Source organism: Lolium perenne, chromosome 4 (assembly GCF_019359855.2).
Source record: "Lolium perenne isolate Kyuss_39 chromosome 4, Kyuss_2.0, whole genome shotgun sequence".
In the NCBI taxonomy this organism is placed as follows: domain Eukaryota; kingdom Viridiplantae; phylum Streptophyta; class Magnoliopsida; order Poales; family Poaceae; genus Lolium; species Lolium perenne.
Genome location: NC_067247.2, coordinates 390,747,715 through 390,891,893, shown reverse-complemented (window position 1 = coordinate 390,891,893; position 144,179 = coordinate 390,747,715). Strand labels below are relative to the sequence as shown.

Sequence of the window (144,179 nt, the reverse complement as noted above, 5' to 3'; positions counted from 1 at the left end):
GATCAAGCATATCATCTGTTCTTATCAGTTTATATTTAGAACCAGAGAAACCATCTATAAGGGCAGCTAGATCCATAAATACAAGCCAACCATCAAGTAAATCATCAAGCACCAATATCTCTACCTTGTTGATTAAACTCAACCCATACATGCAACATCAAATTATTATACCAAGATAATTATGCCTGGATGAATAAACCATCCAAACAGGGGCACCACACCTACACATCCACAACAGAGTGTCCATATAGATAAATTTCAGAGAATTACTTGGGGTCCAGGAACAATCCCAGGCCAACCAAGTTATCTCCAAGCAGAGCCATAATTAAAGCAATCATCTAATTGCCACCCAGCCAACAAGCATCATGTATTGCCCAAGCAGCACAAGTACTAACCATGAATTGCTTTTCCAGCATGTTTGAGCTCAATTAAGATTAAACAGCAGTACCACTGAACTTCTTCAGTTAACACAACAGTCCATATTGTAGTGTATATACAGTTCCGTCAGTAAAAGTAACACAGCCAGACACACATGCTATGGATGAAAAGAATCACCCAAACAGAGGCATCCTTGCACCAACTACACCAGGATCAATCAAGCTATAAATTAAGCTCCTGGAAGAGATCACCACGAGCTAAGCATTACTGGCCCAAACCACATTTCTCAATCCCCACTATAAGCACACCAATCAATGGGCGCATTAAATCAACTAGCAGTAGATGCACAGGTACTGGAAATCACCACTCTTAAGCACCAATTAACAACAATGCTACAATCACCACAAGTAGATAGCTGAGGCAGTACATCGAACATAAATAGAAGAGAGGAGAGAATAACAGCTCACAGTGAGGTAGAGGGTTCATGCAAGAAGCGGACGCCGGGGTTGCAGTCGCGGACGCCGTCCAGCCGGCGTCGAGGAGGAAGTAGTCACAACAGCACAGCACAGCACCGCAGCACCACACCACCAGATCGTCACCACACCGCCACCAATTCACCACCAAAACGACCGACCAGTAGATGGAGGACGCCGGGGTTGCAGGGGATGCTGTCCCGCCAGCGTCGAGTAGCAGTAGTCCAGGCGGTGGATGAGGGCGAAGCCTCACCGGACAGCAGCGGCGACCAACATCGGCCGGGATTGAAGCGGAGGTGGCGCCACAGTAGGATTGGGGGCGAACCAAGGGGAGCACGAAAATCAAATCGAAGAAAGGGGAGTTGAAGAGCAGGTCAAGGCGGACCAAAGCCCTCTCACGCCGGCGCCGGGGCAGTCCGGAGGCGGCCGGGGAAAAAGCACCGGAGCCGGTAGCGGCCGCGGCGACCAAGCCAAGCCGCAAGCTAGGGTTTGCCGCGGGCGCGCAGGCGAGGGTGTAGAGATGATGCGCCGTAGGGTGTTCAGTGGAGGAGAGGGCGGTGCGGCTTTACCGGCGTGCGGCGGCGCCGGGCATGGCCAGCGGCGGCAGCATCGCGTGCTCGTGTATACGGATAGGAAGGAGAACCAGAGTGAGATAGGAACGAGCGAGGCGTGTTCGTCTTGGTCGTGTTGAACTTGTACATGCGCCGTGGTCATGTATGACCCGACTATGTGCATACGTCTGTGCTAAATTGGCCCAAGTAATCCACCAGAGCTGTATGTCCCTAACTATAACTATACAAGTTGATTGAGTTAGATGATGTATAATACTTGTATTATTGCATTTATGTGCGCCTATTTTACAGATTAAAAAAAACTGAAATATAAATATAAATTGTTTTCTAATTAAAAAAATGTAATGAAAATTATTCATGCAGCAAATAAATATTAAAATTTTAAAATCAAGTTCACTATAATATTATAAAGCCCTAAAGGTTCTAAATCCAATTCAAATTCAATAATTAACTAAATTTTACTAAAGTAAATAGAAACCAGTAAGAAAATAAGGAAAACATTAAAACTACTTTTCCTTTATTACTAAATTGTTAAATCCTTACTTTAAGGATTTAAAACCTTAGTTAATAATTATTCTAATTATTAATTGTTTAAAAACAATAAAATGCCGAATCCTATATTATTCTTAACTCAAAGTTATTAACAACCTCAACTCCAAAATCAAACTAGTACCTTAAGATTGGTGCCACAAATATGAAACCCTAGTTCATATCTTCTGAGACACTAACCTTTAATCATCCTTACTTAACATCACACCATGGTGATGAACCCAAATAGCAACCATACCTATTATTTTGCACTACATAACCCTGTTCCACTAAAACCTACTAGTATTAGATAATTATGAATCATCCTATTCAGGAACCAACCATTCTTTACTTAGTGAATTCAAAGGTAAACCCTAGGCAACCTCAACTTTAATTGTAATACTTCTTATTACTTAAGAAGTATGTTCTTCAAAAGTTATTCTTTTGAAGAAAATAAGGAATCATCATCAATTCTGCCTAATAGGACCTATAGCCAATAACCAGGTATCACCAGCAAGGTATACCAACCTTGATAACAATTAATTATAATAAATTGCTCAAGATGCTTAGGCTCAACTCAAACCCACAAGCTCTAGCTATTGATGAAACCAACATGGTTGGGATCCATCTAATACTGACCCTAGAAACTAGTTGAAAACCATAGTAAACCCTAGAACCCACAAACCTAATTATTATACTTGTTCTTCACTAAAGAACATGTTCTTCAAAAGTTATTCTTTTGAATTATATAATAAGTAATCATCAACCATGCATTATAGGACTTAAAATTGACAACTGCTCTTTACTTATTATACAACTACTATTCCTGGGTGTGTATGATTGTTACTATACATTTTACCACCTGCCTATGATTCTAAAAACAACACAACTCTGAATAAAGAACCTTGTTTGTGAATCACTCTAAAAATGCAACACACCCTGAACTAATCATTACCACTCACTAATCCTAAATCATCGGGGTTAGGTCACGCTTAGAGCGATTGCATCTCATACTTATGCATTATTGCATCCTTGCCAATCTTTTAAACATCGTCCTTACCGGACGATGATGCTATTTCAGAATTTGGAGTTATTGCGTATCGAAGACCTTGCCTGCATAATCTTGCAGTCAAGAAAGGCAAGTTCATCACTTGCTCATGTCATTTGAGTATTTTTATCAAATTACTTGCAAAGTATTATGGTTATCACTATTGCACAAAAATCAAAACCACTACTTTCATAACTATGAATATGACTATGTGGTGGGCAATGGAACCATGGATTGTGTTGATATGGTGGAGGTTCCATTGCACGGGCTTATATCCATCTAGGATTAAACAACAAATGTCGCCAGTGATTCTTGTGCCGTAATATCCGTGTTAACCATAATATCCGGAGTGGGACGGAGTAGTCAAAAGTGTTTCCACCTCTCGTTCATCAACGGATGCGCTTTACCGTAGACACTTGTATCTGTCAGGGCAAGCGGTGGGCTGGGGAAGCCTTAAGTCCCCACGGCATAGTCCGTAGACACTTGTCGCTCGAAGTGCAAGCGGTGGGCTGGGGAAGCCTAAAGTCCCCACGGTATTGCGGTCTATGATGGGTTGCAGCTACCGGCGAAGGAGTTTGGTTAACGAGTCCCAAACTGTTGTCGTGGTCGGGGTCCATCCTTAAGTGGTATAAGAGGACCGACGAGGACCCAGGGTCGGGGTATGCAACAAAGGGTGGGTGTTCGAGGTAGCGGAGGAACATGATTGGCTAGACCTTATACCGGGCCTCACACCAAAGGAAGTGTGGACGAGAACTTAAGCTCGGTTGGCACCAAGGTTAAGATCTCTTATGGGTAAAGCAACACACCTCGGCAGAGTGTAAAGAACCGTGACCTGTCACTCCCTGTTCCGGGATATGGAACTGCGAACGCTGCCGGAAAGGAACTCCATGAAGTTCTAGTAAACCGGTGAAGGCTGACGGATATAGTTCTTCTGAATAAAAGCAACCTTTTGAAGAAATGGTTATGAAAACCTGCATTGGTATTAGACTTTCTGGTCTAATGCTGTAGCTAGTGCATTAAACACCTCTTTCCTATAATGAACTTGTTGAGTACGCTCGTACTCATCCCACTCTTAAATCCCCTGCTTAGATATGGAGGCATCGAAGGAGGATCTACAGTGCAACTCAAAGGCCGAGGAGTCAACAACTACTTCAAGAGACAGGACCATGTCAGAGGAGTCAGATACCACATCCGACAAGGAGAAAACCTAGATTAGCAGTAGAAGGGGACTAGCTCCGTGAACCTAGCTCCTACTTAGCTAGAATCTATTCATAGCCTCTATAGTTAGTTAAATACTCTACAAATAGAGTCCGTGATAAGATTAGACTACGAGTCATTCTTCTGGAGTTTATTTGCAGTTTTACCTCATTGTAAAGTAGGAGGCTGTGATGATCTTATGTAACAGAGTCAATGTTGTAATTCTATAGACATGCCTTGGACCCGCATATGTTTCTGTTGTACCACTCTGAGAGATATGATACTAGTGGAACGGTGTTTCATTGGTGTTATATCAGACTTGCATACTACACCATGCAGTGGTATGCCGGGTCACCACAACTGATGACTTATATTGACTTCCCGATGGGAGTATATGTCGAGTTATTTGTGTAACTCGAAATATGCTCACTTCTTGTATTATTTCATCGGGCACGCGAACAGCGTTCCCGATGGGAGTAGCCCCCGAGGCTACAACCAAGGACTTGGACTTGGTTGTAGGCTCTACACTTTATGCCGCTATATTGTCATTCTTTCTCGAGTTTTTCATATTTATCGGGTGCGCGAACAGCGCTCCCGATGGGAGTAGCCCCCGAGGCTATGAACAAATGCTTGCGTTTGATCATAGGCTCCCGCAATTTCTATATTGTCATACTAGAATTTTACTTTTTTCCAAAGTAGCCCCCGAGCATTTGGGCAAAAACTTGTATTTGATCAAAGGCTCCCAAAATAATCGATAATTTTTTCCTGTCGCCAATCTTCTTATTATTTTTTTACTGCCGAGATTTTTTCCCTTGGTCAAAGTGACCTCATAACTGACGATAGCCACGATCGTTGCATCCGGAAACCGCGAGTAGTGCTCTCTCTCTGTCTTGTGGGTCCAAATTTCCTGTTAATTTGACATGTCGTGCAAGTGGGGGACACACGTCCTCCGCTTTTTCTGGCGCACTCACTGTAGCGCCTGTTCTGTTCCATCACAGCAAAAATACCTTTTTACCCCTCAGTTACGAGTTCATTGTCCACCGCACGATTTCTCCATCCAACGGTGCATTGCTTCGCCAAATCCCTATATAAGTCCTTCTTCTTCCTTCGTTCGCACCTTCGCTCACGCCGCACCTCTGCTCTCCTCTGCAAAAAACCTCCATTGCGCCCAGTGCTTCCTGAGCTCGTCCACGCACAAGCTTCGCTCTTTCACCTCCGTTGATGCCACCACGCGCGCGGCTCACTCGCCATAGCACGCCCGAATCCAAGATGGCCGCTGAAGATCTGGAGTGGGAGAGATCGAAAATCTCCAACCAGGACGTGAATTTGATGAAGAAGCTGGGCCTGATGAAGAAGGAAGGCGGCATTCGCTTCCCCAGCGAAGAAAGCTACCCCTCTCCTCCAATCGAGTATCGGGGTAGTTTTGTCGACCACCTCATCCGCGGTCTCTCCACCCCAATTCATGATTTCCTCCGCGGCCTCCTCTTTGTCTATGGGGTTCAGCTGCACCAGCTGACCCCTAACTCCATCCTCCATGTCACCATTTTCATCACCCTCTGCGAGTGCTTCCTCGGAGTCCCTCCTAACTGGGCTCTGTGGAAGCTGATGTCTACGCACCCTCCTTTTCCTGTAGACAGTGTTGGGCCTCCAAGAGCAGAGGTTTGTAGAACAGCAGCAAGTTTCCCTTAAGTGGATCACCCAAGGTTTATCGAACTCAGGGAGGAAGAGGTCAAAGATATCCCTCTCATGCAACCCTGCAACCACAATACAAGAAGTCTCTTGTGTCCCCAACACACCTAATAGGTGCACTAGTTCGGCGAAGAGATAGTGAAATACAGGTGGTGTAAATAAGCAGTAGCAACGGCACCAGAAAAGTGCTTTGCCCAGGACAGTAAACAAGCAGTAGTAACGCAGTAAAACAGTAAACAAGCTGCGATAGCAGTATTTAGGAACAAGGCCTAGGGATCATACTTTCACTAGTGGACACTCTCAACATTGATCACATAACAGAATAGATAAATGCATACTCTACACTCTCTTGTTGGATGATGAACACATTGCGTAGGATTACACGAACCCTCAATGCCGGAGTTAACAAGCTCCACAATTCAATGTTCATATTTAAATAACCTTAGAGTGCATGAAAGATCAACACGACTAAACCAAGTACTAACATAGCATGCACACTGTCACCTTCACACTATGTAGGAGGAATAGATCACATCAGTACCATCATAGCAATAGTTAACTTCATAATCTACAAGAGATCATAATCATAGCCTACGCCAAGTACTAACACGGATGCACACACTGTCACCATTACACCGTGCAGGAGGAATAAAACTACTTTAATAACATTACTAGAGTAGCATGCAGATAAATTGTGATACAAAACACATTGCAATCATAAAGAGATATAATAAGCACTTCACTATGCCATTCATAACAGTGAATAAGTATTCTGTGAAATATAGCCTAAGAGACCCACACGGTGCACACATTGTCACCTTTACACACGTGGGACAAGGAGTCTCCGGAGATCACATAAGTAAAATTCACTTGACTAGCATAACGACATCTAGATTACAAGCATCATCATATGAATCTCAATCATGTAAGGCAGCTCATGAGATTATTGTATTGAAGCACATAGGAGAGAGATTAACCACATAGCTACCGATACAGCCCCGAGCCTCGATGGAGAACTACTCCCTCCTCATGGGAGACAGCAGCGTTGATGAAGATGGCGGTGGTGTCGATGGAGAAGCCTTCCGGGGGCACTTCCCCGTCCCGGCAGCGTGCCGGAACAGAGACTCCTGTCCCCCAGATCTTGGCTTCGCGATGGCGGTGGCTCTGGAAGGTTTTTGCGGGTTTCGTCGATCGTTATAGGGTTTTCGCGACGGAGGCTTTAAATAGGCGGAAGGGCAAGGTTGGTGGAGTCCTAGTGGGGCCACACACCAAGGCGGCGCGCCCTACCCCCTGGCCGCGCCGGCCACACGTGTGGGCCCACCAGGGCTCCCCTCTGGCGGCTCTCGGGTGTTCTGGAAGCTTCGTGGGAAAATAGGCCCCTGGGCGTTGATTTCGTCCAATTCCGAGAATATTTCCTTACTAGGATTTCTGAAACCAAAAACAGCAGAAAACAGGAACTGGCACTTCGGCATCTCGTCAATAGGTTAGTTCCGGAAAACGCATAAATATGACATAAAGTATGCATAAAACATGTAGATATCATCAATAATGTGGCATAGAACATAAGAAATTATCGATACGTCGGAGACGTATCAGCATCCCCAAGCTTAGTACCTGCTCGTCCCGAGCAGGTAAACGATAACAAAGATAATTTCTGAAGTGACATGCCATCATAACCTTGATCATACTATTGTAAGCATATGTAATGAATGCAGGGATCAAAACAATGTAAATGACATGAGTAAACAATTGAATCATAAAGCAAAGACTTTTCATGAATAGTACTTCAAGACAAGCATCAATAAGTCTTGCATAAGAGTTAACTCATAAAGCAATAATTCAAAGTAAAGGTATTGAAGCAACATAAAGGAAGATGAAGCTTCAGCGGTTGCTTTCAACATGTAACATGTATATCTCATGGATAGTTGTCAATGCAAAGTAATATAACAAGTGCAATATGCAAGTATGTAGGAATCAATGCACAGTTCACACAAGTGTTTGCTTCTTGAGGTGGAGAGAAATAGGTGAACTGACTCAACATAAAAGTAAAAGAAAGGCCCTTCGCAGAGGGAAGCAGGGATAAATCATGTGCTAGAGCTTTTCAAGTTTTGAAATCATATAGAGAGCATAAAAATAAAACTTTGAGAGGTGTTTGTTGTTGTCAACGAATGGTAATGGGTACTCTAACTACCTTATCAACCAGACTTTCAAGAGCGGCTCCCATGAAGGACGTTATCTCTACCAGCAAGGTAGATCATCCCTCTTCTCTTTTGTTTACACATGTATTTTAGTTTCATTATTGATGACACTCCTCCCAACCTTTTGCTTACCCAAGCCATGGCTAACCGAATCCTCGGGTGCCTTCCAACATTCACATACCATGAAGGAGTGTCTATTTGCAAAATTAAGTTGCTTACTGATGAATCAGAGCAAAACATGTGAAGATAATTATTAATGCAAGTTGTAATTAATTGGAGCTGGGAACCCCATTGCCAGCTCTTTTTGCAAAATTATTGGATAAGCGGATGAAGCCACTAGTCCATTGTGAAAGTCTGTCAAAAGTAAATGACAAGATCGAAAGATAAAACACCACATACTTCCTCATGAGCTATAAAACATTAACACAAATTGAGAAACATTTTGAATGTTTAAAGGTAGCACATGAAGTATTTACTTGGAATGGCAGAAAATACCATGTAGTAGGTAGGTATGGTGGACACAAATGGCATAGTGGTTGGCTCAAGAATTTTGGATGCATGAGAAGTATTCCCTCTCGATACAAGGTTTAGGCTAGCAAGATTATTTGAAACAAACACAAGGATGAACCGGTACAGTAAGACTCACATAAAAGACATATTGTAAACATTATAAGACTTTACACCGTCTTCCTTGTTGTTCAAACTCAATACTAGAAATTATCTAGACCTTAGAGAGACCAATTATGCAAACCAAATTTTAGCAAGCTCTATGTATTTCTTCATTAATAGGTGCAAAGTATATGATGCAAGAGCTTAAACATGATCACAACAATTGCCAAGTATCACATTATCCAAGACATTTTAGCAATTACTACATGTATCATTTTCTGATTCCAACCATATAACAAATTAACGAAGCAGTTTCAACCTTCGCCATGAACATTAAAAGCTAAGAACACATGTGTTCATACGAACCAGCGGAGCGTGTCTCTCTCCCACACAAGCATTTATTCAAATAAAAACAAAAACAAACACAAACAGACGCTCCAAGTAAAGCACATAAGATGTGGCCGAATAAAAATATAGTTTCAGGGGAGGAACCTGATAATGTTGTCGATGAAGAAGAGGATGCCTTGGGCATCCCAAGCTTAGATGCTTGAGTCTTCTTGAAATATGCAGGGATGAACCACCGGGGCATCCCCAAGCTTAGAATTTTCACCCTTCTTGATCGTAGTATATCATCCTCCTCTCTTGACCCTTGAAAACTTCCTTCACACCAAACTTCTCATAAACTTCATTAGAGGGGTTAGTACATAATAAAAAACTCACATGTTCAGAGGTGACACAATCATTCTTAACACTTCTGGACATTTCTCAAAGCTACTGGAAGGTAATGGAACAAAGAAATCCACCCAACACAGCGAAAGAAGCAATGCGAAATAAAAGGCAGAATCTGTCAAAACAGAACAGTCCGTAAAGACGAATTTTTAATAAATACTTCCGTTGCTCAAATCAGAAAACTCAAAACTAATGAAAGTTGCGTACATATCTGAGGAACACGCACGTAAATTGGCATATTTTTCTGAGTTACCTACAGAAAAAACAGCCCAGATTCGTGACAGATAGAAATCTGTTTCTGCGCAGAAATCCAAATCTAGTATCAACCTTCGATTAGAGGCTTCACTTGGCACAACAAAACACAAAACTAAGATAAGGAGAGGTTGCTACAGTAGTAAACAACTTCCAAGACACAAATATAAAACAAAGTACTGTAGCAAAATAACACATGGGTTATCTCCCAAGAAGTTCTTTCTTTATAGCCATTAAGATGGGCTCAGCAGTTTTAATGATGCACTCGCAAGAAGTAGTATTTGAAGCAAAAGAGAGCATCAAGAGGCAAATTCAAAACAAATTTAAGCCTAACATGCTTCCTATGAAAAGGGATCTTGTAAATAAACAAGTTATGTAGGCATAATGCAATAAGCGTAGAAAGATAAAACAAGTGTAACTTCAAAAATTTCAGCATATAGAGAGGTGTTTTAGTAACATGAAAATTTCTACAACCATATTTTCCTCTCTCATAATAACTTTCAGTAGTATCATGAGCAAACTAAATAATATAACTATCACATAAAGCATTCCTATCATGAGTCTCATGCATAAAATTATTACTACTCCCAACATAAGCATAGTCATTCTTATAATTGTAGTGGGAGCAAATTCAACAAAGTAGCTATCATATATAGGAGGCATATTGTAATCATAATCAAATTTATCCTCCATAGTAGGTGGCACCAAAAGACTACTATCATTATAATCATCATAAATAGGAGGCAAAGTATCATCAAAGTAAATTTTCTCCTCAATGCTTGGGGGACTAAAAATATCATGCTCATCAAAATCAGCTTCCCCAAGCTTAGAATTTTCCATAGTATTAGCAACAATGGTGTTCAAAGCATTCATAGTAATAACATTCCCATTAGCATGCATATAAAGTTCCATGGGTTTTTTAATTCTCTCTTCAAACACATCATGTCCTAATTCAAGATAAAGTTCATAAAGATCTCTCATATTTTTGTTGTTTTCCATTATGCCTAACTAGTGTAAACAAGAAACAAAAAGATGCAATTGCAGGATCTAAAGAAAATAGCTTCGAGCACACACACAACGGCGCCAGAAAAGTACTGTTACCTGGAACCGGAGTATGAGTGCCTTTTACCTTTCCTCCCCGGCAACGGCGCCAGAAAATAGCTTGATGTCTACGCCCCCTCCTTTTCCTGTAGACAGTGTTGGGCCTCCAAGAGCAGAGGTTTGTAGAACAGCAGCAAGTTTCCGTTAAGTGGATCACCCAAGGTTTATCGAACTCAGGGAGGAAGAGGTCAAAGATATCCCTCTCATGCAACCCTGCAACCACAATACAAGAAGTCTCTTGTGTCCCCAACACACCTTATAGGTGCACTAGTTCGGCGAAGAGATAGTGAAATACAGGTGGTGTAAATAAGCAGTAGCAACGGCACCAGAAAAGTGCTTTGCCCAGGACAGTAAACAAGCAGTAGTAACGCAGTAAAACAGTAAACAAGCAGCGATAGCAGTATTTAGGAACAAGGCCTAGGGATCATACTTTCACTAGTGGACACTCTCAACATTGATCACATAACAGAATAGATAAATGCATACTCTACACTCTCTTGTTGGATGATGAACACATTGCGTAGGATTACACGAACCCTCAATGCCGGAGTTAACAAGCTCCACAATTCAATGTTCATATTTAAATAACCTTAGAGTGCATGAAAGATCAACACGACTAAACCAAGTACTAACATAGCATGCACACTGTCACCTTCACACTATGTAGGAGGAATAGATCACATCAATACCATCATAGCAATAGTTAACTTCATAATCTACAAGAGATCATAATCATAGCCTACGCCAAGTACTAACACGGATGCACACACTGTCACCATTACACCGTGCAGGAGGAATAAAACTACTTTAATAACATTACTAGAGTAGCATGCAGATAAATTGTGATACAAAACACATTGCAATCATAAAGAGATATAATAAGCACTTCACTATGCCATTCATAACAGTGAATAAGTATTCTGTGAAATATAGCCTAAGAGACCCACACGGTGCACACACTGTCACCTTTACATACGTGGGACAAGGAGTCTCCGGAGATCACATAAGTAAAATTCACTTGACTAGCATAACGACATCTAGATTACAAGCATCATCATATGAATCTCAATCATGTAAGGCAGCTCGTGAGATTATTGTATTGAAGCACATAGGAGAGAGATTAACCACATAGCTACCGGTACAGCCCCGAGCCTCGATGGAGAACTACTCCCTCCTCATGGGAGACAGCAGCGTTGATGAAGATGGCGGTGGTGTCGATGGAGAAGCCTTCCGGGGGCACTTCCCCGTCCCGGCAGCGTGCCGGAATAGAGACTCCTGTCCCCCAGATCTTGGCTTCGCGATGGCGGCGGCTCTGGAAGGTTTTTGCGGGTTTCGTCGATCGTTATAGGGTTTTCGCGACAGAGGCTTTAAATAGGCGGAAGGGCAAGGTCGGTGGAGTCCTGGTGGGGCCACACACCAAGGCGGCGCGCCCTACCCCCTGGCCGCGCCGGCCACACGTGTGGGCCCACCAGGGCTCCCCTCTGGCGGCTCTCGGGTGTTCTGGAAGCTTCGTGGGAAAATAGGCCCCTGGGCGTTGATTTCGTCCAATTCCGAGAATATTTCCTTACTAGGATTTCTGAAACCAAAAACAGCAAAAAACAGGAACTGGCACTTCGGCATCTCGTCAATAGGTTAGTTCCGGAAAACGCATAAATATGACATAAATTATGCATAAAATATGTAGATATCATCAATAATGTGGCATGAAACATAAGAAATTATCGATACGTCGGAGACGTATCAGAAGCGCATCTTCTGCCTCCGCCGCAATGGCTCCCACAATGCCGCCTACAACATAGGCGGTGTTGTTATTTGCGTCCGCTCTGACGTCGAGTATTTTAACGTTAAATTCCCCGACTCCGTCCAAGGGTGGCGCAAAAGATGGCTCTACGTGCACGAAGAAAGCGCCAACTCCATTGAGTACAACATAGCTCCTTTTGATGGAAGCGCCAAGATTCTTCGCCGCCGTTCCTGGGATGCTGAAGCTACCGAAGAAGAAAAAACGGCGACAGAGGCCCTGATGTCCCGTATCCATGAGCTTCAGAATACCCGAGGCAAGGAACTGTCGGGTATCCAGATCACAGCCTATTTCCTTAGGATTAGAGTGCAGCCTCTGTAGGCTCGCAAAAATCCCCTTTGGACTTACGCTGGCGAAAAAGATGCCATTAGGCTCTCCAAGGATCTTTCTGTAAAGGACTTGGAGAAGCTTATCTGAAGAATTTCATCGCTCAACAAGAAGGATCCTATTCCATCCTCTTGCCACGTGGAGCCATACAACGCCACCAATCCTCTCCCACAGACGGTGCCAATTGACAAGGGATTAACTTATCAATGCCTACAGGTTGTAGACTAGGGTTTTAGTCGGAAGTAGAGGGCAAGTAGATCTCGAAGGTTTCAGCCGAAAAGTACTCGACGATTATGAAAACTAGGGTTTCGTGAGACAATGATTCGATGCTTTCTTTGTCCCTCGACTCCCCTTTATATAGGAGGTGGAGCCGAGGGATTCGTGATACACAAGTTTACAGAGTCCGGGAGGGTTTCTGGCCCGTCCCGCAGGATTTCAAGTCTATCTTTCCTAATACAACTCTAACTTTCCTTAATGCTATCTTGGGCTTCCGAACTTCATATTCTTCGGGTCATGGGCCTTCAGTAAACCCCGGGTACTATCTTCGGCAGGCCCATTGGGGATGCCTATGTCGATGCCTATGTCAGTAGCCCCCGAGATTTTTCTTGAATCGTAGAATCGAGTAAAATCTCCATCATTACAATTAACACATAATTTTTCGAGTTACTAAATAATTTTCATAGAATCAGTCATATATTATGCAGGGATAGTGGTAAATGGGGCTGGTTTATCTGACGGATCAGGTACCAGTTAACTGCTCTTGTGGCAATCCCGCAAAAACCTACTTCAAGATCAAGTCCCTGGACTCGACCCCGGTATACTGGCGTAATTCGACATGTGCCGCTTAAGTTCTTACCGTATGCCAAACTCCAGTCATATTTTATCGGGTACCTAACGCGTCCGTTAGGATTTTTATTCGCATCTGTTGATACGGAAAAAAGTAGCAGAGCGCATTCATGTGCGATACCACGCCACGCAGGATGGATCCCGGGGTCTTACCTTCGTGAAGTATTACGACATTCAGAGATTTATTCGCGACGGACGCGCTCTGAGAATATATTGTTGAGTACCTTTTTTGGTTGCTAGAATGTCATATTTACTCGAGTCATATGATGACTTGTTATCTTGACTTCCCGATGGGAGTATATGAAGAGTTATGTTTTAACTCGAATATGCTCAATATGACTCCTTAAATTTCATCGGGTACGCGATCAGCGTTCCCGATGGGAGTAGCCCCCGAGGTTATAGCCAAGTGTGTGTACTTGGTTGTAGGCTCACATTTTTGTTGTCTTGTCGCCATATTGTCATGTTTACATTTTTATCGAGTGTGCGACCAGCGCTCTCGATGGGAGTAGCCCCCGAGGCTACAGTCGAGTATTTATACTTGGCTGTATGCTCAATCTTTTATCTTCTTGGAACAAACCTATACACCTATTCTTCATATTATCCCCTTTATCAAAAATAAGAATGAAATTTCTGATAAGAGTAGCCCCCGAGCATTTGGACAAATACTTGTATTTGATCAAAGGCTCCTGAATTTCTTTTATTTGGATCAACGACATTTTTCCTGTCGCTATTTCGAAAGAAAACCAGTCGCCATTTTCTCGTGGCGACGTCAATGCTGACGATGGCCACGACCTTCACATTGGAAAGGCGTGAATCCTGTCACTTCGCTGATCTGTGGGTCCAAAACCCTGCGTCGTTGACACGTTGCGCAAGTGGGGGACACATGTACTCCGTAATTCCTGGCACGCGCGTTGTAGCACCTGTCCAGTAACTTCGTAGTGAAAATACGATTATACCCCTCATGACACGTGTAGGGCGCCAGATTCATTTCCTTTTTATCCAACGGTGCGACGGATCGATTACTTGGTATAAATCTTCTCCTTCGTCCTCAATCTTCCCCTTCGCTGCGCCGCTAAACTTTCCCATCTCTCTCCAAAATCGCTATTGCTGTCCCCCAAGCTCCTCACGCTTCCGCTCATCTCCATTCTCCCCAACACTTGCCTTAATGCCACCGCGCACAAAGCTCACCAAGCACATCGCTCCAGGAACCAACACAGCGGCGGAGGAGATGGAGATCTCCGGATGGGAGAGATCCAAGATCTCGAACCAAGATCAAGGCACTCTCAAGAAGCTCGGGCTGCTGAAGAAGAAGGACGCGCTGATCTTTCCTGGCGACGAAAGTTTCCCGACGCCGCGGATTGGATACCAGGTAACTTTCATCGAACACCTCATTCGCGGCCTTTCCACCCCCATCCATGAGTTCCTTCCTGGACTTCTTTTTGTCTATGGGATTCAGCTACATCAGCTGACCCCTAACTCCATCCTCCACATCTCGATTTTCATCACCCTGTGTGAGTGCTTCCTCGGGACCCATCCTCATTGGGGCCTGTGGAAGCGCATATTCTATCTTCGCCGCAACAGCTCCCGCAATATCGCCTACAATGTGGGCGATGTTGTCATCTGCGTCCGTCCCGATGTTGACTACTTCGACGTCAAATTCCCCGACTCCGTTCAAGGGTGGCACAGGAGGTGGATGTATGTTCAGGAGGAGTACAACAGTTCTCAAGAGTACAACATTGCTCCTTTTGAAGGTACCGCAAAAATCCTCAGGCTTCGATCATGGGACGCCGAAGTTACTGATGAAGAGAAAACAGCTACGGATGCTCTGATGAAGCGCATTCACGAGCTGCAGAACACCCGCGGTCAAGAACTGTCGGGTGTCCAAATTACTGCTTACTTCCTTAGGATCAGGATGCAGCCACTCCAGGCTCGCAAAAACCCACTTTGGATGTATGCTGGCGAGGAGGATGTTGACCGCCTATCCAAGGATCTTTCTTTGAAGGACTTGGAGAAGCTGATTCGACGTTTCTCCTCATTGAGCAAGAAAAATGATGTTCCATCTTCTTGTCGCATGGAGCCGTATAGCGGCAGCCACGCCCTTCCCGAAGTAAGTAACTTTGTCTGTCGAGTTGTACTTTTATTTGGCGACTACTTTTTTCATCTATCTTATGTTTTATCTTGACCCTGATCTTGCTTTTTCTTGTTGCATAACCACCAAATTCTATCTTGCCTTCCTCCTCTTCCCGAAGGTGGAGAAGTGGACGAGCAAGCTGTTTTCAATGACGACTCGCAAGATCCCTCTCGTCCTGAGAGTGAAGTCGCAGGATCTCACAAATCTGCGACTTCCTCCGAAAAATCTGAATCGGAGCCTTCTGAATCAGGACACTCTCCTCCTTCCGCTGTGTTCTCCAAGGAGCAAGAGGAAAAGGAATGAAGTTGAGGATTCTGGCACCTCGAAGCCTACGGAACCTGCTGTCGAAGAAACATCACCTGAGGAAGAGGGTGCCTTCAACCCTTACGACGACGCAGGCTCCGTTAGCTCGTAAGTTTCTTCACCATCATTACTTGTTCTACTTCTCTCTTCTTTTTTGTTTATTTACATACTCATTTTTCTATGTTGATAGCGGCGACGAAGAAGAAAATGAGGTTCCTGGTGCGGCTCTTACGAGTACCTCTCCCAAACCTTGGTTCTCTCTGAAGATCGCCGTGCTGCCGAGGAATTCTCGCCTCCCCCTCAACAGGACATGGAAACCTCGCCTCCTACAGCCAGCCCCCGAGCCCCTTCACCAAAGAGAGCAAGGATCGGGATTGGCGATGGCCATGCCATTGTTGCGGGGGGTCCCTCGACTTCCGTTTTGGAAGATGTAAGTTTTCCTGCTAGGCTCGATTTACTATTTTGCTTTGACAGTCACTTTTTTGATCATCCGCCGAGTTTTTCCTCTTCTAAATTTTACCCGACACTGTGTACAGCCTTTGATGAAGCGCCTCATCACAATTGGTACCCAATTTATTGGGTTTCGCAACGCCGCCGAAGATCTGAGGGGTAATATCTACTTTACTCTGCGTGCTCCATTTTTTTCTTCAGTAAAGTTATTTTGTATCGGAACTAATTTCTTCATTTGGATCCTCTTCAGAGAACCTCAATCGAGCCGAAAAACATGCTGAAGAGCTCGCCGCTAAGCTTGAGCGAAGCGAGGAGGCTAGCGAGAAGGCTGAACGAGAAGCCGCTATTGTTGAAGACCTTCGACAAAGGCTTCACAAGGCTGAAAATGCTCTAAGTGACAAGGTCTCTCAACAGATAGCGCACGAAAATGCCATCATAGCTCGTTTGGAGACTCAGAACCGACGGTTTGTGAGTAAGTTTTTACCCTTATCTTCCAAGCTTCTTCTGAAATTGGTTCTCCGCGTATTTTGATGAACTCGAATTTTGCTCCAGCAGGAAAAATGGATGAAGATTTCACCTTGTATGAGGCTGAGGAGGATCGTCTTCTCGACACCCTCTCAATCCTCAAACTACACAGGGATCTGGCGCGCACCAATATTTCCGATGCGTGGGCTGCGTTCACGCGCCTCTTCCCCCATTTCTTCCCCAAGCAGAAATAGCCGCAAACCTTCTCCGAGTTTGCCAGACGTTTCCTTCCTCAAGAAGACCTTGCTTTGGCTTATCGTCAGGAGAATTTGAAGGTTGGAGTTGAAGGAACCATTGCTCTGGTTGCCGATAGTCACCAAGACGTCGACTGGGCAAAGGCTGGCGGCCCCAAGGGAATGAACAAGGATAAATGGAAGACTTTGGTGAAGGCTACAAAGCCTCACACGAAGAAAATCCTTGCCTTCCTGGGGCACAAACCTTCTACATCTGCTAGCACTGCCAAACCGGACGTCAAGTAGACCAACCTACCCCCTTGTATGTTCTTCTCTCTTTTGTAGTTGTCGCTATCCTTATGAGCTGCGACTATCGTAGAAGCTAGCTTTTGTAATGGACCCAAATGATGTAAATATCTCAACTATCAATGAAAAAATGGTAATTCATGTTGACTGATTGATGTCGACATTTTCTTCTTCCAGTTCGTATTCAATAACTAATCTGAGGCTGGTGGACCATCCTCTGCTTCTCCTACCGCGTCTCGCTCTCAACGAATTTCTGGCGACATTTTACTAGACGATTCTTCGTGCGCTGACTCAATTCAACAAGAAATGGTTGAACTTCGACAACAACTTCAAGCCATGAAGAAACAAGCCATCACTATCATGGACCCATCCCGAAAATCCACCGAACGAGAAGAAACCGCTCTTCGCCAAACTCGCGAAGCTCTGGAACTAAAAGAAACTGAAGTTGTCGAAGCTTTGCAAGCTACCACCCGAGAAAAATACATACTTGAGCTAATGACTGACACAAGTCTAGATATGGCGGGTACGTTGCGCTTCATCACTCCTTTTACTATCCGTATGTGCCTTTTTTCATACCTCATTGTTCCCTTTATCATGGTATATGCTCTTTTTTGGACGCTGCTGCCGAAGATCAACGTGTTGGTGCAAGATCCGAAGTTCTTATTCAACTTGCTCGGTGGAACAATGCTAGCTTTTGGTCTTGTCCAGACCGTACCCGACGAATTGTACAATTTCAAGACCGCACGGCTCAGGTTCGGGAGTATCTTGAATTCTGCACAAAGAACCTGGCCATGGTTTACAATGCCATGTTTTCTCGGAATCTTCAGCCTAAAACTCTTCCTGACTTGATGGACAAATTCAAGAGTACTCGTCGAATTCATGGGTTTGTGAAGGCCCAATTAATGGCTGGTGCTAGATTTTCTTTGATCATGTTGCAAATCTGCTACCTGAAGTTGGATATGTCCAACGTTGTTGATCTTTGTCACGCCAACCTGAGAAAAAGAAGAAGGAATGTTGACAAGATCAATGATTCGGTGACACCCGTAGCTGGGAAGATGATTGAGGATCTTCTTCGGATGGACGCTGCTTTCTTCACGGAATATCATTATGCTGATACCATGGGTGCTTCTGCGGAGGATGAAAGATTCAACATAGATGACCTGATTTGAGGCTTGTCTTCTTTTTCCTGTTGTCGAGTTTTATCTGAAATAGAGGGGGAATCTTGTATATTGCGAGAACCATGTATAGCCAAAGCAAATTTGTTTGTTTTTTTCTTTTCCTCTAGCCCCCGAGTGTTTCGGTGGGTGTATGTATGTTTATCATTCGCGAGGTATATTAACCAAGACAAATAGTTTTGAACTGTATTTTGCAAGAACCATGGCAAACACTATTTTGCGAGACTTTATGTATAGTCAAGGCAAGTTAATTTGTTTTTTGTTTTCCTCTAGCCCTCGAGTATTTTCGGTAGCCATATGTATGTTTACTTATTCGCGAGGTATGTGAACCAAGGCAAATAATTGTATTTTGCGATAGCCAAGTATATACTTGATGATTTTTACGGGTTCAAGCCCCCGAGCCTGACGAAGTAAAAAGATATTTACCACTAATATTTTTTACTATATTGCAGCATCGCGAGCCCGCCTCATTAAAAACCTTTCAGCCCCACTCGGTGCCCTGAAAGGAAAAGAGTGCGTCTGAAAACTCGCGAGCTTTTCAGTACATTGTATGCTTACATATGTAACTCTGTTTCGACTTCTACGCGTAAAAACACCGAAGTTGCGCCATGTTCCAGGGGTTTCGTTTTGCGACCCTATCTTCTTGTCCTTCAATCTGTATGCTCCTCCTGCGATCACCTCGGTGACGATGTATGGTCCTACCCACGGTAACTCGAATTTTTTGTGGCTATCCTGTGTAAGCCGAAGAACTAAGTCGCCAACTTGAAAGGACCTCGGTCGCAAATGTCGACTATGGTAATTTTTCAGGTCCTGCTGATACTTGGTGACTCTTAACAACACATCATCTCTGGCTTCGTCGAGTGCATCAACATCATCCTCCAGCGCCTTTCTTGAAGTCTCTTCATCATTTCCGCCACTCTTGGAGAGTTGTGTTCTATTTCTATCGGGAGCACCGCCTCAGCTCCATGGACCAAAAAAACGAAGTTTCTTGTGTTGCTGTATTGGGTGTTTTTCATATGCTCCATTGCATGCTAGGAAACTCATCTGGCCAAGTATGCCGAGCTTTATCCAATGGTGCTAACCGACGTTTCTTGATATCGTTGCAGATTATGTCGTTTGCTTTTTCGACTTGGCCATTGGTTTGCGGGTGCGCCACCGATGCGAAGTGTAGTTTGATGCCTACTTCTGCACAGTATGTCTTGAATTCCTTGGAGGTAAAATTGTTGCCGTTGTCCGTAACAATGCTGTGAGGCACACCAAATCGAAAGACTATACCCTTGATGAAGCTCGCCACCGATGTTGCATCTGCCGAAGTTACTGGTACTGCTTCAATCCATTTAGTAAACTTGTCGACAACCACGAGCATATATACATATCCTCCTGGCCAAGCCTTATGTAATTTCCCCACCATGTCGAGACCCCATTGGGCGAAAGGCCAAGCCAATGGTATTGGCATCAGCTCTGCTGCCAGAGAATGAGGTTTTGCCGCAAATCTTTGACACGCATCACAAGTGCGCACTATGTTTTTTGCGTCCTCTACCGTTGTTAACCAGTAAAAACCTGCCCTGAAAACCTTGGCTGCTATTGCTCGGCTGCTTGCGTGGTGGCCACATATACCCTTGTGTACATCCTTCAGTATGACTCTTCCTTCCTCGGGTGTAACGCACCTTTGCAATACTCCCAATATACTTCGTTTGTACAGCTCTCCCTTGACCACGGTAAAGGCTTTAGATCGTCGAATAACTCGTCTTGCCTCTACCGGATATTCGGGTATTTCTTTCCTTAGGATATATGCTATGTAAACTTGCATCCAAGGAACTTGTACCATCATAACCTCGTGTGTTTCCTCTTCATCTTCCGATGTGTTTGCTTCTAGGACTGTTGGAGCCCCCGAGTCTTTCTCAGGCTTCTCTTTCTTCTTCGGCTGCTTCGGTGTTTTCTTCGCCTTAGTTGACCTCTCACTTATCTCCTCCCAAAATACGCCAGGTGGTATTGCTAAACACTATGACCCGATATTTGCCAAAACATCGGCTTCATCGTTGCTAAGTCTGCTGATATGGTTCACTTCGCATCCATCAAAGAGTTTCTCAAGTTCATTGTATACCTCCTTGTATGCTATCATGCTGTCATTGACTGTGTCGCACTGGTTCATCACCTGTTGAGCCACCAATTGGGAGTCGCCAAAGATTTTCAATCGAGTTGCTCCGCACGCCTTCGCCATCTTCATCCCATGTATGAGTGCTTCATATTCCGCCTCATTATTGGATGCATTGGGGAATATCATCCGCAATACATATTTCATCTTGTCTCCTTGGGGTGACACTAATATCACGCCTGCTCCAGCTCCTTCTACTCTCTTGGACCCGTCGAAGTTCATGGTCCAAGTACTCGACAAATCAGGGGGTCCCGTGTTTTGCAGCTCCATCCACTCTGCGACGAAATCTGGCAAGATTTGCGACTTTATTGCTTTTCGTTTTTCATACGTGATGTCCCGAGGTGAAAGATCTATTCGCCAAAGGGAGACACAGCTAGTAGCTTCTGGATTGTTTAAGATGTTTGATAGAGGCACCTCACTGACCACTATTATCGGATGTGCCGAAAAATAGTGTCGCAATTTTCTTGCAGTCGTAAACACTCCATATGCCAACTTCTGATAATGTGGGTAACGTTGTTTTGAAGGCGATAAAACTTCACTGATGAAGTATACCGGCCTCTGAACTCCATTGATTTTCGCTTCTTCTTCCCTTTCTACCGCAAGAACTGTGCTGACCACCTGAGGTGTGGCCGCGATATACAGCAAGAGAGGTTCTCTTTCCTTTGGAGCCACCAGTATTGGGGGTGTCGAGATTGTGCGCTTGAGGTGCTCGAAAGCCCTGTCTACTTCTTCATTTCACTCAAACTTTTCTCCTTGCTTGATGAGCACGTAAAACGGTAACGCTTTTTCTCCTAGCTTGGCGACAAATCTGCTTAAAGCTGCGACACATCCTGTCAGCTGTTGTATCTCCTTAAGTTTCGTCGGCTTCCTCATTGTCACGATGGCTTGTATTTTCTCAGGGTTTGCCTCAATTCCTCTGGCTGACACCAAGTATCCAAGGAGTTCTCCCGCAGGAACGCCGAAGGAGCACTTTGTCGGGTTTAGCTTGAGGCGAAACTTGTCGAGGTTGTCGAAGGTTTCCTTGAGATCATCGATCAAGGATAACCCCTGCTTTGTTGTAATGACGACATCGTCGATGTACACTTGAACGTTCTTGCCAATCTGCGTGGCGAGACACTTTTGCATCATCCTTTGATAAGTAGCTCCCTTGTTTTTTAACCCGAAGGGCATTGTCCTGTAGCAGAACACACCATAGGGGGTTATAAAAGATGTTTTGACCTCACCTTCTTCTTTTAAGCGGATCTGGTTGTAACCAGAATACGCGTCCAGGAAGGAAAGACGTTCGCATCCCGCTGTGGAGTCAATAATTTGATCGATCCTCGGGAGGGGAAAGTGATCCTATGGACAATGTTTATTGAGACACGTGAAGTCGACGCACATGCGAAGGACATCAGTGTTTTTCTTCGGGACCAGAACTGGGTTAGCGACCCATGTGGCCTCTATGTGCAGCTCCCTGATGAAGTTTGCTTCTCGAAGTCGATTAATTTCTGAGAGCATAGCTTTGCGGTTGGTTCCGAAAAACGCCGCAAAGGTAGTCGAATTGGCCTAGTTCCCTGGGTACTCATGGCATGTCAGCTGGACATCATGCGAAGATTTCCCAGCGCTCACGGAGGAACTCGACGAGCGCGCTTTCTTATGCGCTATCCATGTTTGTTGCGATAGCTGTCGTCTTCTTAGGATCTGTCGGGTGAATCTGTACTTCCTTTGAGTTCTTGGAGGTGTCGAAGGTTTGCTCCTTCAGCGGCCTCCCTCCGTCAGGCAACACATCATAATCAGTTGTTAACCTTGACGCCATATATTCTGGCTGCATCCCGAAAGTTTCTGACAACCGGTGGAAATCCTTGTCGCACCTATCTGCCAGAGCAAAACTTCCCTTTACTGTAATTGGGCCCTTGGGTCCAGGGAGCCTCCACAATAAGTATGTGTAGTGTGGTACCGTCATAAATCTGGCATAAGCGGGTCGTCCTAGTAGAGCATGATACTGCGACGGAAAATCCACGACTTCGAACTCCAGCTTCTCTCTTCTGTAATTCTCTCGGGTTCCAAACTGAACGTCGAGATTGATCTTTCCCAATGGATAGCTTGGCTTCTCGGGCGTGATGCCGTGGAAGCGCGTGTCAGTTGGTGTCAAATTCGCCAAGGATATGTTCATCTTCCTCAATGTATCTGCATACATAAGGTTTAAGTTGCTCCCTCCATCTATGAACACACGTGAAACATCGAATCCTGCAATCACCGCTGGTAGGATCAGAGCTGATTGCCCTGGTCGTGGAACTTGCTGCGGATGGTCTACTATGGTGAAACCGATGTCCTGTGCCGACCAATTCAGGTACTCAATTGTTGGTGGAGGCATCTTCTCTGCCATTTAAACTTGTCACGAAATCACCTTTTGAGTCCTATTTGAAGGTCTGCCCTTCTGAATCATCGAAACTGCTCTAGTTGTGTCGATATAAGGACCATTGGTTGGAGTTGTCGCCAATTGCAACTGATGTCGATTTTTCATCTGTAATTGCGGGTGGAGGTGGAAGGTGAATCTCACTCCTTGGCCCCTGGGCATTCCTGCTCGCTGCATGTGCATTAGTATGTCCTGCATATCTATGCAATGCTAGGAAAGTTCGGCAGTCCTTCTGCAGGTGACCCGACTGTCTTTTCCCATTATTATCGAGAAAGAAGTGCATTTGGCATGGTCCGTTCAAAAGATCCTCGGGTGATACATATGGCCTTTGGAACCTCGGTCCACTATTTTGCCTGTTGGAAAGGGGAGCGTCCCGGTAGTTGCTGCGCTGCTCATTACTCCTCTGATAATCATCTCGATTATTACCTCCACTATTTCCTCGGAAACCAGCCGCTATTTGGCTAGGGCCATCGTAGTCTGAGAACTGTCGAGAAAAGCGTCGCCTATTTTGATTGTTTCTCTTGCGGTCATCGTCAGGTGACCTATGCCGTTTGTTTTGAAAAACATCTTCTCCATCTGCCCAACGATTCGCTATTTCCATGAGAGCTTCTATTGTTTTTGGGCTAGTTCTTCCCAAGTCCTTGATTAAGTCCTTTCTTCGGATCCCAGCAACAAACGCATCTATTGATCTTTCGTCAGATATGTTTTCTGCCAAATTTTTGATGATGTTTCACCTCTGGATGTATGTCCTCATTGGGTCATCAAACTTCTGCCTGCAGGCCCTCAACTGCTCTATTGATGCGGGTTTCTTGCATGTGGATAGAAAGTTTTTCACAAACATATCCTCGAAAGTTTCCCAACTGTCGATGGATCCTGCTGGTAGCTTTTTTATCCATGACCTTGCAGCTCCGCTTAGGTGGACCTGGATGCTCTGCATGGCAGTTACTTTGGTTCCACCCGTCAACTTTACTGTCTCCAAATAGTCGACTAACTAGTCCTCGGGGTCTTGCAAACCATCGAACTTCTTGTAGTTGTCGGGTAATTTAAACGCAGACGGGACCCGAGTTTTACGAACTCGTCGAGTGAAGCAAGGGAGCCCACACACATCTTCCTCATCTACTTCTGGTGAATGCCGATGTTCTCTCCTTTCTTGGTGTGCTCTATCAACTCGTGCTTGCGTTGTAGTATCTCTCGCATCACCTGTCCTTGGAGGATTTTGCACTACCACAGCGGGTCGAGGACTATTTTGCTTTGGAGCACCTTCGGGTGGTGCGCTTGTACTTGCGAACGCTGTTCCCATGGCTCCAACTCCTACCATAGCCATGTTGTACAACGCCTCTCTTGGATCTCTAGGAGGTGGCTTGGATGCCAGTATGTAATCCTGAGTCGCCATGTATCCAGTTTCCGGTGTTTTGGGGATAATGTTTCCTCTTGTATCTATCGACATAAAATACATGTCGAGGTTTTGGATCAGATGCTCCCTCTCGCCCTCCGGTATATGCTGCAACCGAGATCTTCCTCTATCGCGAGCTGCTCTATGGTTATCTCCCGAAGTTCCTGATTGTCGACTTTGCTCAGCTCTTCGCCTACTTGACGCGGAAGCTGCAACTTTTCTTTGCTGGAGTATTACCCTCTCCTTTTCCAACTCTCGGCCAGCACGCGCGAGTCTATATTGGTATGCTTGCAATTCTTCCACCGTAGTCGTGGTGGTCATCGGATCTGTACCGTTCATGGCTCTCGATGCTCTGTCCCAAGCTGCTTGTGAAAGTTGCAACCTCTGGTGTGGCGTAGGCCCGACGTACTTGCTGCCCAAACTTTGCGTGAGATCAGCGGGATCAATGTATGGATTTCCCAAATTATCGAAACCTCGCGTGAGATCAGCGGGATCGATGTATGGATTTCCCAAATCATCGAAACCCTCTGATGGGTTTACCTGGTTAGCCAAATTTTAGATTTTCAAAATTCCAAATGAAAATACGAAAGTAGGAAGATTTTAGTTTTTGCTATAAATTACGGATTTTATATATTTTTTAAATTTTGTAAAAATTAAAGTTAATAATTGCATCCTGCATAAAGATTACTATTACTTTTACCCAATTTTTAGATTTTCAAATTTTTAGGTTTTAGGTTTGGCAAAAAAAATTAAAAAATTAAAAAAATTAAAAATAATACCAATTAAAAAGTTAATGTTTATTTATTTATTCAAAATTATTATTACATCATTACTTTTATTTATGAAAAGAATTATTTTAAAATTCAAACAAAAAATAAATGTGACATCGACCAACATGTTAATAAGATTGATATGATACTAGTATCACATACATGCGCGCGAAGCACTTGGATGCGGGACGGAATGGAACTCGGAAGTTAAGCGTGCTAGTGCTAGAGTGAGTAGTGGGAGGATGGGTGACCGAGCGGGAAGTTTGACCACGAGTAGGTAATTTGACTAGAGATAAGTGTAGTTAGAGATAGAGACTAAACTATGCAAATAACTAAAATAATAGAAATTCCAAAAAATAGAAAAAAAATGGAGTGAATTTTTTTTAAAAAAAAATCTAAAATCTGGAGATATTTTTGCCCCGACGCGCGGAACCACGTGGATGGACCTTTAGTCCCGGTTCGTAAGCAACCGGGACTAAAGGGGGGGCCTTTAGTCTCGACCCTTTAGTCCCGGTTGCACAACCGGGACTAAAGCCCCTTATGACCCGGGACTAAAGGGCCTTTTTCTACTAGTGTATCTATAAATTCTAGAGAAAACTTTGTACCCAAATTGTTCATAGTGAAACTTGCATGGAGAGGTTGGTGCACACCCGTGTTTTTCCCTCCTCACGTTGAGTAGGTTTTCCATATAATTTTTTTGCCACTTGTGTGTGTGCTTGTGTTTATTTTTCTACTATATATATTTTTTTCTACTATATATATATATATATATTGGTTGAGTCCTCGAAGTCTATTTCACACATGCTGGTGGGTAGTGAGGTCGTGTATGTCCTCACCGCGTGCCTCAACAAAGTGTTATCAAGGCCGAGGTTCAGTTTGTACTCAAGTTCAAAGAGCAAGGTTTGTTTTGGGCTTGAGTGCATTTCCTTGTGTGAAAGATGGAAGTGAATACCATTAGAATTATATTATTATTGAATGATACAAATTATCAAGCATGTAAGAGCAAGATGAAAGATTTGTTATATGTAAAAGAATACTGGAAACCAGTGTTCTCCACTGAAATTCCCGATGACATGAAGCAAGATCAGTGGGATGTACTTCATCTACAAGCTTGTGGGTTCATGCCATAGTGGGTCGATAACAATTTTTGAACCATATCCTTGGTGAGACACATGCACACATCTTATGAAAGAAATTTGAGGAGTTGTATGCTCACAAAGAAGGTACCAATAAGATGTTCTTGATCAACAAATTGATGTGTTTGAGGTAGAAGGAAGGCACTCCAATTGCATATCATGTCAGTTAAATCTAGGGCATTATCAATCCCTATCTTTAATGAGAATCTCATTTTAAGATGAAGTGAGAGCCTTGCTATAACTTGGCTCATTACCGGACACTTGGGAGATCTTTAAGGTCACCGTAAGCAATTCAACATCATTACTTGGAACCTTGTAAAGACCAATGTACTAAATGAAGAGTCCAGAAAAATGGTGATAATGATAGTTTTTCCATAAACTAAGAAGTGTTGGTGCCTCAGTCACGGGAGAGAAGCAAGATTAGAGGTCCGAGTAATGGAGAAGGAAGAAGTAGAAGCAAATCAATAGGCAACTATGCTGATTTAGTGTGCCATCAATGCCACGAGAAAGCACTAGTACAAATTCGCCAGTTAGAGACGTCTAGTCGAGCCAGTTTCTCCTAAGTTTTTTAAAAGCCGCACCTCAGACGGTCGTGAATTTCCGACCGCCTCTAAAATATTTAGAGTCGAGTGTTAACTACCGCCGCCTCTAGATATTTTTGGCCAAGAGTCGGGTTGTATAAGAAACCGGCTCAAACATAGCCCTTAGGCGGGTATGAATCACAACCGTCTCTAAGAGTGGTTGTACTCAAACGACCATCCTTAGAAATTGTCACTTAGCTCAAATCTGAAAATAAAATAGCGCACCCGCCAGTTCGAGCAACCGTAGTACGGTAACCATCGACAGTTCTTCCTCCTCTAGTTTTTCTCTGGGTTTCTCGAAACATTCGTACATCTTCATACGCTGCAGTAGATGTGCTTCTATATTTCGTTCTATCTAGTTCGGTTCCTAGATTGATGTGAGATTTGTTCCTCTAGTTTTTTCCCTATTTCATTTAGGGGTTTTTAGTTCGTGATTTTTTTTATTTTTCTCACTATCTTCTTCTGATTTGACGTCTTTCTGGTATTTCGGTGATGAAGATTTGCCGTGCCTGCAACCAGACAGAGGGGAACTGGCCTGCATTGGTCAAAGAGGAAGGCAGATTCCTTCGTCATCTTCATGAACCACACACAATTCCAAAATATCATGGTGAGTAATTTGATCATAACTAGTGCCACAAGTTTCACTAGTATGTGCGATTTAGGTTTTATTTAATTTAGTGACTTAACTTAACCTAGTTCATCAAGTTGATGAACTCGATTTAGTGGCTATGTTCATCAGTTTGTGTCGGGTGTTACTGAAGTTGTTCTTCAGTTCGCCAGTCCTTGTACTTTAGTTTATTTAGCTCATTGTTATGCTCCAAATGCTTATTATAACCTCAATGATTACTTGTTAAGCTTCAATGTTTTATATAGTACGTGATAGATATTATTTGGCATCTCTGCATTGATCAAATATGTTGTGCTTAAGTTTTTTGAGCTCACTGTCCTGCACATATTAACATGTATTTGTGCTAGTGGTATATTTATTAATAGGAGAAAATCATTTTATGGGATGTTAACAGTTCTATGATGCCTCTTAATAATTTGTGCCAGTGTCCATCCATGTCGATAAAATAATTTCTCATGATTTTGAAAGGTTAGATAGCTTTGCTTTTGCTTATATCTGTGCCCTATAGCTTATTTAGTTGGAGTGCTTGATTGCTTGTGCTGCTTTTCAAAGGTGTGTTGCAAGCTTTCAGTACTTTTAAGTACTTGTTTAGTTTACTAGGTGCTTTTTGAGGTTTGATTGTGATGTTTATCCTTAGGATCAAATGAGGATAAATACAATCTCTATAAACCACCAGATAGGTTGTAGACATTACTATGGCTATGTCTCCATTTGATCGTAATGAGTACCCTAGCGATATTGGTTAGGATATTATTACATTAAAACAATTATGCTTCTGCGTTGTTAACTTGTTAATTTTTCAACTACAAATGTATATATTATTTTAATTCATTTTGCTTTAATACATCGACTTCAGTTTAATGTGGATATGTGTGTTAAATATGCATCAACATAAACATTTTTTCTCGGACTGTTCCTTGTCACTTCAAGGCTTGACTCGACTACGTACTTTCCCGATAAGTGGCTACCTTCTGTGGCCGCATGCCATAGGTTTGATCTTTTCCTGGTGAAAAGAGAAGATGGTATATGCATAAGAGACCCCTTCTGGAATTCGTTCTATATGCCACACAACATTGCTCTCCATGACGTTGTGACCTTCACATTAATCAAAAAATCTGAGGAAGATTATGAAGATGAGGAAGGATCCGATGATGATGAGGATGAGGAAGGATCTGAGAAAGATGTGCAGGAAGAGATGCCTCTTGACAGAGCTGAGTATGTGTTCACAATGAAAGCACATGCCATGAATGGTGACATCAAAAATTTCATTATATTCTTGGTATGTGTGCGGTTTACCATCAAATATATGTATTGACTGCCATCTGGAATCATGCGTGTTTTACATGATTTTCTTTACCAGACGTGGATTCTAGCATTAGATAGGCTTTTTAAAGGAGTGTGTGTCTTCACAAATATGTATCTCATTATTGTGCCAGTCATATGTGCCATTACTTTTGAGATTATGAAGGAAGTAAACATGCATAGATTGCTATATGCAACAAGAACAAGCAAGAAAAATAATATGATGTAGCAGCTAGTTAGGTAAGTTGAGTGTAAGTTCACTCAATATGTACCATATTTCCATGTATTTACAAAAATACCACGAAACTTTCAAAACAATATCACTATCGGCACTTGGGTACTCCACGGAATGCCAATATGATACCAGCTTATATCGAATTAATATCTTTCATTTTACAATGGCATTTTTGTAAGCATCTTTGTGCCGATAATTTGAAGGCAGGGACTTAGTTGCATTTAGTGTGGAAGGTGGATCCTCCTCGGCTCCTCTCCTTCTCTAACCTAACATGAGTTGCACCAAGCACACAACGTCAACTGGTTCATCCATCATTACAACTTCCTCTTGCTTGGTACCCACTAGCCTCTCCTCCTTCCGCACAACGTTTATGTAGTTGTTTGGAATTTTCATGATATATTCTAAATAAATAATTACTATTCTATTTTGGGTCCGTCGTCAAGTGTGTGTGCAAACATGGCAAACCAATTTGACTAACCTACTAGGCCATCTGGCTTCTTCGATTACCCAACTTGATTTTCCATCGCCTGCTACTACTATATAAGGCAAAGGGATAGCCCTAAGATTTTATTGGGATGTGTGGACTGTGTCACTCCATAACGGATGACTATTGAGGAAGCTAATTAACACACCCTCATGTGAAGTGATAAAAGTATTCTTGCATCCAAGAAGATCACGAAATTCAGTGAAACTCAATCACTCTCTTAATCTCTTGACAAGAGGACCTCTAATGAAAAGCAACTGAAAAAAGGAAAATAAATTCTACTTTCTTTATTTGCCATTTGGTGATGGTAGTCACCGGTAGCTTCTTTTTCACCATGGAGTAAATCTTGGCACCCGGATTTATGATTCGTATCATCTTGAGGTTGCGGAGCAGTTTTGCAATCTCTGAATCTTGTCCTTGCTCCCTCTTTGAACAAGCATCTGAATACTCTTTCACTCACGCGCACACAAACATGAGTTAGACAAACATACTTTTTTCGATAATGGGCGGTTTTATTACTTGAACAGACAAACATACTAAGCAGTAGAAAAAATAGCTAGTCAGGGCAATTGAGTGTGGGTTAATTCGATATATGTCATTGCTAAAACTGATATGAGCTCTAGGACGGCGTTAAACACTATCATTCTTGCCCGAAAGATTATTAGGATATGATCGTTGACAAGGCACCCGTAGGCGACGCGGACGGCGATCTCGCCGTTCCGTCCCCGGAATGGATCGGTTTTCATCCTCTTGACGGCTTGAGTCTCCGATTGCACAGACTTGATGATATGTTGTCATTGTGTTTCGGGGTCGGTGACCGTCGTAACGATCGGCGAAGACCTCCCGAATAGAAGTAGATCTTTCGATGAAGTTGAAGCTGTCGATGCTTTCCGAGTCGCTGTCCAGATCGGAATCCGTGAACGACCCAAAAGACATCCCGCCGAACAGATCGGCGAGATCTCCGCCGGCGGCGGGCTTGACGTAGCTTGCCGATGATGTTTCCTCGTCGCTTGACTTGATTGACGACGATGATCCCGAGAAATCGGAACCGCTAATGGTTCCGAAAAAATCGGTGCCGCTAGGCGATGTGATCCTTCTCTCCCGACGCAGAAGTGGAAACTTCCGAACGTCATCTCCATTGGCTTCTCCAGATAGGCATATGCATCCACGGGGCAGGAGGGTGAGGAACAAAATCAACGAGACCAGCTTTGATCTGTTTACCTCCGTCTATCGCGTTGCTTGCCACTGATGATGTCGACGATGTTGAATGTGCCATCGAGATCAGCTCCTTGTCGCCTCTAATTCCCACGGACGGCGCCAATTGACAAGGTATTAACTTGTCAATGCCTACAAGTTGTAGACTAGGGTTTCGCGGAAAGTAGAGGGCAAGTAGATCTCGAAGGTTTCAGCCGAAAAAGTGTTCGACTGCTAAAAACTAAGGTTGTGTTGACAATGAATCGATCCTCTCTTTCTCCCTCGACTACCCCTTATATAGGAGGCGGAGCCGAGGGTTTTGTGATGTACAAGTTACAAAAAGCGGGAGACCCTTTGAGTTCGTCCCGTATAGTTACAAGTCTATATTCCTAATACATCTCTATCTTCCATATTTGACGCTTTATTGGGCTTCCGGGCTTCGTAATCTTCGGGTCGTGGGCCTTCAGTAATCTCCGGGTACATTCTTCGGCAGACCCATTTGGGATACCTATGTCAGTCATGGATCCGGCGCCGGCGTGCAAGGGCAGGTTCTGGGCCATCTCTGAGTCATCAGACGAGGGATCTGACGGAGAGGATGACGGAGAAGCATCGGGAAATTCTCAAGTTTCTTTCAGGTATGTCTGCAGGTTCCCTTCGCCGGTAAGTGGTCAAGATCTGCAGGATTCTGCTGGTGTGCTACAGCGTGCGGCACATCGAGCTCGTCATCAACTTCTGCAGAAGGAGGCGGCGATCGTTTTTGTATCGCCGGTGAGCAATTCATCGTAGGATGATTCTGGTCGTCTGGATGTCAAAAATCAAAAAAAGTTCAAACAAGTGATCCATCCAGTTCTTGGGGATGCTCAGGTCCACGATCGACCGACATGTTCGAATTTGCGGGCCTGCGGGTCGAGGCAAGGTGATCATCGTGGTCCCCTGGCTGCTGAGCTAAGCCCAAAAGGGAGACATGATCGTATGCATGCGTATCGGCAAGCGTAGGCTGCTGCTGTTCCGAAACCTAATCTAGTTGCTGGACGTGCATTTCGGCATCTCCTCGGATACACCTGGCGCCGCAAAACCCTGGTTTCTACCAAAGAATCGCGGCTCCTAGCGGCGATGATGAATCGTGGCTCTGGTCGGGCGCCAGGCCGAGGTGGAGATGGAAGGGGACGCCAGTTCCAGAACGGCGGTAATGGCCGAGGCGGTGGCCGTTACTCGGGCCCTAATTCCTTCACAAGACCTCGGAATTATGTCCAAGGTGAATCAGTTGGATCGGCTGCCCGGGATGATCATGCTGGTGATCGTTATCAGGACAACGCTGGAGATGGTGGAGGCTTTGGGAACCCCGGTGGTTTTGGAAACTTCCACCGAGGATCTGGATATGGTTTCAATGCTCGTCGTTTCAATAATCGGTACCATTGCTAGGGCACTTATCATCAACGGAATCAATCGTCTGTTGGAGGATACGGAGGAGTGACTGCTCGGAACAATGCAGGGGTTGATGGCGCTCGTCGAGAGGGGGGCATAGACCAGGCTTTGCTCCAACAGACAGTGCAGACCGTTGTTGCAGCTGTGACAGCAGCTTCACATAAGGCTGTCAACCAACCTGGTGGGAGCACAAACTTGGAAGGGCATGTACCAGTACCTACACCCCAAGTTGTCATACAAGCTGATACGGGTCCGGTAACCTCGGTGATGCAACCTGGCAATACAAAAGGATGGAATGCTATGGTGCAGGACGGTGCAGCAGTGGCTAATAAAAAAAAGACTGGCAGTTGTTTCCATTGCAAGCAACCGGGCCATTATATTGATGATTGCACGGTGCCAATGTGTGACATTTGTGAATCCATAACTCATGCTTCCAATGCTTGTCATTTACTACATGCTCCAAAACCTACAGTGACTATGTATGGGTATGCCAATGAGGCACTTATGTTCTTTGAGGTTCCTTTTAGAGGTACTTATAAGCCAAAAGTGGAGAATGCAAAGCTGGCTAAAGTGACTATACAGGGAGAGGCCATGACTATTTCAAAGATAGTTGAGCAGGTGAAGTGGATAGTTCCATCAGAGAATTTCCAGTGGGAAGTTACTCATTTCCATAATAATGTTTACAAGGTGAAGTTTCCTAGCAAAAATGAGGTGCGAAGAATGAAGAAATTCAGAACATACCAGGTGCCAAACCGTGAAACACATATGGAATTTGATGAATGGTCAGTCATGGAGGAGCCTACTTTTATGTTACCAGAGGTTTGGTTGAGAGTCACTGGAATTCCTTCCGATGTGAGAAATGATTACATTGCTTTATGGGCTCTAGGTTCTCTTTTTGGGAAGACAATGGAGGTGGATATGGCTTTCACAAGGAGGACCAAGATACTAAGGTTGAAGATTGGGTGTATGGATGCATCACTTATTCCAGATACTTCTGATGTGTACATCTCAAGAGGGTTTTTCCGTCTAGCTTTTGAAGTGGAGAAAAAGAATTTAGATGCAGAAATAGACATGGCCGATGACCCTCAAAATGATGGGAATAATAATGGTGGGGATGGTGGGAATGAAGAAGATAGAAGAAATCAGAATAGCAAGGATGATGCCACACATATGGAGGTTGAGCAAACAATGAACCCAGGGGAAAATCAAGGCCAAGTTGGTGGCAATACATATAATACAAATTTTAAACAAAATGATTTGATGGTTACTTTTGGGACTCTTCCTCCATCTCCGATAAAAGATGATGTGAGTTTGCCATGTGTTTTTACTACTGAAGTTGGTTCGGTTATTACATTAGAGGAGACAGGAAAAAATTTGAGTAAAAACAGAGCCCAAAATGGCATTCTACATCAAATTCCATTTCAGGCACAAAAAGACAGAAAGGGGTCTGATTTTGAGGAGGATATGTTGTTGGATCTTGTGCCAATCATTGGGGACAAAGTATCTACCTTGAGCGTCGAGCCTGTCTAGCTTTTGGTTGTGTCTGGGACCGCGGTGGAGCCGACAGCATCCCCATCGGCGCTTGTGCAGGGAGGCCTGCGCGACAGCTACCAAGTGGACGCGGGGCGCCTACCAGAGGGCGACACGCGGACGCCGCGGGGGGCTTCCGATGTCGGATCCCGTGTGGCCATGTTGTGTGCGCAGAACGCCGGATTCTCTATACCGCACAATGGTGCGGTTGGTCCTATTACTGAGGTATGTTTGGACGAAAATATAAATGTTCATCTTGATTTAATTCGAACTTTTGATAATAATTTACCTAATATTAATGCATAGTTGGGTGAGAAGCTCGCTGGAGCTCCTGGTGGGCATATTATTGATGAGACAAATGTGGTTAGCATGGTACTTTACGAAAAAAATCAATTATCTTCACATGATCCATTTGATGTTTCTAGTTTTGATGAATCTCAAAATGGTCAAACAAATGTTCACATGCTCGATGGAGCAGCCAATGGTTTTCAGAGAAGGAGGCCGAAGGATGTATCTATGCCGACCGAGGAGGAAGTAATTGCTTTCGGTGGTATTGCTCCTACCATGGCTCGCTCCAGTGTACATCTGCAGTGCAAGGATAATGCTGATGATGAGGTCATGGACAAGGCTAGGAAGTTAGCTCAACAACGCATGGCCCCTATGGTGACAGGTACGAATAAATCTTCCAATCTCTCTTTTATTTTAAAGGATAGTGCGGAGATAATAGGGCTAGCTTCACGTTTAGGGGTTTCTTTGGGAAAGAATGTTCATGAGGCTATGCAAACAGTAGATAGTCTTAAAAAGTAGAAGAAATCCGTAATATTCAATACCTACAGAAGAATATTGATTATGTTATCGAAGGGGATAATGGTCCCTCAAACTTAGTTATGACTAATGTGTCAGCCCTATGTGAAGATCTTGTTGATGATGATAAGGAGATTAGTGATGTAGATGATCTAATAGGGGACCCTCTACCACCTATAAAAGAAAAGAAGGTAAGGCAAAGAAAGGTGTATGATCCTTCTAATATTCGTAGAAGTAATAGAAAGAGAGTTAAGAAAATTTATTAAAATGCAGAATTTAAAAGGTATGATATGGAATGGAGGTGGTTTTGGTGATACGGCTAAACATCTTTTTGTTAAAAATCTATTAGGGAATATGCACCTAATTTCATTGCTTTGCTGGAAACAGGGAGATCAAAATTTACAATTCCTTTTTAAACCAGTTAGCCGGCCCTTTTAATTTCTCTTGGTTTTGTCTACCCCCTCAAGGGAGGTCTGGAGGAATCTTGGTGGGAGTTAATTCTGACACTATTGATGTACTAAAAGTTACCACTGGGAACTTTTGTGTATGGATGCACATGAAATGTAAGAGAGATGGGTTTGAATGGAATTTTGTGCCTGTCTATGGGGCTGCCCAAGATGCACAAAAACCATATTTCCTAGCCGAGCTAGTAAGGATGTGTGATAATCAAGATCTCCCTATGATGGTAGGTGGTGATTTTAATATCATTAGGGAAAAAGAAGAAAAAATGATAATTTTAATGCAAGGTTGCCTTTTATGTTGTGATCATTCAATCTCTCAACTTAAGGGAAATTGCCCTTTCGGGGAAACAATTTACATGGGCTAGTCGAAGAGATAATCCGACCTATGAGAAGTTGGATAGAATTCTGACCACAATGGATTGGGAACAGAAATTTCCATTAGTGTCGGTGAGAGCCTTATCTAGGACAGGGTCTGATTCTGATCATACTCCTCTCCTAATAGACTCTGGAATAAAGGCGCATAATGGAAATCAACCCAGATTCTCTTTTGAGCTGTTCTGGTTCAGACAAGAGGGTTTATATGAGATGGTATCAAAGGAATGGAATTCTATTAGTCGTAGTCCTATTGGCGATGGCAAAATAAGATTCGACATTTGAGACGATTCTTAAAAGGTTGGGCTAAGAGTATGAGTGGTAATTATAAAAAAGAGAAAGAGAGACTAATTGCTCTTATAGATGACCTTGATCTAAAAGCAGAAAATACTCCTCTTTCTCAAGTCGAAAGGACTACTTTGAAAGATGCGAATGAAAAAATCACTAAGCCAAGGAGAGATGAGGAGACCAAATGGGCTCAAAGAGCGAAAGTAAAACACATTCAACAAGGGGGGGAGTAATACTAAGTATTTTCATCTAATTGCTAATGGAAAAAAGGAAAAAGAAAATATACCAACTTGAGCAAGAGGAAGAGACTATTGTTGGTGATTGATACGTCCATTTTGCATCACTATTTTGTATTATAATTTGCTGTTATTCATTGATATATTTCATATTTGGAGATGATACTTATGTTATTTCATCTATTTTGCATGTTTCATGATTATTGAGGGATCGCGCACCGGAGCCAGGATTCTGCTGGAAAAAGCGTCGTCAGAAGGCAATATTTTGGAAGATCAACAATTGCCAGAAATTATCTGAAAAATCCTATTTTTCCAGAAGACGAAGGGAGCCAGAAGGAGGAGCCGAGGAGGGCCGCCGTGGGCCCACCTCGTAGGCTGGCGCGGCCCAAGGCCTGGCCGCGCCGCCCTGTGAGGAGGGGGCCCACAACCCCCTCTGGCCCCCTCTCCTTCGCGTACATCTTCGTCCCGAAAACCTAAGCTCCAGAGAATAGTCGCGAGGAGTCACAGCCGCCTCTGCGGGGCGGAAAACACCAGAGAGAAAAGAGCTCTCCGGCAGGCTGAAATCTGCCGGGGAAATTCCCTCCCGGAGGGGGAAATCGACGACATCGTCACCGCCATCGAGCTGGACATCATCTCCATCACCATCGTCATCATCTCCATCATCATCACCGCCATCTCCACCGCTGCACCTCGTCACCGCTGTAACAATTAGGGTTGAATCTTGATTGTTTGATAGGGGAAACTCTTCCGGTATTGATCCCTACTTGTTATTGATGCTATTGGGTGAAACCATTGAACCAAGGTTATGTTCAGATTGTTATTCATCATCATATCACCTCTGATCATGTTCCATATGATGTCTCGTGAGTAGTTCGTTTAGTTCTTGAGGACATGGGTGAAGTCTAAATGTTAGTAGTGAATTATGGTTGAGTAATATTCAATGTTATGATATTTAAGTTGTGGTGTTATTCTTCTAGTGGTGTCATGTGAACGTCGACTACATGATACTTCACCTTTATGGGCCTAGGGGAATTCATCTTGTACTCGTTTGCTAATTGCGGGGTTGCCGGAGTGACAGAAACCTAAACCCCCGTTGGTATATCGATGCAGGAGGGATAGCAGGATCTCAGAGTTTAAGGCTGTGGTTAGATTTATCTTAATTACTTTCTTGTAGTTGCGGATGCTTGCAAGGGGTATAATCACAAGTATGTATTAGTCCTAGGAAGGGCGGTGCATTAGCATAGGTTCACCCACACAACACTTATCAAAACAATGAAGATTAATCAGCTACATGAAGCGAAAGCACTAGACTAAATCCCCGTGTGTCCTCAAGAACGTTTGGTCATTATAAGTAAACAAACCGGCTTGTCCTTTGTGCTAAAAAGGATTGGGCCACTCGCTGCAATTATTACTCTCGCACTTTACTTACTCGTACTTTATTCACCTGTTACACTAAAACCCCCTGAATACTTGTCTGTGAGCATTTACAGTGAATCCTTGATACGTCTCCGACGTATCGATAATTTCTTATGTTCCATGCCACATTATTGATGATATCTACATGTTTTGTACACATTATATGTCATATTTATGCATTTTCTGGAACTAACCTATTGACGAGATGCCGCAGTGCTAGTTCCTGTTTTCTGCTGTTTTTGGTTTCAGAAATCCTAGTAAAGAAATATTCTCGGAATCGGACGAAATCAACGCCAAAGATCTTAGAATCCCCGGAAGCATCCAGAACACCCGAGAACCGCCAGAGGGGAGCCCTGGTGGGCCCACACCTGTGCCTGGCGCGGCCAGAGGGGGGGCCGCGCCGCCTGGTTGTGTGGGCCCCCCAGAAGCCTTCTGACGCCTCCCTTCCGCCTATTTAAAGCCTCCGTCGTGAAAACCCTGATACGTTCGATGAAACCCACAGAAACCTTCTGTAGCCGCCGCCATCGCGAAGCCAAGATCTGGGGGACAGGAGTCTCTCTTCCGGCACGCTGCCGGAGCAGGGAAGTGCCCCCGGAAGGCTTCTCCATCGACACCGCTGCCATCTCCACCGCCATCTTCATCAACGCTGCTGTCTCCCATGAGGAGGGAGTAGTTCTCCATCGAGGCTAAGGGCTGTACCGGTAGCTATGTGGTTCATCTCTCTCTCTATGTACTTCAATACAATGATCTCATGAGCTGCCTTACATGATTGAGATTCATATGATGATGATTGTAATCTAGATGTCGTTATGCTAGTCAAGTGAATTTTACTTATGTGATCTCCGGAGACTCCTTGTCCCACGTGTGTAAAGGTGATAGTGTGTGCACCGTGTGGGTCTCTTAGGCTATATTTCACAGAATACTTATTCACTGTTATGAATGGCATAGTGAAGTGCTTATTTATATCTCTTTATGATTGCAATGTGTTTTGTATCACAATTTATCTATGTGCTACTCTAGCAATGTTATTAAAGTAGTTTTATTCCTCCTACATGGTGTAATGGTGACAGTGTGTGCATCCGTGTTAGTACTTGGCGTATGCTATGATTATGATCTCTTGTAGATTATGAAGTTAACTATTGCTATGATAGTATTGATGTGATCTATTCCTCCTTTCATAGTGTGAAGGTGACAGTGTGCATACTATGTTAGTACTTGGTTTAGTCGAATTGATCTTTCATGCACTCTAAGGTTATTTAAATATGAACATTGAATTGTGGAGCTTGTTAACTCCGGCATTGAGGATTCGTGTAATCCTACGCAATGTGTTCATCATCCAACAAGAGTGTAGAGTATGCATTTATCTATTCTGTTATGTGATCAATGTTGAGAGTGTCCACTAGTGAAAGTCTAATCCCTAGGCCTTGTTCCTAAATACTGCTATCGCTGCTTGTTTACTTGTTTCTTTGCGTTACTACTGCTGCGTTACTACTGCTTGTTTACTGTCCTGGGCAAAGCACTTTTCTGGTGTCGTTGCTACTGCTACTATTTATTCATACCACCTGTATTTCACTATCTCTTCGCCGAACTAGTGCACCTATTAGGTGTGTTGGGGACACAAGAGACTTCTTACTTTGTGGTTGCAGGGTTGCATGAGAGGGATATATTTGACCTCTTCCTCCCTGAGTTCGATAAACCTTGGGTGATCCACTTAAGGGAAACTTGCTGCTGTTCTACAAACCTCTGCTCTTGGAGGCCCAACACTGTCTACAAGAATAGAAGCTCCCGTAGACATCAAGCTATTTTTAAAGCGCCGTTGCTGCAGGAGGAAAGGTAAAAGGCACTCATACTCCGGTTCCAGGTAACGGTACTTTTCTGGCGCCATTGTGTTTGTGCTCAAAGCTATTTCCTTTAGATCCTGCAATTGCAACTTTTTGTTTCTTGTTTACACTAGTAAGGCACAATGGAATACAACTATGAGCTTTTTGATTTATTTCCTAAGTTAGGACATGAATTGTGTGATGCGAAAATTAAAGAACCTATGGAGCCTCAATTGCATGCTAGTAGCAATGTTATTAGTATGAACGCAATCACTGCTAATGCTATGAATAAGTCTAAGCTTGGGGAAGCTAGTTTATATAAAAATAATCTTTTTTGCTCTTCAGCTTTTGAAGAAATATTTTGCTCTGATAATGCTTTATCTCCCATATGCGATAACTCTAATGATGCTTCTGATATTTTAAATCCACCTACTGCAAGTACTTCTTTCAAGATACCCATGAAAATTATTGAACGTGTTATGGATAACCGTTATGAAGGGGATGGAACTGTCCATCCTGGAGATCATTTACTGTTTTTGCATGAATTATGCGGGTTATTCAAGTGTGCAGGTATCTCTATGGATGAAGTGAGGAAGAAGCTATTCTCTGTTTCATTGCCCTGGTAAAGCGGCGCATTGGTATAAATTGTTGGAGAATAGTCATTCTCTTGGTTGGGAGGAAATTGTATCTCTCTTTTACTCTAAATTTTATCCTCCTTATGAAGTGCATATTGATAGGAATTACATTTATAACTTTTATCCTCGTGATGGAGAGAGCATCTCTCAAGCGTGGGGGAGATTAAAGTCACTAATGCTTAAATGTCCCATTCATGAGCTCCCCCGTAATGTTATTGTTAACAATTTTTATGCGAGGCTTTCAGGACAACACAAGGACTATCTGGATGCCTGTTCGGCGGGATCCTTCACAAGCAAGGAGGTTGAAGCTAGGTGGGATCTTCTTGATCGGATTGAGGAGAACGCTGAAGGATGGGAGAACAATGAAGGTAAAGAGTCAGGTATAAATTATGATTATGAATGCATTGAAGCTTTTATGGATACTGATAAATTCCGAAATATGAGTGCTACTTATGGTCTTGACTCTCAAGTTGCTGCAAATCTTTATAAAGCCTTTGCTTCTCATTTTGAATTGCCTAAAAAGAATTTTGATAAGTATCATGAACCTTTTAAAGAGGCTTGCATGAAGAATGAAATTGTTGTTAATGATTGCAATAAGCATGCTCAAATTCCTAAGAATGCTATTTCCTATAAGCATGTTAATTTTTGTGGAATGCATAGACCTTGTGGAATTAATCAAATCAAAGATGAATATTGTATCCATCATGCTAATTAAAAAACTAGAAAGTGGCTTAGGGCTCTAGATGATCTTGGTAAAAAAGTTTGTGCCCTCTATCCTTTTATTTGTGAAGTTTGCCATGAAGTGGGTCATTTTAATTTTCAATGCTCCTCCAATGATAATTTGAACCCAATGAGTGCTGCAAATTTGTATTGTGATGATGAAATTACTCCTAATCAGCATGATGAACTTACTTTATTTTTGGGGTGTGAAGAACTGTCGAGAAAAATCTCTTTGTTACATATGAGTGATCTTGATATTGATGATGTCCTGCATGGGTGTTTTTCTTATTGCATTGATAATAGCCATACAAATACTTACAAACAAAATATTTTAGAAGATGACACCTTGCCAAAATATGATAGGACCGCTGTGTGTTTTCAATTAATTAATGAAAAGGAGGGATCCTCCCAAGTTTCTTCTATTGTTTCTGAAAGTAAATCAGGTTATGCGGACAAGCCACCCTTCAATCCTCTTCCTCCTGAAGAAGGGAACGAGGAGAAGGAAGAGAAGAAGAAGAAGAAGAAGGGAACGAAGAAGAAGGGAACGAAGAAGAAGAAGAAGAAGAAGAAGAAGAAGAAGGAGAATAAAAAGAAAGAGGTAACGGCGTATCCCCGCGTGAATGAGATAACGCTAGGTAACCGTAAGTATGTTGCTCCTAATGATTATTGTGATAATGAATCTGAATATGATGATCTTCCTATGCCCTTTACATACATTAGCGATCATGATTTGAATGAGCACACTACTTTTGATATTACAAATCTCTGGGAAACTAATTCTGAAAATGATAATAATTGCCATAGTGTCAGTGCTATCCATGCTTCCTCCCATAATGATATAGAAAGCTCTAAGCTTGGGGAAGAGGTGTTTGAAAATCCTTTTGCTACTGATCATTATGTGTTTGATACATCTCCTTCTAATAACAATGATGGTATGGACACAGATAAACCAACTGTGAAAGATAACTATTCTATTTCTTATGATGACACTGTGCCTCCGACCTTTGATGATTATTATAAAGAATGCTATGATATAGGTTATAACTATCCTTATGAAACTTGTCATAGTTATGATTGGATTGCCAAAAACAATTCCCTTAATATGCAACTTGTTTACCATGTTCAAATTCTTGATAATAATCTTGCTCCAATTACTATTAGTGAGAAGAACTCTTCTTACGCCAAAATTAATGATACTTCTATGCATATGAACCATGATAAGAATGTTCTAAGTGATGGTTATATTGTGGATTTCATCAATGATGCTACTGAAAGTTATTATGAGAGAGGGAAATATGGTTATATGCATCTTAATAATAATAATAAGTTTCCCCTCTTTATGTTGAGAATCTTGAAGTTACTCCTGTTTTATCTTCCTATGCTTGTCACTTTGTTCTTCATGAATTCATTTGTGTACAAGATTCCTTTGTATAGGAAGTGGGTTAGACTTAAATGTGTTTTGAATTTGCTTCTTTATGCTCTCTTTTGCTTCAAATACTATTTCTTGCGAGTGCATCATTAAAACTGCTGAGCCCATCTTAATGGCTATAAAGAAAGAACTTCTTGGGAGATAACCCATGTGTTTATTTTGCTACAGTGATTTTGTTTTATATTTGAGTCTTGGAAGTTGTTACTACTGTAGCAACCTCTCCTTATCTTAGTTTTATTGCATTGTTGTGCCAAGTAAAGTCTTTGATAGTAGAGTTGATACTAGATTTGGATTACTGCGCAGAAACAGATTTCTTGCTGTCACGAATCTGGGCCTAATTCTCTGTAGGTAACTCAGAAAATTATGCCAATTTACGTGAGTGATCCTCAGATATGTACGCAACTTTCATTCAATTTGAGCATTTTCATTTTAGCAAGTCTGGTGCCTCTTTAAAATTCGTCTTTACGGACTGTTCTGTTTTGACAGATTCTGCCTTTTATTTCGCATTGCCTCTTTTGCTATGTTGGATGGATTCCTTTGTTCCATTAACCTCCAGTAGCTTTAGGAAATGTCCAGAAGTGTTAAGAATGATTGTGTCACCTCTGAACATGTGAAATTTTGATTGTGCACTAACCCTCTAATGAGTTGCTTTGAGTTTGGTGTGGAGGAAGTTTTCAAGGGTCAAGAGAGGAGGATGATATACTATGATCAAGAAGAGTGAAAGCTCTAAGCTTGGGGATGCCCCGGTGGTTCATCCCTGCATATTTCAAGAAGACTCAAGCATCTAAGCTTGGGGATGCCCAAGGCATCCTCTTCTTCATCGACAACATTATCAGGTTCCTCCCCTGAAACTATATTTTTATTCGGTCACATCTTATGTGCTTTACTTGGAGCGTCTGTGTGATTTTATTTTTGTTTGAGTTTGAATAAATTGGATTACATCATGCTTGTGTGGGAGAGAGACACGCTCCACTGTTGCATATGAACACATGTGTTCTTAGCTTTACTTTTAGTGTTCATGGCGAAGGTTGAAACTGCTTCGTTAATTTGTTATATGGTTGGAATCGGAAAATGCTACATGTAGTAATTGGTAAAATGTCTTGGATAATGTGATACTTGGCAATTGTTGTGCTCATGTTTAAGCTTTTGCATCATATACTTTGCACCTATTAATGAAGAAATACATAGAGCTTGCTAAAATTTGGTTTGCATAATTGGTCTCTCTAAGGTCTAGATAATTTCTAGTATTGAGTTTGAACAACAAGGAAGACGGTGTAAAGTCTTATAATGTTTACAATATGTTTTTTATGTGAGTTTTGCTGTACCGGTTCATCCTTGTGTTTGTTTCAAATAACCTTGCTAGCCTAAACCTTGTATCGAGAGGGAATACTTCTCATGCATCCAAAATCCTTGAGCCAACCACTATGCCATTTGTGTCCACCATACCTACCTGCTACATGGTATTTTCTGCCATTCCAAGTAAATACTTCATGTGCTACCTTTAAACCTTCAAAATGCTTCTCAATTTGTGTTAATGTTTTATAGCTCATGAGGAAGTATGTGGTGTTTTATCTTTCGATCTTGTCATTTACTTTTGACAGACTTTCACAATGGACTAGTGGCTTCATCCGCTTATCCAATAATTTTGCAAAAAGAGCTGGCAATGGGGTTCCCAGCCCCAATTAATTACAACTTGCATTAATAATTCTCTTCACATGTTTTGCTCTGATTCATCAGTAAGCAACTTAATTTTGCAAATAGACACTCCTCCATGGTATGAGATTGATGGTAGGCACCCGAGGATTCGGTTAGCCATGGCTTGTGTAAGCAAAGGTTGGGGGGAGTGTCACCCATGATAAAAACTAAAGTACATGTGTAAACAAAAGAGAAGAGGGATGATCTACCTTGCTGGTAGGGATAACGTCCTTCATGGGAGCCGCTCTTAAAAGTCTGGTTGATAAGGTAGTTAGAGTACCCATTACCATTCGTTGACAACAACAAACACCTCTCAAAACTTTACTTTTATGCTCTATATGATTTCAAAACTTGAAAAGCTCTAGCACATGATTTATCCCTGCTTCCCTCTACGAAGGGCCTTTCTTCTACTTTTATTGTTGAGTCAGTTCACCTATCTCTCTCCACCTTAAGAAGCAAACACTTGTGTGAACTGTGCATTGATTTTTACATACTTGCATATTGCACTTGTTATATTACTTTGCATTGACAACTATCCATGAGATATACATGTTACAAGTTGAAAGCAACCGCTGAAACTTCATCTTCCTTTATGTTGCTTCAATACCTTTACTTTGATTTATTGCTTTATGAGTTAACTCTTATGCAAGACTTATTGATGCTTGTCTTGAAGTACTATTCATGAAAAGTCTTTGCTATATGGTTCAGTTGTTTACTCATGTCATTACCATTGTTTTGATCGCTGCATTCATTACATATGCTTACAATAGTATGATCAAGGTTATGATGGCATGTCACTTCAGAAATTATCTTTGTTATCGTTTACCTGCTCGGGACGAGCAGGAACTAAGCTTGGGGATGCTGATACGTCTCCGACGTATCGATAATTTCTTATGTTCCATGCCACATTATTGATGATATCTACATGTTTTGTACACATTATATGTCATATTTATGCATTTTCTGGAACTAACCTATTGACGAGATGCCGCAGTGCCAGTTCCTGTTTTCTGCTGTTTTTGGTTTCAGAAATCCTAGTAAAGAAATATTCTCGGAATCGGACGAAATCAACGCCAAAGATCTTAGAATCCCCGGAAGCATCCAGAACACCCGAGAACCGCCAGAGGGGAGCCCTGGTGGGCCCACACCTGTGCCCGGTGCGGCCAGAGGGGGGCCGCGCCGCCTGGTTGTGTGGGCCCCCCAGAAGCCTTCTGACGCCTCCCTTCCACCTATTTAAAGCCTCCGTCGCGAAAACCCTGATACGTTCGACGAAACCCACAGAAACCTTCTGTAGCCGCCGCCATCGCGAAGCCAAGATCTGGGGGACAGGAGTCTCTGTTCCGGCACGCTGCCGGAGCAGGGAAGTGCCCCCGGAAGGCTTCTCCATCGACACCGCTGCCATCTCCACCGCCATCTTCATCAACGCTGCTGTCTCCCATGAGGAGGGAGTAGTTCTCCATCGAGGCTAAGGGCTGTACCGGTAGCTATGTGGTTCATCTCTCTCTCTATGTACTTCAATACAATGATCTCATGAGCTGCCTTACATGATTGAGATTCATATGATGATGATTGTAATCTAGATGTCGTTATGCTAGTCAAGTGAATTTTACTTATGTGATCTCCGGAGACTCCTTGTCCCACGTGTGTAAAGGTGATAGTGTGTGCACCGTGTGGGTCTCTTAGGCTATATTTCACAGAATACTTATTCACTGTTATGAATGGCATAGTGAAGTGCTTATTTATATCTCTTTATGATTGCAATGTGTTTTGTATCACAATTTATCTATGTGCTACTCTAGGAATGTTATTAAAGTAGTTTTATTCCTCCTACACGGTATAATGGTGACAGTGTGTGCATCCGTGTTAGTACTTGGCGTATGCTATGATTATGATCTCTTGTAGATTATGAAGTTAACTATTGCTATGATAGTATTGATGTGATCTATTCCTCCTTTCATAGTGTGAAGGTGACAGTGTGCATACTATGTTAGTACTTGGTTTAGTCGAATTGATCTTTCATGCACTCTAAGGTTATTTAAATATGAACATTGAATTGTGGAGCTTGTTAACTCTGGCATTGAGGATTCGTGTAATCCTACGCAATGTGTTCATCATCCAACAAGAGTGTAGAGTATGCATTTATCTATTCTGTTATGTGATCAATGTTGAGAGTGTCCACTAGTGAAAGTCTAATCCCTAGGCCTTGTTCCTAAATACTGCTATCGCTGCTTGTTTACTGTTTTACTGCGTTACTACTGCTGCGTTACTACTGCTTGTTTACTGTCCTGGGCAAAGCACTTTTCTGGTGTCGTTGCTACTGCTACTATTTATTCATACCACATGTATTTCACTATCTCTTCGCCGAACTACTGCACCTATTAGGTGTGTTGGGGACACAAGAGACTTCTTACTTTGTGGTTGCAGGGTTGCATGAGAGGGATATCTTTGACCTCTTCCTCCCTGAGTTCGATAAACCTTGGGTGATCCACTTAAGGGAAACTTGCTGCTGTTCTACAAACCTCTGCTCTTGGAGGCCCAACACTGTCTACAAGAATAGAAGCTCCCGTAGACATCAATCCTTCATCGAAACTGCTTGTCAACACCTTCTGCTCCTCGTTGGGATCGACATTCTTACTTATCGTAAATACTATGATACACCCCCTATATACTTGTGGGTCATCAAGACTATTTTCTGGCGCCGTTGCCGGGGAGTGAAGCGCTATTGGTAAGTGGAATTGGTAAGGAAAACTTTTACTGTTAGTGCTGATTTTATTTCTGCCTGCTGCTATAATTCATTATGGAGAGATCTTCTCTCAAATGCTTATTTGGAAAATCTACTACTACTGCAAAGGTAGTGGATAAGGCGCCAGGTGAGGAAGATGTTCCATACAAAATACCTATGAAAATTATTGAACGTGTTGTGGATAACCGTTATACAGGGGATGGAACTGTCCACCCTGGAGATCATTTACTATTCTTACATGAATTATGCGGTTTATTCAAGTGTGCAGGTATTGCTATGGATGAAGTGAGGAAGAAACTATTCTCTATATCGCTGTCTGGTAAAGCGGCGCATTGGTATAAATTACTGGATGATGGGGATTCTCTTGAATGGAATGATATTGTGCCCCGATTTTATTCTAAGTTCTATCCTCCAAGTGAAATTCACAAAGACCGGAACCGCATATATAATTTTTGGCCTCATGATGGAGAGAGTATTGCCCAAGCGTGGGGGAGATTGAAGTCTTTAATGCTCAAATGCCCCATTCATGAGCTTCCTGGTAATATTATTATTGATAATTTCTATGCAAGACTTTCTTTTCAAGACAAGACCTTGCTGGATACTTCTTGTTCGGGATCATTTACACGCAACAAAGAAGAGTTTAAAAGGGACCTTCTTAATCGGATCCAGGAGAATACTGAAGGATGGGAGAACGACAAGGATAGAGAATCAGGTATAAATTATGATTATAAATGCATTGAAGCTTTTATGGATACTGATAAATTTCGTAATATGAGTGCTACTTATGGTCTTGATTCTCAAGTTGCTGCAAATCTTTATAAAGCTTTTGCCTCTCATTATGAATTGCCTAAGAAGAATTTTGATAAGTTTCATGAACCGTATAAAGATAAAATTGATTCATCTATAAATAAATGTGTTGTAATTGAAACTGTGGATCATGTTATTCCTGAAGCTTATATTGAAAAAACTCCTTTCCCTGCTAAAATGAAGGAGTACTCTGTTATAAATAGTGCGGTTAATAAAAGTGAAAAGAAACCTATAGAACCTGAAGAGCAAATAAAAGTTGAACCCGCTATTGCAATAGTTAAAGATCTTGTGACTGAAAATGTGGAAGATGGTCATATTATTTTCTGTGAAGATGCTTCTAATATTGTTTCACATCCTAATAAGTCTAGGAAAGCTAGTGTTCCTATTCTCTCTGTTAGAATTGGTGATCATTGCTATTATGGTTTATGCGATATTGGTGCAAGTATTAGTGCTATTCCTTATGAGCTTTACACGGAGATTATGCACGAAATTGGTTCTTGTGAACTTGAAGATATTGATGTGATTATTCGGCTAGCTAATAGAGAAACTATCTCTCCAATTGGTATTGTTCGAGATGTGGAAGTTCTATGTGGTAAGATTAAATATCCTGCTGACTTTTTGGTACTTGGTTCTGCTGCTAGTAAGTATTGTCCCATCATTTTTGGTAGACCTTTTCTAAATACTTGTGGAGCTGTTATAGATTGCAAGAAAGAGAAAATTTTGACTAAATTTGCTGGTGAATCTTATGAGTTTAATTTCTCTAAATTTGCCAAAACCCCTTATAAAGCTGATTCACCTAATAATAATTTTAGGGTTGAACAGTGTGCATCTATTGCTCTTGATCCTAATAATCCTTTGCAGCAACATTTGGAGAATAGTGAGAGTGAAGTTTTTAGGGAAGAAAGAAATGAGCTTGATGAAATTTTCCTTCGTCAACCTATACTTAAACATGATTTACCGGTAGAAGATCTAGGTATAACATTGCCACCAAAAGAAGATCCTGTTTTTGATTTAAAGCCATTGCCTGATGATCTTAAATATGCTCATATTGATGATAAGAAAATATATCCTGTTTGATGGGGTTCGTAGCATAGAAAACAAAAATTTTCCTATCGCAAAGACGAATAAATCCAAGATCTAATCTATGGAACACCCAAGATCTAATCTACAAGATCGAAGCAACGAGATGGAGATGAGACTAACCCTCGAAGATTCCAAAGCCTACGAGATTAATCTCGTTGTTGGTGTAGACGATCGTCCCCGGTGCTGCAATCCGGCAGCACTTCCGTACTCGGTCGCGCGTACGGTGTCGATGAAGCTCCTTCCTCTCCCGTTCCAGCGGGCAGCGGAGGTGTGGTAGATCTCCACGGAATCCCAGCAGCACGACGGCGTGGTGGTGGTGGTGGAGAAGAGTTGCTGCAGGGCTTCGCCTAAGCCTGCACAGCGTATGGAGGTGGAAGAGAGAGGGGGCGGCCAGGGTTATGGATGGGGGGCCTTGGCCGGCCACCCCCTCCCCTCTTTATATAGGTGGGGGGTCGGCCTAGGGTTTCCCCTAGGGCCCACCTGCCCCCTTGGCCGGCGCATGGGGAGGGGGCAACTCCTCCCCCAAGTCTTCCCCTTTATCTCCTAATTTAAACAATTTATTTTAGGAGATAGATCTTATCTCTAATTTTTAAACCATTTAAATTAGAGATAGATCTTATCTCTAAGGGGGGCCGGCCTGGGCCCACATGTCATGGTGGGCTGGACCCACTATGCCATGTGGCGCCTATGTGGCCTCTCCCGGGGTGGTGGGCCCACTGGTGGCCCTCTAGAACCTTCTAGAAGCTCCGGTCAAAACACCGGACTTTCTCCCGAACCCCGGAAATTGACTTCCCATATATGAATCTTATTCTCCGGACAATTCCGGACCTCCTCGTGATGTCCTGGATCCCATCCGAGACTCCGAACAAAAACTTCGGACTCCAACTCATATTCCGAATCTACTTATGCGACATCGAACCTTAAGCGCGTCACCCTACGGTTCGCGAACTATGCAGACATGGTCGAGACTCCTCTCCGAGCAATAACCAATAGCGGGATCTGGAGATCCATAATGGCTCCCACATATTCAACGATGACTCAGTGATCGATTGAACCATTTACATACGATGCCAATTCCCTTTGTCTCGCGATATTTTACTTGTCCGAGGTTTGATCATCGGTATCTCCATACCTTGTTCAACCTCGTTACCGACAAGTACTCTTTACTCGTACCATGGTATGTGATCTCTTATGAACTATTCATATGCTTGCAAGCTAATCAGATGACATTCCACCGAGAGGGCCCAGAGTATATCTATCCGTCATCAGGATGGACAAATCCCACTGTTGATCCATATGCCTCAACTCACACTTTCCAAATACTTAATCCCACCTTTATTGTCACCCATTTACGCAATGACGTTTGATGTAATCAAAGTACCCTTTCGGTGTAAGTGATTTACATGATCTCATGGTCGAAGGATTAAGACAACTATGTATTGAAAGCTTATAGCAAATGAACTTGATGACTTGATCTTATGCTACGCTCATTTGGGTGTGTGTCCATTATATCATTCAATTAATGACACAACCTTGTTATTAATAACATCCAATGTTCATGATCACGAAACCATGATCATCTATTAATCAACAAGCTAGTTATACAAGAGGCTTACTAGGGACTCCTTGTTGTTTACATAACACACATGTATCAATGTTTCGGTTAATACAATTATAGCATGGTATATAAACATTTATCATAAACATAAAGATATTATAATAACCACTTTATTATTGCCTCTTGGGCATATCTCCAACAGTCTCCCACTTGCACTAGAGTCAATAATCTAGATTACATTGTAAGGTACCTAACACCCATGGCATTCTGGTGTTGGTCATGCTTTGCCCTTGGGAGAGCTTTAGTCAACGGATCTGCAACATTCAGATCCGTGTGTACTTTGCAAATCTCTACTTCACCATCTTCGATGTACTCGCGAATCGAATGAAAACGCAGCTTGATATGCTTCAGCTTCTTGTGTGACCTTGGTTCCTTTGCATTGGCGATGGCACCCGTGTTGTCACAATAAATGACTAACGGGTCCAATGCACTAGGAACCACACCAAGCTCAACAATGAACCTCTTCATCCATACCGCTTCCGATGAAGCCTCTGAAGCCGCTATATATTCAGATTCTGTTGAAGATTTCGCCACCGTGCACCGCTTGGAACTGCTCCGCCCATCGCCGCACCATTCAATATAAACATGTACCCAGACTGAGACTTAGAGTCATCAGGATCGGTGTTCCAACTTGCGTCGGTGTAACTAGTTACAACAAGCTCTTGGTCACCGCCATAACAAAGAAACATATCCTTAGTCCTTTTCAAGTACTTCAGGATATTCTTGACCGCTGTCCAGTGTTCCATTCCTGGATCACTTTGATATCTGCTGGTCAAACTAACAGCATGTGCGATAACCGGTCTAGTACACAGCATGGCATACATGAGAGAGCCTACTGCCGAAGCATAGGGGATCTTGCTCATCCTTTCTCTTTCTTCTGCTGTAGCTGGACCTTGAGTCTTACTCAAGACCTTACCTGGCAACATAGGCAAGAACCCTTTCTTGCTTTCATCCATTCTAAACTTCTTTAGAATCTTGTCCAAGTATGTACTCTATGAAAGGCCTATTAGGCGTCTTGATCTATCTCTATAAATCTTGATGCCTAAAATGTATGGTGCTTCACCAAGGTCTTTCATTGAAAAACATTTATTCAAATAACCTTTAACACTGCTTAATAGTTCTATATCATTCCCAATCAATAATATGTCATCTACATATAATATCAGGAACGCTACAGAGCTCCCACTCACTTTCTTGTAAATACAGGCCTCACCATGAGTCCGTATAAAACCGAAGTCTTTGATCACTCTATCAAAGCGTAAATTCCAACTCCGGGATGCTTGCTTCAGTCCATAAATGGAACGCTGAAGTTTGCATACCATGTCAGCATTTTCAGGATCGACAAAACCCTTGGGTTGTACCATATACAACTCTTCCTCAATATCACCATTAAGGAACGCCGTTTTGACATCCATCTGCCAGATTTCATAATCGAAAAATGCAGCTATTGCTAACAAAATCCTCACAGACTTTAGCTTCGCTACAGGTGAGAAAGTCTCATCGTAGTCAACTCCTTGAATTTGTCGGAAACCCTTTGCGACAAGTCGAGCCTTATAGACAGTAATATTACCATCAGCATCTGTTTTTCTCTTAAAGATCCATTTATTCTCGACAGCCTTGCGGCTATCAGGTAAGTCTACCAAAGTCCATACTTTGTTATCATACATGGATCCCATTTCGGATTTCATGGCTTCTTGCCATTTGTTGGAATCTGGGCTCATCATTGCTTCTTCATACGTCGCAGGGTCCTCATCATTGTTGTCCACAATCATGACATTTAGACAGGGATCATACCAATCAGGAGTGGTACGTTCCCTCGTCGATCTGCGAGGTTCAGTAGCTTCCTCGTTCGAAGTTTCATGATCATCATCATTGGCTTCCTCTCCTATCGGTGTAGGCTGCGCAGGAACTTCTTCCGGCACTGCGCTACTCTGATCTATGAGAGAAGGTTCATTAATCTCGTCGAGTTCTACATTCCTTCCAGTCACTTCTTTAGTGAGAAACTCCTTCTCAAGAAAGGATCCGTTCTTGGCAACAAAGATTTTGCCTTCGGATCTGTGATAGAAAGTGTACCCAATTGTTTCTTTAGGGTATCCTATGAAGACGCATTTCTCCGCTTTGGGTTCTAGCTTGTCAGGCTGTAACTTCTTTACATAAGCTTCGCAACCCCAAACTTTAAGGAACGGCAGCTTAGGTTTCTTTCCAAACCATAGTTCATACGGTGTCGTTTCAACGGATTTAGATGGAGCCCTATTTAAAGTGAACGCGGCTGTCTCTAATGCATAACCCCAAAACGATAACGGCAAATCGGTAAGAGACATCATAGACCGAACCATATCTAACAGAGTTCGATTACGACGTTCGGACACACCATTACGCTGTGGTGTTCCCGGCGGTGTCAACTGTGAAAGTATTCCGCATTTCTTTAAATGCATGCCAAACTCATAACTCAGATATTCGCCTCCGCGATCAGAACGCAGAAACTTAATCTTCTTGTTACGTTGATTTTCTACTTCACTTTGGAATTCCTTGAACTTCTCAAAAGTCTCGGACTTATGTTTCATATAGTAAATATATCCATATCTACTCAGATCATCCGTGAAGGTTAGAACATAACGATAACCACCGCGCGATGCTACACTCATTGGTCCGCACACATCGGTATGTATGATTTCCAATAAGTCTGTAGCTCGCTCCATTGTGCCAGAAAATGGAGTCTTAGTCATTTTTCCCATTAGACATGCTTCGCATCTGTCAAGTGACTCAAAGTCAAGTGACTCAAGAAGTCCATCGGAATGGAGTTTCCTCATGCGCTTCACTCCAATATGACCAAGACGACAGTGCCACATATAAGTAGAATTATCATTCAATTTCATTCGCTTAGCATTAATGTTATGAACATGTGTATCACTACTATCGAGATTTAACAAGAATAAACCATTCATCTCAGGTGCATGGCCATAAAAGACATTACTCATATAAATCGAACAACCATTATTCTCAGACTTAAACGAATAACCGTCTTGCATTAAACAAGATCCAGATATAATGTTCATGCTCAACGCAGGTACCAAGTAACAATTAATAAGGTTTAAAACTAATCCCGAAGGTAGATGTAGAGGGAGCGTGCCGACAGCGATCACATCGACTTTGGATCCATTTCCAACGCGCATCGTCACCTCGTCTCTTGCCAGGCTTCGTCTATTCCGCAGTTCCTGTTTCGAGTTACAAATGTGAGCAACCGAACCAGTATCAAATACCCAGGCACTACTACGAGAACCAGTAAGATAGACATCAATAACATGTATATCAAATATACCTTTCTTTTTGACGTGGCCGCTCTTCAGATCGGCCAAGTATTTGGAGCAATTGCGCTTCCAGTGCCCCTTCCCCTGGCAGTAATAGCACACAGTCTCAGGTTTAGGACCAGCCTTAGGCTTCTCAGGATGCGGTGCAACTTTCTTGCCGCCCTTCTTGAAGTTACCCTTGTTAGGCTTGCCCTGCTTTTTGAAACTGGTGGTCTTGTTGACCATCAACACTTGGTTCTCCTTCTTAATCTCTACTTCAGCAGATTTCAGCATGGAAAAGATTTCATGTAAATCCTTATCCATGTTCTGCATGTTGTAGTTCATCACGAAGTTCTTGTAACTTGGTGGCAGTGATTGAAGGACACGATGAATACCCAGCTGGTTAGGGATCATCATCCCCAAGTCATTGAGCTTCTTCGCATGCCCGGACATGACGAGCATGTGCTCACTAACGGAGCTGCCTTCTTCCATCATGCAGGTAAAGAACTGCTTCGAGGCTTCATAGCTCTCCACGGCCGCATGAGTCTCAAAGATAAGTTTGAGCTCACGCATCATCTCACAGGGGTCGTGGTGCTCAAAACGTTTTTGGAGCTCTGCCTCTAAGCTGCACAAGATGGCACACTGAACTTCGGAGTACCGAGTTGCCCGAGTCTCATAAACATTCTTTATGTCCTCGGACACTACAGGAGGTGGTGGGGGACCTAGCGGTGCTTCGAGCACAAATTGCAGGTTTCCACCAGTGAGGAATATCCTCACATGACGGAACCAGTCAGTGAAGTTGCTACCATTGCCCTTAAGCTTTTCTTTCTCTAGGAACTGGTTAAAATTGATGGAGGGGGGCGCCATGATCTACAACATATTTGCAAAGAGTTTAGACTAAGTTTATGATAAATTGAGTTCAATTTTAATTCTGAAATTAACTAGGTGAACTCCCACTTAAAACAACATCCCTCGCATTGTCTTAGTGATTACACGAACCAAATCCACTACACCAAGTCCGATCTTCACGAGAAAAGATGTAGCTTCAAAGGCGAACAATCAAAATGTTCATCATATCATTCATATGACTCATGCTCTACCTTTCGGTATCCCGTGTTCCGAGACCATGTCTGTACATGCTAGGCTCGTCAAGGCAACCTTGGTATCCGCGTGTGCAAATCTGGCTTGCACCCGTTCTATGCACATGTAGAGTCTATCACACCCGATCATCACGAGATGCTTCGAAACGACAAGTCTTAGCAACGGTGCATACTAAGGATGAACACTTTATTATCTTGATATTTAGTGAGAGGGATCATCTTATAATGCTACCGTCGCGATCTAAGCAAAATAAGATGCATAAAAGGATTAACATCACATGCAATTCATAATGTGTGATATGATATGGCCTTTCTTCTTTGTGCTTTTGATCTCCATCTCCAAAGCACGGACATGATCTCCATCATCACCAGCATGGCGTCAAGGTCAGTGGCGCCGCTTCATGGTTGTCCATCACTTATAGCTACTATAACAACTACTTGAAATAAAGCTATTACATGATGAATAGACACGCAGGTCTTTAACAAAAATTAAAGACAACCATTAGGCTCCTGCCGGTTGCCATAATACAATAATGAACATCTCATACATCAAATATAATCATCATCACATCATGGCCATATCACATCACCAAACCCTGCAAAAACAAGTTAGACGCCTCTAATTTTGGTTTGCATATTTTACGTGGTTTAGGGTTTTCGAGTAAGATCCAATCTACCTACGAACATGAACCACAACGGTGATACTAGTGTTGAAAATAGAAGTGCAAATTACAATCTTCACTATGGTGGGAGAGACAGACACCCGCAAAGCCACTTATGCAATACAAGTTGCATGTCAAGCGTGGAGCAAGTCTCATGAGACGCGGTCATGTAAAGTTAGCCCGTGCCGCTTCATCCCACCATGCCGCAAGAAGCAAAGTACACAAACTAAAGCAACAAGAGCATTACCGCCCACAAAACCATTGTGTTCTACTCGTGCAACAGATCTATGCATAGACATGGCTCTGATACCACTGATGGGGTTCGTAGCATAGAAAACAAAAATTTTCCTATCGCAAAGACGAATAAATCCAAGATCTAATCTATGGAACACCCAAGATCTAATCTACAAGATCGAAGCAACGAGATGGAGATGAGACTAACCCTCGAAGATTCCAAAGCCTACGAGATTAATCTCGTTGTTGGTGTAGACGATCGTCCCCGGTGCTGCAATCCGGCAGCACTTCCGTACTCGGTCGCGCGTACGGTGTTGATGAAGCTCCTTCCTCTCCCGTTCCAGCGGGCAGCGGAGGTGTGGTAGATCTCCACGGAATCCCAGCAGCACGACAGCGTGGTGGTGGTGGTGGAGAAGAGTTGCTGCAGGGCTTCGCCTAAGCCTGCACAGCGTATGGAGGTGGAAGAGAGAGGGGGGCGGCCAGGGTTATGGATGGGGGGCCTTGGCCGGCCACCCCCTCCCCTCTTTATATAGGTGGGGGGTCGGCCTAGGGTTTCCCCTAGGGCCCACCTGCCCCCTTGGCCGGCGCATGGGGAGGGGGCAACTCCTCCCCCAAGTCTTCCCCTTTATCTCCTAATTTAAACAATTTATTTTAGGAGATAGATCTTATCTCTAATTTTTAAACCATTTAAATTAGAGATAGATCTTATCTCTAAGGGGGGCCGGCCTGGGCCCACATGTCATGGTGGGCTGGACCCACTATGCCCTGTGGCGCCTATGTGGCCTCTCCCGGGGTGGTGGGCCCACTGGTGGCCCTCTAGAACCTTCTAGAAGCTCCGGTCAAAACACCGGACTTTCTCCCGAACCCCGGAAATTGACTTCCCATATATGAATCTTATTCTCCGGACAATTCCGGACCTCCTCGTGATGTCCTGGATCCCATCCGAGACTCCGAACAAAAACTTCGGACTCCAACTCATATTCTGAATCTACTTATGCGACATCGAACCTTAAGCGCGTCACCCTACGGTTCGCGAACTATGCAGACATGGTCGAGACTCCTCTCCGAGCAATAACCAATAGCGGGATCTGGAGATCCATAATGGCTCCCACATATTCAACGATGACTCAGTGATCGATTGAACCATTTACATACGATGCCAATTCCCTTTGTCTCGCGATATTTTACTTGTCCGAGGTTTGATCATCGGTATCTCCATACCTTGTTCAACCTCGTTACCGACAAGTACTCTTTACTCGTACCATGGTATGTGATCTCTTATGAACTATTCATATGCTTGCAAGCTAATCAGATGACATTCCACCGAGAGGGCCCAGAGTATATCTATCCGTCATCAGGATGGACAAATCCCACTGTTGATCCATATGCCTCAACTCACACTTTCCAAATACTTAATCCCACCTTTATTGTCACCCATTTACGCAATGACGTTTGATGTAATCAAAGTACCCTTTCGGTGTAAGTGATTTACATGATCTCATGGTCGAAGGATTAAGACAACTATGTATTGAAAGCTTATAGCAAATGAACTTGATGACTTGATCTTATGCTACGCTCATTTGGGTGTGTGTCCATTATATCATTCAATTAATGACACAACCTTGTTATTAATAACATCCAATGTTCATGATCACGAAACCATGATCATCTATTAATCAACAAGCTAGTTATACAAGAGGCTTACTAGGGACTCCTTGTTGTTTACATAACACACATGTATCAATGTTTCGGTTAATACAATTATAGCATGGTATATAAACATTTATCATAAACATAAAGATATTATAATAACCACTTTATTATTGCCTCTTGGGCATATCTCCAACACTGTTATTATTAGTTCTAAGCTTTCAGAGATTGAGGAAGAAAGGTTATTGGAAATATTGAAGAAACACCGAGGAGCTATTGGCTACACTCTTGATGACTTGAAGGGGATTTCTCCCTCTATTTGCCAACATGCCATTAATATGGAAGATGATGCAAAGCCTATTGTTGAACATCAGTGTCGTCTAATTCCTAAGTTGAAGGATGTGGTAAGGAATGAGGTATTAAAACTTCTTGAAGTTGGTATTATATATCCTATTGCTGATAGTAGATGGGTTAGTCCTGTGCATTGCGTTCCTAAGAAAGGAGGAATGACTGTTGTGCCTAATGATAATGATGAGATCATACCTCAAAGAGTAGTTGTAGGGTATAGAATGTGCATTGATTATCGAAAAGTTAATAAGGTTACTAAGAAAGATCATTACCCTTTACCTTTTATTGATCAAATGTTAGAAAGGTTGTCTAAAAATACTCATTTTTGCTTTCTTGATGGTTATTCTGGGTTTTCACAAATCGCTGTTAAAACTAAAGATCAAGAGAAAACCACTTTCACTTGTCCCTATGGAACATATGCTTATAGACGTATGTCTTTTGGTTTATGTAATGCTCCTGCTACTTTTCAAATATGCATGTCTGCTATTTTTCATGGTTTTTGCGAGAGTATTGTAGAGGTATTCATGGATGATTTCTCTGTCTATGGGAATTCTTTTGATAATTGCTTGCGGAACCTTTATAAAGTTTTGCAGAGATGTGAAGAAACTAACCTTGTTCTTAATTGGGAGAAATGCCACTTTATGGTTAATGAAGGAATTGTATTGGGACATAAAATTTCTGAGAGAGGTATTGAAGTTGATAGAGCTAAAGTTGAAGCAATTGAGAAGATGCCCTATCCTAGGGATGTTAAAGGTATTCGTAGTGTTCTTGGTCATGCTGGATTTTATAGGAGATTTATTAAAGACTTCTCCAAGATTTCAAAACCTCTTACTAATCTTCTTCAAAAAGATGTACCTTTTGTTTTTGATGATGACTGTAAGGAGGCTTTTGAAACTCTAAAGGAAGCCTTAACAACTGCTCCTATAGTTGAACCTCCTGATTGGAACTTACCTTTTGAAATTATGTGTGATGCTAGTGATTTTGCTGTAGGTGCTATTCTTGGACAGCGAGTAGATAAAAAATTGAATGTTATTCATTATGCTAGTAAAACTCTTGATGCTGCTCAAAGAAATTATGCTACAACTGAAAAAGAATTGTTAGCGGTAGTCTTTGCTTGTGACAAGTTTAGATCCTATATTGTTGATTCAAAAGTTACCATTCATACTGATCATGCTGCAATTAGATACCTAATGCAAAAGAAAGATGCTAAGCCAAGGCTTATTAGATGGGTGCTTCTGTTGCAAGAATTTGATTTGCATATTATAGATAGGAAAGGTGCTGATAATCCTGTTGCTGATAATTTATCTAGATTGGAAAATATTGCTTATGATCCTGTTCCTGTTAATGATAGTTTTCCAAATGAACAATTGGCTGTAATAAAGGTTAGCTCGCGAGATAGTCCTTGGTATGCTGATTATGCTAACTTTATTGTTTCCAAGTACTTGCCTCCAACCTTTTCAGCTCAGCAAAGGAGGAAATTCTTTTATGATTTGAGGCATTATTTTTGGGATGACCCACACTTATATAAAGAAGGAGTGGATGGTATTCTGCGAAGATGTGTTCCCGAATATGAACAACAAGAGATATTGAGTAAATGTCATGGTAGTGTTTATGGAGGACATCACGCCGGAGATAGAACCGCGCAAAAGGTTCTATAGTCAGGTTTCTATTGGCCAACTCTCTTCAAAGATGCAAGGAAGTTTATTTTATCTTGTGATGAATGTCAAAGGGTTGGTAATATCTCCAGACGCAATGAAATGCCTATGAATTATACTCTTGTTATTGAACCATTCGATTGTTGGGGATTTGACTTCATGGGACCTTTCCCCTCTTCAGAAGGTAACACTCATATACTTGTTGCTGTTGATTATGTTACTAAATGGGTGGAAGCCATACCAACAAAAAGTGCTGATGGTGAGACTTCTTTAAGAATGCTTTTAGATATTATTTTTCCTAGATTTGGAGTTCCTAGATATCTTATGACTGATGGAGGTTCTCATTTTATTCATGGTGGTTTTAGAAAAACTCTTGCTAAATATGGTATTAATCATAGAATTGCTTCAGCCTATCATCCTCAAACTAGTGGGCAAGTAGAACTATCAAATAGAGATATTAAATCTATCTTGCAAAAGACTGTTAATAAATCTAGAAATAATTGGGCTAGTAAATTGAAGGAAGCACTATGGGCTTATAGAACTGCTTATAAAAATCCCATGGGAATGTCACCGTATAAAATGGTCTATGGGAAAGCTTGTCATTTACCTTTAGAACTAGAGCACACAGCTTATTGGGCTGTAAGAGAACTAAATAAAGATCCTAAACTAGCCGGTAATAAGAGATAGCTGCAATTGAGTTCTCTAGATGAATGGAGAAGTGAAGCTTATGAAAATGCTAAACTCTTTAAAGAGAAAGTTAAGAAATGGCATGATAGAAGAATTATCAAAAGAGAATTTAATATTGGGGATAAAGTCCTATTTTATCGGTCTCGTCTCAGATTCTTTGCAGGGAAGTTACTCTCAAAATGGGAAGGACCATATGTTATTGAAGAAGTGTATCAATCAGGAGCAATTAAAATTAGCTCTGTCCAAGGCAATGCCACACAAGTAGTGAATGGACAAAGACTCAAGCATTATATCTCAGGTGATTCTTATAATGAAGATGTTGATGTTATTCGAGTGGTAACTCCGGAAGCTTTCATCAAAGGTCAAATTGACAGTTCTGCAGATTTCGACTTTGAATAGGCAACAGTACTGGTAATAAAAAGTTCGCGTTTTACTTTCCATGTTTTTGCTGTTTTTGGAAAATATGAAAAATTACGAGATCGAAACGGAGTGGAGGAGACGCACGAGGGGGCGCCCCCATAGGCCGGCGCGGGCCCCATCCAGGCCGCGCCGCCCTATGAGGAGGCCGCCTCGTCGCCCTTCTCCGATTCTGGTTCGACCTGGTACTTTCCGTTTGCCGTAAAAATTTATTCTATATAATCCCCCGGACCCCTGGAGGTCCGTATATCGTTTTCTCGACGTGTTTTGTTTCGAGCTGTTTTCTGCCAGGTTCTGCTCCGGATCTAGATCCATCATGTCTTCATCGGGAACTCCTAAGGATAGCTTCTTTGAGGACGTCGTCCACCCGTACATGAACGAGCTGAAGATGCACCCCAAGGAATTGCTGCTCGTAGATGGGGAGTTGCAGATCAAAGATGTTCAGGGTCCTAAAGGGGAAGGAAGCTTGGAAGATAGGATGGAGAAGCTAGAACAAGAGGTCTTCAACTACAAGAAGATGGCTGAGCGTGAGGTGGATATCTTCCACAAGATTGTGTCTGAACTTATTGATGGACAAAAGAAGGAGATTACAAAGCTGTGGGACGACATCCTCTCGCTTCACGACACCACCAACAAACTCCAAGCCCAACTCTATGATGTTCACAATCAAAACTGTGAGTATGAAAGCAGGTTTAAACACATAAGCTATGCTGCTAGTTTCAGGATTCCCGAAACCAGGATGTCGTTTGTTGATGGAGAGCCTCTTCTTTGGAAGTCTGATGATGGGAATTCATCACCACCGCCGAAGGAGTAATTCATCATTGGTATTGGCATCCCCTTGGTTTGTTCCAAGCTTGGGGGAGTGCCGCGGTATCACATCATCACTATCTTTTACTTTTTACTATCAAGTAGTGCCATATCATGAGTAGGGAAGTTATCATATAAGATGGGTTGCAGTGTGGAAGTATCTCTCCTTTAGTTGGTTATCTATGTATCCCTTGGTGTGAGTTATCGTTATGGAATATTAATGAGAAGTCTTATCATTTACATATTGCACATCTTATTTTAGTTTGCAATCTCTATTATATGATTGATTTTGTTATTAGTATTGGTATCACTTTGGGAGCATTGAGTTAATCTATTTGGTTTTGGCAAACTTAGCATTGGTCAATAGCAACAACACTTTGAGGTTTAAGTAGAAAAGAGAAATACATGTAGATATGTTGTTTCATTATCTTTCTTTCTTGTTAGTTCATAGCTTATTATTCTGAAGTTAAAATTGTTTGTGCTTACAAGGAAGATGCATGATTGTTTCTATCACATGTATATTTGTTTGTTTCCCTCAACTCTTATGCTTGCTAATCAACCTTGCTAGCCAAAAACCTGTACCGAGAGGGAATGCTTCTCGTGCATCCAACCCTTAACCCAAACCTATGCCATTTGTGTCCACCATAACTGCCTACTATGTGGTATTTCCTGCCATTCCAAGTAAATACTTCATGTGCTACCTTTAAATAATTCAAAATTTATCATCCCTTATTTGTGTCAATGTTCTATAGCTCATGAGGAAGTATGTGGTGTTTTATCTTTCAATCTTGTTGGGCAACTTTCATCAATGGACTAGTGGCTTCATCCACTTATCCAATAACTTTGCAAAAAGAGCTGGCAATGGGGTTCCCAGTCCCAAATTAATTAACTTTCATAATTTTACAAATAGACACTCCTCCATGGTATGTGATTGTTGGATGCCACCCGAGGATTCGGTTAGCCGTGGCTTGAGAAAGCAAAGGTGGGGAGGAGTGTCATCTAAATAAAACTAAAATAAAAAGGCACTCCTTCATGGTATGAGATTGTTGGCAGGCACCCGAGGATTCGGTTAGCCATGGTTTGTGTAAGCAAAGGTTGGAAGGAGTGCCAACCAAAAATAAAACTTTATGGGAGCCGCTCTTCGGGAGTTTGTCTGGCAAGGGGGTTAGAGTACCCGCTACCAGTCGTTGACAACAGCAAACACCTCTCAAAATGTTACTTTTATTCTCTTTATATAATTTCAAAACTGAAAAAGCTCTAGCACATGATTTAATCCTTGCTTCCCTCTGCGAAGGGCCTGTCTTTTACTTTATGTTGAGTCGGTAAACCTATTTCCCTCCATCTTAAGCAAGCATTTGAGTTGTTGTGATCAAACCATCTATATTGTGATCTATTTCATCATGTCTTTTATTCTTCCTTGTTTAGTACGAGTTTTATCTGAATGAATATAGCTTTGAAAGTTATCAATGATTATGAGGAGATTATTATGATTGAGTATGCAAGTTGTGCCATATAAGTTTTAACATAAGAGCGCTGCTCGATGGATAGTACAATCTGTTAATTGTTCTCTGACCAAGAACGAAGTTTGCCATTACCAATTATGATTTCTTGTGCACCTTTATTTGTGATTACTCTCTACTTGTTTCAAGTTGAATTATATGAGGAAGTTGTTCATTAGAATGTCTTGTGTGAATGAATATGATGCTTCTTGTCCGTATTTTATTTATCGACTCTTCACTCCATAAACATGTGGTCCTGTTTACCGAGTTCAGTTTCGCTTGGGGACAAGCGAAGTCTAAGCTTGGGGGAGTTGATACGTCCATTTTGCATCACTATTTTGTATCATAATTTGCTGTTATTCATTGATATATTTCATATTTGGAGATGATACTTATGTTATTTCATCTATTTTGCATGTTTCATGATTATTGAGGGATCGCGCTTAGGAGCCGAGGATTCTGCTGGAAAAAGCGTCGTCAGAAGGCAATATTTTGGAAGATCAACAATTGCCAGAAATTATCTGAAAAATCCTATTTTTCCAGAAGACGAAGGGAGCCAGAAGGAGGAGCCGAGGAGGGCCGCCGTGGGCCCACCTCATAGGCTGGCGCGGCCCAAGGCCTGGCCGCGCCGCCCTGTGAGGAGGGGGCCCACAGCCCCCTCTGGCCCCCTCTCCTTCGCGTACATCTTCGTCCCGAAAACCTAAGCTCCAGAGAATAGTCGCGAGGAGTCACAGCCGCCTCTGCGGGGCGGAAAACACCAGAGAGAAAAGAGCTCTCCGGCAGGCTGAAATCTGCCGGGGAAATTCCCTCCCGGAGGGGGAAATCGACGCCATCGTCACCGCCATCGAGCTGGACAACATCTCCATCACCATCGTCATCATCTCCATCATCATCACCGCCATCTCCACCGCTGCACCTCGTCACCGCTGTAACAATTAGGGTTGAATCTTGATTGTTTGATAGGGAAAACTCTTCCGGTATTGATCTCTACTTGTTATTGATGCTATTGGGTGAAACCATTGAACCAAGGTTATGTTCAGATTGTTATTCATCATCATATCACCTCTGATCATGTTCCATATGATGTATCGTGAGTAGTTCGTTTAGTTCTTGAGGACATGGGTGAAGTCTAAATGTTAGTAGTGAATTATGGTTGAGTAATATTCAATGTTATGATATTTAAGTTGTGGTGTTATTTTTCTAGTGGTGTCATGTGAACGTCGACTACATGATACTTCACCTTTATGGGCCTAATGGAATGCATCTTGTACTCGTTTGCTAATTGCGGGGTTGCCGGAGTGACAGAAACCTAAACCCCCGTTGGTATATCGATGCAGGAGGGATAGCAGGATCTCAGAGTTTAAGACTGTGGTTAGATTTATCTTAATTACTTTCTTGTAGTTGCGGATGCTTGCAAGGGGTATAATCACAAGTATGTATTAGTCCTAGGAAGGACGGTGCATTAGCATAGGTTCACCCACACAACACTTATCAAAACAATGAAGATTAATCAGCTACATGAAGCGAAAGCACTAGACTAAATCCCCGTGTGTCCTCAAGAACGTTTGGTTATTATAAGTAAACAAACCGGCTTGTCCTTTGTGCTAAAAAGGATTGGGCCACTCGCTGCAATTATTACTCTCGCACTTTACTTACTCGTACTTTATTCACCTGTTACACTAAAAACCCCTGAATACTTGTCTGTGAGCATTTATAGTGAATCCTTCACCGAAACTGCTTGTCAACACCTTCTGCTCCTCGTTGGGATCGACATTCTTACTTATCGGAAATACTACGATACACCCCCTATACTTGTGGGTCATCAGTGATGAAGATTTAAAGGTTTATATTTCTGAATTTTATAAGAAACTTTTTGGAGACCCGATCCCATCCAATGTTGATCTAATTGAGGACAACAATCAGGATATACCCAAGCTCTCCGTTCAGGAGAATAATATTTTTACTTCTCCTTTTAGTGAGAAGGAGGTGCATGAAGCTATTTCTCAAATGGAGCATAACAAGGCTCCTAGGCCGGATGGGTTTCTCGCAGAGTTTTATCAGAATTTTTAGGAGGTTATTAAAGAGGACCTAATGGCGTTATTTAATCAGTTGCATAGTGGGGAGTTATTCTTATATAAACTGAATTATGGCATCATTATGTTACTACCCAAAAAAGAAAATGCAGTCCAGATTCAACAATATAGGCCTATTTGTCTGCTTAATGTGAGTTTCAAAGTGTTTACTAAAGTTGGTACTAATCGTGTGACGGAGATTGCTTCGAAAGTGATTAGATCCACACAAACGACTTTTATACTGGGTAGACATATATTGGAAGGTGTGGTTATATTACATGAAACTATTCATGAGATGCATTCGAAGAAAATGGATGGGGTCTTATTTAAAATTGATTTCGAAAAGGCTTATGATAAGGTTAAATGGTCATTCCTACAACAAACATTAAGAATGAAATGTTTTTGCGCCAGAATGATGTCGTTTCATCAAAGATTTTGTCCAAGACAGGAGTGTCGCATTCGAAGTTAATGATGATATTGGGCATTATTTTCAAACTAGGAAGAGATTGAGATATGGTAACCCCCTATCACCTATCCTCTTTAATATTGTTGTAGACATGTTAGCTATTTTAATTGAGCGCGCTAAGGCAGATGTCCAAGTGGGAAGCCTAATCCATCATCTTGTTGAGGGGGGTATTTCAATTTTACAATATGAGGATGATACAATTTTTTTTATGGAGCATGATTTGCAAAATGCACTAAATATGCAATTAATTTTGTGTATTTTTGAACAACTATCGGGGTTGAAAATTAATTTTCATAAGAGCGAGCTATTTTATTTCGCAAAAGCGAGGGAAGAGGAGCAGCAATATAAACATATTTTTGGATGTGAGGTGGGCTCTTTGCCATTTAAGTAGCTTGGAGTTCCTATTCACTACAAAACCCTTAGAAGGTATCCGGTAGAAACTCGATTTGAGGGCAAATTGGGTTGCTGGAAAGGCAAGTTATTATCTTATGGGGATAGATTTGTTTTGATCAATTCTGTGTTGATAAGTTTACCGATATTTATGTTATGTTTCCTTGAGATTTCGAAAGGGGTTCTGAAAAGACTTGACTTTTATCGATCTAGATTTTTTTGGCAAGGAGATGGGAAAAAGAGGAAATATAGATTAACAAAATGGAATATTATTTGTAGGCCAAAAGATCAAGGAGGTCTTGGTATTGAGGTTCTAGAACTAAAAAATAAATGCCTTCTAAGTAAATGACTCTTCAAATTACTGAACGAAGAAGGGGTGTGGCAGGAGTTATTACATAATAAATATCTCTCTCAGAAAACTCTCTGTCAAGTTCAGGTTAAACCATCTGATTCTCCTTTTTGGAAGGGACTAATGCATGTGAAAGATGATTTCTTTGCACGAGGTCACTTTAAATTAGGGGATGGTTCGGCTGTTATATTTTGGGAGGATGTTTGGCTGGGGGATAAAACTTTAGCGCAGTAGTATCCATCTTTGTATCACATTGTGCAACATAGAAATGTCTTGGTTGAAGATGTATTAGCTCAGGTAGCGCTGAATATTCAGTTTAGGAGATTGTTACAGGGGAACAAGTGGATGGATTGGTTACATTTATGTAGACGTTTGATGAATGTTACTCTTGAGAATGAACCTGATACTTTTGCTTGGAACCTTACAACCTCAGGATTATTTACTGTTAAATCTATGTATGAAGACTTGATGAATGACCATACCCCTTTTCTGCGAAATATTTATGGAAGCTTAAAATTCCTTTGAAGATCAATTTTTTATGTGGTTCCTTCATAATAAAACAAAGATAATCTTGCAAAAAGGAATTGGAAAAGGAGTACGAAATGATGTTTTTGTGGTGCACAAGAATCCATCGAACATCTTTTTATAGCTTGTTATTTTTTCTAAATTACTTTGGCACATGGTGTTTTTCGCTTTTGATCTCCCACCCCAGCTAATATTACTAATATGTTTGGTAATTGGTTGAATGGTGTTGACAAAAAAAAACAAAAGATAGAATACGCATTGGTGTGTCAGCTTTGTGCTGGCCAATATAAAGATATCGAAATAATATTGTGTTTAACAATTTAACTACTTTTAATATTATGCAGGTTATTCATATGGTCGTCCACTGGGTGCAACATTGGGCGTTACTTCTCCCTCAGGACCAGCGAGCGTTTATGGATACTGGATGCAACCATCTCCAGACGGTCGCTCAGGATATCTTGTCCTACGCTGGATGGTATCACACTAGTCGACTACATGATGCTTAGTTGGTCTAGTTTCAGAGTTTTGATATTTCGCTGGTTGATTTATGTATCCACCATGCGCGATCCGTGAATTCTGTATTACGTACTTTTGTTGGTATGAATCTATTAATAAAGCCGTGTGTGCATCACCATGATGCAGAGGCTGGGGTAAACCCTTTTCGAAAAAAAAAATCTTACTAAAAAAAAAACAGTAGCATTCCGACTCGGAGGCGACAGGAGAAACAGGCCGAAACTGCCACGCCGGGCCGGCCCGTATGACACCGCAAACAATATTGTATTTCTCTCGCAGCCTTCTCGTCTCTGCCACGTCCCTCCCACAATCCGCAACTCCCATTTTTCCCTTTTTTTTTTCCACTTCCCGCGCCTCCCCAATGGCGACGGCGACCGCCTACGAGCGCCGCCTGCTCGCCGCCGCCGACCTCGTCCTCTCCGCGGACGTAGGCTCCCATCCCCCGCTCTTCTCCTCCTCCGCTGACCTCGGGGTCACCGCCGACCTCAAGCCGCACCAGCTCGACGGCGTGGACTGGCTCATCCGCCGCCACCACCTCGGCGTCAACGTCCTGCTCGGTCCGTACCTCCCAATCGCCTCCGTTTCCGGCCGCGCTCTCACCACTACATCCCAACTCCTCCATTAGTACTATACTGGTGAGATCAATTATTTATTCGAATTCCGATTCATTTTGCAGGCGATGAGGTGAGCCTGCCCTTTGCTAGGGATGGGATACAGTAGCTCCAATCCTGGCACGACCATTGGTTTCTGCAAACTGCAATAGGGCGCTAACTCTTTTCAGAACCACATTCGGCTTCCGTGAGTGACTGCTGATGATGTCTGACCATGTGCAGATGGGGCTGGGGAAGACCCTGCAAGCGATTTCTCTTTTGAGCTACCTGAAGATCAAATCCATTGCGCCGGGACCGTTCCGTGCGTACCTTGTTTGATCTCGCTTGCCGATATGTGAGCTTGTTGCTCCACCATCTCCATTTTATCTCATAATAATGGTGGGTGTTCTTCTTCCAGTGGTGCTATGCCCTCTGAGTGTGACAGATGGCTGGCTCTCGGAATTCGGTAAATTCTGCCCTTCCTTGAAGGTCATCCAGTATGTCGGCGATAAGGTGCATCGCCGTAACCTACGGAGAGCTATGCATGAAGATGTCCAGAAATCTTCAGTATCGTCTGGTTCGAATGTATGCTGTTCTCTTACAAGTTTGTGTACTTAATTTATAAACCTCCACCAGTATGGGTAACACCTGTCGGCTATTATATCTGTTCCTACTTGTTGTAGAATAGCTATGTTTGGAGAGCATTGTTCTTCCGTAGTTTTTCTTTGTGCATGGTCTTTACCTTCTTTACTTTTTCATCAATGCAAAATAGGTATTGCCATTTGATGTGATGCTGACGAGCTATGACATAGCCTTGATGGATCAGGACTTCCTTTCGCAAATCCCCTGGCTCTATGTGGTTATTGATGAGGCCCAGCGTCTGAAAAATCCATCCAGTGTATGTATAACCGCTCCTTCACTATGATCATGCGAGTGGCATGGCTCTGTTTATAACACTAGTTCTGATTTTTTTTCCAGGTATTGTATAATGTCCTTAAAGAACGTTTTATCATGCCAAGGCGTCTACTACTGACAGGCACTCCTATCCAGAACAACCTTTCTGAACTATGGGCATTGATGCACTTCTGCATGCCTTCAATTTTTGGGTCGCTCGATGAATTCCTGTCTACTTTCAAGGAAGCTGGGAATTTGCTACTAGGTATGTACCTAATATTATATACTACCTCCGTTTCGATGAATAAGGCTTATAAATTTAGTCAAAAGTTGAAGCTTACAAGTTTGATCTAATGTAAAGAAGAAAATATAAACATCCGCAGCATGAAACAAGTATATTATGAAAATATATTTTACGGTGAATCTACTAATATTGATTTGGTATCGTAAATGTTCATACTTTTATCGATAACATTTGTCAAACTTAGAAGATGTTAAAACTTTTGACTAAATTTATAAGCCTTATTCATTGCAACGGAGTGAGTAGGATTCATCTTGTTGCCAGTGGTATGCTTTGTTCTGTCAGGGTCATATTTATGCAACTTCGCTGTGAGCACTATATACCTCATGCTTATCATTAAGCGGACACCTTGGGTGCTGCATATGTGCCTCATGTTGTATTATATTTAGGTAGGTCTGTGGTGATGGGTTAATTAAATACTGTTACCCTATCATCAATAGTCCTGTTTTTTTTTGGAGAGCACGTAAAACTAGAACACATATTATACAGTTTTCTTTGTTTCTTCAAAGACAATGGTTGGAATGAAAATTCTCTCTTCAAGACAAAAAAAAGTATTTGTGATTTTTAAAAGAGTATTTTTCATCGCAAAGAGGTTAAGAGGTACAGATTGGAGGAAAATATCACAGTGCCACAGGAATAACCCAAAACCTTTTCTTTAATGAATTAGCTTGTTTGTTTTTAGCTGGCTGAGTTTAGAGTTCATTTGCTTTGTCTCGTGGTTTTTAGCTGGCTAAGCTCTAGAGCTCATTCATATAGCGATATAAGGTGCCCCAACATTTGGCTATGCAATGGTTGTCAAAGTTTTTATCTGTTCAGGACTAGTTTTTTTCTAATAATTCAAACCTGTTCTTTTCACATCATTCAATCATCTCTGACATTTTCTTTGATTGTCATATGTATTTTCGTTTTGTTTGTTTGAGATGTTCACATAAGCACATGGACACCTGCTTTGCTTGGCTACTCTTTCTGCAAAAATGTGAACATGCACCATTCCTTAAACAATATACTCCCTCCAATCCATAAAAAGTGTCGGAATTTTACTAAGAGAGTAGTAAAAATTTGAACTAAGACCCCGACACTTATTATGGATCGGAGGGAGTACTAGTTTTGAATATAAAGTCAGCTTCCGTATTCAAAATGTTAATATGTTTCTCAACAGGTAGTCAAGCTAATAAAGCAAACAGACAATGCAAGATCCTTAAACATTTACTCAGAGCATTTATGCTGCGACGAACAAAAGCTTTACTAATTAAGAGCGGAATTCTGGAGTTGCCTCCATTAACCGAGCTGACAGTGTCAGTATGATAGTATCTAAGCTTCAGCATAATCTTCTTATTTTTTCCCATTTACCTTTTTAAAGCTCATTGATCTTTACAGGATGGTACCTTTGACACCCGTACAGAAGAAGATATACTTATCGGTGTTGAGAAAAGAGCTGCAAACACTTCTTTCATTCACTGGTGGATCTTCTCGTCATCAGTCTTTGCAAAACATTGTAATGGTTTTTTTTTTCTGCCTAGAAGCATCTCTTATATATGTTCAATGCCACAATACGAAATTGTGTAGATTTAGTATAATTTTTATGCTTGGCACTGGTGATTTGTTCAATCAAATTAGCTTGTTTGATTTTAGCTGGCTGAGTTCTAGAGTTCATTCGTTTTGCCTTATGGTTGGCTTTGTGAACTCATTATTTATTAACTATTCTTCTGCGTGTGGCAAAAAAAAGTATTTTATAAAGCCCGTCATACCAAATGAGATCGCATCTCAGTAAAGTATTACTTCGATGTATCTTTACATACCATTTACATTTTAGTTTGCTCGTCAGGGTGAGACTGTTGGGTTTGCTAGTTCATATCAGAGTGCTGGGATGTGGGGTCTTCCACCTTTATGCCCTTTGGCAGTTATGCACATTAGAGCTCTGTACAAATTTAAGTTCAGTGTCTTATTTTTGCAAATCCTACCAGGTAGTACAACTGCGAAAAGCTTGCAGTCATCCATATCTATTCAGTGGCATTGAGCCTGAGCCTTATGAGGAGGGGGAGCATTTAGTTCAGGTCAGTTAACTTAATTTTGAAACAGGGCACTAAGAGTCTGTGGGAATGATTTGCAAGCATGAACTTTGAACATGGGACTTTTTTGGGTTTATGTAGACCAGTTATTTAATTATATTTTATGTTATATTTATTCAGGCTAGTGGAAAGCTTCTTGTGCTAGATCTTGTTCTTAAGAAGCTCCACAGGTTAGGTCATCGTGTTCTGCTATTTGCTCAGATGACTCAGACACTTGACATTCTGCAGGTTGTGTTTTCTTGAACCATCTGGCATATAATGACTTATTTATCTTATGGTTGCGCATATCGATTCACTGTAAACAATTGCTTTTGCATCACCCCTTAAACAGGATTTCCTAGAACTGCGTGATTACACATATGAGCGCCTGGATGGTTCAGTACGTGCCGAGGAGCGGTTTACGGCAATAAGAAACTTCAGCTCTCAACCTACCAAAGGTGTTGTGGGAGATGACAACAATCCAAGTGGAGCTTTTGTGTTCATGATATCAACTAGAGCAGGGGGTGTTGGGCTTAATCTCATTGGTGCTGACACTGTGAGTGTAACTCTAGTCGAAGCTAGTCAAACCCAGTTCTGTAATCTTTGGATTCTAGTGATGGTTTCTTTATTCAAAATGTGTATTTAGTGGCCAACAGACAGCTCCAGACTAATTATCATTCATTTCTTTTTGAAAACTTTATGCTATTGATCATTTTGTTGCTAATTGAAGTGATTGGTTGCAGGTTATTTTTTATGAACAAGACTGGAATCCTCAAGCTGACAAACAGGCTTTGCAGCGTACTCACCGCATCGGACAGTTGAATCATGTATTATCAATAAATCTGGTATCACAACGCACAATTGAAGAGGTCAAAAGTCTGACTTGCGTGTATTAGTACTATCTTGATTAAGTAGATCCTTATTTTCTTCTCTTTTTTTCGATATGGGAGCATAGCTCCGGCCTCTGCATCAATAGATGCACACAGCCATGTCCTTTGTTAAAAAAGATGTCCAAAATGCATTGTTATTACAATTATGTGTAAGCTAAGGCTGCGACAAGAATCAGCCAAATAAAGATGAAAAGTACACAAAAACTATCCATCTTCAATTCTTTTAATGTGCCGCCATCCAGCAGCCTGGAAATAGCAGTCCCGTGTGACCGTCAATAGTTGGTTGCATCTAGTAGCCATAGTATCCGCTGATCCTCCGGGAGAAGGTCATAGTATCCTGATTTTCTTTCTCTTTATTTGAAACTGATGCAGGTCATCATGCGAAGAGCAGAGACAAAACTTAAGCTTAGCCACAATATTTTTGGAGATGAGGATACAACCGACCGGAAAGGGAAAGATCTGGGAAATGAAGCTAGTGACATGCGTTCGATTATATTTGGCTTACACCAATTTGACCCCGCAGATACAGCTGCAGAAACAATCAATGAGGAGACACTGGAAAAATTGGAATCAATGTCAGAAAATGTTGTCAAGATGCGCAGTCATGAACCTTTAGAAAAGGACGGCCGAGCATTTGAAATCAATCCGAATTCGACTGACGGTAGCGGGGCAGTGATTACTAGAGCTTATGATTCTATTAAAATTGATCCTGGGGTTGACGAAGCTGCATACCTCTCCTGGGTGGAGAAGTTTAAGGAGACATCACATTCTATTGAAAATGTCACAGTTGAACTAGAAAAGCAAAGATCAGCACCTGAAGAAAAGCTCTTGAAACGTGAAGCTAATAAGAAAAAAGCTGAAGAAAAGAGATTAGCCAAGTGGAAAGATTTGGGATACGAGACATTAGCGGTCAAAGATCCTGATAACATACCAAATCAGATTATTTCTGACTCAGGATCTGTCCAACTTGTATATGGAGATTGCACTGATCCATCAAAACTTTGCGCCGCAAAGCCTGCCATAATATTCAGGTACTTTTTCAGGAAAGAAGTGTGACTACATTATTTACCAATGTCCACTAGACTAGGAATTTTAGTGTGTTACAGTGTTCCAGAAGGCTCTGAGATTTTATATCAGATTTAAACTGCTTAGCTTGAAATGTGCAATTCGAATTTCTTTTAATTCCTTCCAACATTTCATAGTTTTTTCTGAACCACATTTTTTACTGAAAAAATCAAATGCTGGTGCAGTTGCGTAGATAATTCTGGGACATGGGGACGTGGAGGAATGTTTGATGCTTTGACAGGTCTCTCGACACACATTCCAGATGCTTATAAGCGTGCTTCTGAATCTGATGATCTTCACATGGGGGATCTTCACTTGATTCAGCTAGATGGTTAGTTCTTACACTAACTCCATTATTTTCACTTTTTTAAGAGAAGCACGTCATACTTAAGTGGTACTTGAGAGCTCAAATTTTTTGATACTGATGTTGTTTTCCTCGAAGTACTGCTCACTCTGATGATGCGCAATTGTCTTCCTTCATCTTCATCCATCAATTGCCAAGCTAACCATGTCATGAAAGCTAATGCGAATCCAATTCAACCTTGTATTATGTCTTATACGAAAATCATCAATAATAGCGACAAGTTACTAATTGACCATCAGATTATTTATATGCATATTTTCAAGTGACAGCCTTTTGGAGTCATTGTTAGTGGTATAGATGTTCTCGGATACAAGAACAAAATCATGTACTGTAGTGTTGCCATCCATAATCGATCACATATCAAGTGACTTGTTTATCACCTATCACCATAGATAAATCATATGATCCATGGACAGAATCGTGTTCAGTTCCTTTTCATGTGGCTACTCTGGAAGTCCATATAGGTTTTTTGAAGCTGAACAGTAGGTTTCCCCACTGCATATTTTTATTTATTTTGGGTTTTGTTTAAGGTTCCAAAAATACAAACAACAGCTTGAGAAAAGCTCAGAAGGGCTATCTAGCTAACTACAGAGATATAAACAAGACCACTATAGGTAGTTTACTGAAAGAATAATGATGCAACCCTGCAAAGCTATATCACAGTAGCCTGCATTTGGTGGACTTCGGATGTATTCACAGTAAACAAAAGGTTTTTGTGGGGAGTCTGCCATAGGCACGAGCATCTTATGTTATTGTAGTAAATCTGAGTACATTCATTTCCATTCGAATATGAGTTTAGATTGTAGTGGTCTGCTTGGTATCTGAAGTCTATTCAAATTTCACTGCTATATTAAAAAATATGCTTCTTACAATAGGCTGTGCATCTATGGAAGCCTCATCTGCTGATAGTTTATAAATAAATCTTAGTGTACAGTTACTCCAGATGCTTTCTAAGCACTGCATTTGTATCCTCTGATCTTATATTGGTGTTATAGATCATAGTCTACACTCTACACTGAGCCAAAACCATTGTATTCACTGCATTTGTATCCTCTCTGCAGAAGACAACTGTAGCCGGACTTTGGATGCACCTTTATGGGTGGCACTAGCTGTTATCCAGTCTTATAGTCCGAAGCGTAAAATTCCAAGAAGCGGAATCTCAATACCTGATTTGGAGCTGTGTTTATCAAAGGCGGCCTTCTCAGCTGCTCAGCGTTCTGGTATCAATCCCCTCCTGACTTATTGCCACATTAGAAACTTGGAGTGTATCTTTAATCTTGACATTGGAAGCTATTTTGTTTTTTCACGCATTCACGTTTGCCATTTACATATTCAGTAGTTTGAACACTTACTAATATGTAGCAGGAGTGTTATACCATAATTGCAGAATCCTCCTGTTATAAACTGTTTGTGGAGTGAATTCAGTTCAGTTCTCAAACCAGCTCAGTTCAGTAGCCATGAGGTGGTGTCACTATGGTTAATTAGACTAATAGTCACAACATGTTCGTAACAATTAACTAAGAGAGCTCTACATTTGCATTTTCCAATGTAATTTATTCTAGTTAATTTATCAGTCTCACCTTGATTTATTTCCATTTATTTGCCTGAAGCGAGTATCCATATGCCCCGGATCGGTCAGCAGAGTGGCTCCCAAAGATCAGAGTGGTATACCATTGAACGCCTGCTCAGGAAATACGCATCACTTCATGGCATCGACATTTTTGTGTACGCAACAGACTTTACTTTGATCATGTTATTAATTCTTAATTGGTAAATGTTCGCTAACAAATATTCATCGCTGTTTTCTGGTAACAGGTACTACTTCAGGCGATCACCCAAGCAACAGCCAGATTCAGATTAATCCATGTTCATTTAAGGTACAACCTAGCTATGTGTAGCTGTGTAGGGAATAGGGATATACATGCTGTAACCTGTCCAAGAAGAATGAGAGACCGTGAATGTATCATGTAACTTTTGCTTTTCCTGTAGCTGAACCAAATGAACTTATTACTGTTCTATCAAACCGTAGAATGAATGGGTACCTCAAGAGGTGTCTTGTATGTATGTATGATGTGAGAAATATTCGAACTGTTAACTTCAGTGTGCAGCCATTATCCTATCTCTGTAATTCGGCATTATCTTTTGTTTCCTCTGAAGTCTCACCATATATATATCATATGCAGGTAATAATAATTGTTACACGTGGTTTCCTTGCATTGATGAGGCATTCTGGAAGCTGACCCCTGTGTACGACCTTTTCAGGTGAGGTTGAGAGTGGTGCCGTAGGTGGAATGGTGGATCCAGACCAATGTGTTTGCGAATGCTATGATGATGAGGCAAACAAACAAACAAAAAAATCCAACTGTTGCATATGTGATGTTTTGGCATGAATGATTCTTCAGTTCGCCGACTGCTTCATATTCAGCGAATCAAATTGCAATTGCAATGTGACGTTTCGTGCGACATGGGGTACCTAACAATTTTTCGGTTAATTTTTTTCATTAAGACTTTTAGCAGCAACAAATAACAACAACAACAACCAAGCCTTTCAGTCCCAAACAAGTTGGGGTGGACTAGAGTTGAAACCCATACGATTTTGAAGTCAAATCATGATTTTGGAACGTGGATAGCTAACTTCCATGCACCTCTGTCCATGGCTAAATCGTTGTCGATATTCCGAACCTTTAGGTCTCTCTTAACGGACTCCTCCCATGTCAAGTTTGGTCTACCACGACCCCGCTTAACATTCTCAGCATGTTTTATCCGTCCGCTATGCACTGGCGCTTTCGGAGGCCTCCGTTGGATATGTCCAAACCATCTGAGACGATGTTGGACCAGCTTCTCTTCAATCGGTGCTACTAAACTCTCTCCCGTATATCGTCATTCCGTACTCGATCCTTTCTTGTGTGGCCACATATCCATCTCAACATGGACATCTCTGCTACACTTAACTGTTGGATATGTCGTCTTTTCGTTGGCCAACACTCCGCGCCATACAACATCGCAGGTCGGATAGTTGTCCTATAAAACCTGCCTTTTAGCTTTTGTGGCACTCTCTTGTCATAGAGTACGCTAGAAGCTTGGCGCCACTTCATCCAACCAGCCTTGATTCGGTGGCCCACATCTTCATCGATATCGCCATCCTTCTGCAACATGGACCCCAAATATCGAAAAGTGTCTCTCTCCGGTACCACCTGCCCATCAAGGCTAACCTCTCCCTCCTCGTGCCTACTAGAACTAAAACTACATCTCATATATTCAGTTTTAGTTCTACTAAGCCTAAAACCTTTCGATTCTAGAGTTCACCTCCACAACTCTAACTTTCTATTAACCCCCGCTCGGCTATCATCGACTAGCACCACATCATCTGCAAAGAGCATACACCAATGGATATCTCCTTGTATATCCCTTGTGACCTCATCCATCACCAAATCAAAAAGATAAGGGCTAAAAGCTGACCCTTGGTGTAGCCCTATTCTAATTGGAAAGTCATCAGTGTCGCCATCACTTGTTCGAACACTTGTCACAACATTATCATACATATCCTTGATGAGGGTAATGTACTTTATTGGGACTTTGTGTTTCTCCAAGGCCCACCACATGACATTCCGAGGTATCTTATCATAGGCCTTCTCCAAATCAATGAACACCATATGAAGGTCCTTCTTTTGCTCCCTGTATCTCTCCATCAACTGTCGTACCAAGAAGATGGCTTCCATGGTAGACCTCCCAGGCATGAAACCAAATTGGTTTTTGGTCACGCTTGTCAACCTTCTTAAGAGGTGCTCAATGACTCTCTCTCATAACTTCATAGTATGGCTCATCAGCTTGATTCCACGGTAATTAGTACAACTTTGAACATCCCCCTTGTTCTTGAAGATTGGTACTAAAATACTCCGCCTCCATTCTTCGGACATCTTGTTTGACCGAAAAATGAGGTTGAAAAGCTTAGTTAGCCATACTATCGCTATGTCTCCAAGGCCTCTCCACGCCTCGATGGGGATACCATCAGGACCCATCGCATTGCCTCCTTTCATCCTCCTTAACGCCTCCTTAACCCCAGACTCCTGGATACGTCGCACAAAGCACATGCTGGTATCATCAAAGGAGTCGTCTAGCTCAATGGTAGAGCTCTCAACCTCTCCATTGTAAAGGTTGTCAAAGTACTCCCGCCATCTTCGCTTGATCGCATCATCCTTCACAAGAAGCTGATCCTCTCCATCCTTGATGCATTTGACTTCGTTGACATCCCTCGTCTTCCTCTCCCTAAACTTGGCCATCTTATAGATGTCCCTTTCGCCTTCCTTCGTGTTTAAACGTTGGTAGAGGTCCTCATACGCCCGACCCCTTGCTTCACTCACCGCCCGCTTTGCAGCCTTCTTATCCATCTTGTACTTCTCCATGTTAGCTGCACTCCTGTCCAGATATAGGCATCTGAAACAGTCCTTCTTCTCCCTAATAACCTTCTGGACCTCATCGTTCCACCACCAGGTATCCTTAGCTTCCCTTCTACTTCCCTTAGTCACCCCAAACTCCTCTACAACGACCTTCCGCAAGCAGGTCGTCATACTCGTCCACATCATGTTTGCATCGCCTCCTTCCTCCCAAGGGCTCTCCTTAATAACCCTCTCCCTGAAAGCCTGGGATGCCTCACCCTTGAGCTTCCACCATTTCGTTCTAGCGACTTTGGCGTGCTTACCCCGCTGGACACGGATCCTAAAGCGAAAGTCAGCAACCACCAGCTTATGTTGAGGGACAACACTCGGTATCGCCTTAAAATCAATGCAGGCGCGTCTGTCTTCTCTTCTAGAGAGGACAAAATCAATCTGGCTAGAGTGTAGACCACTACTGAACGTCACTAGGTGGGATTCTCTCTTTCTAAAGAGGGTGTTAGCTACGACCATGTCATAGGCTAGAGCGAAGCTCAGGACGTCTTCTCCTTCTTGGTTCCTGATGCCATAGCCAAAACCCCCATGCACCCTTTCAAAACCGGTGTTAGATGTACCCACATGGCCATTGAGGTCTCCTCCTATGAAGAGCTTCTCACCAATAGGTACCCTCCTAACCAAGTCCTCCAGTCCTTCCCAGAACTCCCTCTTGGTGCTCTCATTGTGGCCTACTTGTGAGGCATACACGCTGATAACATTGAGGACTAAGTCCCCAACAACCTGAAGGGGTTCGTTGCATAGAAAACAAAAATTTTCCTACCGCAAGACGAATAAAACCAAGATCTAATCTATGGAACACCCAAGATCTAATCTACAAGATCGAATCAACGAGATTGATGTGAGACTAACCCTTGAAGATTTCCAAAGCCTACGAGATCAGATCTCGTTGTTGGTGTAGACGATCATCCCCAGTGCTGCAATCCGGCAGCACTTCCGTACTTGGTCGCGCGTACGGTGTCGATGAAGCCCCTTCCTCTCCCGTTCCAGCGGGCAGCGGAGGTGTAGTAGATCTCCACGGAATCCCAGCAGCACGACGGCGTGGTGGTGGTGGTGGAGAAGATTTGCTGTAGGGCTTCGCCTAAGCACACGAGCGTATGGAGGAGGAAGAGAGGGGCGGCCAGGGTTTTCTGGATGGTCTGGTGGCCGGCCACCCCCTCCCCTCTTTATATAGGGGGAGGGGTCGGCCTAGGGTTCCCCCTGGGCCCCACCTATCCCTTTTGGCCGGCCAAGGGGGGAGACTTTTCTTCCCCCTCAAGTCTTCCCCTTATCTCTTCGTTTAAACACTTTATTTTAGAGATAGATCTTATCTCTAGATTTAAACCATTTAAATTAAGAGATAGATCTTATCTCCAAGGGGTAGGCCGGCCTGGGCCCACATGTCATAGTGGTCAGGCCCCACCATGCCATGTGGCGCCTATGTGGCCTCTCCCGGGGTGGTGGGCCCACTGGTGGCCCTCTAGAACCTTCTAGAAGCTCCGGTCAAAACACCGGACTTTTTCCCGAACCCCGGAAACTGACTTCCCTTATATGAATCTTATTCTCTGGACCATTCCGGACCTCCTCGTGATGTCCTGGATCCCATCCGAGACTCCGAACAAAAACTTCGGACTCCATCTCATATTCCGAATCTACTTATGCGACATCGAACCTTAAGCGCGTCACCCTACGGTTCGTGAACTATGTAGACATGGTCGAGACTCCTCTCCGAGCAATAACCAATAGCGGGATCTGGAGATCCATAATGGCTCCCACATATTCAACGATGACTTAGTGATCGATTGAACCATTTACATACGATGCTAATTCCCTTTGTCATGCGATATTTTACTTGTCCGAGGTTTGATCATCGGTATCTCCATACCTTGTTCAACCTCGTTACCGACAAGTACTCTTTACTCGTACCGTGGTATGTCATCTCTTATGATCCAATCATATGCTTGCAAGCTAATCAGACGACATTTCACCGAGAGGGCCCAGAGTATATCTATCCGTCATCGGGATGGACAAATCCCACTGTTGATCCATATGCCTCAACTTACACTTTCCGAATACTTAATCCCATCTTTATAACCACCCATTTACGCAATGGTGTTTGATGTAATCAAAGTACCCTTCCGGTGTAAGTGATTTACATGATCTCATGGTCGAAGGACTAGGCAACTATGTATCAAAAGCTTATAGCAAATTGAACTTAATGACTTGATCTTATGCTATGCTTATTTGGGTGTGTGTCCATTATATCATTCCCCCAATGACATAACCTTGTTATTAACAACATCCAATGTTCATGATCACGAAACCATGATCATCTATTAATCAACAAGCTAGTTATACAAGAGGCTTACTAGGGACTCCTTGTTGTTTACATAACACACATGTATCAATGTTTCGGTTAATACAATTATAGCATGGTATGCAAACATTATCATAAACACAAAGATATATTATAATAACCTTTTTATTATTGCCTCTTGGGCATATCTCCAACAGTCTCCCACTTGCACTAGAGTCAATAATCTAGTTTACATTTGTAAAGATATAACACCTTGGCCTTCTGGTGCTTATCATGCTTTGCTCACGGGAGAGGTTTTAGTCAACGGATCTGACACGCTCAGAAAAGTATGTATTTTGTAATTCATTTGCGTCTCAACGCATCACTCATTTTCCAAATGAGTCGGCACTAATTATATATGCTTAGTCCTCTGGTGGAACCTTAATTCCGCGGTCTGAAATATGTCACTAATATTGTCACACACAATATAGCTTCAAAGTTCTGACACTATCGGAACTACACCAAGTTCTCAAAGAACTCCTCGACTTAACATCCTTAGTCATTGTCAAAACAATGACATACTCTGCCTTTGTTTGTAGAATCCGTCACGATATTTAGAACTCATCTAAATCTAGCATAGACTTCTTCTAGCTCATTGTGCTACCTTTTAAACAACACTTAGCCTAATTGAGATTGAAATTTTATTTTTATATGTGATCAAACTAATATCGATGCAACACTTTACATCGATTTGTTTATCATTACCCATATAAAACTATATATATATATATCCTTGGTTCTTCTAAAGCACTCAGGGATATTCTTGCTGTTGTCCAATGATCATTACATGAATCATTCTGGTATATGCTCGTAACACTTTAGAGCACAAGACATCTGATTTTGTACATATTATTCGTGATCTAAAATCACTCATGTGTTTTTACTCATTGAGTGTCAAATACACTCAAGTCTTGTTAAACCTTCACATGAAAAAGAACAGTTCTTAACATTTTTATATTGAACTATTTCAATATTCATTCTATGTACTTCGACTTAATCTTATTATGTGTTTCAATCTATCTTCATAGATATTGACACTAAATATGTTTCAGTCCATATCCTTTCATTGAAATTAATTCTCAATGAAACCTTTTTAATCAATTATATAATTACATTATTTATAATCAACGATATGTCATCTACATAAAGTATTATAAATATGTCTCAGCGCTCCCACTTAATTTCTTGCAAATGCAAGCATCTTCATCGTTTCTGATGAAATAAAAAACTCTTTGACTATTTCATCCGGTGAAGATTCCAACTCCGCGATACTCATTTCATCCAATTGAAGTTTGTATACCTATCTAGTATTCCACGGACCAGCAAAACTCTTGGTTGTATCTAGTATACATCCTTCATACATACTTCTGGTAAAGAATGTATTTCTGCCATCCTACTATCATATCTCATAAAAGAAATATGTAGCGATTACTAGAATAATCCTCATAGACTTTAAGCATTGCCACGGAAGATCTTATCTTATCGTAGTCAACTCTTTGAACTTTGTCGTAAACAACTTTTCGATAAGTTAAGCTTCTTTAAGGATATTCCATCCAAGTCCATCTATTTTATAGATCCATTTACCTTCAAAAAGTATTCATCTATCTTGGATTTCACGGCGCATAGCCATTTTAACGGAGTCAGGGCCCATCATAACTTCTTTGTTTGCAGTTGGTTTATCATTGTTCAAAATCAATCCTTTGTCCACAAATCATTTATTTGATCACAAAGTAAACCATACCTACAAGGTTCAATATGTACTTCAATCTTCATGGCTAAAACACTTTGTAGTCATGGGAGCCATGATCGTCGTAGCCGCTTCCGGAACCATTTCCGATGCTGCGCTACTCTGATCATTATGCTCAGGTTCGTAAACCTTATCAAGTTCTATTGTCCTCCCACTCAAATACTTCGCTAGAAAACAATTTCTTGGAAATAAGCAAGTAACATTAACAAACACTTTTGTCTTTTACTTCGTAGTGGGAAGAATTCCCAATCCATTCTCTTGGGATAACCAACAAAGACATTCATCCGGTTTTGGTTGTAAACTCATTTACTTATGCTATGCATACCAAATTTTAAGAAAGGACTATTTAGGGTTCATACCCATGCCATAACTCGTATGGTGTCATTTCAACGGATTATGATGACGCGCTATTTAGTGTAAAAGCGGTAGTCTCTAAAGCATAATCCACAAAAATATAATGGCGTCATTTTTCTCATCATTAATCCAACAAGGTTTGGATACATCTCTCGGATACTTCTTCATCACTATGATACTCCAAGAAACGTGAGTTGTAGAACAATTTCATAACTCTCTTAGATGTTCGCTAAAACTCGTAATTCAAATATTTCCACCATGATCCAATCATAGATATTTGACCTTTTTTTATTACGATGATTTCCACTTCATGCTGAAATTTATTTGAATCCATTCAAATGTTTCAAACTTCTTCCTTATCGAATATATCCATATATATACTCAATTCATTGTTGGAAGTTTTCATGAAGTAGAAGAATCTCCCGCACACAACTATGCCCAGTGAATCATATACATCACTATGTATGTTTCCACTAAGTTAGTTGCCCGTTCAACTGTTGGCCTATGAACGGTATTTAAGTCATTTCCTTTTAGAAAAGATTTGCAAGCGCCAAATGATTCAAAAATCATATGACTCCAAAATTCCATTCAAACGGAGTTCCTTCATGCGTTCCTTTCTAACATGACCTAAATGGCGGTTCCACTAATGAGTGGAATTCAAATCATTTGCCTTATGGCATTTTAGCGTCAGTGTTATGTATGTATGTTTCACCATTAAGATTTATAATAACTTATCCATCGTACATGGAGCAATGTCATAATTTGAACAACTCATTGTCTTCATTTGACCAGAGCAAAATAACAATTTATTAAGTTCTTTATTATAAATTTTAAGGGCTAGGTAGAATGCCAACGACAAACATAATAACACTTTATTATGTTCCAGACGTGCATTATTACCATATTCCTTATCAGTCACTTAGGCCATCGTATTCTTGTATTGCGTTGTATTGTATGACATCTCATACCAACCAATCTGGTACAAATACCCAAGAATTTTATTATGTGACCAAACAAGGAATACATCCATAACATGTATATCATCTATATACACATGAGCTAGACTTTCTAGTCTTTTCTTTCTTTCTGCCAAAATATCTTTTGTAGTTTCTCTTTTAGCTTTCCTCATTCTCAGAAAACACTTCACCTTCAATAACTTCTAGGTACATTGGTCAAATACCAATAACCTTGAGGTTCTTACTTTAAAGTTGATCATCATATGACAAGTGTTCCAGATTTCACTATTAGTAATTTTGCAATATGATGAAAAATTTCACTCATAATTTTATCCATCATATCATGACGACTTTCCGAGACCATGTCTGTACATGCTAGGCTCGTAAAGTTTAACCTCGGTATTCGCATGTGCAAATCTGGCTTGCACCCGTTGTATGCACACGTAGAATCTATCACACCCGATCATCACGTGATGCTTCGAAACGACGAGTCTTAGCAACGGTGCATACTAAGGACGATCACTTCATGGATATGCGAATATCGTTAGTGCCCAACTTGTTGGAGGATCGGAACGCCTAGCGTCTTCAACCTTCGTACATTCCCATAAAACTTATGAGTTTATGTAGTCTCACTATATTATATTCTATCATCTTGCAATAGGGTCTTAGATATCACACATATCTCATACCTTGCTTATTTCTGAAAACAAAATTTCCAGCTCCTTACTTTTCAAACGGATTTGAACTTCAAGTTTCACGGAGACAAGATGATTTGGTACTAATTGAAACCATTGCTATTTGAATCATCAATGTGAGGTTTACTAAAAGTTTGCATTAGGACTTAATCATATCTTGATTCTTTAACAATACGATACCAGTCCGTAAAGTTACTTGTCAGACTTAACAGTATTTCTATCTCAATTACAAGACTAGCGCATGGTAGAAAACGGATGCCAATTCTACAAACTTTAATTCAAAATACTATTCAGACTATGTTCATGATAATTAGTTCATATTTTAATCTAATTACTAATGAACTCCCACTTAATACAACATCCCTCATGGTTGTTAAGTGGTACATGATCCAAATCCACTACACCAAAACCGATCATCACGTGAGATGATGTAGCTTCAATGGTGAACATCAAGATGTTGATCATATCATCCATATGACTCGTGTTCAACCTTTCGGTTTCCTGTGTCCCGAGGCCATGTCTGTACATGCTAGGCTCGCCAAGCAAACCCAAGTATTCCGCGTGTGCAATCATGGCTTACACCCGTTGTATGTGAACGTAGAGTCTATCACATCCGATCATCACGAGATGCTTCGAAACGACGAACTGTAGCAACGGTGCATACGAGGGAAGAACACTTTATTATCTAGATATTAATGTGAGGGATCATCTTATAATGCTACCGTCGCGATCTAAGCAAGATAAGATGCATAAAGGATTAACATCACATGCAATTCATAATATGTGATATGATATGGCCTTTCTTCTTGTGCTTTTGATCTCCATCTCCAAAGCACACGAGCATGATCTCCATCATCACCAGCAATGCACCAAGGTCCATGGCACCGCTTCATGGTTGTCCATCACTTATAGCTACTATAACAACTACTTGAAATAAAGCTATTACATGATGAATAGACACGCAGATCTTAACAAATTTAAAGACAACCATTAGGCTCCTACCGGTTGCCATAATACAATAATGAACATCTCATACATCAAATATAATCATCATCACATCATGGCCATATCACATCACCAAACCCTGCAAAAACAAGTTAGACGCCTCTAATTTGGTTCGCATATTTTACGTGGTTTAGGGTTTTCGAGTGAGATCCAATCTACCTACGAACATGAACCACAACGGTGATACTAGTGTTGACAATAGAAAGTGCAAATTGCAATCTTCACTATGGTGGGAGAGACAGACACCCGCAAAGCCACTTATGCAATACAAGTTGCATGTCAAGCGTGGAGCAAGTCTCATGAGACGCGGTCATGTAAAGTTAGCCCGGGCCGCTTCATCCCACCATCCCGCAAGATGCAAAGTACACAAAATAAAGCAACAAAAGCATCAACACCCACAAAACCATTGTGTTCTACTCGTGCAACAGATCTATGCATAGACATGGCTCTGATACCACTGAAGGGGTTCGTTGCATAGAAAACAAAAATTTTCCTACCGCAAGACGAATAAAACCAAGATCTAATCTATGGAACACCCAAGATCTAATCTACAAGATCGAAGCAACGAGATTGATATGAGACTAACCCTTGAAGATTTCCAAAGCCTACGAGATCAGATCTCGTTATTGGTGTAGACGATCATCCCCAGTGCTGCAATCCGGCAGCACTTCCGTACTTGGTCGCGCGTACGGTGTCGATGAAGCCCCTTCCTCTCCCGTTCCAGCGGGCAGCGGAGGTGTAGTAGATCTCCACGGAATCCCAGCAGCACGACAGCGTGGTGGTGGTGGTGGAGAAGATTTGCTGTAGGGCTTCGCCTAAGCCTGCACAGCGTATGGAGGAGGAAGAGAGGGGGCGGCCAGGGTTTTCTGGATGGTCTGGTGGCCGGCCACCCCCTCCCCTCTTTATATAGGGGGAGGGGTCGGCCTAGGGTTCCCCCTGGGCCCCACCTATCCCTTTTGGCCGGCCAAGGGGGGAGACTTTTCTTCCCCCTCAAGTCTTCCCCTTATCTCTTCGTTTAAACACTTTATTTTAGAGATAGATCTTATCTCTAGATTTAAACCATTTAAATTAAGAGATAGATCTTATCTCCAAGGGGTAGGCCGGCCTGGGCCCACATGTCATAGTGGTCAGGCCCCACCATGCCATGTGGCGCCTATGTGGCCTCTCCCGGGGTGGTGGGCCCACTGGTGGCCCTCTAGAACCTTCTAGAAGCTCCGGTCAAAACACCGGACTTTTTCCCGAACCCCGGAAACTGACTTCCCTTATATGAATCTTATTCTCTGGACCATTCCGGACCTCCTCGTGATGTCCTGGATCCCATCCGAGACTCCGAACAAAAACTTCGGACTCCATCTCATATTCCGAATCTACTTATGCGACATCGAACCTTAAGCGCGTCACCCTACGGTTCGTGAACTATGTAGACATGGTCGAGACTCCTCTCCGAGCAATAACCAATAGCGGGATCTGGAGATCCATAATGGCTCCCACATATTCAACGATGACTTAGTGATCGATTGAACCATTTACATACGATGCTAATTCCCTTTGTCATGCGATATTTTACTTGTCCGAGGTTTGATCATCGGTATCTCCATACCTTGTTCAACCTCGTTACCGACAAGTACTCTTTACTCGTACCGTAGTATGTCATCTCTTATGATCCAATCATATGCTTGCAAGCTAATCAGACGACATTCCACCGAGAGGGCCCAGAGTATATCTATCCGTCATCGGGATGGACAAATCCCACTGTTGATCCATATGCCTCAACTTACACTTTCCGAATACTTAATCCCATCTTTATAACCACCCATTTACGCAATGGCGTTTGATGTAATCAAAGTACCCTTCCGGTGTAAGTGATTTACATGATCTCATGGTCGAAGGACTAGGCAACTATGTATCAAAAGCTTATAGCAAATTGAACTTAATGACTTGATCTTATGCTATGCTTATTTGGGTGTGTGTCCATTATATCATTCCCCCAATGACATAACCTTGTTATTAACAACATCCAATGTTCATGATCACGAAACCATGATCATCTATTAATCAACAAGCTAGTTATACAAGAGGCTTACTAGGGACTCCTTGTTGTTTACATAACACACATGTATCAATGTTTCGGTTAATACAATTATAGCATGGTATGCAAACATTATCATAAACACAAAGATATATTATAATAACCTTTTTATTATTGCCTCTTGGGCATATCTCCAACACAACCAACTTGACAAGGATCATCCGGTCCCCTTGCCTCTTGACGTCCACAACTCCATCCATGATGCTCTTATTGACCAAGATGCCTACTCCATTATTTTTTGAAGTTGTCCCCGTGTACCACAACTTGAAACCGGTATCCTCCACCTCCTTCACCTTCTGTCCCTTCCATTTGGTCTCTTGGACGCATAGGACATCAACACGCCTCCTCAACGCCGTATCAACTAACTCCCGTAACTTACCCGTCAAGGACCCTACGTTCCAGCTACTGGTTATTCAATATGAAAAAAAGACTTGCTAAGACTTAGGTGGTAGTTTATTTACCGTGCATCTTGCTACACCGTATGTACTGTGGTGCTAATAATTCAAGCTTGCTTTTCGATGCATTGATAGAGTTTGATACAAGCCTAGAGAGGCCACACCCAAATACAACGGGACACACTACGATGTGGGGAGCAGTGCCACAAGCCTTGAAGCCCCTGTCTTCCACGATTTGGCCTCTGCCTTTATCGTGTCGACCAAGTTGTGAAGGTCAGGTCGTGCACCATCGACGATGACATCGTTCCTCCGCTTCCATAGCTAAAGTTGTATCAAATCACAGACACTTATTATGCATTGGCCAACACTTCATATATTATGGATAGGAGAGGGGAGATATTAACCTCACTAGTATTATATGTATCATCACTTAATTTGGTATTTTGACATCACCAACTCCTAATCCTAGCTCTGCCACAGCACCATGCCAGCTTGTGCGAGAGACAACGCACCAGGTGATGGGCTCCCGCACTGTACTATTAGTTCTTGCGGGGTTTTCATTGTGGGTTTCTACTTCCTCCTATTCGATGAATAAGACACACGTATTCCAAAATAAATTTTGACTGGAAAAATTTAGTAACAAAATCTTTATTATATTCTATATAATCGGTATCGTTGGATTCGTATTAAAAACATTTCTAATGATGCTAATTTTATACCAACAATTGTTATATCTTCGAAATAATTTTTGGTCAAAGAACAAAAACACGGAAAAAGAGGATGACTTGTTCATTAGAATGGAGAGAGCAGACCAATACACACATAGTTGATATGACACAGGTCCGCGATCTTTCCCATGCGGAAACGCGCCAAAACCCGGAAAAGAGGGAAAAAATAAAGCCAACCAAGCGGTGCTAGAGCGTGTTCAATAATATAGCCAACATGAGGCTATAAGACATTGCCATGTCATCTATAGCTAGCTTTATCGCCAATATGTACAATAGTTAGGTACGAAGTGTTGAAGATATGCTAGAGAGGCAATACTAAAGTGGTTATTATTATACCTTCATGTTTATATTCCATGCTCTAATTGTTTTAACTGGAACATTAATACATTTGTGTTTTGTAAACTAACCGGAGTCCCTGGTAAGTCTCTTGTTTACACTAGCTTGTTTATTAACTGATGATTAAAGTTTCCTGGTCACGAACATTGAAAATTGTTAATAACATGATCATGTCATTAGGAGAATGATATGATGGACTGATACGTCTCAAACGTATCTATAATTTCTTATGTTCCATGCTACTTTTATGATGATACTCACATGTTTTATACACATTATATGTCATTATTATGCATTTTCCGGCACTAACCTATTAACGAGATGCCGAAGAGCCTTGTCTTTGTTTTCTGCTGTTTTTGGTTTCAGAAATCCTAGTAAGGAAATATTCTCGGAATTGGACGAAATCAACGCCCAGGGTCCTATTTTTCCACGAAGCTTCCAGAAGACCGGGGGAGAGACGAAGTGGGGCCACGAGGCGCCGCCACACTAGGGCGGCGCGGCCTGGACCCTGGTCGCGCGGCCCTATGGTGTGGGGCCCTCGTGAGGCCCCCTGACCTATCCTTCCGCCTACTTAAGCCTTCGTCGATGATAGTTCCAGTACCGAGAGCCACGATGCGAAAAACCTTCCAGAGACGCCGCCGCCGCCAATCCCATCTCGGGGGATTCAGGAGATCGCCTCCGGCACCCTGCCGGAGAGGGGAATCATCTCCCGGAGGACTCTACACCGCCATGGTCGCCTCCGGATTGATGTGTGAGTAGTTCACCCCTGGACTATGGGTCCATAGCAGTAGCTAGATGGTCGTCTTCTCCCCATTGTGCTATCATTGTCTGATCTTGTGAGCTGCCTAACATGATCAAGATCATCTATCTGTAAAGCTACATGTGCGTTTGTTGGGATCCGATGAATAATGAATACTATGCTATGTTGATTATCAATCTATCTATGTGTTGTTTATGATCTTGCATGCTCTCCGTTGCTAGTAGAGGCTCTGGCCAAGTCATTGCTTGTAACTCCAAGAGGGGGTACTTATGCTCGATAGTGGGTTCATGCCTCCATTAAACTGGGAGTGACAGCAACCTCTAAGGTTGTGGATGTGCTGTTGCCACTAGGGATAAAACATCAATTCTATATCTAAGGATGTATTTGTTGATTACATTACGCACCATACTTAATGCAATTGTCTGTTGTTTGCAACTTAATACTGGAAGGGGTTCGGATGATAACCTGAAGGTGGACTTTTTAGGCATAGATGCATGCTGGATAGCAGTCTATGTACTTTGTCGTAATGCCCAATTAAATCTCACACTACTCATCATAACATGTATGTGCATTGTTATGCTCTCTTTATTTGTCAATTGCCCAACTGTAATTTGTTCACCCAACATGCTTATTCTTATGGGAGAGACACCACTAGTGAACTGTGGACCCCGGTCCAATTCTTTTACATCGAATACAATCTACTGCAATACTTGTTTCTACTGTTTTCTGCAAACATCATCTTCCACACTATACATCTAATCCTTTGTTACAGCAAGCCGGTGAGATTGACAACCTCACTGTCACGTTGGGGCAAAGTAATTTGGTTGTGTTGTGCAGGTTCCACGTTGGCGCCGGAATCCCTGGTGTTGTGCCGCACTACACTCCGCCGCCATCAACCTTCAACGTGCTTCTTGGCTCCTACTGGTTCGATAACCTTGGTTTCTTACTGAGGGAAAACTTGCTTCTATACGCATCACACCTTCCTCTTGGGGTTCCCAACGGACGTGTGCATACACGCTATCAAGCATATTTTCTGGCGCCGTTGCCGGGGAGATCAAGACACGCTGCAAGGGGAGTCTCCACCTCCAATCTCTTTACTTTGTTTTTGTCTTGCTTTACTTTTATTTACTACTTTGTTTGCTGCACTAAAACAAAACACAAAAAAAATTAGTTGCTAGTTTTAATTTATTTATTGTCTTGTTTGCTTTATTAAAAACACAAAAAATTAGTTACTTGCATTTACTTTATCTAGTTTACTTTATTTACTATTGCTAAAATGAGTAATCCTGAAGTTGAAGTTCGTTCGTTTAAACAACAAGGGGGAGAATGTTTAAAAGATGCTTGGTATAGAATTAGTGATGCTCATAATAGGTGCACTAAGAAACACTCCACTATTATCCTACTCAGGAATTTTTATGTTGGTATCTCTAGTTGGAATAGGTATGTTCTTGATTGTCTCGCGGGAGGTAATTTCCTAGGCGCTCCTGCTTTAGAAGCTAGTTGCATTATTGAGAGTCTATTTGGAAAACCACCTGTTAATGAAGTTAAAATTGAAATCTCTCTTGAAGATGTCATGAAAAAGATGGAGACCATAGAGCAAAATCTTCCGAGCATTGAGACTAAATTGGGAATACTATTTAATAGCACTGATAAACTTGATGAATCTCTAGGAGGAATTAATGAGAGAATTTCCGTCTTAGAAACTTGTGCTACTCATGGTAATCAAGCCCATAGGATTAGTAAACTTGAAGAAGCTATGGGAATTTTGGGTTCAACTTTTTCTTCTCTTAATTATAGGGAGAAAGCTTATGTGGGTAAGGAGCAAAAGTTCATGTATGTCTCTAAGGTGCCTAAGCCAAAAACTATTATAGGCCTAAAATTGACAAAGCTCTTAATACCAATATAGATAATGGAGCATCCAATGCTTCATCTCTTGATTACACTTGATACACACTTTCTGCGCCTAGCTGAAAGGCGTTAAAGAAAAGCGCTTATGGAAGACAACCCATCATTTTACTACAGTATTTTTGTTTTATATTTGAGTCTTGGAAGTTGTTACTACTGTAGCAACCTCTCCTTATCTTAGTTTTATTGCATTGTTGTGCCAAGTAAGTCTCTAATCGAAGGATGATACTAGATTTGGATTACTGCGCAGAAATAGATTTTCTTGCTGTCACGAATTTGGGCTGAATTCTCTGTAGGTAACTCAGAAAATTATGCCAATTTACGTGCGTGATCCTCAGATATGTACGCAACTTTCATTAGTTTTGAGTTTTCTCATTTGAGCAAGTCTGGTGCTCTAAAAAATACGTCTTTACGGACTGTTCTGTTTTGATAGATTCTGCCTTTTATTTCACATTGCCTATTTTGCTATGTTAGATGGATTTCTTTGTTCCATTAACTTTCAGTAGCTTTGTGCAATGTCCAGAAGTGTTAAGAATGATTGTGTCACCTCTGAACATGTGAAATTTTTAATTATGCACTAACCCTCTAATGAGTTTGTTTTAAGTTTGGTGTGGAGGAAGTTTTCAAGGGTCAAGAGAAGAGGATGATACAATATGATCAAGGAGAGTGAAAGCTCTAAGCTTGGGGATGCCCCGGTGGTTCATCCCTGCATATTTAAAGAAGACTCAAGTGTCTAAGCTTGGGGATGCCCAAGGCATCCCCTTCTTCATCAACAACATTATCAGGTTCCTCTAGTGAAACTATATTTTTATTCCATCACATCTTATGTGCTTTACTTGGAGCGTCTGTTTGTTTTTGTTTTTATTTTGTTTGAATAAAGTTGGATCCTAGCATTGATTGTGTGGGAGAGAGACACGCTCCGCTGTTGCATATGGACAAGTATGTCCTTAGGCTTTACTCATAATATTCACGGCGAAGGTTGAACTGCTTCGTTAAATTGTTATATGGTTGGAAACGGAAAATGCTATATGTGGTAATTGGTATAACATCTTGAATAATGTGATACTTGGCAATTGTTGTTCTCATGTTTAAGCTCTTGCATCATATACTTTGCACCTATTAATGAAGAAATACATAGAGCTTGCTAAAATTTGGTTTGCATAATTGGTCTCTCTAAGGTCTAGATATTTTCTAGTAAGAGTCGAACAACAAGGAAGACGGTATAGAGTCTTATAATGCTTTCAATATGTCTTTTATGTGAGTTTTGATGTACCGGTTCATACTTGTGTTTGCTTTAAACAACCTTGCTAGCCTAAACCTTGTATCGAGAGGGAATACTTCTCATGCATCCAAAATCCTTGAGCCAAACACTATGCCACTTATGTCCACCATACCTACCTACCACATGGTATTTCTCCGCCATTCCAAGTAAATTGCTTGAGTGCTACCTTTAAAATTTCTATTCTTTATCTTTGCAATATATAGCTCATGGGACAAATAGCCTAAAAACTATTGTGGTATTGAATATGTACTTATGCATCTTCTCTCTTATAAGTTGCTTGTTGAGCGATAACCATGTTCCTGGGGACGCCATCAACTATTTCTTTGTTGAATATCATGTGAGTTCCTATGCATGTTCGTCTTGTCTGAAGTAAGGGTGATTTATCATGATCAAATGGTTTGAGTATGCATGTTGTTAGAGAAGAACATTGGGCCGCTAACTAAAGCCATGATCCATGGTGGAAGTTTCAGTTAATTTGGACAACAAACCTCAATCTCTCATGAGAATATTATCTGTTGTTGAATGCTTATGCATTAAAGAGGAGTCCATTATCTGTTGTCTATGTTGTCCCGGTATGGATGTCTAAGTTGAGAATAATCAAAAGCGAGAAATCCAATGCGAGCTTTCTCCTTAGACCTTTGTACAGGCGGCATAGGGGTACCCCTTTGTGACACTTGGTTGAAACATATGCTATGCTATGATAATCCATGTAAATCCAAGCTAATTAGGACAAAGTGCGGGCACTATTGGTATACTATGCATGAGGCTTGCAACTTGTAGGATATAATTTACATAACTCTTATGCTTTATTACTACCGTTGACAAAATTGTTTCTTGTTTTCAAAATAAAAGCTCTAGCACAAATATAGCAATCCATGCTTCCCTCTGCGAAGGGCCTTTCTTCTACTTTTATTGTTGAGTCAGTTTACCCATTTCCTTCTATCTCAAGAAGAAAACACTTGTGTTAACTGTGCATTGATTCCTACATACTTGCATATTGCACTTGTTATATTACTTTATGTTGACAATATCCATGAGATATACATGTTACAAGTTGAAAGCAACCGCTAAAACTTAACTTTCCTTTGTGTTGCTTCAATACCTTTACTATGAAACAATTGCTTTATGAGTTAACTCTTATGCAAGACTTATTGATGCTTGTCTTGAAAGTACTATTCATGAAAAGTCTTTGCTATATGATTCAATTGTTTACTCATTACATTTACCATTGTTTCAAATCGCTGCATTCATTACATGTGCTTACAATAGTATTGATCAAGATTATGCTGGTAGCATTGTCACTTAAGAAATTATCTTTGTTATCGTTTACCTACTCGGGACGAGTAGGAACTAAGCTTGGGGATGCTTGATACGTCTCAAACGTATCTATAATTTCTTATGTTCCATGCTACTTTTATGATGATACTCACATGTTTTATACACATTATATGTCATTATTATGCATTTTCCGGCACTAACCTATTAACGAGATGCCGAAGAGCCGATTCTTTGTCATTGCTGTTTTTGGTTTCAGAAATCCTAGTAAGGAAATATTCTCGGAATTGGACGAAATCAACGCCCAGGGTCCTATTTTTCCACGAAGCTTCCAGAAGACCGGGGGAGAGACGAAGTGGGGCCACGAGGCGCCGCCACACTAGGGCGGCGCGGCCTGAACCCTGGCCGCGCGGCCCTGTGGTGTGGGGCCCTCGTGAGGCCCCCTGACCTATCCTTCCGCCTACTTAAGCCTTCGTCGATGATAGTTCCAGTACCGAGAGCCACGATACGGAAAACCTTCCAGAGACGCTGCCGCCGCCAATCCCATCTCGGGGGATTCAGGAGATCGCCTCCGGCACCCTGCCGAAGAGGGGAATCATCTCCCGGAGGACTCTAGACCGCCATGGTCGCCTCCGGATTGATGTGTGAGTAGTTCACCCCTGGACTATGGGTCCATAGCAGTAGCTGATCTTGCGAGCTGCCTAACATGATCAAGATCATCTATCTGTAAAGCTACATGTGCGTTTGTTGGGATCCGATGAATAATGAATACTATGCTATGTTGATTATCAATCTATCTATGTGTTGTTTATGATCTTGCATGCTCTCCGTTGCTAGTAGAGGCTCTGGCCAAGTCATTGCTTGTAACTCCAAGAGGGGGTACTTATGCTCGATAGTGGGTTCATACCTCCATTAAATCTGGGGGAATGACAGCAACCTCTAAGGTTGTGGATGTGCTGTTGCCACTAGGGATAAAACATCAATTCTATATCGAAGGATGTATTTGTTGATTACATTACGCACCATACTTAATGCAATTGTCTGTTGTTTGCAACTTAATACTGGAAGGGGTTCGGATGATAACCTGAAGGTGGACTTTTTAGGCATAGATGCATGCTGGATAGCGGTCTATGTACTTTGTCGTAATGCCCAATTAAATCTCACACTACTCATCATAACATGTATGTGCATTGTTATGCTCTCTTTATTTGTCAATTGCCCAACTGTAATTTGTTCACCCAACATGCTTATTCTTATGGGAGAGACACCACTAGTGAACTGTGGACCCCGGTCCAATTCTTTTGCATCGAATACAATCTACTGCAATACTTGTTTCTACTGTTTTCTGCAAACATCATCTTCCACACTATACTTCTAATCCTTTGTTACAGCAAGCCGGTGAGATTGACAACCTCACTATCACGTGGGGGCAAAGTAATTTGGTTGTGTTGTGCAGGTTCCACGTTGGCGCCGGAATCCCTGGTGTTGCGCCGCACTACACTCCGCCGCCATCAACCTTCAACGTGCTTCTTGGCTCCTACTGGTTCAATAACCTTGGTTTCTTACTGAGGGAAAACTTGCTTCTATACGCATCACACCTTTCTCTTGGGGTTCCCAACGGACGTGTGCATACATGCTATCATGGACATACATCCATTGTAAGCATATCAAGATCAAGTCATTAAATTCGTTTTGTTGTAGCTCTCAAATACATAGTAATCTAATCCACCATGAAAACATGCCAATCACTGACACTGGAGGAATGCTTTGACGAAATCAAATGTCACACTATAACTAGATGATTATAAAAGTGGCGCTAGGTATTCTGAAAGTGATAGTTGAGGCTCATGAAGCAAGAGTGAGATTTGTCCATCCAAATGACGAAAAGATATACTCTGGGCCCTCTCGGTGAGATAGCATCCAATTAGCTTGCAAGAATGGGACTAGGTCACAATGGATGGCATATCACGCAATGAGTAAAGAGTACTTATCGGTAGCAAGATTGAACCAGGTATAGTTGATATCGACGATCGAATCTCGGATAAGTGAATTATCACGAGACAAAGGGAATTGGTCACAGTGTATATGTTTCATTCGATCACGAGGTCATCGTTGATCCATTAGGAATATTTATGTCACACTGTTAGTAATTCATCGGAGAGGTGTCTCGATCATGTATGCATCATTCTCAAACTATAGGGTGACACACTTAACGTTCAATGTTGCTTAGGGTAGATACGAGAATATGGTTAGGAGACACAAATGTTTTTAGGAGTCTCAGATTTGATCTGGAACATCACAAGGAGGTTCAGAATAGTCCAGAGAATAAGATTCATATATGGGAAGTTACTTTCCAGGTTTCAGAAAAGTTCGGGAACTTTTCGGTGTCATGCCGGAGGGTTTCTAGAAGGTTCCTAAGGGACCACCTGTCGGCCCACTGACCTGAGAGGGGCCACATGAGCTGAGGGGATGCAACCCAACCCTAATGGTGTAAGGGTACATTGCCCCTATGTGTGGTTTTGGTAATTAATGTCAACCCCTATGGACTAATGTTTTCATTGAGTTTATATGAAGGAATATTCCATAGGTTCTATTTGTATTCCATGTGTTGGATTCAAGTATGGATGCCATGTAAATAAAGATACATCTTGTGTATTGGCATCAAGATCATCGATTTGAAGATCTATATGTGATATGATCAAGAAGAAGAAATGAAGAAGGAGTTCTTATATGGAACTCAATATTGGCCATGCTCTATCCTATGAGATAAGCAATGAATGATCAAGATCTTGAGAGCTTGATTCCAAGTGAAGAATTCTTTATACACCTCAAGATAGTATGATAGAGTATGAGAAGATACAAGGTTGAGTAGGGCAAGTTCAAGATGATCATCTCAAGTGAATCACATGCTTGAAGCTTGCCGTCCATTTGGTGTTAATGGACATGTGAAGATGTGCATCAATAGAGCTTTCCCATCATGGTTATGGGGGAGCATTTGTGAGTCTACACGAAGCGACGATGATCAAGTGAGGCATTCCGGCTTGAGTGGAGCGTGAAGAGCTATCATCAAGATCAAGCGGGATGCGCAAGGCAAAGGTATGACCTTGCTAGGTTTTCCTTTTACCGGTCTCAAGGTGATTGTTGGGAGACCGGATTATAGGATAGATAGCCGCACTATCAAGAGGGGCTTTCGGTTGGGTAACTTGATCACATCGTCTTAGGGAGCTCAATCCTTTGCATACCTTGCATATCCTTATTGCTTCTTGGTGTTTCTCTGTGAGAGGTTATTGAGCTTGTTGCTAGCTTTACAACAAGCCCAAGTTCATCGAAAACGGAATCCGCATGCATCTTCTATTGCGTTTTCGAGTTTGGACGTCTTCACCGTTTCTTGACGGTGGGAGACTGAACGGATCGTATGCCGCACCTAGAGGGGGGGTGAATAGGTGCTAACCAATTTTTAGTTCTTTTTCAAATTAGGCTTGACACAAAGGTAAATTCTCTAGATATGCAACTAAGTGAATTTACCTACATGACAAGGCAAGCAACTAAGCAAGATATAGCTACGCAATAAGAGATAGAATGGGATAGAGGTAACCGAGAGTGGAGCACGCGGAGACACGGAGATGATTCCCGTAGTTCCCTTCCTTTGCAAGAAGGTACGTCTACGTTTGGAGGAGTGTGGTTGCTACGAAAGCCAAACCAACAGCCACGAAGGCTTCACTCAGATCTCCTATGGGCAACGCCACGAAGGCCTAGCCCACTTCCACTAAGGGATTTTCTCGAGGCGGAAACCGGGCCTTTACAAGGTTCTTGGGGCACACATCCACAACTGAATTGGAGGCTCCCAAATCTGTAACAATACAACAATCAACAACAACACATCAACACAAATCAACTAGGGAACCAAATAGGAACACTAGCATGAGATCCCTCAAACAAATGAGGGGGAAATGAAAAACGCTTCGGTGAGGATGTAGATCGGTGTCTTCTCCTTCGAATCTCCAAAGATCAAGAGCTTTGGTTGGGGGAGGAAGGAGATCTTTGGAATCTTGTGTTCTTGAGGTGGCTCTAATGGTGGTGAAGCTTGGCAGATTTTTCTTGCAATGATTGAGCAACTTGTACCTTTGGAGAAGAGAGCTATTTATATGATTGGAGCTCTCAGATCTGACCGTTGGGGCAAAATCCACTAACACCGGAAGTTCCGGCCAGGAGGGCCGGAAGTTCCGGCTGGCACCGGAAGTACCGGCCAGGAGGGCCGGAACTTCTGCCAGGAAAAATCTTCGTCAGACAACCAGTTCAGCAAATGCTTGGGCGGAACTAGGGCGGAACTTCCGGTGACCGGAAGTTCCAGCCAAGTTCCGGCCAAGTTCCGGAATTTCGAGAAAACCTTACTGGACTATACTGAGCCACAAATGCCGATTTCCGGAACTAGCCCGGAAGTTGGGCGGAAGTTCCGCTGACCGGAACTTCCGGCCACCAGCGTCGGAACTTCCGGCCAGGGAACAAAAACAGCGAGCAGCACTGTGCTGAAGGGTCTCTGCAGAACATGCCAGGGCGGAAGTTCCGCCTGCTGGGGCCGGAACTTCCGGCAGAAGTAAAAAGACCTTCAGACTTTCAGAATAGGCAAACCATCTCGCCGATCAAATATATATTCCGAAAACTTGTACCTGTCTACATCAACACACATAAATATATACCTAGTGTTGACATCAAACACACAAAACCCAAAAGGGCGGGAAATGTTCTTTCAATCTCCCCCTTTTTGGTGTCTGATGACAACACAAGTATTTGCAAGGAATGAGGCATGTAAACCAACAATGTGCAAGATGTAGAGGAGCTCCCCCTAGATATGAGCATTGGTACAAAAGAAGCTCCCCCTATATCTTGCAACCATCTTCCATGGGTTAGCAATAAGATCATGCACAATACAATATAGTGATAGGCATATGGATAAAAAGATCATGCACACATAAATAACCATGGAAGACTCACATACGGAGTTTGCCATACACATAGATAAGGTTCCAAACACATAGATAGAGTTTACAAGCCAAATAAACTAGGAACATAGTTCAACACCACAAGGATAAATAGAATCACAAGCGATAAAAATCAAAGCTAACACGAGCTTGTGACTCCCCCATGCAAATACCCAACGGAGAGCAACCTAATATGGTCTCACTCTCCCCCTTTGGCACCAAGGCACCAAAAAGGGAAAGGAGAAACTACACGTCCCAAGGGTCGGCATTAGCCCAGCCGGGAGGGAGGTTCAATGTAGCGCCGGGGTAGGGAGGAGTGTGAGGAGGAGACTCGATCTCAAGACCATCTGGAGGGAGAGGCATGCCATGCTGAGAGACCCACTCAGCTTCCGGAGTAATGTTCTCCTCGGAACCGGGAGGAGATACTTCCACCTCAAGAGCCCTCATGATGCTCTTTTGATGAACCCGAGACTTCTTGGCTTCTGCATGCTGCTGATACTGACGATGGTTGACTGCAGAGGTGAGGCAAAAAATCTGTCTCATGCGGCGAGCAAGCTTAGAAGCCCAGCTAGGTGGCTTCTCATCCGTGGGGATAACATCTTCAATAGGGGAGTTGTGGCGCTTGGTCCTCAAAACCTTCACTTCATGGGATGTGATATTGAGAGGAATAGAGTGAATGAGGGTACTCTCATAAGTTTCAACCCAAGTGTCCTCAATGAGCTTCATAATGTATGGGGCAAACGCGGGAAGCTTCTTCTCCAACATACATGACCACATCTCATGATAGATGTAGTCCATCACATCAAGCCTCTCGCCGGTGCCCTTCTTAGCAAAAGAGTTTGCCATAAGATCCACTTCATATAGATGTAGCTCATCAAGGTTGCCACCCTTTGGTCCAATGGTTTCCCGGTAGACTCTAAGCATAATGTCCCAAGTAGGGAGAAGATCCGCACTCTTGCCCGGAATACCCCAACCTTTGATGTAGAGGGGATCCAAGACTTCCCTTGTTTGAGCAAAGGAGCTATCATGGCACCTCCAACCATTTTCATCTATGCCCGGGTAGCGAGGGTATCCAAGGGCACTTCCAAACTTTGCCAAGTTATACTCAAGAAGTCTTTCATGAGACATCCACCGGAATGTTCTAGCTTCATCCGATTCAAAGTGTACGGTGGCATAGAATTGATGGATCAATCCGACATCATAATCCTTGTTGAGCTCCATAATGGGATAGAGCCCAAACTCTCCACACATAGCATAGGCTTCTCGAAAGTAACTAGAAGCGGCCATCTTCCCGGTGTCAATGGCATGTTGAGGGGTTACCCCCTTCTTGAATGGCACATACACCTCATAGAAAATCTCCTCTTGGGTCTTGTTGTGGAACCGCTTATCCCCAACCCTATTGTTCCGGGGGGTGAGGTAAGGGTTGTTGCGGTCAGAAACCCACCGGCGAGCAGCGACGGGCAACACAGTAGAGCCGGGAGGCTCCCAGGACTGCGGCTGGCCCTGGTCCCTCCGAGCGACGGCCCGCAAAGACTCGGCACGCACGTCCGATGCTGATGCAAGGGCGTGCCACCTGACCTATACCTGGTCAGGAAGGTGATGGATGTGCCTCGCTTAGTTTCCTGCATGGCATACACGTAAACATTAAATATGAGCCTCGATCGGCTCTCAGGTTGTCCTGTGAATCGGCTCAAAGAGCCGATCCACCCAAGATCCGTACGAGGTGTACGAACATATGGTGGTCCTGCTTGATCAAGATAAAGCTAAAACGACCTACTACGATTTAGGGTTTTCACCACACAATCGGAACATCCTACTCGTGATTGAGCCTGGCGGCCACGCACGGTGATCGTAAACCGACCCTAGACAAGGCCTAAAAACCAACACGAGGTTGATCCCCGGAACATCCTGTCTAGGGCTAGCAAACTACACCCTACGCGCCACTGGATCCTTCAACCCGTTTGTAAGGCCTAACTATACGGATATTAAACTAATCCTTGAAGAACAAGGAGCAATCATAACGGATCGGATCTACTAAATAATGATCAAGCGGGGTGCTGCCCTTACACCTAAGATAGACGTAAGGGCGGCTAGACGTCTCAGGGTTGCACGACGACAGCATATGATACGATGAACAATGCTAACCCTAACACGTCTAAGATAACTACGTTGCTCACCATCAAAAAGGCTTCAGTACGAGCAACGCATGAACAGCGAATAAACATGTACTGCCTAGATCGCAAGATGCGATCTAGGCAGCATGACGTTTACCCGGAAGAAACCCTCGAGACAAGGGAGTTGGCGATGCGCCTGGATTGGTTTGTGGTGAACGTGATTGTTGTTTATTTCATAAACCCTAGATACATATTTATAGTCCGTAGAATTTCTAACGTGGGAATAATCCCAACCGGGCACGAGCCAAACTCTACCTAACCGACACGTATCCTACTATATTACAGATACACGGGCAAACTAGCCCAAACTTTGTATATAAGGCCGATTCATGTATTTCCTCCATGCATATCCTTCAAGCCCATCTTGATCGCGGCCCACCTCTGACTCGGTCAAATTCTGGTGATAACACATGCCCCCCTGGTTTTGGAATTGATAATTCCAAAATCACTCTGCTTTTCTTCGTCGGGTCATGTCGTGGCAGAACCGTCGCAGTATCCTTCATCATGATGCCTTGCCTTCTCAACTTCTCCGCGTGACTTGGCAGTTTTTGTTTTTTCTCTTTGGGCACCACCTCCTTGGAAACTGTTGTGGCATTGAATCTCCACTATATCCCCTTTTATTTAACCGCTCCAAACAGTTTGCTTCTTCATCCCCTTCGCATTAGCACTCCAAAAGCCCTCCTGCACCACCATGTCTTCTTCCTCCTCTGCCTCATCGGGTTTTTCCACCCAATCCTCCTCCTCCCGCGAGTCGACGCCGGAGTGGAACCCGGAGGAGGCCCACGCGGCCAAGATCCGCCGCGCCATCGAAGCCGGGGAGGAATCCAGTCACGATTTCTCCGTCTGGTCTGAGGACAACAAGTCCTCGACCGACGGGGAAAGTGACCTCCGCTTCCTCGCCGACGGGGAAACGGAGGGGGAGAGCGATGACGATCGCTTCTCCTGGGATGACTTCACCTCCCCCGAGGAGGAGGAGGAGAAGGAGGAGGAGGACGACACCTCCTCCGACGAACCACCGGCCAAGCGCTTCTGCCCCTGGCCGGGGAACCTCAGCGACTTCGACAGCGACGACGACAACGCTGACGAGGAGGACAAGGACAACGAGGGCCCGGCCGGCGGCCGCTGCAGCAGCGACGACGAGCCCGCCGGGAGTAGCGCCGACAGCGGCGACGACGGCGACAACGAGGGCAGCGATGGCCCGTAGATAGGACCCTTAGCATAGGATCAGCAGTAGTAGATGGGGCAATGTACCCACTAGTATTTCCTTTTGAGAGCAATCAGCTCTTTATGTAAGAAATCTTATTTACCAATGAAGAATTTCCCCCAGTTTGATTTTGCCGATTTCCTTTAAGCTAATTTAGCCGATTCCCCCTCATACTGACCTTGCCGATTGCTCGCTTAGCCAATGCCCAATGAGCCGATAGCAACGCATCGGTTCTTCACAATCTATCCTTCAACTCTTCAAATGATGACTTTGAGATCTGGTGGATAATGTGGAAGACCCTTGCCTTCAAGAGAGCTTTTAAATTCCTCCCACCAGCTCCAGTGATCCTCTTCCGCGTGAACTCCCATTTTTGAAGAAGGTTGCGACAAAGGACCAGCCGATGACACCCCAATCGGCTTCTAAAACAGAGCATCTACCAGGCCAGCTGCCCCCCGAGCCTCAGTCAAGGCGAGAATAGCGATGAGGATGCACAGATTAGACAAAGGGTTTTGAACTCAGGTAATTCTGAGACATCCACCATGCCGATCCAGCCAAACTTGCCCCCATCGATCGCCTCTTCTTCCGTTGAAAGCCGATATTGTAGACGAAACACCAACGGCTTAATGAGCAAAAGACTACCTTGCATGCCGAAACTGACGCCACTGACAGTACTGCTGAACTGGCGACCTTGCGCAAGGGGTTGGAAGTCCTCGAAGAAAAGGTTCGGGCACCAAAATCGGCTCATTGCAGCCGAGGAAGCTCTCATTGTTGACTCCCTCAAGGAAGCAAAAGGCGTCGAAGCTGAACTGAAGACCGACTCGGTCGAAATTCGCATCTTGAACACGCAGCTGGTAGATCTTGTGTAATTTGTACTAGAGTCGATGGCTGTACATCGGCTTTGTTTCTTAGTTCTAAAGTCGATGTCTGTGCATCGGCTGTACATCGTGAGAAAAAAAATTTTACTGGCCGATTTTTCTATCGGCCCCCAATATTTCACTGCACATGTATCGCACATGTTCATCTGATTAGGTGCCCCCCGAGCTGAATCTGCCAGGTAACTGCGGATATCGGCTCTGTGGTTAGCCAAGGCACTGTATTTGGACGTCGGCTCCGTTAGGACCAATGTTGACTTCTTCCAGCTCATCAGCCGACGTAAAACCGCTGCCCATTAGATCGACGCTGAACACAGGCAGTACGTATGGTGAAGATAATTTTGGCCGATTGCTGGAATCGGCCTCCACGTTGATTGAATCGCTCAATGAAGGTTTTGCAATGTTCCTCCATAGATCTTTGGGGCCGATCAAGGATCGGCCTCGCCATGTTTGTTCATAGGTTTGTTCTTGCTATACGGTCAGGCCGGTGGATAAGACCAGCCTAACCCCGTCATTCGTGACGTCGATGCGCTCGCAGTCGTCCAAATTGATGCCTGAGAGTGGTTCTTGGCCTGTTGTCTCCCAAACGTTCATGCCAGCCGTTGAAATATCGGCTGAGTCATCTGCATGGACGACCTCTACTTCATCTCCATCCTACTGTATTACGCATTGGTGCATCATGGACGGAATGCAACAGTTGGCGTGGATCCAATCTCTTCCTAGCAGGACGGCATAGGCGCTCTTGCTATCGACAATAAAGAACGTCGTAGGGATGGTTTTCCTTCCTACGATCAGATCCACGTTCAGAACACCTTGTGCGTCAGACGCTTGGCCGTTGAAATCGCTCAATGTCACGTTGGTCTTGAGTAGATCTGAGCTAGAGCGTCCCAACCGACGTAGCATGGAGTATGGCATAATGTTGACTGCCGCTCCGGTGTCCACCAGCATCTTGTTGACAGGCTGCCCATCGATATAACCTCGTAAGTACAGGGCCTTCAGATGTCTGTAGCTTCTTTCTCGTGGCTTCTCAAAGATAACCGGCCGTGGGCCGCAGTCAAGTTGTGCCACAGGTGCTTCGTCTAATCCTGGAGCACTAAACTCCGTCGGAAGGATGAACACCATGTTTGTGCCAGCCGATGTTTCATCATCGGCTTTCCTTTGTCTGGGGCGCCACTCTTTCCTTTGTGGCCGACCTTCTTCGTCCAGGGTTAGCTGAATTTTAGCGGCCAGATCAGGCCGCGCCTTCCTCAACGTGTGCAGGTATAACCTTTCGGCTTCCTCCAAACCACGTAGTCGCTGAACCCTACGCTTTTGGGAACGGCTGAGTCCATCAGGGCACCACCTTGGCCGGTGGTACTTATCTTCTTCTTCTTCATCGTCTTCCAATTCCTCCAGATCTTCCACCCGAGAGGACTCAGCGTCCTTGTTCCGAGGCGGGAGAGGTCCTAGACGTTTGAACACGGACACGTTAGTGATGGCGTGTAACTCACACGTTCGTTGGGAACCCCAAGAGGAAGGTATGATGTCGTATAGCAGCAGGTTTTCCCTCAGTAAGAAACCAAGGTTTATCGAACCAGTAGGAGCCAAGAAGCACGTTGAAGGTTGATGGCGGCGAGATGTAGTGCGGCGCAACACCAGGGATTCCGGCGCCAACGTGGAACCTGCACAACACAACCAAAGTACTTTGCCCCAACGAAACAGTGAGGTTGTCAATCTCACCGGCTTGCTGTAACAAAGGATTAGATGTATAGTGTGGATGATGATTGTTTGCAGAGAACAGTAGAAACGAGATGTGCAAGAGATTGTATTCGATGTAAAAGAATGGACCGGGGTCCACAGTTCACTAGAGGTGTCTCTCCCATAAGAAATAGCATATTGGGTAAACAAATTACAGTTGGGCAATTGACAAATAGAGAGGGCATGACAATGCACATACATGACATGATGAGTATTGTGAGATTTAATTGGGCATTACGACAAAGTACATAGACCGGTATCCAGCATGCATCTATGCCTAAAGAGACCACTTTCAGGTTATCATCCGAACCCCTTCCGGTATTAAGTTGTAAACAACAGACAATTGCATTAAGTATGGTGCGTAATGTAATCAATAACTATATCCTCGAACATAGCATCAATGTTTTATCCCTAGTAGCAACAGCACATCCACAACCTTAGAACTTTCTGTCACTGTCCCAGATTTAATGGAGGCATGAACCCACTATCGAGCATAAATACTCACTCTTGGAGTTACAAGCAATGACTTGGCCAGAGCCTCTACTAGCAACGGAGAGCATGCAAGATCATAAACAACACATAGGTAATAGATTGATAATCAACATAACATAGTATTCTCTATTCATCGGATCCCAACAAACACACATGTAGCATTACAGATAGATGATCTTGATCATGATAGGAAGCTCACAAGATCAGACAATGAAGCACAATGGGGAGAAGACAACCATCTAGCTACTGCTATGGACCCATAGTCCAGGGGTGAACTACTCACACATCAATCCGGAGGCGACCATGGCGGTGTAGAGTCCACCGGGAGATGATTCCCCTCTCCGGCAGGGTGCCGGAGGTGATCTCCAGAATCCCCCGAGATGGGATTGGCGGCGGCGGCGTCTCAGTAGGTTTTCTCGTATCGTGGCTCTCGGTACTGGGGGTTTCGCGACGGAGGCTTTAAGTAGGCGGAGGAGATAGGTCAGGGGGGCTCACGAGGGGGCCACACAACAGGGCGGCGCGGGCCCCCCCTTGGCCGCGCCGCCTTAGTGTGGCGCCACCTCGTGGCCCCACTTCGTCTCTCCCTCGGACTTCTGGAAGCTTCGTGGAAAATAGGACCCTGGGCTTTGATTTCGTCCAATTCCGAGAATATTTCTTTACTAGGATTTCTGAAACCAAAAACAGCAGAAAACAGCAACTGGCTCTTCGGCATCTCGTTAATAGGTTAGTGCCGGAAAATGCATAATAATGACATATAATGTGTATAAAACATGTGAGTATCATCATAAAAGTAGCATGGAACATAAGAAATTATAGATACGTTTGAGACGTATCAAGCATCCCCAAGCTTAGTTCCTACTCGTCCCGAGTAGGTAAACGATAACAAAGATAATTTCTTAGTGACAATGCTACCAACATAATCTTGATCATACTATTGTAAGCACATGTAATGAATGCAGCGATCAAAACAATGGTAAATGACATGAGTAAACAACTGAATCAGAAAGCAAAGACTTTTCATGAATAGTACTTAAAGACAAGCATCAATAAGTCTTGCATAAGAGTTAACTCATAAAGCAATAAATTCAAAGTAGAAAGCATTGAAACAACACAAAGGAAGATAAAGTTTCAGCGGTTACTTTCAACTTGTAACATGTATATCTCGTGGATATTGTCAACATAGAGTAATATAACAAGTGCAATATGCAAGTATGTAGGAATCAATGCACAGTTCACACAAGTGTTTGCTTCTTAAGGTGGAGAGAAATAGGTGAACTGACTCAACAATAAAAGTAGAAGAAAGGTCCTTCAAAGAGGAAAGCATCGATTGCTATATTTGTGCTAGAGCTTTTATTTTGAAAACAAGAAACAATTTTGTCAACGGTAGTAATAAAGTATATGAGTTATGTAAGTTATATCCTACAAGTTGCAAGCCTCATGCATAGTATACTAATAGTGCCCGCACCTTGTCCTAATTAGCTTGGATTTACATGGATTATCATAGCATAGCACATGTTTCAACCAAGTGTCACAAAGGGGTACCTCTATGCCGCCTGTACAAAGGTCTAAGGAGAATGCTCGCATTGGATTTCTCGCTTTTGGTTATTCTCAACTTAGACATCCATACCGGGACAACATAGACAACAGATAATGGACTCCTCTTTAATGCATAAGCATTCAACAACAATTAATATTCTCATAAGAGATTGAGGTTTGTTGTCCAAACTGAAACTTCCACCATGGATCATGGCTTTAGTTAGCGGCCCAATGTTCTTCTCTAACAATATGCATACTCAAACCATTTGATCATGATAAATCACTCTTACTTCAGACAAGACGAACATGCATAGCAACTCACATGATATTCAACAAAGAAATAGTTGATGGCGTCCCCAGAAACATGGTTATCGCTCAACAAGCAACTTAATAAGAGATAAAGTGCATAAGTACATATTCAATACCACGATAGTTTTTAGGCTATTTGTCCCATGAGCTATATATTGTAAAGGTGAAGAATGGAATTTTAAAGGTAGCACTCAAGCAATATACTTTGGAATGGCGGAGAAATACCATGTGGTAGGTAGGTATGGTGGACACAAATGGCATAGTGGTTGGCTCAAGGATTTTGGATGCATGAGAAGTATTCCCTCTCGATACAAGGTTTAGGCTAGCAAGGTTATTTGAAACAAACACAAGGATGAACCGGTACAGCAAAACTCACATAAAAGACATATTGTAAACATTATAAGACTCTATACCGTCTTCCTTGTTGTTCAAACTCAATACTAGAAATTATCTAGACTTTAGAGAAACCAAACATGCAAATCAGATTTTAGCATGCTCTATGTATTTCTTCATTAATAGGTGCAAAGTATATGATGCAAGAGCTTAAACATGAGCACAACAATTGCCAAGTATCACATTATTCAAGATGTTATACCAATTACCACATATATCATTTTCCAATTCCAACCATATAACAATTTAACGAAGAAGAAACTTTCGCCATGAATACTATGAGTAAAGACTAAGGACATATTTGTCCATATGCAACAGCGGAGCGTGTCTCTCTCCCATACAATGAATGCTAGGATCCATTTTATTCAAACAAAACAAAAACAAAAACAAAAACAAGCAGACGCTCCAAGCAAAGTACATAAGATGTGACGGAATAAAAATATAGTTTCAGGGGAGGAACCTGATAATGTTGTCGATGAAGAAGGGGATGCCTTGGGCATCCCCAAGCTTAGACGCTTGAGTCTTCTTGATATATGCTGGGGTGAACCACCGGGGCATCCCCAAGCTTAGAGCTTTCACTCTCTTTGATCATGGTGTATATCATCCTCCTCTCTTGATCCTTGAAAACTTCCTCCACACCAAACTTAAAGCAACTCATTAGAGGGTTAGTGCACAATTAAAATTCACATATTCAGAGGTGACACAATCATTCTTTATACTTCTGGACATTGCACAAAGCTACTGAAAGTCAATGGAATAAAGAAATCCATCCAACATGACAAAACAGGCAATGCAAAATAAAAGGCAGAATCTGTCAAAACAGAACAGTTCGTAAAGATGAATTTCTAACAGGCACCAGACTTGCTCAAATGAAAAAACTTAAAACTAATGAAAGTTGCGTACATATCTGAGGATCACTCACGTAAATTGGCATAATTTTCTGAGTTTTCTACAGAGAATTAGCCCCATATTCGTGACAGCAAAGAAAACTGTTTCTGCGCAGTAATCCATATCTAGTATCATACTTTTATTAGAGACTTTACTTGGCACAACAATGCAATAAAACTAAGATAAGGAGAGGTTGCTACAGTAGTAAACAACTTCCAAGACTCAAATATAAAATAAAATTACTGTAGTAAAAACATGGGTTGTCTTCCATAAGCGCTTTTCTTTAACGCCTTTCAGCTAGGCGCAGAAAGTGTGTATCAAGTATTATCGAGAGATGAAGCATTGATATCATTAGCTCCCCCATCTGTAGTGGTACTAAGGGCTTTGTCAATTTTAGGCCTATAATAATATTTTTTTTGGTTTAGGCACCTTAGAGACATACATAAACTTTTGCTCCTTACCCACATAAGCTTTCTCCCTGTAATTAAGAGAAGAAAAAGTTGAACCCAAAATTCCCATAGCTTCTTCAAGTTTATTTATCCTATGGGTTTGATTATCATGAGTAGCACAAATTTCTAAGATAGAAATTCTCTCATTAATTCCTCCTAGAGATTCATCAAGTTTATTAGTGCTACTGAATAGTATTCCCAATTTAGTTTCAATACTCGGAAGGTTTTGCTCTATGGTCTATATCTTTTTCATAATATCTTCAAGAGAGATTTCAGTTTTCACTTCATTAACAGGTGGTTTTCCAAATAAACTCTCAATAATGCAACTAGCTTCTAAGGCAGGAGTACCTAGGAAATTACCTCCCGCGAGACAATCAAGAACATACCTATTCCAACTAGAGATACCAACATAAAAATTCCTGAGTAGGATAATGGTGGAGTGTTTCTTAGTGCACCTATTATGAGCATCATTAATTCTATACCAAGCATCTTTTAAACATTCTCCCCCTTGTTGTTTAAACGAACGAACTTCAACTTCCGGATTACTCATTTTAGCAGTAGTAAATAAAGTAGACTAGATAAAGTAAATGCAAGTGACTAATTTTTTTGTGTTTTTGATATAGAGTGCAAGATAGTAAACAAAGTAAAACTAGCAACTAATTTTTTTGTGTTTTGATATAATGCAGCAAACAAGGTAGTAAATAAAATAAAGCAAGACAAAAACAAAGTAAAGAGATTGCGATGTGAAGACTCCCCTTGCAGCATGTCTTGATCTCCCCGGCAACGGCGCCAGAAAAACTGCTGGCGTGTAGTTGACGTGGGAGATAGAAATCTTTGTGGAGTAACTTTTCTTCGGTCCCCGGCAACGGCGCCAGAAAAACTGCTTGATGGTGTGTAACTCACACGTTCGTTGGGAACCCCAAGAGGAAGGTATGATGTCGTATAGCAGCAGGTTTTCCCTCAGTAAGAAACCAAGGTTTATCGAACCAGTAGGAGCCAAGAAGCACGTTGAAGGTTGATGGCGGCGAGATGTAGTGCGGCGCAACACCAGGGATTCCGGCGCCAACGTGGAACCTGCACAACACAACCAAAGTACTTTGCCCCAACGAAACAGTGAGGTTGTCAATCTCACCGGCTTGCTGTAACAAAGGATTAGATGTATAGTGTGGATGATGATTATTTGCAGAGAACAAGAGAAACAAGATTGCAAAGAGATTGTATTCGATGTAAAAGAATGGACCGGGGTCCACAGTTCACTAGAGGTGTCTCTCCCATAAGAAATAGCATATTGGGTAAACAAATTACAGTTGGGCAATTGACAAATAGAGAGGGCATGACAATGCACATACATGACATGATGAGTATTGTCAGATTTAATTGGGCATTACGACAAAGTACATAGACCGCTATCCAGCATGCATCTATGCCTAAAAAGTCCACTTTCAGGTATCATCCGAACCCCTTCCGGTATTAAGTTGTAAATAACAGACAATTGCATTAAGTATGGTGCGTAATGTAATCAATAACTATATCCTCGAACATAGCATCAATGTTTTATCCCTAGTAGCAACAACACATCCACAACCTTAGAACTTTCTGTCACTGTCCCAGATTTAATGGAGGCATGAACCCACTATCGAGCATAAATACTCCCTCTTGGAGTTACAAGCAATGACTTGGCCAGAGCCTCTACTAGCAACGGAGAGCATGCAAGATCATAAACAACACATAGGTAATAGATTGATAATCAACATAACATAGTATTCTCTATTCATCGGATCCCAACAAACACACATGTAGCATTACAGATAGATGATCTTGATCATGATAGGCAGCTCACAAGATCAGACAATGAAGCACAATGGGGAGAAGACAACCATCTAGCTATCAAGCTATGGACCCATAGTCCAGGGGTGAACTACTCACACATCAATCCGGAGGCGACCATGGCGGTGTAGAGTCCTCCGGGAGATGATTCCCCTCTCCGGCAGGGTGCCGGAGGTGATCTCCAGAATCCCCCGAGATGGGATTGGCGGCGGCGGCGTCTCAGTAGGTTTTCTCGTATCGTGGCTCTCGGTACTGGGGGTTTCGCGACGGAGGCTTTAAGTAGGCGGAGGAGATAGGTCAGGGGGGCTCACGAGGGGGCCACACGACAGGGCGGCGCGGGCCCCCCCTTGGCCGCGCCGCCTTAGTGTGGCGCCACCTCGTGGCCCCACTTCGTCTCTCCCTCGGACTTCTGGAAGCTTCGTGGAAAAATAGGACCCTGGGCTTTGATTTCGTCCAATTCCGATAATATTTCCTTACTAGGATTTCTGAAACCAAAAACAGCAGAAAATAGCAACTGGCTCTTCGGCATCTCGTTAATAGGTGTTGCGGTCGAAACCCACCGGCGAGCAGCGACGGGCAACACAGTAGAGCCGGGAACAACTTAGGGCTGCGGCTGGCCCTGGTCCCTCCAAGCGACGGCCCGCAAAGCCTCTGGTACACACGTCCGATGCTGAATGCAAGGGCGTGCCACCTGACCTATACCTGGTCAGGAAGGTGATGGAGATGCCTCGCTTAGTTTCCTGCATGGCATACACGTAAACATTAAATACGAGCCTCGATCGGCTCTCAGGTTATCCTGTGAATCGGCTCAAGGAGCCGATCCACCCATGATTCGTACGAGGTGCACGAATATATGGTGGTCCTGCTTGATCAAGATAAAGCTAATGCAATCTACGACGATTTGGGGTTTTCACCGCATAATCGGACCATCCTACTCACGATTGGGCCTCGCGGCCACGCACGGTGATCGTAAGCCAATCCTAGACAAGGCCTAAAAACCAACACGAGGTTGATCCCCGGAACATCCTGTCTAGGACTAGCAAACGACACCCTACGTGCCGCTGGATCCTCCAACCCTTTGTAAGGCCTAACTATTGCAGATATTAAACTAATCCTTGAAGAATCAAGGAGCAACCGTAACGGATCGAATCTACTAAATAATGATCAAGCGGGGTGCCGCCCCTACACCTAAGATAGGTGTAAGGGCGGCTAGACATGCAGGGGTTGCACTACGAAAGCATATGATACGAAGAACAATGCTAACCCTAACATATCTATGATAACTATGTTGCTCGCCATCAAAAAGGCTTCAGTACGAGCAACGCATGAACAACGAGCATAAGCTGCCTAGATCGCAAGATGCGATCTAGGCCGCATGATGCTTACCGGTAGAAACCCTCGAGACGAAGGAGTTGGCGATGCGCCGAGATTGATTTGTTGGTTGAACGTTGGTTGTTGTTTATTCCATAAACCCTAGATACATATTTATAGTCCAGGAGACTTTCTAATGGTGGGAATAGTCCCAACCGGGCACGGGCCCAACTCTAACTAACCGACACGTATCCTACTATATTACAGATACACGGGCCAACTAGCCCAAACTTTGTATAATAGGCCGATTCACGTATTTCTCCCATGTATATTCTTCAAATCCATCTTGATCGCGGCCCACCTCTGACTTGGTCAAATTCCGGTGATAACACATGCCCCCCTGGTTTTGGAATTGATAATTCCAAAATCACTCTGTCCTTCCTTCGTCGGGTCATGTCATATCAGAGCAGAACCGTTGCAGTATCTTTTATCACGATGCCTAGCCTTCTCAGCTTCTCTGTGCGATCTGACAATTCTTCGGCACCACTTCCCTCTTCATCCATCTGCTCTGTCCCGGACCATCAGCACCAAAAAACCCTCTTCCACCACGGACTCTTCTTCCTCCTCTGCCTCATCAGTCCCTTCCCCCCAATCTTCTTCCTCAAGTGAGCCGGAGTGGGACTTCGACTATGTACCAGACGGCCCAGCCGAGGCCCTTGTCTGGTCGGACGGCGATATGCCCCTAACCGACGGGGAAGACGACCTTCAGTTCCTCATTGATGGGGAACTGGTAGTGGAGAGCGAAGACGACCTCCCCTTCTGGGGTAACTTCAACCCTCCTCACGAAGAGGAGGAAAAAGAAGAAGACGAAGAGGATGACACCCCTCTCAACGAAAAGGAGGAAGGAGACGACACCTCGTCTGACGAGCCGCCGGCGAAGCGCTTCCGCGGCTGGGCCTGGTCGGATGACGACGAAGACGATGATGATGACGAGGAGGAGGAAGCCCCGGCCGAGGGCTGGGGCAACAGCGGCGAAGACCTCTCCGGAAGCAGCGCCGGCGGCAGCTACAATGCCGACAGTGAGGACAGCGAGGATTAGCAGAATAGGATTAGTAACATTCGAGCAATCGGCTCTTCTTTTGTTCCCCTTTTCTTGAGCAATCGGCTCTTCCCTGTAACAATCCTCCTTTTATTAATGAAGAAGTATTTCTAATCAACTCTTTGCCGACAGTCAAAGTCAAACAATCCCCGAAAAAAGCCGATGGCATCGCACCAGTCCTTATCATAAAAACACGCGTAAGGCCAGCCCAGCTGCCCTACCAAACGGTAACCTGCGACCTCCGTCTGAGATAGCAAACTCAGATCCCCAAATCGCCGCCTGGGCAGTCCAACTTTCGACCATCCGCATCCCAGATCTCGACTGCGCTGCCCCAGTTCTACGGCGCCTCCGATGGCGGAATCATCCAATACCGGCGCCATGGTCTCTGGTCTGAAGGTAATCTTTAACCTCCTCTCGTCATCCGAATCACTGTTTAGGATTAATGGCAAACATCTGAATTAATGTCTATTCCATTATTAATCTTAGGTTTCAGACATCCTACTGCCGCATCCTTCCCTCGCAAACTCTATGTGCCTCGGTCCCCGTTCTTCCGAGAGCTCTGCTCTCTTAATTTCATGCGAGGCTAACAGAATCCCCTTCGTGACCCAGAGCCTAGATTTGTCTTCCTGGGCCGACTGCTTGCGAGCCTGGCCTAATCCTCCTGAGGGTTGGGTGGCATGGTACAACAGAGTATCCAAAACCCACTATGCCACCTGGGAAGCCATAGGGATAGCCGATGCTTTATCATTATCGTTGTCTCCCCTTGAAAAGAATGAAAACATTCTGAAAACCATCGGCTACTTCTGGTCCGATGCACTGAACTGCTTTATGTTTGGTCATGGTCCTATGACGCCAACTCTGCTGGATGTAGCCATGATCACAGGCCTAGACATTGCATCCCCAAGCCCTTCTGCGTTCAAACTGCCGAAAGTTCCTTTCACCCTTTCCTCTAAAAAGGAATGTACCAGCTGGGGTGCCTACCTCAATCGTTACATGAAAACCAAAGGCCCGGTGACAGAGAGAGAACACACCGCCTTCCTGAACTTCTGGTTGGAGCACTTCATATTCTGTGGCCCATCACTCGCCCCTACCAAGAACTACCTCTCCCTGGCCTATGAACTGGCCAAAGGCACCCAACTTGGTCTCGGCAAACTATTTCTTGGAGAGGTCTATCGATCTCTTCAATTGATGTCTGTCAAGCTGTTCTCTCAGAGGACAGTTAAAACTGGAGGTCCCTGGTGGTTTATTCAGTTATGGGCTCAACTGTACTTTCAGAACCAGATCCCAGACTTCCCACCCTTGGCCACCTGCACCTTCCCGGATGCTAACGGGAAGGAGATCCGATGCACCAGCTATGGCCAAGCTTTGTATGGCCTCCCAGGCAGCAGGTTAATCCCAAAAGAAGCAGCAGGGTGGTTCAAGATTTTCTTCCAAGGTTTAGACAATCCTCTGTTCTTTCCTTACACTGAATCGGAGAACTTCGAGAACCCAGTCTCCTTCCGATTGGACAACTTTGCCGATGACGCTAGCACTCGGCATTTGTACTCTATCATGCTTCGCCCTTGATTTCTCCCAGTTGGCATGAGTACCTCAAACCGGATCATCAAGCCTGGCTATGAATCTTACCAACCAGTAGTAGTAGCCCGACAGCTTGGTCTTGGGCAAGTGCCTCCACAGTTCTTCCTACACCACCTGACAGCAAGCAGAGCTGAACTGCCTGACATCCTCACTGGCCAAAGGTGCTATACTTTCTTTGACGATCTGGCCATCCCGATTCCCCACAACCTTCGTTTCACCTCCACTACTGATGGTTTTGAGACTTGGTGGCTCATGTGGAAGACACATGCCTTCAGGAGAGCTCTCGGACCGCTGTTGAAACAGCTCGATGCCGAATATGACGTTCCTGCAGACCAGGTACCCTTTCCCATAAATTTCCGATGGCTTATGGTCACTATTTGTATCCTGACTCCGTTTCCTGGCAGCAACAAGATGGCCCGGATCCCACACAAGCCGATGGTTCCCCCTTCGTATTCCTTCCTCCGGCTTCAGTGGTTCTCTTCTGTCAGAGCTCGCCTCCTCTGAAGAAAGTAATAATGCAAAGTCAGCCGATTTCGCCGAAATCGGCTCCCAAGAGTAAAGCATCTTCGGGGCCAGTTGCCCCCCGAGCCTCGACTCAGGCGAGGACGGGTGTGAGGAAGGTGGCTGCCAGGACAACCCTGAAGCGCAAAGCCCCTGCCCAAGAAAGCTCATTCGTAAGTTGGCTTGTCCTGTCCGTATTTATCTGCCTTCCCGGTTATCTGCCTTCTCTGTTTTTGTTGCAACAGGCCTATATTTTTCTTCTACAGACTTCCATCGAAGAGAATTCCGGCGAGGAAGCAGAACCCAGCCAGAGGGATTCAAGCTCGGGTAATTCCGAGAGGTCCACCACACAGAGCCAGACGGCCTCGCCAACGCCGGCTTCGAAGAAAAGGACGATTCCCGGGTCTCCTCCTCCCCAAGTCCTGACCAAATCAGGGTCACGCGTGAAGCATCGATGCGTCAAAAGGGCTCGCAAAGACTCACGAGCTTCTCTCTCAAGCCAGGAGGTCTCAAATGTAATCATCTCCCTGGTTTATATTCCTTGCTAACCCAGTGCCACTTGGATCGGCTAACTATTTTTCTCTGTAGACCAATGATACCTCTAGCAGCGACGTCGAGGAGGTACTGATGCCGTCCGCCCCGCTAGACCCAGCCACCTCGACGATCGTGGCTGGCCAAGTGGCCAACCTAGCTCAGTCCCTGGCGAAGCCGATTATCCCAACATCGGCTGCTCCTCCTACGTTGGGCGAGGTACGTCCCACTTCCTGGGCTCTATCATTCTCTTTGCTGTGTATAACACCGTTTCTGCTCGTCTTGCCAGGGTTGTGATCCTTCGAGCTTGCTGACGTTCGATCCTGAATCTATTGAACCAACCACTTCCAAGGCAAGTGAAGAGCCCAGCCCTAGGACGGTCTGTGGTCCCCTCCAGCGTCTCAAGGATTTGCTCTCTTCCTCCATTGAGATCTTGGTTGAAAATTCTGAGGAAGTTAAAGGTACCTTCGAAGATATCCAGCCCCATCTCCCTATGACACTGCAAGTGAAGCTTTGGCCAGCTGTGACTCTGTCGATCTTCAAATCACGGGTGCAGTCGGCTCGTCAAAGGATCAATCTTCACCGCACCCAGCTTCCATTGCGGGCCGAAATTGCGGACAAGTGTCAACGGCTCAACGAGAAGAAGGCTACTTTAGACGCCAAAACTGACACTTCTGCCAATAGTGCCGAACTCGAGACCCTGCGTAGGGAACTGGAGAACCTCGAAGAGAAGGTCAGGGTGACCAAGCAGCTTATCCAAGACAAGGAAACCCTGATTGCTCATTCTCAAGAGGAAGCTAAGGGCCTCACAGCCGATCTGAAGACCGATCTGGCCGAAATTCGTGCTCTGAGCAGTCAGCTGGCGATGGGCAAAGACGAGGACGACGAAGGCGAGATCGCCGAGGTGGATCACATCCGAGCCGACGCCCTTCACGCCCTTAGCGCGTTTCTTACGTAGAGCTTGTCTGTATAAACTGTGAAATGCTCTGTTGAACTTGTCCCTCTAGAGACGATGACCGTGCGTCGGCTCTTTACCTTCCGAAGCCTACGCCTTGGCTTCTGTATTACATTTTTTTTTATATATCGGCTCCTAAAATTTAACTGCCCATGTATCGCACATGTTCACAGCATTTGTCTGTACTATTAAGTGCCCCTCGAGCCGAATCTGCCAGGTTATGGCGGATGTCGGCTTTGTAGCTAGCCAAGGCACTGTTCATATGATACTCGTGTCCCACCGGGCGTGCCAGAATGTGTTGCGGTCGAAACCCACCGGCGAGCAGCGACGGGCAACACAGTAGAGCCGGGAACAACTTAGGGCTGCGGCTGGCCCTGGTCCCTCCGAGCGACGGCCCGCAAAGCCTCTGGTACAAACGTCCGATGCTGAATGCAAGGGCGTGCCACCTGACCTATACCTGGTCAGGAAGGTGATGGAGATGCCTCGCTTAGTTTCCTGCATGGCATACACGTAAACATTAAATACGAGCCTCGATCGGCTCTCAGGTTATCCTGTGAATCGGCTCAAGGAGCCGATCCACCCATGATTCGTACGAGGTGCACGAATATATGGTGGTCCTGCTTGATCAAGATAAAGCTAATGCAATCTACGACGATTTGGGGTTTTCACCGCATAATCGGATCATCCTACTCACGATTGGGCCTCGCGGCCACGCACGGTGATCGTAAGCCGATCCTAGACAAGGCCTAAAAACCAACACGAGGTTGATCCCCGGAACATCCTGTCTAGGACTAGCAAACGACACCCTACGTGCCGCTGGATCCTCCAACCCTTTGTAAGGCCTAACTATTGCAGATATTAAACTAATCCTTGAAGAATCAAGGAGCAACCGTAACGGATCGAATCTACTAAATAATGATCAAGCGGGGTGCCGCCCCTACACCTAAGATAGGTGTAAGGGTGGCTAGACATGCAGGGGTTGCACTACGAAAGCATATGATACGAAGAACAATGCTAACCCTAACATATCTATGATAACTATGTTGCTCGCCATCAAAAAGGCTTCAGTACGAGCAATGCATGAACAACGAGCATAAGTTGCCTAGATCGCAAGATGCGATCTAGGCCGCATGATGCTTACCGGTAGAAACCCTCGAGACGAAGGAGTTGGCGATGCGCCGAGATTGATTTGTTGGTTGAACGTTGGTTGTTGTTTATTCCATAAACCCTAGATACATATTTATAGTCCAGGAGACTTTCTAATGGTGGGAATAGTCCCAACCGGGCACGGGCCCAACTCTAACTAACCGACACGTATCCTACTATATTACAGATACACGGGCCAACTAGCCCAAACTTTGTATAATAGGCCGATTCACGTATTTCTCCCATGTATATTCTTCAAATCCATCTTGATCGCGGCCCACCTCTGACTTGGTCAAATTCCGGTGATAACAATAGGTTAGTGCCGGAAAATGCATAATAATGACATATAATGTGTATAAAACATGTGAGTATCATCATAAAAGTAGCATGGAACATAAGAAATTATAGATACGTTTGAGACGTATCAGTTAGCTGCATCCTTCCTCTTCTGTCTACATTCTGGGCAGTTGCCGATTGTAGGCAATCGGCTCATTCCTGAATCCCAGCAGTGTCTGAAGAAGGGACAATCCCAGTGCCTATCCTCGTCGTCTTGCTCTCTTGACTCTTCCTTGGCATGGCGCCCATATCTCTCCTCGTCGCGATCATGCCGACGATGTCTCATGGCGTCCCCAGCCAGACGATCTCTTTCACCATCATCGTTGGGTCGTCGGCGTTGGTCATATTGACTCACATACTTGTTGAGGAGGTGATCAGAGAGAGGTCGCTGATATCTCACATTCCTCACTTCTCCCTCTGTGATGTAGCGCTTGCCATCGTGACGGAGCCGATCATGTGAAACGGCTTCCTCTGTGTCCTTGCTACGAGAGCAGCTGCCCTCGTCTCCGTCCTTACCAGAGTGATGTCCAGGTCCTACCATGTTGATATTAAACGAGAATCCTGGCTGGCACCCTCCAGGGTAAGTGCACTCCACCATGTTAACGGCGGGGAAAGGGTGTGTGTCGACTTTCATGGCGTACTGGCTGAAAATTAGACGCCCTTGTTCTATCGCCATTTGGACTTGCTGCCGCCACACCCTGCAGTCGTTGGTGGCATGGGTGAACGTGTTATGCCATTTGCAGTATGGCTTTCCATTCAGCTCCTGCGCCGTGGGGATCTTGTGGCCTTCGGGTACCTTTAGCTGCTTCTCCTTAAGTAAGAGGTCAAAAATCTTCTCAGCTTTGGTAACATCGAAGTCAAACCCTCTGGGAGGACCTTGTGGCTTAACCCACTTGCAGGACACGGGGCTTGCCCCCCGAGTCCATTCAGCCACTGCTACCTCTTGATCTCCCGCAGAGCCTTCGCCTTCATCCGCCTCAACCAGGACCACCGCACGCTTGAATTTATCCTGGTATACATCTGGGTGGCGCTGTTCATATACTGACAGCTTCTGCACCATGTGCGCCAGTGAAGGGTAGTCTGCTTGGGAGGCCACGTCCTTGATCGGTGATGCGAGACCCACCACCGCCAACTCGACTGCTTCTTTTTCAGTCACACGAGCCGAATAGCATCGGTTCCTAACGGTCCGGAAGCGCTGGACGTATTCTGACACTGTTTCTCCGCGCTTCTGACGTACTTGTGCTAAATCGGCAATGCCAGCCTCGGAAGCCTCTGAGTGATACTGCATGTGGAACTGCTCTTCCAACTTCTTCCAAGTCCGGATTGAGTCTGGTGGCAGCGATGTGTACCACCCGAAAGCCGATCCTGTGAGGGACTGTGCGAAGAACCTCACACGCAGCTCATCTGATGCTGAGATCGTGCCCAGCTGTGCCAAATATCGGCTCACATGCTCGATGGAGCTGGAACCATCTGATCCATTAAACTTGGAGAAATCAGGGAGCCGATATTTGGGTGGTAGCGGGATCAACTCGTACGCGTTGGGGTACGGCTTGGAATAGCCGATTGTCCTTCTTTTCGTCACCATGCCGAACAGGTCTCTCAGGATGGTACTGATCTGATCCGCGGTGCTGGCTGCAGGAGTCGAACTCTGAAGATTCGCCGGAGTGGCATACTTAGCCAGCCATGCTTGCTTTTCCAGCTCTGAGCCAACTGCAGGAGCTGAGCTCTGGAGGTTTGTCGGAGTGGCATACTTAGCTAGCCACGTCTGCTTCTCAAGATCTGTTCCCGAAGTTCCTCCTGTTGTTCCAGAAGTCCCCGCTGTTGCAGCCTGGTTTGTGAGTGCCCGATTCACTGCGATCGAGCACGTATGTGCACGTGTATCCGTGAGGGATCTCCTTGGGCGCCTCATGCAAGAACTGGTAGTCACTAGGGTCACCACCGATCTTGTAGACGACGTATGCCGGTGAATTCGGCACTTCTGGTGCTGCCAACGCGAATGGCAGCGGTGGATGGGACTGGAGTGGCATTTCTCCTTGGTAAGCCCCGAGAGCTGGTCCTGACGGAGAGTACTGATGCCTCATGATTTCCTGGATCACGCGAAGAGCGACACGCTCCAAAGTGTTCACCAGGCTCTCAGAATGGCGGTGCAGCGAATGAGCTACCATGAAGTTAATCTCCTGACGCAGGGACCTGGTGCGTTCTTCTGACGGGGCGGACAGGTCCACTCCATCGAGTGCGCCTTCAGGTGCGAACCCTTTCCACCTGATGCCATGCGAGTGGGTGTTGACATCAAATATATATTCCGAAAACTTGTACCTGTCTACATCAACACACATAAATATATACCTAGTGTTGACATCAAACACACAAAACCCAAAAGGGCGGGAAATGTTCTTTCAATCTCCCCCTTTTTGGTGTTTGATGACAACACAAGTATTTGCAAGGAATGAGGCATGTAAACCAACAATGTGCAAGATGTAGAGGAGCTCCCCCTAGATATGAGCATTGGTACAAAAGAAGCTCCCCCTATATATTGCAACCATCTTCCATGGGTTAGCAATAAGATCATGCACAATACAATATAGTGATAGGCATATGGATAAAAAGATCATGCACACATAAATAACCATGGAAGACTCACATACGGAGTTTGCCATACACATAGATAAGGTTCCAAACACATAGATAGAGTTTACAAGCCAAATAAACTAGGAACATAGTTCAACACCACAAGGATAAATAGAATCACAAGCGATAAAAATCAAAGCTAACACGAGCTTGTGACTCCCCCATGCAAATACCCAACGGAGAGCAACCTAATATGGTATCACTCTCCCCCTTTGGCACCAAGGCACCAAAAAGGGAAAGGAGAAACTACACGTCCCAAGGGTCGGCGTTAACCCAGCCGGGAGGGAGGTTCGATGTAGCGCCGGGGTAGGGAGGAGTGTGAGGAGGAGACTCGATCTCAAGACCATCTGGAGGGAGAGGCATGCCATGCTGAGAGACCCACTCAGCTTCCGGAGTAATGTTCTCCTCGGAACCGGGAGGAGATACTTCCACCTCAAGAGCCCTCATGATGCTCTTCTGACGAACCCGAGACTTCTTGGCTTCTGCATGCTGCTGATACTGACGATGGTTGACTGCAGAGGTGAGGCAAAAAATCTGTCTCATGCGGCGAGCAAGCTTAGAAGCCCATCTAGGTGGCTTCTCATTCGTGGGGATAACATCTTCAATAGGGGAGTTGTGGCGCTTGGTCCTCAAAACCTTCACTTCATGGGATGTGATATTGAGAGGAATAGAGTGAATGAGGGTACTCTCATAAGTTTCAACCCAAGTGTCCTCAATGAGCTTCATAATGTATGGGGCAAACGCGGGAAGCTTCTTCTCCAACATACATGACCACATCTCATGATAGATGTAGTCCATCACATCAAGCCTCTCGCCGGTGCCCTTCTTAGCAAAAGAGTTTGCCATAAGATCCACTTCATATAGATGTAGCTCATCAAGGTTGCCACCCTTTGGTCCAATGGTTTCCCGGTAGACTCTAAGCATAATGTCCCAAGTAGGGAGAAGATCCGCACTCTTGCCAGGAATACCCCAACCTTTGATGTAGAGGGGCTCCAAGACTTCCCTTGTTTGAGCAAAGGAGCTATCATGGCACCTCCAACCATTTTCATCTATGCCCGGGTAGCGAGGGTATCCAAGGGCACTTCCAAACTTTGCCAAGTTAGACTCAAGAAGTCTTTCATGAGACATCCACCGGAATGTTCTAGCTTCATCCGATTCAAAGTGTACGGTGGCATAGAATTGATGGATCAATCCGACATCATAATCCTTGTTGAGCTCCATAATGGGATAGAGCCCAAACTCTCCACACATAGCATAGGCTTCTCGAAAGTAACTAGAAGCGGCCATCTTCCCGGTGTCAATGGCATGTTGAGGGGTTACCCCCTTCTTGAATGGCACATACACCTCATAGAAAATTTCCTCTTGGGTCTTGTTGTGGAACCGCTTATCCCCAACCCTATTGTTCCGGGGGGTGAGGTAAGGGTTGTTGTGGTCAAAAACCCACCGGCGAGCAGCGACGGGCAACACAGTAGAGCCGGGAGGCTCCCAGGACTGCGGCTGGCCCTGGTCCCTCCGAGCGACGACCCGCAAAGACTCGGCACGCACGTCCGATGCTGATGCAAGGGCGTGCCACCTGACCTATACCTGGTCAGGAAGGTGATGGATGTGCCTCGCTTAGTTTCCTGCATGGCATACACGTAAACATTAAATACGAGCCTCGATTGGCTCTCAGGTTGTCCTGTGAATCGGCTCAAAGAGCCGATCCACCCAAGATCCGTACGAGGTGTACGAACATATGGTGGTCCTGCTTGATCAAGATAAAGCTAAAACGACCTACTACGATTTAGGGTTTTCACCACACAATCGGAACATCCTACTCGTGATTGAGCCTGGCGGCCACGCACGGTGATCGTAAACCGACCCTAGACAAGGCCTAAAAACCAACACGAGGTTGATCCCCGGAACATCCTGTCTAGGGCTAGCAAACTACACCCTACGCGCCACTGGATCCTTCAACCCGTTTGTAAGGCCTAACTATGCGGATATTAAAGTAATCCTTGAAGAACAAGGAGCAATCATAACGGATCGGATCTACTAAATAATGATCAAGCGGGGTGCCGCCCTTACACCTAAGATAGACGTAAGGGCGGCTAGACGTCTCAGGGTTGCACGACGACAGCATATGATACGATGAACAATGCTAACCCTAACACGTCTAAGATAACTACGTTGCTCGCCATCAAAAAGGCTTCAGTACGACTCGCCATCAAAAAGGCTTCAGTACGAGCAACGCATGAACAACGAATAAACATGTACTGCCTAGATCGCAAGATGCGATCTAGGCAGCATGACATTTACCCGGAAGAAACCCTCGAGACAAGGGAGTTGGCGATGCGCCTGGATTGGTTTGTGGTGAACGTGATTGTTGTTTATTTCATAAACTCTAGATACATATTTATAGTCCGTAGACTTTCTAACGTGGGAATAATCCCAACCGGGCACGAGCCAAACTCTACCTAACCGACACGTATCCTACTATATTACAGATACACGGGCAAACTAGCCCAAACTTTGTATATAAGGCCGATTCATGTATTTCCTCCATGCATATCCTTCAAGCCCATCTTGATCGCGGCCCACCTCTGACTCGGTCAAATTCTGGTGATAACAAGGGTTCAAGTCACGGAGCTCCTTGTACTCAAGATATTGCATGTTCTTCAAGGACACATGGATGTTCTTGCCTCTCACTGCGGATGTCTTTTGCCTTTGAGCGGATTGCTGACGAGCGGTGAGCTTGGATGGTCTAGTTTGCTCAAGTTCTTCCTCAATCTCATCCACATGACCCTTGCCTCTCTTCTTGGAACTACCTGGAATGGAATCAAAAGGATAGGAATGATGAATGAGTGCACACAAGCAAGGAGGCCAAAACCAGAGCCTGCACAGGATATCGAGTAACAGCAGTAAAACTTGCCAGGCCGGAAGTTCCGGTGAGAACCGGTGGAAGTTCCGCCCCGGGGCGGAAGTTCCGGCCTGTGGAGCCGGAACTTCCGGCTGTTCGAACACAGCGGCAGTTTCTCACCAGATCTGAGGCAATGGCTTGGTAAACCGCATTACAATCAACATCCTATGCAAGATCTAGTACAGGAAAGGCATCTAGAGATGTTCTACCATAGCTTTTGCCTAGAGTATGCCCTATAGTTCATCTAGTGAGGTCTACCCACACATAGAGAGGGAGAGGGCACAAACCGGGGGGAGCCATGGAGGAGGAGAGGGAGGGGATGCCAATCCACGAAGCCAATCCGGCGGAGGTCGCCGGAGGAGGGAGATCCGGCCGGAGGAAGGAGCAGCCACCATAGGGAGAGAGAGAGAGCTTGAACAGATCTGAGATGGGGAAAGTGAGGGGGCAGGAACTGCCTCCCCGTTCCCGACCAGATAAGTAGTGGTTTCGTAAGGGCGGAAGTTCCGCTTGCTGGAGCCGGAACTTCCGGTCCCCCGGAAATCACACCAACTGATCAGCAACAGCTGGCAGGTGACATAGGCATCCCCAATGGGCCTGCCAAAGATAGTACCTGGGGTTTACTGAAGGCCCAATACCCGAAGAATAAGAAGACTCGGAAGCCCAAAGATGTTGTTAAGGAAAACTAGAGTTGTAATAGGAAGGGTCAAACTGTAATCTTGCGGGATGGGTTAGAAACCCTCCCGGACTCTGTAAACTTGTGTCTTACGAATCCCTCGGCTCCAACTTGTATATAAGGGGGAGTCGAGGGACGAGGAGATCATTGAATCATTGTTGAGCAAACCCTAGTTCTATTTCGTCGAGTATTATTCGGCTGATAACCTTCGAGATCTACTTGCCCTCTACATTACACGAAACCCTAGTCTACTATTCGTAGGCATTGACAAGTTAATACCTTGTCAGCAGGAGCTGGCAGAAAGATTCCAGCCGGAAGTTCCGGTCGAAACCGCCGGAACTTCCGGTGAAACATGAAAACTGTGCCAGGACCAGGTTTTTGACAAGAACGAGGTGCACTCGGAGAAGGAAAAGGATATGGCTTGGATGAGATAGGCTTAGGACAGATACGCCAAACTGTGAGATGGTACATGATCACTCATTTTTGCAAATAATGCAAATGAAGGCCAAAAGTGAGTGACTTCCCATAAACAAAGAGATGTCAATAAAATCCAAAGAAGATTCAAATAACTCCAACTCTTCACAAAGAAGAGGGTGGTGGCCTAGGCCACCATATATGAGTGTTATGATATGGCACCGCGAAGATATATCTTGGGTCCAAACCAATACTCATCATTGAAGCTCACATATCAACATATGATATAACGAGAATGATATCTTTAATGTTGGCATTATGGGGGGAGGGATAGCTCAATAATTTAAACCGCACTCCCCCTGTTTCCATGCCCACATCTAAACCAAATAAAGTTTTGAGACGAAGGTGTATTTGCAAGATGGTCAAGCTATACTCCTTGAATCAATGATATTTAGCTCATTCCTCAAATAAGTGAACCTTGCTTCATCAAGAGGCTTCGTGAATATATCGGCAAGTTGATCTTTGGTAGGAACATAGATAAGCTCAATATCACCCCGGGCAACATGATCCCTAATGAAATGATTCCGGATCTCAATATGCTTCGTTCTTGAATGTTGCACCGGATTATAGGCAATCTTGATGGCACTTTCATTGTCACATAATAGAGGCACTTTGTCACAAATGACACCGTATTCCTTTAAAGTTTGTCTCATCCATAACAATTGAGTGCATCCACTTGCGGCGGCAACATATTTGGCTTCGGCGGTGGAGAGAGATATACAATTTTGCTTCTTAGATGACCAACACACCAAGGACCTACCAAGGAATTGGCAAGCCCCGGAAGTTGATTTCCTATCATCCTTGTCACCCGCCCAATCCGCATCGGTATAACCATTAAGAATAAAACTTGAGCCTTTGGGGTACCAAATACCATATCTTGGGGTATCAACCAAATACCGAAAGATTCTTTTGAGAGCCATCATGTGGCTCTCCTTAGGAGAAGCTTGATACCTTGCACACACACCAACACTCAAAACTATGTCCGGTCTAGATGCACAAAGGTAAAGCAAGGATCCAATCATGGAGCGATATACCTTTTGATCCACCTCTTTACCATTGGGATCTAGTGCAAGATGACATTTAGTAACCATAGGAGTGGCCACACCCTTCATCTCGGTCATCTTGAACCTCTTGAGCATGTCTTGGAGATATTTTGCTTGGTTGATGAAGGTTCCTTCCCTCAATTGTTTGATCTCAAAACCAAGGAAGAACTTCATCTCTCCCATCATAGACATCTCAAACCTATCGGTCATAAGCTTTGAGAATTCATCATTGAAAGCTTTGTTAGTAGAGCCAAAGATAATATCATCAACATATAATTGGCAAACGAAAAGCTCCCCATTGACCCTCTTAGTAAAAAGAGTGGGGTCGATTAACCCAACATCAAACCCACGGTCTACCAATAATTCTTTAAGGTGCTCATACCAAGCTCTAGGAGCTTGTTTGAGACTATAAAGAGCTTTATCAAGCTTGTAGACATGGTTAGGAAAGTTGAGATCCTCGAACCCCGGGGGTTGCTTAACATAAACCTCTTCATGCAAAGGACCATTAAGAAATGCACTTTTCACATCCATTTGTTGTAACTTAAAGTTATGATGCGATGCATAAGCAAGGAGGATACGGATGGACTCAAGACGAGCAACGGGAGCATATGTCTCTCCAAAGTCAATTCCTTCAACTTGAGAGAAACCTTGAGCCACCAATCTTGCCTTGTTTCTCACGACATTTCCAAACTCATCTTGCTTGTTCTTGAAAATCCACTTAGTGCCTATAACATTGCGGCACTCCTTTGGCTTCTTTACTAAGGTCCATACTTTGTTGCGCTTGAAGTTGTTGAGTTCTTCATGCATAGCTTCCAACCAATCCGAATCTTCAAGGGCTTCAAATACTTTCTTGGGTTCCACTAAGGAGATATAAGCATGATGATTGCTAAAGTTAGCCAATTGCCTTCTTGTGGAAACCTTTGCCCTTACATCACCAAGAACCTTGTCATGAGTGTGTCCACGAAGCTCAAGGTTCCTATCTCTTCTAGCTAGACGACGGGCCTCGATCTCCTCCTTGGTTCTTCTTGGCCTTGGAGGTATCACTTGATCAACTTGATCTTTTGGGTCCCCGTCTTGACCTTCAACTTGAGCTTCCTCAATTACTTGAGGTTGCTCATCCTCATGTGCTTGATCTTGAACAATATCTGGAGAAGGACAAGAGTTGATTGGATCCTCATTGGAGCCATCATGAATGCTTGGTTGATCTTGTCCTTGATCTTGTCCTTGATCTTGCACACAAGAGGGAGGGTCTTGTTCTTGTTCTTGGGTTGGTGCATCATTTGCTTCACTAGGTAGGGTTTGTTGATGTTGAGAAGATGAGGGCTCCACCATGGTAGAGCATAGTTCTTCCCGAGACGCCACACCGTGTCCCTCAATGGGGCGGAAAAATCCCACACCCATTCTTACTATGGCATCTTGAGGTATTTCATCACCTGCACAAACATCAACTTGCCCCACTTGGGAGCCATCATTTTCTTCGAACTTCACACTACTAGATTCGATGATAATCCCGGAGGCTATATCAAAGATTCTATAAGTGTGAGATTCGGCACCGTAACCAACAAATATACCCTCCAAAGCTTTAGGAGCAAATTTAGATAAACGAACCCCTTTGATTTGGTAGAAACACTTACACCCGAACACCTTGAAGTATGAGATATTAGGCTTGTTCCCGGTGAGTATTTCATATGGAGTCTTGTTCAAGCCCTTGCGGAGATAGAGCCGGTTAGAGGAGTGACAAGCGGTGGAGATGGCTTCGGCCCAAAAGTTATAGCGGGATTTATACTCCGCCATCATAGACCTTGCCATATCCATAAGAGTCCGGTTCTTCCTCTCCGCAACACCATTTTGTTGAGGGGTGTAGGCAACGGAATATTGATGTCGAATCCCCTCATCACTAAGAAAGCCATTGAGTGTATAGTTCTTGAACTCGGAGCCGTTGTCACTTCTTATTGCCATAATGAGGAGGTTGTGTTGGCGTTGCACCTCGGTAGCAAAGTCAATGAATATTTGTTGAGTCTCATCTTTCGTCTTGAGAAAGTAGACCCAAGTATATCTTGAGTAGTCATCAACAATCACCAAGCAATGTTTCTTCGCACCAAGACTTGCATGAGTGACGGGACCAAAGAGATCCACATGAAGGAGCTCCAAGATTCTCTTGGAAGAAATGATAGTCTTGCTTGGATGCGGAGAGTCATGCATTTTGCCTTCAACACAAGCCCTACAAACACGATCTTTGGCAAAAGACACATTTTCCATTAGTCCCACAATATGGTTCCCCTTGTGAAGACTTTGCAAAGTTCTCATGTTGACATGGGCTAGGCGGTGATGCCACAACCAACCCACGTCCGCCTTTCCGAATAGGCACATCGCACTTGTCGTGGTGGTCCCCGAAAAGTCCACCACATACAAGTTGTGTTCGCGATACCCAACGAATGCGACTTTTAGAGTCTTGCTCCACAAGAGGACCACAATATCATTATCAATAAAGACGGCGAAACCCATCTTGCCAAGGGCGGAAACGGAAAGTAAATTGTAACCAAGGGTTTTGACAAGCATGACATCCACAAGAGTAATGTTGTGTGCAACCACAACCTTGCCAAAACCCAATACCTCGGATGTAGAATTATCGCCAAAGGAGACGGTGATATGATTTATGTTGGGTCTCAACTCCTTGACGAGGTTCTTGCCGCCGGTCATATGACTTGTACATCCACTATCAAGTACCCATTTTGACCCTCCGGCGGCATAGTCCTACATGAGATCAATTCTTGGATTTAGGTACCCATTTCTCAATGGGTCCTCTTGTGTTAGCAACAAGGGTCTTTGGGACCCAAATAGACCAAGCAACATAACCATCATATGGGCCAACATATTTAGCATAAACATCACCATAATAATCTTTAAATAAAACATAGTGAGGGTTAGCAATTCCCGCATCATTATCATTTATGGTTTTGCCCTTGGAGGCTTCACCATTAGTGATGGCTTTCTTCTTCTCTTGTGCGGGCTTGGCCTTTTGCTTGTTTGCCTTCTTTGCCTTGGCATTATAACCAAGGCCCTCCTTCCCATTGTTTGATCTTTGCTTACTCAAAAGATCATCCAAAGAGAGTTTACTTTGGGGAGAGGAGGCCTTAGCAAGTTCATCCTTCAACCTAGCATTTTCCTCAATAATATTTGCATGATCACATGAAGGAGTAGAGGTGCTAGGTATGTCATATGAAGCGAGCCTAATTTGAAGTTGCTCATAAGACTTGGAGAGGAGAGAGTATTCACTCTTCAAGGCTTTGTGTGCCTTGTCTAGATCATCTAGATCTCTCACAAGTTTCTCATGATCAACACCAAATTTGGCCTTTTCCTTTGAAAGCACTTTAGACTTATATCTAGCAAGATCCCTAGCTTTAGTGAGCTTGTTAATTTTATCTTGAGTATCTCCAAGATTTTCTAACTTCTCTTCGAGAGAAGCTATAGTTTCTTGACTTTCCTCAAGGGCATTTCTAAGAGCATGTAGTTCAAGAGCATCTTCTCTCTCTATTTGGCATTTTTTCTCAAGAGTACCATTTAGTTGAGCCATACGAACCATGAGATTTGAAACATGCTTTTTAGTATTACCTTGTAGGTTAAGAATGAAATCATCAAACTCTAGCATTTCTTGTTTCACTTTTAGACTATCAAGATCAACCCCTAGATCACTTGAAATGATAGGCATAGAGGGGTTAGGGGTTGATACCTCGGAGGATTTAGCCATGAGGCAACTTTCTTCCTCCACATGAATGACCTCATTGGGGGATTCACTTGGTGATGAAGAGTTAGTGGAGAGGGAGGCTAGAGCGACCAATCCATTAGAGGTTGCATCTTCTTCATCATCAACATCATCATCTCCGGAGGTATACTCTTCTTGAGTCGATAGCACAATAGATGTGTCCAAGGAGGACCTTGCCATGAAGCAATGTGCATTCTTGATATGAGGACTTTCATTGGGGGATTCTAAGAGGGATGAAGAGGGAATGTTGGTGGTGACAATGGCGGCCACCTCCTTTGAGCTTTCTTCATCTTCATCATCACTAGAGCTTTCAACCTCATCGGAAGAATATTCTTCCCTAGTCACTAGCACAATTTTTGAGGGCCTCTTGCCCTTCTTGGTCTTGTTGTTGTAGAATTTTTTCTTGGGGGCTTTTGAATATTTTCCCTTTGAGTCTTTGCTTTTGTCCTTGGGAATGAGCCTTCCACCATGAGTCTCCCTATTCTCATAGGGGCACTCGACAATGAAGTGGCGCTTGTCATCACAATTGTAGCAAGATCTTGTTCTTGGGCCCGAACTTGTGAACCCTCTTGAGATGTTTCTCTTGATGTTGTCTTCCTTGGCCTTGGATGGGTCAACCCAAAAAGAGTTAGCATGGAATGCCATGTGGTCATGGTAGTGGTGTTCCAAGTCTTCCGGATAGGACATACTCCAAGATGCCCTATACGATTCTTGAGGAATCACTTCTTCAACGGAGTTGACCGCCAAGGCGAGGTTGGACCCTTTTGTCATCCCAAGAGCTCGATTGCGAGAATCATGAGAGTTTTCCTCAAGCACCTTGAGAGCTTGCATCTCGTGTACGACTTGTTGAGAGGAGAGAGAGGAATAGCATTCCCTCCCGACAAGAGTCTTGACATCAATGGGTACAAACGGCATCATGCATTCAATGTACTTCTCCTTGATCCAAGAGTCATTGATGTGGGTGGCACCAATAAGCCGGAAGGCATCAGCAACGGTGAGAAGTCTTCCATACATGACTTCATGATCTTCATCCGGTAGCCTCATGAAACCTTCGGCTTTATTCTTAAGAGCATTATACTTGTTCCTCCTCGTGCTCTCACTTCCAATGCAACTAGCGGCCAAACCATCCCAAGCTTCCTTGGCGGTGGTGTAGTGTCGAACACGATGCAATTCCTTTGTCCCCACACTAGTTTGAATCATGTGCAAGGCGGTATTGTTGAGTTGACTATCAACCGCTTCTCTTCTAGTCAACTTGTCGGGATTGTATGGCTTGAAGCCTTCCATGATGATTCTCCAAAGTTCATTGGAGGCACTGCAAACATGAGAGCGAAACTCAAATTGCCAAGTATCGAAATTCTCAATGGAAAACTTAGGTGGGTCGCCCCGAATGTTCATATGGGGATGGGGAACCGGTATATCGGGAGATAGAAAAGGTGGAGGTACTCGATTGTAGCTCTCACCTCCACTAGTTCCCCTAGGAGATGCAATGGGAGATTTGATAGTGTTTAAGTTATCACCATCCACGGGTTTGGTAGAGGAGGGTAATACCGAAGCATCTCCTTCTTCTAACGCACCCGTGTCCTTTACCTCTACAATGGGAGCCTTGGGAGGGACCGGAGCCAAAAGCTTGGCAATCATCTTTTTCATGCTTTCCATTTGGGCTTCCATGGAGGACTTCAACGAATTGAAGTCTTCCATGGAGACCGTCTTGGCGGCCCCTTCCGAGGGCTCCTTGTTTGGCATACTCTTAGGCGGTTAAGCCCGAAATAAGAGCCGAGGCTCTGATACCAATTGAACGGATCGTATGCCGCACCTAGAGGGGGGGTGAATAGGTGCTAACCAATTTTTAGTTCTTTTTCAAATTAGGCTTGACACAAAGGTAAATTCTCTAGATATGCAACTAAGTGAATTTACCTATATGACAAGGCAAGCAACTAAGCAAGATATAGCTACGCAATAAGAGATAGAATGGGATAGAGGTAACCGAGAGTGGAGCACGTGGAGACACGGAGATGATTCCCGTAGTTCCCTTCCTTTGCAAGAAGGTACGTCTACGTTTGGAGGAGTGTGGTTGCTACGAAAGCCAAACCAACAGCCACGAAGGCTTCACTCAGATCTCCTATGGGCAACGCCACGAAGGCCTAGCCCACTTCCACTAAGGGATTTTCTCGAGGCGGAAACCGGGCCTTTACAAGGTTCTTGGGGCACACATCCACAACTGAATTGGAGGCTCCCAAATCTGTAACAATACAACAATCAACAACAACACATCAACACAAATCAACTAGGGAACCAAATAGGAACACTAGCATGAGATCCCTCAAACAAATGAGGGGGAAATGAAAAACGCTTCGGTGAGGATGTAGATCGGTGTCTTCTCCTTCGAATCTCCAAAGATCAAGAGCTTTGGTTGGGGGAGGAAGGAGATCTTTGGAATCTTGTGTTCTTGAGGTGGCTCTAATGGTGGTGAAGCTTGGCAGATTTTTCTTGCAATAATTGAGCAACTTGTCCCTTTGGAGAAGAGAGCTATTTATATGATTGGAGCTCTCAGATCTGACCGTTGGGGCGAAATCCACTAACACCGGAAGTTCCGGCCAGGAGGGCCGGAAGTTCCGGCTGGCACCGGAAGTACCGGCCAGGAGGGCCGGAACTTCTGCCAGGAAAAATCTTCGTCAGACAACCAGTTCAGCAAATGCTTGGGCGGAACTAGGGCGGAACTTCCGGTGACCGGAAGTTCCGGCCAAGTTCCGGCCAAGTTCCGGAATTTAGAGAAAACCTTACTGGACTATACTGAGCCACAAATGCCGATTTCCGGAACTAGCCCGGAAGTTGGGCGGAAGTTCCGCTGACCGGAACTTCCGGCCACCAGCGTCGGAACTTCCGGCCAGGGAACAAAAACAGTGAGCAGCACTGCGCTGAAGGGTCTCTGCAGAACATGCCAGGGCGGAAGTTCCACCCCAGCAGGCGGAACTTCCGCCAGAAGTAAAAAGACCTTCAGACTTTCAGAATAGGCAAACCATCTCGCCGATCAAATATATATTCCGAAAACTTGTACCTGTCTACATCAACACACATAAATATATACCTAGTGTTGACATCAAACACACAAAACCCAAAAGGGCGGGAAATGTTCTTTCAGAGACTCCCTCTCTAAAATCATATAAAATGTTCTGCAGGGAGTCTCCATATTTCCAGTTTTTGTTGGGGTTCTATTCGTCGTTATCTTTCCAACAAAATTGGTTTCATGTTAATCGGGGTCCGGACACAAAAAGTTATCACAGTTTTTGTATAACATGTTTTCCTGCTCACCCGGTCATGGACCCGGTCGGACCGGCCCCTGCGCCGGCCGGTTCCGGTCAGCCGCCCGGTCAGCCGGCCTTTCAACCGGCCGGCCCGGCGTGCCGACCGATCGGCCGGGCGCCAACCGGGCGCCAACCGGATCCTACACTGATGCAATCCGGGTCGACTACTGAGCGTCAATTCCTAGTTCCGGTCTCGGTCCGGTCCGTGCCCCGGTTTGGACTGGCTGGTCCGGTCTGTGGCCCAGTCTGACCGGGCCCTGGACCGAATGGCCCGGTCCTAGGCTCGGTTGACCGGCCTCCTCGACGGTTGACTCAGCCCAACTCTTTCCCAACGGTTATATTTGCTCTTGGGCTATAAATAGCCCTTCTTCCACCTTGGGCCGAGTTAGTTCTCTCCATTCTCTCTCCTCCATTGTTGCATTTGAAGAACTTGCTCTCTCTCTTGTCTCCCTCCATGATTCTTGCTCATTCTTGAGGGATCTAAGAGAGGAGATCTAGATCTACACTTTCACCAATCCATTTCCCTCTAAGTGAGGGGAACTCTTGGGATCTAGATCTTGGAGTCTTTTGTTGACTTTCCCCATTGTTCTTCCTCTCCAATCTCATCCTAGCATTTGTTGTTTGGGTGGGATTTGAGAGTGAAGGATTTGAACACCTCTAGTGTTCTTGCTTTGCATCATTGCATAGTGTTGAGATCTCCACCACGATTAGTTCGAGTGAGAGACCGTGAGCTTGTTACTCTTGGAGGGAGACCTCCTAGTTGGCTTGGCGGTTGGTGCTCCGGTGATCTCTTCAAGAAGATTGTGAAGAGGCCCGGGCTTCTCCTTCGTGGAGCTTGTGAAGTGGTTGTGGAGCTTGCCATCTCCGGAGCGGAGGAAAAGCTAACCATAAGGAAAGGGCCATTATCCTTCGTGGGTGTGGTTCGGAGAATAGGGTGAGCCTTCGTGGCGCGGGGAATCCTTCGTGGGACCTCCACTCCTCCAAACGTGACGTACCTTCTTGCAAAGGAAGGGAACACGGGAATACATCCTCGTCTCCGCGTGCCTCGGTTATTTCTATACCCGAGCTCTCTTTCCTTGTGATAGCCATCGTGCTTGAAGTACATATATCTTGCTATCACTTGTGCTACATATATCTTGTGCCTATCTTGCTTAGCTCTAGTTGCTATTGTTACACTTAGTTGAGCTTAGCATATTTAGGGTTTGTGCTTGTAAAGTAAACGTTAGTTTAATTTCGCATTCTTACAAGACAAATCCGTAAGAGTTTTTAATTGCCTATTCACCCCCCCTCTAGGCGACATCTCGATCTTTCAAATGGGCCAGGCACACCAGCCGGCCAGCCCCCCTAGGGGACAAGGATCGGGACAAGGATCACCTGAGAGGGATAAGAACAAATCCCATGATCAAAGTCATATAATTTCATGTATATTGATGATCAATGTCATAAATCAAAGATCATGTAAAACAAAGCGTGCCTTCCAATTTTGGATGGGAGAGTACTATATATGTTGAATTATTGACAACATCATCACACACAATAACCCAAGAATGTTGTTGCGGTAGTTAACTTTTTTTTGGAGCAACCGACATGAGCGCTGCCTTTTCATTAAGCAAGAGGAAAAACCGAACAACGTATAAGGATGTCATGTTTAGTTTGAGGTGTAAAACATGTGAGAAACCACCATAAGCCAAAAATAAAACAGCCTAATCCGGCTCTGCATGATAGTTCAGCATGGCGACAACAAAAGCACGTTCTCTCTGCATGATGTCTTCCCTAGGAATCGATGCCACCTCGAGGTAGGGTAGACAACGACACAATAAAATGCGTCGGTTCATTTCTTTCCAACATTCCAGAGCACGTACACCAAGCGTTGAGGTAGTTAATTATTGACACATTTGCCACACAAGGTCGTGTTAGAAGAATATCGGTCTAGGGCCGCGGCTAGATTCATGACAGGTCGGTAAAATATCTAGTGATACTACACCTCACATGATACCATGATACTACTCCATAATATTCAAATTTGTGCGTCAAAAAATTTCGAAACAAATTTGTGGTTGTTCACAAGATATGTCTTTACATTCTCTAGAATTTTCAGAACTAAATTTAAGATACACAAAGAGAAAGGAAAAAGACAAATGCTATGTGAATAATTTTGTCTTCATGCGACACTATTCACGTTGTATTTCACTTTTTTGTTCCTCTAAGGATATTTCAAATTTGGTTATGCAAGTTATTATACAACATGTAAACACATATCTTGTGAACACCCAAAAAGTTGTTTTCGAATTTTTTGACAGTTACAGTTTAAAATTCTCAAAGTGATATCATGGTATCAAATAAGTAGAGGTATCACTAGATATGTTTTCAGAACAGGTCGTAGAGGTTTGGTGGTACACTCATATCTCATATCTGACACTTGCTAGGCGTTGCTCCCCCTGTTGCCGCCAAACGGAGCGGGGCTTTCCTCCATTGGATGTGGTTCGGAGAGGTGATCCTGTGATCCGTGACCGTGTGGTTGCCTGTGATTGGTCGAGGCAAGAGTATGCATCCCCGCGTCCGGCCTCGTTCCCACGCGTTCCACGCGTTCTGGCTTCCTGCTCAAACAAGAAAAGTTGGGAATTAAAGCCTGATTGCACGCCGCTGGAATTTAATTAGGGTAATGGATCAACTTCACTACAGGCAAAATTTATCAATCAATTTATTAAAGAGATTAATGGTGCTATTTTGGAATTCCGTCCGAGTTGGATGTCTCGTGAACAAACTTTTCTCTTTTTGCGAAACGCAGTTTAGATGCACTTGGTTCACAAATACATATATATACTAAATCTTATGGTGCATACGTATCCTGCCTCTATAAGTACATTCGAAAACTGAGTCTAAGAAACTAATCTGGTGGACGCCCCGCTATCGACAGGAAGATTGGCTCGCACTAAAAAATATTTTACCTTATATGAGACGTCAAAGTGTCAAACTGCACTTTGATCTCTGATAAGCTAGGTGCTACCACACTACTCCCTCCGTCCATAAATAAGTGGACATCTAGCTCTAAATTTCGTCCACAAAAGAGTATACTCCTATCTTTCCAACGTATTTTAATTGTTTTTCTCTCATCGCATGGAAATTAAACCCAATAATATTGAGCACATGTTTTCCTTGTTTCTACAAGAACTTAGCTTATTGGAGCTGAAATAATTAAAGAGGAGAGATACATCTTCCTAATGCATTTTTCATTTCACTTCATAATTTATCTTGAAAACCCCACATGTACACTTATTTGTGGACGGAGAAAGTACTAACTACTATCCAACCTCAGGTTGTTCTCTCCTGAACAAACCAGCCACGCCAACGAAAAAAGAGAACAAAACCAACCACTTGCTCCTATTGCATAGTACAAAACTAGGCTACTCTTCTTGCCACCGCATCATGGACACATGCGTCGACCTCGATCTCTCCCTCTCTCCCTCTCTCCCTCTCTCCCTCTCTCTCTCTATCTCTCTTCACCCCTAAAAATCTCACATCAAGCTCATATCTCCAGTAGCGCGTAGCTCCGGTGCATGAACCATGCCGTCTGGCTCGCGCGTGAACGTCACCACCCCTCCAGACTGTAGGATACTTAGACACAATTTCCATAATTAACTCCAGAATATAAGACATGACTACAACAACTACTAACATGTGAAACTCGAACATACTTGATGCATTAAGAAACATGAACAACAACAATGCAAACGGTACAACAACCATCATAAAACATATCAGGATATGTCGCACGTATCGATCTAGTGGAGGTGTAGCAGTCGTCGTCACAACGGTAACGTTGTTGATAACAACGTTAGTGAAGACGGGTCAAAGTAAACGACGTTGAAGACGACGGTAGGCAGCACCGCCCGAGTTGGACGGAAGACGACCCGTGATGAAGAGCTCGAGCAGTCGTGCATAAAGCTTCCCAAAAAACTAATTCGCGATCTCCCGTACAAGATCACAAGGGCGGGATGGAGTAGGCTACGGTGGCGGTGCAAGCAGAGAGAGGTGGCAAAACCCTAACTCATGTATTGGATAATTTTCTGCAATAGGCGGACAAGAGATTATATAGCTCAGAAAACCCTAGGCAACATGGGCCACACTCATGTCGCACGTTTCGAGTCGATTACAGGTAGCCCAGGTTTCAGGAGCGACCCGAACCAACTAGCCGTGACGCCGTACGTCTAGAACTCTTATCCGTTTTCCTAAATTGCAAAAAGAAAGAAAAGTCTCGGCTCGAGGCTCAATCCACTCAACAAGAGCGCATAGCGTACGTCGTGCCGTGACATGTCGAGTCGAGACGAGCGAGCGGGGAGTAGGAATAACGCGAGTGTACACTCCTCTTCTCACTCACTTACTAGTGGTGGAACAACCTACCTTATAAGATGGTTTAACTTTTTCCTAACTTTTCGTGTGGAACTGGACTTTTCACTTCTTGTCACTCCCTTGTGAGCTGCCACCAACTTAGGCTTCAACTAATATGGGCTACCACATATGTGGGTTTTAAGATTTATAGAAAATTTAAAATCTAATATGAGCTATTAGAAATGTGCCCAATATTTAAACACAACCCGACCACAGATTCCTCTCGCCCAAGCTCTGCTGCGTCGGCCGTCACAAGTCCCCTCACCGCGTGACTCTCTAAGGCTCAACCCAGAGCCTCTTGGGCGACAGGGCGCGGACACGCGTTGCGTCCATGACCACGCCGACGTATTTCTGACGCATATTTAAGCCACGTCGCATTCTCGCAGTTATGTCGGTCAGTTTGCATTCTCGCAGCTATGCCGATCAGTTTGCGTCAGACCGTTAGGCTAGGATAAGACCATTTTTCAGCCATATAAACGCAAATATTTATTTTACATGGGTTTGCATTCAGCCATTGGAGATGCTCTTATTTTAGGAGGAGGTAGACCTTGCAAAGTCTCTATTTATAATTGCCTCCAGCCAAACGAAGCATCTAACGAAGTAATATCCCCGCATAGTGAAACTGCACGGACGCGACAGGTCAGGAGGCGGCGATAAGTATGGCTGGCGGTGGCGCCGCCGCGTCGGCTCTCTCGAGCCCCTGGAGGTTGCTGCTGCAGCGAGCGCTGGACGCCAATGCCCATCTGAAGCACTCCACCTTCTTCCAGCTTGTACGCTCCGATCTCCCATTCCCCTGCCCCTTCCTTTCTTTTGGTGGGGAAAACGAGATGCCCTAACAGTCGTTCTTTTCAGGCTACGGTGGGAGAAGGCGGCAGGCCGGCGAATCGGACCGTCGTATTCAGGTGCCCGCCTCCTCGGTCGTAGTCCCCTGTCCTTACTCCTTACCATCCAGTTCTTGCAGGTTTTGATCTGGAATTTTGGTCTTGTCAGGGGGTTCCAGGAACACTGTGACAAGATTCAGATTCATACAGATGCGCGGAGTAACAAGGTAGTTGCTTTCCCTGTGATAGCTGACCTGGCCTTTTTAGTGTTTCTTGCTCCTTGCTGATGTCCTTGCTGGTTTCCTTGTGTGAATTGTTAACAAGCAGGTTGGTGAGCTCAAGGAGTGGCCCCTCGGCGAGGTAGGATTTAAAGGATTGCCACAATTGTGCAGCACCATTTTAAGCATCACAGGTGCTAAGTGCTTTTAGAGAAATGCCTAATCTCGAATTCTCGCAGATATGCTGGTATTTCACTGATTCGTGGGAACAGTTCCGTATCAGCGGTATCGTAGATGTGATTGATGGTTCGAGCTCAGACCCTGCCAAGCTCCAGGTTAGAGCTGAGCGAAGTCTGCCTTGTGCTTTATTCTGCATAGTGCATAGCGGAGTACTAGGGGGGGATATCTTAGAAAAGGAAAGGATAATTGTAGTCAAAGGTTTAGTTATGCTAACTGTTCTATTAGTTGACTTTAATATGGTGTTTCACACACGAGGTTTTCTCATCTATCCTCATCTCATCTAGAGTCAACGGTTCGATATTGCGTTAATCTGTAGACAGCTTTCACAGATTTTTTGCCGTTTTTCAGAAGCTTTCAAAGTGAATATATAAGTAGTGCACTTTTATAATCCTTACTCAAAATTGGTTGTTTCTTTTACACAGCAGCGAGAGAAAACTTGGTTTGCTAGTTCAATGAAGACAAGATCGCAATACTTAGGAGAGCCATGGCCAGGGGTTCCCGTGGCAGAGGATGATCTCAATCCATCGACTGGCCCAGTTGACGCCTATTGTCTTCTGACCCTTGATCCAGAAAAGGTTAGCTTAGGTGCCTGGGTTTCCAACCTTTTCTTGTGCTGCATGCTCACGTTTTCTTATTGGTGTCTGCATGTACGTTGAAACACAGAATCAGTATGTTTAAAAGATCACAGATTGGTATGCTCCTATAGTATTGCTTAATACTCTTTTTTTACTCAGGTTGATTATGTGAACCTGAAAAGTAATCAGAAGCTGATGTTCAGAAGAACCCAGGAAGGAGATCATTCCAGTGACTGGATTGCTGAAAAAGCTAGCCTCTAATGGTGTTCTTTTTAGATAGGGGGAAAATAAAGGTGGTATTGACTGCCACTATTTTTAGTTGTGGATTGTTCATGGCAAGGAATTGTCTTCATTGTTCATTTCCTTTTCTAGAATGTCGTAATGTATTTTTGGCAGTCTGAGAGTCGAGGTATGTACTTTATCTGCATGACATTTCGTTGTGAACATACAAGATGGCTCTAATTATTATTGAAGTTCACTGCTAATGGTTTTTCTTCTTTTAGTTCCAAGATGATTACTTAGCTAGCATTTCTTGTACCGCTTAGAATACATTCGAGCATGCACCATTCAAGATGACAGACTGGGGATTGCAATAATATGAGCTTGAATTCAAGTCATGTAAATAGTTGTTTTCTTTAACAAGAGCGGTCGAGCCTTGAAAGTTTCCTTCCTGAGTTTTCTCATGGAATGATTCGAAGTCTGGAACATATGTTGATTTACATTGCAATATGCGTACACACATAAAACACAAGGCCTCATAGAATTCGTCAAGTAGTTTTCTAAATTCTTGCAAAATAAAAATAGATGTAGGCCCAGGGGCATGGACATTGGCAGTACACACGGTGCGATAAGGGAACTAATAAAAGTCCGAAATGATGGAGATACCGTATATAAGGGATATTCACTTTGGCTCATAGGAGCATTTGCTCCCATTGTGTGAATCTACATTTCGAAGTGTCAAAAAATTCTAAACTAAAAAATTTCATGTACATCTACACATTTTATGTTCGTACACAAGTTTTTAAAAAAAACTATAAAAATTTGTGGCTCCAGTAAAAAAGACAAATTTTGATGCTATAACACGACTACGTACATGACATTTTTTTGTCTTTTTTGTACACGCCACATAAAATGTTGTTTCTCTATGAAAACTTGTGCACTAACATAGGATGTCACGATGTACAACAAAAAATTTATGTCAGAATTTTTTGACATTTTTAAAATTGTTTTCTAATTATTTTGTATAATAGGAGCATTTGCTCCTATGAGCCAAAACGCCACCTCCCGTATATAATGCCAACATTAATCCATAATCAGAGTACCTAGTACCTTGTATTTCACAGACTGGGACACACGGTCGATCTGGATTGTAGTATTTGGGCAAGGCATCAATCTGCAATTGCAATAATATCACGCACACAAAGAAAGATCACATGAATTCTGCAAGTATTTTTGACTTGGCCATATAAGCTGCAGTAAATCCGTTTGATTTGTTTGGCATAGCATATATCTCCACCATAACGTCTGTAGATCGCATCCTGTCCGCTAGCCTCCAAGTGCGGCCGGCGCGATGGATGCCGAGGACGACGCCAACGGCATCTGCTTCCCCTACGACGTGCTCGTCGACATCCTCCGCCGCCTCCCCGGCCGCGCCCTCGCCGAGTCCCGCTGCGTCTGCCGCTCGTGGCGCGCCATCGTCGACGCCCACAGCCTCCTCCTTCCCCACTTCTTCCCGCGGGAGTTCCCCGGCGTCTACACCACCTACTACGGATTCAGCTCCCCCTCGGCCTTCTTTGCCCGTCCGACCTCGCGCTCCGGCTCCCGACGTCCGTTCGTCTGGGGCGATTGGTCCCCTGCTGTGCAGCAGCACTGCAACGGCCTCCTCCTCATCCGGGACAGGTACAACTTCGCGGATGCCATTGCCAAGGACGTCTACGTGTGCAACCCGGCGACCATGCGGTGTGCTCTCCTGCCGAGTCCGCCGACGCCGTGGCCATGCGACGTCCAAGGAATGTTTCTTGCTTTTGACCCGGCTGTGTCCCAGCACCATGAGGTGTTCCTCCTTCCTGCAAAAAAGATGCCTCCACGTCGCCTGGACTTGCAACAGATAGATCCATCCGGTTCTGCAAGCGAGTTTGTTGAGCTGGAGGGTGACATGCTCAAGAATAGGACGGTGCCATTGCTGGTTTTCTCGTCGCGGATTGGGGACTGGGAGAATCAGAAATTTGCGCCGGGCCGCTGCGCCCCGGGACACCTCTACGACGTGGTGATGGCACCACGCGGTGTGCAGAAGAGGGCGTGGTCTGGCGAATACTGGCGTGGATCACTCTACGTGCACTGCCACAGTGGTGTCCTCATGATACTGCGCTGCTCACAGAGGATGTATGACATGCTTCAGCTCCCAGGGATTTCACCTCCATACGACGACGAGAAGTACAGGGCCTACACGTGGTCGCTTCCCACGAGGTCCGTGTTGGCGAGCTATGAGACAGGGGTTCGCTATGTGACTCTGCAGAAGTGTCATCTCCTTGTATGGGCATTGGTGGAATCGACCAACGGCAAACATGAGTGGTTGTTGGCGCATGAGGCCGATCTCAAACCATATGATTATTTGATAACTTCATTTAACTGGAAAGCAAAGCCAGAGATGGAAATGGAATGGGAGGTGGTCGAAAGCGAAGATGAACTAATTAGTTTGCTGGAACATAGTAGCAGTGACGAAAGTGATGCCGCTGATGAGGAAGATGCCATTGAGAAAGATGATAAGAATGATGAATCAGAGGAACTTCAGATAATGCATGGTAATGAGAGCTCGGCTAGTTTTGTTGATGTTGATGAAAGTGTGGGGGACAACCTAGGCCATCCAAATAAAGAACAGGAGGAGCAAGTTGATGATGAGGTAGAAAACAGAGATGGTTCCGAGTACTCATGGAACTCCGATGAACACAACTTCATCGATTTGGACGGCACTGTTGTCAACGACCAAGAAGTTGCAGGGTGGGTGTGTAGGATCGTTGGCTTTCATCCACACAAGGATGTGCTCCTCCTACATTACAGCAACACGGTGTTGGCGTATTATCTCAGCACTTCGAGAATGCAATATTTAGGCTACATCTATCCTGAAGTACCAGTGCAGAACGCAGGCGACATCCGTGGTGCATTCCCGTACCGTCCTTGCTACGTCGATGCTCTCCCAGATAGAAAGTCCCGGTCATCCTAGAAAGATCATTGGCTCTTAGTCTTCACAGCAACCTGGCTAATTAAATCAAATCATTTTAAGGAAGAACAATCACCTTGAATAATATATGATCTGGAATTTAGTTATTTTCATCTACTTTTCATGGGAATAATCCAGTTATTTCAATTAGTTCAATCGTGTTATCAGTGGGATTCATCTCGCCCTCTGCTGCTACATTCAGCATAATCATACAATGTTTTGGGAGGGCTGGCAACATTGAGAAGATGGAGTACTACTTCAGGCTGATAAAGATTCAGGGTGTCGATCCCGACCCAATCTCCTATTGCTCAATAGTTAACGGGTACAACATCCTGCAATTGTTTGACAGACAGAGAAGTTGGGTTTAGATGCCCCATTTTTCAACTTTTTTATCAGTGCACACGCCAAGTTTGGAGATATCAAGATAATGGAGGGAATGGTACAGCTTATGAAGGACAAGAAATGTAAGCCTGGAAAAGTAATTTACACCTCCATCATTCAGGCATATGTTACATATGGGATGGATGAAGCCTCTAAGTTGTTAGAAACAGACGTAGAAAGATTTGATTAGAAGTTGATGGTAAGTGCTTTGCTATATCTTAGTGAGCTATCTTTTTGTTGATTTATATGTGCATTAAGAATTTAAGATACTCATAATCTGTGGTATTCACTCATTGTTTCTGCTTTTGGACCGGGCTGATAACAAATAACTTGTACGACATCTTTTTTTAGAGGGTTAGAGCAGTAAGATTTGCCTAATATGAAAATGGAAAATTAACTTGTAAGAGGGCCTGGAGAGAATATGGTTAGAAATCCACAGCAAAGCTTGATCATAATAACCGAATTAAATCCATTAAGATCAGATTAAGCGTTTGCACATCAAGTTGGATGCCAAAGCCAAGGTAACTACGTTCTACTGAACGAATATTTGCCTCCACTTTGTTTAGCTGAGCTGCAGTAGACGCCCTAACCTTTGTTCTTTCTGTATCCCAGCAGCAATGGAATTGATGAACCACTCAGTTGTTGTGGCCTGTCTCACAAAGCTGAAATGTCGAAGGGCCTTCGGCCAAACTTCATTATGAGAGAAAAGGAGAAATTTGTACAGGAAAGCCAACTAAATGGCTACAATCGGCTGAGGTAGCCGACAGGAGAGAATAACAATAAAAAGACCACTGTCTCTACAGCAACATAAAACAAAAGCAAGGCTTAAAAAGCCATAATGCAACCTGCGGCCCTCCAGGCTCTGATATCTTCTATCCTTGGGCTCAAACACGCGAAGCACTCCATTGATTTCCTGCTGAAAGATGCGACCATTTCGTTCTATCCATAACCTCGAGTGCACAAGAATGGAGACGGTATCAAAATCACGTCGCACGCTCTTGGTTGCCTTACGTCTCGCTTCCAGCCACCAAGCTTCAGTACTCTGGAATGCCTCGCTAGGAGAGGTGACACAAGGCTTACATTCACAAAGCCATTTAAATGTTCATCCTATCTAGTTGCACAAGTACAAAATCAGAGAGGTAGCTTGTAATATCTGTAAGTGGAATGGATTATGGTACATGAAACTTCCAGCTATTTCTTGTACAACTTCAGACCATCCAGATACTCATGTTGAAATATGAAAACCTAGTTCCCTTTAATTCTACAAGAAAAATCATGTCAGAGGGCCTGGATAGAATATGTAAGAGTGCTCGAAAGACTATGCCTGTAGTATGGTTACAAATCCACAATAAAGCTTGATCACGGTGATTAAACTAACCCCGTCAACATCAGACTAAGCTTATCCAGACCCAGCTGATTGCCAATGACAGGGTTAGAACTTTAGAACTTTCTAGGACGTGTTTGGCATGTCTTTAGGCTCCCCTCACCACCCACTCTCCCTCCTCTCACTCTCCCCCTTCCCACTCTCACCGACCTCCTGCCACATCACGTTGGCGGTTGAACTACCACCACCGAATCCAGTACTTCGCCGCAAAGAATAAGAGCAGGATGGGAGTCCAACAGTAAGGCGACATCCACTACGACCTAGGAAGATTGAAGGCTTCGTCGACATGCACCACAACCGGCCATCTCAATGGCGGTAAGTTATTGCCACTTTGCAAACCCATGTCTATTTGTTAAATTCGGAATGCGGCATCAATCTTGATCTCGAATGATAGATGGACTGCAAAGGATGCCAAGGTTTGTTGGCCTCCTCTTCTCGTTTGATCTAAAAGAAGGCATTTCATTTAGGGACTACCTAACTCAACAAACAATGCTCATTTGGTTTCATTTTCCTATGTGTAAAGAGGCATTTGAAGAGTTTAACTCTTTCCTGCATGTTGATTTGTCAAATGA

The 144,179-nt window shown here is 43.6% G+C and overlaps 5 protein-coding genes across 6 annotated transcripts in view; 2 read left to right on the top strand and 3 right to left on the bottom strand.

The window, feature by feature from the left end:
* Window positions 1-53,118: 53,118 nt before the first annotated feature.
* LOC127349290 (uncharacterized) lies at window positions 53,119-53,776 on the bottom strand. The gene is made up of 2 exons (XM_051375038.2): window positions 53,483-53,776; window positions 53,119-53,378 (listed from the first exon to the last, which is right to left on the bottom strand). The coding sequence occupies exons 1-2, from the start codon at window positions 53,772-53,774 to the stop codon at window positions 53,365-53,367; spliced, it is 306 nt and encodes a 101-aa protein (XP_051230998.2). The 5' UTR covers window positions 53,775-53,776; the 3' UTR covers window positions 53,119-53,364.
* A 13,357-nt stretch (window positions 53,777-67,133) lies between these two features.
* Window positions 67,134-75,104, top strand: LOC127297488 (probable helicase CHR10). The gene is made up of 17 exons (XM_051327802.2): window positions 67,134-67,381; window positions 67,501-67,508; window positions 67,658-67,736; window positions 67,833-67,999; window positions 68,187-68,312; window positions 68,393-68,573; window positions 69,769-69,904; window positions 69,987-70,104; window positions 70,574-70,663; window positions 70,799-70,906; window positions 71,010-71,213; window positions 71,401-71,526; window positions 71,920-72,578; window positions 72,798-72,943; window positions 74,038-74,196; window positions 74,587-74,701; window positions 74,792-75,104. Exons 1-17 carry the CDS (start codon window positions 67,186-67,188, stop codon window positions 74,835-74,837), a joined length of 2,664 nt encoding a protein of 887 aa, XP_051183762.1. The 5' UTR covers window positions 67,134-67,185; the 3' UTR covers window positions 74,838-75,104.
* On the bottom strand, window positions 74,861-115,650 carry LOC139830371 (uncharacterized). Its single transcript, XM_071818368.1, has 5 exons — window positions 115,629-115,650; window positions 114,339-114,631; window positions 114,180-114,236; window positions 76,983-78,144; window positions 74,861-74,907 (listed from the first exon to the last, which is right to left on the bottom strand). The coding sequence occupies exons 1-5, from the start codon at window positions 115,648-115,650 to the stop codon at window positions 74,861-74,863; spliced, it is 1,581 nt and encodes a 526-aa protein (XP_071674469.1).
* A 21,709-nt stretch (window positions 115,651-137,359) lies between these two features.
* LOC127297487 (pyridoxine/pyridoxamine 5'-phosphate oxidase 2) lies at window positions 137,360-139,110 on the top strand. Of its 2 annotated transcripts, none has more exons than XM_051327801.2 (7): window positions 137,360-137,541; window positions 137,624-137,673; window positions 137,762-137,819; window positions 137,920-137,952; window positions 138,050-138,145; window positions 138,476-138,625; window positions 138,785-139,110. In XM_051327801.2, exons 1-7 carry the CDS (start codon window positions 137,431-137,433, stop codon window positions 138,884-138,886), a joined length of 600 nt encoding a protein of 199 aa, XP_051183761.1. In that variant the 5' UTR covers window positions 137,360-137,430; the 3' UTR covers window positions 138,887-139,110. The 2 variants fall into 2 exon arrangements, with proteins under 2 accessions (XP_051183761.1, XP_051183760.1); XM_051327800.2 differs by having other exon boundaries at window positions 137,362-137,541; window positions 138,473-138,625.
* Window positions 139,111-142,891: 3,781 nt separating this feature from the next.
* LOC127297486 (purple acid phosphatase 23) overlaps window positions 142,892-144,179 on the bottom strand; it is a 4,655-nt gene continuing 3,367 nt past the window's right edge. The window contains exon 5 of the mRNA XM_051327799.2: window positions 142,892-143,484. Coding sequence (XP_051183759.1) covers window positions 143,479-143,484 — 6 coding nt within the window. The 3' untranslated portion in view covers window positions 142,892-143,478. The remainder of the gene's footprint in view (window positions 143,485-144,179) is intronic.

Excerpts from the sequence above, each read along its gene's own strand:
- LOC127349290 (XM_051375038.2), bottom strand. The coding sequence starts at position 53,774 with ATGGATAAGGATTTACATGAAATCTTTTCCATGCTGAAATCTGCTGAA.
- LOC127297488 (XM_051327802.2), top strand. The coding sequence starts at position 67,186 with ATGGCGACGGCGACCGCCTACGAGCGCCGCCTGCTCGCCGCCGCCGAC. Across the intron at positions 71,527-71,919 it reads CACAACGCACAATTGAAGAG|GTCATCATGCGAAGAGCAGA; the intron begins GTCAAAAGTCTG and ends AAACTGATGCAG. Across the intron at positions 74,702-74,791 it reads CATGGCATCGACATTTTTGT|GTACTACTTCAGGCGATCAC; the intron begins GTACGCAACAGA and ends TTCTGGTAACAG.
- LOC139830371 (XM_071818368.1), bottom strand. The coding sequence starts at position 115,650 with ATGGGGCTGGATATCTTCGAAG. Across the intron at positions 114,237-114,338 it reads GTAGTGGAGGTGAAACGAAG|GAAGAACTGTGGAGGCACTT; the intron begins GTTGTGGGGAAT and ends CAGGTGGTGTAG. Across the intron at positions 78,145-114,179 it reads CGGGCTACTACTACTGGTTG|GTTGTTGGGGACTTAGTCCT; the intron begins GTAAGATTCATA and ends GAACCCCTTCAG.
- LOC127297487 (XM_051327800.2), top strand. The coding sequence starts at position 137,431 with ATGGCTGGCGGTGGCGCCGCCGCGTCGGCTCTCTCGAGCCCCTGGAGG. Across the intron at positions 137,674-137,761 it reads AATCGGACCGTCGTATTCAG|GGGGTTCCAGGAACACTGTG; the intron begins GTGCCCGCCTCC and ends TGGTCTTGTCAG. Across the intron at positions 137,953-138,049 it reads AGGAGTGGCCCCTCGGCGAG|ATATGCTGGTATTTCACTGA; the intron begins GTAGGATTTAAA and ends GAATTCTCGCAG.